A 140,887-nucleotide genomic window follows, 5' to 3' on the forward strand; every position below is an offset into this window, starting at 1 on the left:
CAGAAAGGAGGAAAGCAATGACAGGAGTGAGAGGCAGCTGCAAGGACATAATTGGTCCCAAAATCAGTTTTAAAAGTGTGGAGAGCAGTTTGGGTGTTGGTTTGGCAAAGGGTGCCCTGGCCATCCCACCAGGCCTTGCCATCACATCAGTGAGGGCTGAGACTCTGTAAAGCCCAGCCATTTGTTTAATCACTGGGATAAGAACTTGGGGCAGTTTATTTTTCAGGTGGTTGGATTCAAAGCTCTCGGCCCTGGCCTTGAGGAGGGAAATGGAGCTGGTGCTGAACACGGAGGGTGGCTCTCACGTGGGATTTTCTGTCGCCACCATGTGAGACTGGCGCGTGCATGCAACAGGCACGGAGCCACCGCCACCAAACACATCCCCAGTGCCAGCTGGACTTCAACCAGACATCCAAAGGTGAAATCTTATCTCCATGCCTGAGAGAAAACAGGAGGAGATGCAGATGGTCCCAATAAACCATTGCAGGAAACAAAGTACACTTGATAAGGAGCAAGGGAAAAGGAGGATGAGAATTCCTAATGTCAGTGATTCTGTTAAAGACTTTGACCATGCCTTATGGGAAACTGCAAAGTTAAAATATAAATAAACTGACTTTAAAACCTCAATATTGCAACAGTAGTGGCTGAGTTGAATTTAAATTACCTTCTGTAAATCTTGGAATATCTAATGCTTTAAGAAAGTGTGATGTTTTTCTTACCTCTTACATAACTTTTTTTGGTCAAATTTCTGAAGCAGTGTATCGATTTCATTTTTTTTAAGGCAGAGATTATCAAGCCTGTTATCAGTTTCTAACAAATAAGGCCTGGTCATGTTAGAGAGCTAACAATTCAAAGAACAGGGGATTCTTCTTGAAGTCTTATCCAACGATCCTAACACTTTCCTCAAAAGTCCCTGAGTATCGAAGAAAGATAAGGATAGAAACATCACATTAGTGACTGTCATTTTATTTTATTTGTCTGCTGAGTGCAGTGCAGAGAGAGAATCACTCTTCAGCTCTGAAATTACTGTAGGTCTCGTCCACAAATAGAACCTAAGTGCAGACTACACTGTGCCTTTGCTTTTTGCATCCTGAAAGACTCTTTGAGGGAAAGGCAGTTCTGTATCTGCTCACAAACAGTGAAAACCAGCCAGCTGCACAGGAGATCAGATTTGAAGGTGTCGTTTTGCCTTCACTCTCAGAATAGGGATGAGTGTTACACCAGCAGGAGCACAGGCTGGCCCCTCAATGGCCCAGCATTCTGGGGTTAGTCTGTGCAGACGTGCAATATTCTCTCTTATTGATTAGAATTAATTTGATAGTACTATTATGCCCCTACTGAATACAAAATGATTCTGTGAGCCCTACTAGAGGGGCTTTTCCCCCTTCTAAAGTGGTATATGAGACAAGTAAATCTACAGGACACTCTTTGACTGCTGATTCATTTCTGATTCATAAAAATAAACAGATAGCAAGACATATGTCTGAGTTGAACAGCATTTACTCTGTGGGAACATGTAAATGTAATAACACTCTTTAACAGGGTTAAACAATATTAGCCCTCTGATTTGTCATTATTAGTGTCACTAATTCTAGTTTCATGAACATCACTGAAAATATATGGCATGCAAAAAACTACTACCATAATGTGAGCACATGCATCTGTCTTTCCAGAAGAAAAACAGGCTTGGCAGAGACTGCAGTTCTGCAAGGATTTGAAACAACAACTTTTTATTCATTAAAATGTGGTTATGGTCTGAAAATGGACTTGAGAGAGAGGAGGAGGGAAGGGGAAAATGATCTCTCATTACAGACAGCACTTAGCAGTTCCAGTTTGTCTTCCACTGGCAATCTGCACTGACAGATACAATGGCTTATTACTGCCCCCACTGATGCCAACAGAAAAATTCCCTGTGGAATTCAATGGAAGAAAGACCAGACCCCAAATCTGGACTGCTGTCAACAGTGGGGAGCCAATGTCAGTCTAAACAGAGCAAGTTTGGTTTCTTTTCTGCCCCATGTGTCTTCAACACATTGCCAGCTCAGAGCTGAATCCAGACTCTTTACAGCTCGTGAGGAGAGTGGCTGGGCAGGCTTTGCCAAGGCTGTGGAGTCTGAGGCCGTGTGAACCTCGTGAAATACTTGCAGCTTTGCAGGACTGAGGAATGACTTCTGCAAGCCAGTTCTCTTCTGACCTCGGGCCAGGGCTCCTCTCCTTACCAGGATGCTGCCATTGCTCTGGGTGTCCATGTGCACGTGAAGGCAGTTGCCAAAATGTGGCACCTGCACACGGTCACATCTCCAAAAGCACAGCCTGGACAGAGTGTCCAGGAGGAGCCTCTGACAGGAACGTGCCTCAATAACCTGTTCTGAAAGCCCCCAGTGCAGAACTGCCTGTCCAGGATTTCCCTGCTCCTGCATGTAGGAAAGACATTTTCCTAATGCTTAACCCCAGTCTTTGCTGCAAATACGGTGATTTCTGAAGGAACAAGAAGAGTATTGTTCTCTTTATAACAAACTTCTGAATGTTGGAAGACTTTTTTCATATCTTTCCTCTTATCAAATCTTTCCTCATTCTTTTCTTCTCTAGACTAAACAACCCCAATTCCTACAACCTTTCCTTACAGGTCATATTTTCCACATCTCTTATCATTCCTTTCTGCTCTTCCCTAGCCTCTTGCCAATCAAACCAAATGATGGTTCCCAAAGCTGGACATCCTGCCCCTATTTTGTTGCTTTGGATATCGGACAGTGAAGCAAGCAGAATTAGCAAGAGATGAGGAGCTGATTTTTAATCCCCTCCATTATCCCTGAGCTGGATAACAGTGCTGCAGGGGTTTAGGGAAAAAAAGAGCCAAAGTGGGAGCTCACTGAAGCACTGAACAAATGACATAGATTCCTAGTTATGACCATCTCTTAAATTATGCCAAGTCCTCATTAACCCTGAGGTTATTACTTTGCTCAGCTAAATATTCACCTGCACGTTCACCTCGGATGGGGTTTCGGGGACAGCTTGAGGAGTTTGCCTGGAGTCAGCTCGACTCCTGCCAGCACCACTGTGCTCCCACAGTCCCAGGAAGGAGTGGATCACGACAGAAATTGCTGTGCCGACTGTGGGAGCAGGGGGAGGACACTGTTGTCATGTCCATGTTCTATCTGTCATCTACTGGTAGCTATTTATACTGCGCCTATCGCGGGGTGGGATGAGCAGGGGGTAACGTAACGTGTGAGAGCCTCCGAGGCACTGAGCTGAAAAAAGAAAGATCCTGTTGGGTTTTAATGTGCCAGACTGAGCCTGGGAGGGAGCCGCTACCTGTCACAGCACGGGGACTGCTCTGCAGCCCTTCCAGTGGCGCTCAGAATCCCTGAAAAATCACAGCCTGCGCCGGGAGATTGCAAATCCCTCCAGGACTGAGCTCCAGGGCTTTAATAGCAGCATGTTTTATTCAGCCTGTTTCTCCTGTGCTCTACGTTGTCCTTTATATGTTTTCAATATTTAAAGCCTGTTTTTCATGACAATGTTTCTTCTGGCATTTCCACAAAAGATTTTTCTTTTTCCGTGTCTCTTTGTCCCAGAAAAGATGTGGGTTTGTGCATTGTTCTCCTACGGCTGTGAAATCTCTGGGTGTCCATTAAAATGAAAAGAGTGACAGAAAATTAAATTAGTTTTATTATCTATGGTAGCAGTGCTAGGAAAAAGATTGTGACTGTATCTTTTAGGGCTGTGTAGCACAGGTAGAGCCAGAGAGCCAGACTTGACCTCACCTGGATTATTAATTTTTTTTTTCTTAATTCTATCCCCTCTATTGATTTTTAGGGAACCATCATTGCCTTTATTGTTATAAACTAAGCAGTGCAGGAGGTTTCAAACAAACCCATTTAATTTTTTAATCCTCCACTTCCTCCATGACATAACCATTCCCCAAACACTGTGGATTTGGTGCTACTGTTGATGGGAAATCAAGGACCTTTTTTAAATGGAATCATTTCTCCAGACAGTCCTGCTGTTGACAAGTCCAGTTAATACTACTACACAATTTTAGAGAACACAGAGAAATGTTACATCTACTCATTCACCTGCAGAATAACTTAGCATTGCATGTCAGCATTTAAAGGGGATTGTCAGTAATTAGGCTGCTATAAAATATAAGTACAGTGGTCACAGATAATAAAACCCAAGGAAGCATCTTTGCAGAGTGTCTGAGCCTAGGAAGTTCCACGTGACCATAATGATCTTTCACAGGAGGCTCCTATGGAAAAAGAAAAATTAATATGTGTATATATAGATGAATATACACACAAACACCCAACTGCAGAGGGGGTCCATCAGTTTTATTAGTTATGTATCACCTCCAGGGAAAATGGAACTTGCTCTAGGGACGTTTAAAGGAATTATTTTTAACTGAAAATTATTACATCTGTGTCTGTGATCCCACAAGACACTGGGGTTTCTTTGTCTTCCTCTTGCTTTCCCTGGAGACTGCACAGGAAAATGAACACAGCCGAAATGCAGAAATCTGTGGCTACTCTGGAGACAGAGGCAGCCTCGTGTTTGGCATGGGAAAGGAGAGCCAACATTCTTCTTTCCATCAGGAGTCCAAAGCTCCTTCACAGAGAGAGAAAAGCTACTGCTGCCAACACATAGAACATCCTTTGGAGGCTTTGGGGTCACTCTGGGGTGCTGCTGCTGGCAGGTTGCAGCCCCAGAGAGTTGTTGTGCCATAAAAACAGGGGCAGAACATCCCCTTTGCTTATTCCCTGTGAAACAGGGTATGGAGGAGTGGGGAGTCCCAGGCAATGGGAGCTCCAGGGCTCCTGGGATCCACGGCCAAGTGCACAGCCCCCCTGAGTGCCTGGTGCTCTCCTTTGCCACGCAGGGATGCTGGCCTGGGTTAGATTGGTGCTGTTGGTGCTCCAAGGTCTCACCTGGGGCAGAGAGACCCAGAGCTGCTCCTTGCTCCAGAGGGGCCTGGCCACAGCTTCCCAACAGCTCTCAAGTCTGTCAGCTCTGGGCTTAATGGCCCTGCTCCCTGGAAAGATGAAATATATGGTTGGGCAATAAAAGAAAAGCTGGAAAGAAAGATTTATAATTTTCCCCTTAAGCCTGTCATTCATGTCATTAATATAGATGTCATTTAGGAGGGCAACAACTTTCTCTTCTTTTTTCTTCTTTCTTTTTTTTTTTTTTTTTTTTTTTTTTTTGCTAAAAGCTTTGTGTATGTACCCACAGTCTGACAACCAAATGGGTCTGCCTTTCTTTTTTCTCCCCTCCAATATGTGGATTGCTTCTAATTCTGTCAGTCAAATGGAGCAGCAGTTTCGGGAGGGGAGTGATTAAGGTTCCCTCGGAATAAAGGGCTGCATGCTGTGCCTCTGCTATTCATCAGCAATGGGGATGGAAGAGCAATTCCAGGCTCCTGAATAACAGGATTTTTTCAAACATACAAAACACACCTTAGAAATACTCTACCAGCAAAGCGCACAGTCTCCAAGTGCCATGCTTATTTTCTGTTTATTCATGCTTTATTTTCACTTTTCACCATGTTCACCCCACTCAGCCCAAGCGCTGCGGTGCTTGACTCCAGACTCCCCAGCAAAGCACTTGGCAGTTCCTTAATTGTGCTTAACTCGCTAAAACCAAATGATTTAAGCGTGTGCCTAAAGTAAAGCCTTTGCTATACACTTTGTTAAAAGAATCTTCATTATTAGATCTGAGTCTATGCTGTTGGTCATTTATGGGGGCAAAAAATACAGAGTAGGCAATCCTGCAGTATTTCCCGAAGCAGTGTTAATTTAACAAAATAGTTTGCAAGGAAAAGAAATATTAAAAAGGTGAAGTGGTTTTGAAGGTGTTTTTAAGTAAGCTGCCAGTTTGCAATATCTACCAGAATTATTTATAAGTGTTTAAAACCCACTTAAAATATAAAATCCCCTTTTTACTTATAGTCGAACAGTATATTTTATTTGACCTCAGATATTTTCTGTTTCCTTTTTGACTCTTCAAATATTTTTGACAATCATTTAAAGTTTCTCTGAAATGGAAATGCAGATGGGAAACCAAGCAGCTGGGGCTTACTGAGGAGTCAGGGAGTCTGTTGCAGGTAATGGATTCACAGTTCCCCAAATATCAGTCCAGCACCACTGCCATAATACCCTCTTCTTCATGCAGTTAAGATGAAAAATACAGATGATAAATTGTATTCCTACATACCAAGGGATGGTGGGGGTCCTCAGAGACCGAGCGTTTGTTGAAATGCAAGATATTGCTTCTTGATTCCCCACTCTGTTTTATGGCGTGGCAAATTTATTATGGAGATAATATTCAGTGCCCACACTTTACTGAATTTAAATCGAGGAGAACTTATCCAGGTCAGGGAGTTTTTTTCTCCCTCATCACTTTTAATGTCTGCAAACATCCTGTCTGTGTGAGTGCCTGTACCAGCGTGTCCGCTGTGTTTGCCAAGGTACAATGGAGGGAACACTTGGGTGCCACATGGTAAATGTTTCATGAAAAGAGTATCTAAAACCATCCGAGACTGTCTGCTCTGCACTCAAATGCAGGACATTATTTCATGATTCCCTGTGATCCCTTTGGCATTGTAATTCTAAACTGTGCAAAGAGAAGTGGATGAAGGTGGATTACAAATTCTAGGCTGTATAAAGAACCTGTAATTATTTGTTAAACTGTTGTGTTTAGTCTCCTGTTCTGCTGTCTCCAGGCTGGGCTGTGGAGTGTTTTCCAGTTTAACTCCCTGGTTGTTTTACTGATGTTTAAGGACAATATGTGCCTCCTTCTGCTTTCTCACAGGCCTGACGATAAGATTTCTCCTTCAAATCCCGGGGATGGCCTGAGAGTGTCTGCAGGCAGAGGATAATTGCCTGTGGGATACAAGCTCCAGTCCCACGCTGGGCTGATGGGACACTTTTTGACCTGCCAGCAGACATTTCTGTATGAGCACGATGTCTCCAGACATCTTCTCATGTTGTTTTTTTTTTTTTTTTCTTTTGTTCTTGTTACCCTTTAGACACAATTGAATTTGTTTTGCTTCAAGGTAGAATTTCCCCTAAAATGCAAAAAAAAAAAAAAATCTGCTTCTCTGTCCACCCTTCCTTTCTCAGACAACGAGTCCCCTGCTTCATCTGGAGATGTGTGTGCATGTATGTATACCTATCTACCTACATGTATATTCTTTCTTTACCCTGTTCCACTGTGATTTAAAATAGCAACCCTTTGCCAGTCTCTCCTCTCCCACCAGAGACAGGTAGGGTTATTTTGGAAGGTGCGAGGGTTGTTTGTTTTAACTTTTCTTTAAGTCACCAGAATGGTGTTAAATATAATTTCCATGAAGTGCTCCAAACCCACTGCATTTGCCGGGGTGTATTGTTTTTCAGGCTCTCTCCCACCTCTAATCAGCTATGATTCGGCACAGTTGGCAGTCTCTGCTCAGCAAGCAGACTGTCTGAATCACAACTCAGACCTAGAAAGGATGGTCTTTCTAGGTCAGGGCTAAATATACTGACTATGGGGGTGAGCATGGAAAAGTTCCCATTCCAGCTGCTATCCTGCACTGAGTCTGCAGGGATAAAACTCCCTACCTTGACAGCATGTTGTGAGGCTTCTCTCACTGGGATGTGAAAGGGGAAGAGGGAAAGTCCTGTGGAGTTCCTGCTCCACAGCAGTGAGGCCTTTGGGGCCGTGGCATCCCGGAGTGGCTCGGAGCCACGGCTCTGAGCTGGATGGAAGAGGGCATGGGAGCAGTTCTTGTCACCTTGGCATGAACTGGGCACAAGTCTACCCTTCACCTAGCTCTTTCTGAGGCCTGACAGCTGGTGGGATCAGGAGGGCTGGGATCCCCTCCTCTGTGCCTGCCAGGCAGGGTGCCCTGGGAATGCAATGCCCGCGAGATGCCGCTTGTTCTCCACCCTCAGGCAGGGAGGGACAGCCACCAGAGCGTTCCCTGAGCTGAAGGACACTTCCAGCATGGCTGGCAGGCAAGGAAAGCAAGCTCTGTGCTGCAAAGGGGTTTATGGTGACATCCTCTGGGTGGGGATGCCCAGAGCTGGGGAAGCAGCAGGGCACAGCCAGGGCAGCGCAGGGAGAGCCCAGCGCTCCCCTCGGGGCTCGGCAGCTGTGGAAACATCTCCCTCCAGCCTGGTCCAGCTACTCCTCCAGCCCAGGGCTGACACTTGGCAATGTGGCTGGAAAAATTAGAGCACAAATCCATGTGCTGTTTGAAGTCAGTAATGAAGCAAACTCCCGTTTCCAGGAGTGGGACTGCATTTCCATTGGCCTCTTCCTATTAATTCTGTAGTACCATATTTCATTTTTATATAACACAACCAACCTCCTGCAAGAGTTTTCTTTCCTTTTAGAAGATGAAGCTTCAAGATTGTTACAGTTGCTAGAGGCAACTATTCTGCAAAATCTTTTTATAAAATGTATTTATCTAATTAAAAATCTTTTAACAGCACCATGCCTGTAGGATCAAAAATCTCATTTATACTGTGCAGGACTGGAGCAAGTATTTGCTGCTTCTGTAGAGCCACAGATAAACAGGGACTGGAAGGGCACAAAATGACTGCTTCAACCCACCTAATCCTAATGCACTTTTTCCAATAAAAAAGTGGGCTCTAAGACCTCTCTGGTTTATTATTGGAAGAAAAGTAATGGGGAGGGGGGAAGAGTAAGCTTATAATGGAGTCAATTCAATGTAGTTGGCAACAAGAGTAGAACAGCCTTACATCAGTGACATTTTCCAGTGAAACAAACCTGTTGTACAGAGAACAATTTTTAATTAACTCTATATCTCATGTGTCGAGGAACGTGAGCAAACTTCTTTATGACTTTGCTTTTGGCTGCAAAGTATATCCCTGTTTTTATCCTCCAAGAATAAATCCATGAGGTGAGTGGCAGGGAAAAGAGGGTTTCTAAATATGCATGCGAGACGGTACAAAGCAACTTTGCAGGCACTTCATTGATTTTATCTCCTTCTTTTTCATGAGGCAGAGCATTTATTAAGCACTAAATGGTACTCAGAGAGTCTTTAGGAGGACAAAGCTTGTTGAAGTTAGTAGGGAGTTTGGAGAAACCAAGTATTTGTTACTCAGCCTTGACGAGAAGAGCCAGGCTGCCCAAGTTGGTGGCCAGGGTGGCCCTGTCATCGTGGCAGTGCCACTGACCTGCCACGGTGGCTCTTATGGCTCCAGGAGCTCCCAGGAGCTGCTGGAAGCCATCCCTCTGCTCTCCTTGCCCACTGCAGAGCCCACTCTGGACTCTGACCTAATGAAGGGAGAAAAAACTTTTTCCTTGTGGTGGCATCACTGTGTCCCGTGTCCTGGCTCTTCTCTGGTGGGGCAAGAATGATCCCTGGTCAAATGGGACAAAGCTCAGGTGGGGAACCAGAGGAGGTGACTTGTTTTCAGGTATTGAGATGGCCTGAGGGACTTGTCAGGGGAAATCAGGAAGAAACTGGAAGTGTCTGTGCCATGCCTGTGCTGTGCTGCAGCCACACTGAAGCTCAGTGATGTTTCTCCAGAAACCAAAGCTATCAAATCACAAAATGAAACACTTGCTCTGTGTTTTTTTTTTTTTTTTTTAACCTATTCTAGCTCAAAATAACTTGTGCTCTTAATTAACTTACCCAATCAACACCATCAACCAGGCCCTGCCAGCTGTTTGGCTGTGTTTCTCTGCGCTGGCGAAGATGTGCTCAGAGCAGGGCTGGGACTCGCACTGGCTGCAGTCTGAACTGGTGAGAGACAAAAAACCACAAGAGAATGAGTGTAAAAAGCACATGAGCATCTCTTTGGCTTTGCCCATGTTTTGATTCCAGGAACTTTGTTCAAAATAGATTGTTCTCAGGGCCACCCAAAGGAGCTTGATGATTTCCAGTCAAGCTGAAGAAATGAGTATTTCATGGGGAGTTGAAAAGGAATCTGATAGAGCTACCTATAAACCAATTGGTTTCACTTCTGGTCCCAGGGCTCACCAGAGCTCAGGTATTTCTCTCAGTGGGGGTCCCTGCTTGGCCTGTACCCCATCACTGCTCCTTCCACTGATGTGCAGAGATCAGAGCTGTGCTGCTGACAGAGGAATGGGGTGTTGAACAGCACAGACCATAGGGGAGCCGAATTTGTATGCTTTAGCACAAATTAGACTGCATTTCTAAAATCCTAATAAGCATAGAGATGGATCCGGTGGGATTGTTACAAACCAAAGCAGAATAATAAGCTCATCCAGAATTTAGCTAATGGACAAAAGGAGAGACGGTTTTCAAGTAATGGGCACATCAAATGAAGCAGAGAGCATCTCTCTAAGAAGAAATATGGTCCTATTCTGGGATGCTGGGGCCTGCAGGGGGACATGGAGGGACTTTGCAAATTGTAGTTGTGCTGGGGAGAGGTGCTGGTGGGTGGGGAGAAGAGTCTCACCCTTAAATATGAGAGTCAAGGAAGTGCTTCAGATATTGATGAAAAATTGCTTTTAGGAGACCAAGTCCTTCATTGAAACCAATGGAGAATTTGTCATTGACTGCAGTGGGATCAGCACTAGACCTGTAACAAGAAAATAATAATGGTCTTGTCTGAGAAATAAATAAATAAATAGATAAACAGCCAGCATTCAGAGCAGCCAAGAGCATTCTCCGTGGCTCCAGGAACACTGCACTTGGTGAATCATTTCTCTGTTAGATAGAGCATTTGTTCGGCTCCTGATTTATCTCCAAGCAAATTTAGACTACTCAAAATCGATTTGCTCGTTATAATTTTTCAATGCCTATGGGCAAACTCTTGGCTTCTGTTGTTCACTATTGTAGCTCCTGCTGAGCACTGGCTGCCTGGCTCACGTGGGCCTGTGCCCCCTCCCTGCTCTGTGATGAGATGTTATAAATAGAAGCTGGGGAAAATCACAGTGCCCCGTGTTTCACAGGGGTGGGATTCATGGCTCAAAAGGGCCCTGTTACACCACTCTTACATAGTTAGCCCCAAAATTCTAATTGCCTTTCTCTTAGAGTCAGTCCAAAGCACCTGTTCTTTAAAGGAACTGGGTGCACATGTTAACAGGCAATAAAGAAAAGCAAGGCACATCAGGCAGCAGCTAAAGAGACCTTAAAAGGCTTCCCTGAGAGCTATTGAGCCAGGAACCTGCAAATATCCATTAATGGCAGTTATTTTGCTGATGCAGGTTTCTCACAATAATTTGATTGGGCTGGATTGCTGTTTGGGAGGAGGGGACCTGAGGAGCATCCCTGGACATTATCCTGGGGAGCCTTTTAAGGCAATGCCAGCCCAGTGTCAGCACATTTCATGGACACTGCTGCAGCTCCTCCAGCTACGCGCTGGATGGGATTCAAGCAGTAGCCTGGAGGGGATTTTACAGACCTCTGGCCTTTTCTGTTGAAGCTGCTGCTTACCCAGGATCCTGTCCAAATTTTATTTAGATATTCTTATTTGGCCTCCCTGTTTAGAATTTTAATTACATTTGGCTGTTCCGCATGCGGTCAATCCAGTTTTGTGCTTCAGTGGGTGCTGCTCAGCACTGAGAATTCATTACCTGTGGGGGCACTGAGGGATCCTTCAGCCTTCATCACTTCCATTTCCTCTGAAATTCTGGGGTTTGCAGCCCTGCCTATCCCAGAAGAGCTTTCCCAGGAGCAGATCTGCTGGTTTTAACCTGTGTAAGAAGCTCTGCTCAGCTGCGAGAGAAGCCCAGGCTGAGCTTAGCTCTGTTATCAGGAGATTCTGTGATCCTCTGTACAAGAAAACTGCTGTTTCTAACTCCACAAGTGACACACAGGTTTGTCTCACGTCAGACTCTGCAGCTCCTTGGATGCTGGGTTTAGCACTGAGCCATCATGCCTTCATTGGGATCCTTTGTTCTTGCAGTACCTTACACCAAACACATTTTTTGGAAATGCTAAGAATTTGCATGATATTAAAATGCATGTTCCACTGGGCTTTCCAGTTAATTCTCCTTTTTTTTTTTTTCTTTTTTCTAGCAAATAGGGCTCAGTTTTACCATTGTTCAATTTTTTCTTTTATTTAAGCAAAATCTTCAGCCATTCAGTGCCTCTGTTGAGATTTTTTTTCTTTCATTACTTTATGGCAGATGAAAGTTAAGAGGTCCAATTACTAACATTTTATGATAGCACAGAATATTATTAAAGCACTTAAGAGGTTATTAACACCTTTTATGTACCTCATTATTTAAAAGCCTGCCATATTTAATCATTTTAGCACCATTAAATTGGCATTAACAACAACCCTATGACTTACACTCAGAAATGTCACCATTTGACAACACTAATGCAATAAAATATCTCACAGAAACCTGGAGGCACCAGGTGAACTATTAAAAAAAAAAACAAAACGGGATTTTTCATGGGTTCCAACCATAGACATCTGCAAGGAGAGGCAGGGAGTGCCCACCTCACCCTGCTGGCAGTGCCAGAGGGAGCCAGGGGAATGTGTTTGGCAGGAAAAGCTGGGTTTGCTGTAGGACCCTCTGCAGTAGGTGAGGGACATGAGGGACACTGAGACCTGCCCGTGCAGAGGAGCAGGAGCTGATCCTTGGCCAGTTCTCTCTGGAGTCCACGGGCAGCCAAAGGTCGGGGGTCTTGCCTGGGCAATGGGAGTCCTGGGAATCTTTTTGTGGCCCCGTGGGTGCTGTGGCACCTTTGCTGTGTCCATGCCATGGCACAGGCTCAGGCTTTGGGGGCCCTTAATTCAGTGACTGTCACACTCCTCCCTGTGCCTGGTGATGGATGAGCACCTCTGACAGGTGAGGGAACAGCAAAGCCCTTCTTCCCTCCCTGTCCTGCCAGGGCCCCTTCTTCACAGGAGTTACACACGTGCTGTTCCTTCTTAAAGTGGTATAATTCTTTCTCCTCTGACTCTCCCCTTGGATCCCTTTCCTTTCTTTTTCCCCCACTGTCTGTGCTGAGGGGCTGACACACAGACTGGTGGTTGGAGACTGCACACTCAGCATCTGCCTCTGCCCTCTGATTATCAAGGACAAAACCCAACAGTAAACTGGAACATCACGTCAATCAAGGCAGAAATATTATTTTTACAGCCTTATGATTATTTCTAACAACCTGCTAAAAGCCAGTGGGACTGGGTGGGTCGGAAATGCCCCGGTGACACTGGGAGTGTTCCAGCCCCTGGAGTTTTTCCAGCTCCTGCAATTTTCAGCTCACCAGCTGAAGGTTCAATTCATGTGGGACTTTTCCACAGCAAAATATGGGATGAATTGTGTTTTCTCTGTAAGGTTTACAAATAAATCCCTTTCTTATAATCATTATTTTCATAGACAAGTGTTACTAATATATTTTGGCATTTTAAAGCACATCCTTTAATTTACCCTGGCAACTGCTGTACAGCTGAACACACAATCAGGGAAATCTATTCCATGACTTTAGTAGTATTTGCATTTTTTGTGATGGTCTAGCAAGGAAAAATATGGAAAAAGTCCCCAAAGCCTCAAATTTAGAGCCATAAAATGCCTCCTGAGTTATTTTTCAGATGTTGGCACTCAGACAAGCGACTATGTCAAAAACCCCAACAGGTTTATGCACAAAACCATCTGCTGGAAGGGTGCCAGCAGCACTATCAGGATATTAGTTCAGCCTTTTGGGGAGGGTAAATGTCAGTGTTTGTAGCTGGGAAGGGCTGGGGCATTCGGTGTAAACCAGACTGCCTGTCCACAGCCCAATCCCCCCTTCCCAGGGATCTGTGGGATCCTCCCTGTTTCCACTGCCCTGGAAGGGATGGATTAATATTCCAGCCCAGCCACACTTGGGTTTGGTTTGCTGTTTGTAATACATCGATGTCTGCAGCAGTTAAATGCTGGTAGGTCTTCAGGTCTGTTAAACAAATTATGGGAGCCTTTAAACATCATTGCACTGGGCTTCATCCCCCACAGCCAGCCTGCAGATCGCTCAGGTGCGAGTGGAGAGGAGGGGATGGGGCTTCCTGCCAATCCCCCTCTCCAGCAGAGCCAACTCCCTCATTATCTGGGAAGGAGGGGGGTTAATTGGCATGTCTTGGTGTAGGGTTTAACAGCAGTGCCCTGGCCCTGAGGATAGAGCTGTGTCTGGTTTTCTCCCCCAGGTCTGGGTCTATCTCTCCAGGTGTCTCTGGTATCTCTGAAGTTCCCTGGCCCTCCTCCCTCCATCTCCCCCACTCTTTCCCAGGGTATTTTTGTGTGCTTGTCTGCTGTAGCACCCTTCACCAGGAGCTGTGCCATGGTGATGGAGCCAGGCCATGTCCTTGGGACCTGGGCCATGGGGTGCACCCCTGCAGGGCCCTGGGGAGAAGGGAGGCTGTGGCTGGCTGTGTGTCTGAGGTCTCTGCCCCAGCTGCTGCTGCCAGCTGGGCTGTCTGGGACAGGAGTGTCTCTGCAGGGCCAGCAGCAGCTCCCCTTGCCATGGGCAGTGTGGGTCCCATGCTCCCGTGCCAGCAAGGTGAGTGATCAAACTGGGCAAGGACTGGGCACCAAGGGGAAGAGCTGCTATACATTTATATATTATTCTCTTCTGAAAATGGCAAAGCCCAGATCCTGCCTATAGGAGTAAGTTTTATCTGTTACATCAATACAGCTGCAGCAACAGGTAACTACTGCATTAAGTGCTGTAGAATAGCTCCCTTGTGGCTTTTCTTACCAAGCCTTCACTATCAAAAGAGGTGTGACTTTTATTTTCTTTTTTCTTCATGGGCAGATAGCTAATACGTGGTAACTATTTTCCTGTAAAACCTGGGGGTGATGAGACTCCAGACCCAAAGGCAGCATTGCTGGGTGAGAGTAGCCATGGGTCACTTGGCATTGGCCAATGGAAATGGTTCAGTCCCTGAGGTTATTTCAGACTCACCACTGCTCTTTACTGCTAAGTTAACTTAAAACCCTAAAACCCTGTCTCAGCACTTGTTCTGCTCGTGCCTAGGAACTTCCCTGGAACATTCATCCCAGCCTGTGTAGCCAGGCCTGCAGAAGTTTCTAGTTCAGCCTGCCCTTCCTCGGTTGAGGGGACCATCTCCTCAGCAAGCAGAGCTGGACAATTTGGCTGTTTTGCAGAGCATCATCAGCCCAGGCTGGTGCAAACCCAGGATCATTTATCATCCGGGGCTGTGATGGATGAGGTGACGTGAAATTGGTGGCTTTGCTCCATTAGTGTTGGAACCAACTGATCTCCTTGTTGGCAGCTCCAGCTGGAAAGACTCTTGGTGCCCGGTGGCACCTTTCCTCTTTGGAGAAGTCCTCTGTCCTTCAGAGGGGACTGTGAGCAGTCAGCACAGTGACCTCTGAGATTTTGCTGCCTCTGGAGCTTTCCTGCTGTGCCAGGGCTCAGTGGATACTCCAATTCCTGCTGTGAGGCTGAGTCGGCTCCCTGGGGACAGTGCCCAGGACCCCCAGGCAGGTGAGGCAGATCCCACAGCTGCTTTGCAGCCTGGGATTTGCGTGTCTGCATAGTGGCTGGTTTGCAGCACCGAGTTATTTGCAGTTGCGTGGGGTTTTTTTTTCTGCCCCAGATCCCACAGCGAGCTCTGCTCAGAGCTGCTGCCTCTCGCACGCAGCACTGCCCAGGCTGGCTCACTCCTGCAGCTCACCTGGTGCTTGCCACAGATTCAGCACTTCAAGTTACAGTTAGCCCTGGCTTTTAAGGTCTATTCCAACCCATTTAACTCCTCGGCTTTGTGTGAAAAACAAATGGGAAATATAAAAGCTTACATCAGCTCCTGCAACTCGCAAAGTGAATGAGAAAGCTGCAATAAATTTAGAGTCAGAAAAAGAACTGTGTGTAAACTCCCACTTTGTTCGAAGATAGTTTATTATCAAAGGATAATTTTGGATGACAGTTGTTGCTGGGGTATTTTGTGATTTTTAAAAATTATTACTACTTTTTAGTTATACAGCGTAATTCTTGAGCAGATACTCAAGCAAGGGAGATTGGCTCATCATTCCTCTTTAATTCCACATCATGTCACTTTGGAAGGGAAATGGCTTGGTAAAAGCCAGAGAGTTCAGATACGATGCTGGCAGATCGTTATGAAATATTCACAAGACATTTAGTTTAACTTGGTGCTAATTGAACACTGACAGCACAAGTTACTCCTGCCTGCAGCAATAGTCTATCACGTTTAGGCAAGTGGCATTCCTTCCCCTTTGATGCTCTCCGAGATTGGAGGCTGTGAGGGAGCACAGTTAACAACCAGTAAACACTCGGGGAGCAGCACTGGAGAGGATCCTGCATGGAGAATCCTCCAAAAAGTGGAGAGAGTTTATTTGCACAGGGGCTGTGACAAGGCTTCCACTCTGTCCATGAAAATACTCAGTATTAGGTGAGGGGTGACTCTAAATTATACGGACTTTTTACATTTTTTTTTTAATATCCTCCTGAGTGAAGACACTTAGAAGCACGACTATTTGCAGACTACCTAATTTCTGAAGCCATGGCCCAAAAGGCCTCCTTGCTCTGAGATGAGAGGTTTCCAGGGCAGCTATAGCTGTACTGGTGTAACTCTGTTTTTCTATGGAGACACGGCCTTGTTTACTTCTTTCCTCTTTATTTCTATAGCTCAACAAGCTGTTTACTGATATTTGTGAATTTGTTTCTTATTTGTCAGTTCAGCTTCGCCGTGGACATTTAATAACAGGGATTTTCCTACCATTTTAATTGTCTCTTATTCCAGAGCCAAGCAGAGTTTGAAGCAGTGTATTAATACCATCATTTTAGTCATCAGACATGATGTGTGGTCTAAGTAGCTTGGATCAAAAATCGGTGCCCAGCTTTGCCTGAATCCCTCTGGCCATCTGTGGCTTAGATGCAGTCATCTGCCTTGGGTGCCTCAGTTTCCCAGCTATGGAGAAAGGCCAAGTTGTTACTCAAGGACTTTTCTCATCTTCCCATTTGGAGGAGTTTGCTGCAGACTCCTCCTGTGTGGCCAGCACAGGGGGTGCCCAGCAGGAATGTGCAGGAACAGCTGCCTCAGCAGGGACCCTGCTCCCCCGCTCTGCAGCCCACGCCGAGCACATTTTGTCACTCTCAATGTAGCTGAAGGATTGAGTGACATCCATGTGCAGCAAAATATTAGAGAAGTGACCCAGAATATTTTTAATTTACCAGGGGAAATGTCCCTGTCTGCCTAACTCACCTGTCCCAGGGAGTTAAACTGGAGAGGAGTCACATAATGAGAAGGTGTTAATGAAACTGTCACTGAGTACTGAGGTGACAGTGGCTTCCATTTCAGGAGTCCCTCTAGCAAATGGGGTGGTGACTGAGCACTTGCTGCCTGCAGAAAGGCAGTCAGTGATGCCTTGTGCAGGCTGAGCAGGAGCAGAGGCTGGGCAGAGCTACAGAATAAAGCAGGGATTTAATAAAAGGATCTCCTCCATGGATCCACCTTGGGCAGCGCCAGAGCCCAGCCAGGGCTGCACCCAAATGAACCCAAATGGTCCCAAAATGCACGAGCGCTCCCGGGGGCTCTCACTGTGATCAGCTCTGCTCCATGGGCACATTGCAGTTCATTGTCCCATTCCAGCTTTAGCCCATGCAGTCCCATCCTGCTTGTTTTCCTCTCTCCAGCCCACGTTGTTTGTGCTCTTGGGCTGAGATTTGGATCATTTGTCCTTGGTCCCCAGCTGGAGAAGGAATTGTTTTGTCTCCCTGCTCTGTGCAGAGAGCTCACCATCCCCTCATGTGAAGCTCAGAACTGCACACTAAAGCAGCACAGAACCTGAAAAATAGAAAAGCTACAACCTGAGGCATCACAGTACTGCAGTCACCGTGACTGACCAAAGCAGCAGTAGTACAACTCGTAGTAACCATCTAAGAGCTCCAGCAGCTTGGAGTAAAGGCCCAAATTCAGTGCTTGTACAAATGCAGGGAAAATGGGCATCCCCTTCCCCATAGCCCCGATGGGAAACTACAAATGGGTGTAAACAGCCAAGGAATATGAGATAAAATGTGAGGAATATTGCACAGGCAGCAGTCACAGCACACAGCTGAGGCTGTGTTGTTTTTTTCCTTTTAAATAGAAATAATTAGAAATGGGGAGTGCTAAGGAGGGATTTAAAGGAGGTATCTGTGATTTCTTTGAAGCTTGGGGTAGGGTGGAAGGTGAAGGATGGTTTCTGAGCTGGACAGACTGGAACCAGCAGCTGAGGACACTGCTGGCGTGATCCCTACTCCACTTGCCTCCAGTGCCAGTCATGGTGAAATAGGGATCACCCCAAAAGAGTTTCTGTCTGAGGTGAGGGACACCCAGCTGGGATTGCAGAGAGAGCGGACCAGGTAAATTTAAGCAACTAAGAAAAACATAATTTCATTAACAGAAGGTTTTTTCATCCCAAGCAGATTCTGGATATAAGCTCATGGCTGAGCTGAAAGCCACAGAAAGGAGCTTTCCTGCCCTGGAGATTTGCACGAGTTGGTTGATGGCTGTAGATCATGATCTGCTGGGAAAACACACCTTGCTTTCAACAAAAACATATTTTCAAAAGCCAAGGATGCAACACTGGACTAAAAGAGCTTCCAGACTTCCTTTCCATAGACCTCCCACCCTTGGATTGTTGAAAATCACTCTCCCGGTGATACTGTCCTTGGGAGGGTTGAATAAACTAACAGTCCCCCTCTGCCGAGAAGCAGCAGCAGAGGGAGGGAATGAAATGTCCCATCCTCCCCAGAGTCCTGCTCCAACTGGCTTCCATAAGCATTGCTCCTCAGGAGGGAAAACAAATGAGGCTTTCAAAACTGTTTTACTTAATTCATTTCATTCTGGGCCAAGCAAGGCAAATAGACAGTGGGAGGACTTCACTGATAAAGTTCTTTGGGTTTTTTTTTTTCAAAAGCAGAGAATACCAGAAGATAACACAACAGCAAATTAATGCATATTTTAAACCCTTGTAGCTAAACATTCCCTTTTGGGGCTGCGCCAGGTATCTCGTGGTGCCAGTGAAAATGGGATACAGATGTTCCCTTGTTTGGATGGAGACACTGCAATAATTCATGCCTGCTACAAATGATCAGCTGCCTCATGCTCACAAAAAAATACTCTGATCTTTTTGTCAGGAATTAGAAAATATATCCCCTGTACCTATCTTAAGGAAAATAAGGACTCTAAGAATGGTGAAATGTGTTTTTCAGTTTTCAAAATGTAATTTGTGTTGTAGCAGCACAGCCTGTGTTGGTAGAAGTGCAACCAGCATGATTCCATTCCAAGGGTGTCCTCAGTCCAAGGGGAGTGAGTTGGTGTCTGGGACAGGCATATGGAGCATTGAAATACCTGTGTGAAATGTGCATTCACAGAGGAGCTTTGGGATGTTGTCCCTGAGACTTTTTTCTTTGTTTCCTTTTCACAACTTCAGCTTTAAATATTTGTGTCTTTTTTTTTTAAGATGAATTTAGGTGGTTTTAACATGTTTTACCTCTGACTTTGAACTCGGTTGTGGTGAAAATAACCTCACTGAAGTCCACAGTAACCGTGCTGAGGAATGTGGTGTGTCTGATTTAATGGACACGATGGAAAAGGGAGCTGTATCCCCCAGAAACACCCAGGGACGTGAGGGGAAAGAGCTGAGCCCATCAGGCTGCAACACAGCAGCAGGGCTGACACTCACCTTCTGTTTTTCCATGTACAGCAGAGCACTGCAAAGCTGGCATCTGCCAGAAGGATTTGTTCCATCCCTGAATACCTGCACCGCTGGTTCCCCCCGTGCTGCTGTCAGGAGAGGTACAAACAGGTTCACACCTGCTGCATAGCTCGGGCTTGAAGGAATGCATGTGCAAATTTGGCAGGTAGGAATTGCTCTCTTCAAATCACTTCTTGAAATAGGAGCTCTCAGCTTTTCCTGCCTGCTGTTCTATTTTTCACTTTCTTCTTGCAATGCCCATATGAAAAATGAAGATTTTTATAACTTTTTATTTTATCTTAATTCATTTTCATGGTGGGGCTGTAACCAAATCCAAACTGGCACTTCTAGGAATCCAGCCCCAGTGTTGTATGAGGGTTTTAAAGGTGTGCACAGTTTTTTCTCTCACTCCCCCATTTCTTTTTCTTGGTAATTTTTGTGATGTGGATTTGGACCTGACACAACTGGCATCATTTGGGATGTAATGACTTTTTCTCCTGGTTTATTTGGGAGTTGTTTAACCTTTTGCTTACCTTCCTTAAGTTGTAGGTTGACTTCTAATTGAAAAATCCCATTAAGAATCGAAACCCACTGAAAATCATTGGATTCAGTGCACTTAAATGCAGTGCTTTATTTCCCTATTCTTTTTTCAACTGTTTTCCTTGACTTAAATGACTCACCAGATTTTTTTTTTCCCATTTAATGAAAAGTTTTGGCATTCTGAAAGGGCATTTTTGCAGAACTAACTGTTAACTGATTGTTTTTTCCTGTTACTGTTTACTACATTGTAATTTTAGTTTTTCACATCAGTGCACACCATGGGCAACCCCAGCTGGTCATATATATATATATATATATATATATATATATATATATATATACACACACACACACACACACATATATATATGTAGACTATTCAAAACTTTCCAAGGGAATTGTGGATCCCTGGATAGAAAATTTCTCTCTCTAACAGCTGAATACCTTTTCTCATTTCTCTGTGGGCTCCTCGAAGTCCCCAGTCCCCAGAAGTTCACAGAGCACAGCTAAAAACTGTTTCAGGTTCGTTCCCACTTGCTCACAGAATGTAGTAGCTCAGCCAAGACGTGCTGCCCCACTGGTGTTGCTTCACTGGAGCAAGTCACAGCCAGAAATAAAGGCAGGGGCTATTTTTTTCTTCTCTAAGTATGTTCAAAACATGAATTTCCATGAGTTTCCAACATAAGACCTATATCTGCATGGTAAGTAGAGTCACTTTCACTTGCAAATGAGGTTGGATCTGCTAAAAAATCTGCTAATTTGCAATAAAAATAGCATCCATCTTTGCTCTGCAAATATAGTCTCTTTGAAAACTGTCCCATTTTCAGAACTGCAGCAGCTTGTAGGATGGGAGAAAGGGGAAGGAGGAAATACCTTGCATTTGAAGTCACTTCGCATTTCTCCAGGACTATTTCACACACCTTTAGTCATTATGCTGCGTTTTGTGTTGTCACATTAATTTTCACAGTAACAGACTGATAGAAATAGTGTGACTGCACTGCAGAAGCAAGGGAAGCTGGATTGATTGGGAGGGAGAAGGATTTGTTCAGACATAAATATCTCCTGCCATATTGAGGGGAGTTAAAAAAAAAATGGCCAGCCAAGAAATTGCTTTTTTGTAGGAACGTTCTGTTTCTCTCTTTTTCCTATTTTCTTTTTCCTTTTTAAAACATGCTTTAATGTGAGAGACCAGGAACAAGGGGAAAGCAAGTGGCTATTTAATGAGTCTGAGGTGCTGAATCCAAGTGCTCTTTCAGAGGGTGAAACTGCAAGGAATGGGAGACAAGGAAGGTGAAGGGGTGTGTGGAAGATGGTATTAAATAAGGAGGCCTGGTCATGTAAGGTCTTGTTGGGGAAACTGCTGACTTTCTTGCGGGTCAAATGCTTGAAGGAATTGCAGAGTCAGGCTCCTAGAAAACGAGAGCACACACCAAAAAAATCAGCACCTCAGCACACAACCAGGTGAGAAGATCAGGTTGCAGAGAGGAAAGCCAGTGCAATGCCTTCTATCCCAATCCTTCCTGCACCCCGGGAAGGATTCAGAGATTGCAGAGAGGAGCAGCTATTGCTGTCCCTGTACAGCAGCACCTACCTGGCCACCAGTTTATCCCCTGGGATGGGGTTGTTCTGTGCAGCTCCACCCAGACTTTCAGAAAGCTGTTCCAGCACTCACATCTGCTGCCTTGGCAATGCTGCTTTTGCCCTGCCAGGGCCAGTGGGATGACTTTCAGTGCGGGCTGGAAGCATTCTCTGGGCTCCCATGGCTTTTCCTTTAAGGGAGGAGCTGAGAGATGCCTCAGCTTTGGAGCTGAGTTCTCTGCTGGCACTTGTCACTCCTTGAGAATTCTGGGCTAGAGCTTGTGGTCTGGTGTAAGAAAATAAATCCGCCTCTGAGGAGGCTTGAAGAAAAGTCCCAGTATCTGATTAGAGGTTTTGCTAATAAGGATGGGATCAGTTGCAGCTCTAGGAATGCCTTATTCCTCACACTTCTCCTGTGCTAAGGACAGCTGGGATGGGTCACACTGTCCCTTGTGCAGCCTCTGAGCCTTGAACTGAGGTCTCCACTCGATATGTCCAAGTTTCTGACACCACAAGCCTTGGGTGGAAACTCGCTTATGTCTGGCTGGTTGGCAGCAGGCAAAACTCTTAAAGGAAGAACAGCTAATTGCATATTCCTAATGGCACAAACTTGAGAAAAGCCCTTAATTTCTGCTGTGGTGGATCTGGAAATTCATCCCTGTCCATGCTCAGCAACAACCACCCCCAGTCTCTGAAGAATGTGGATCAAACAGAGCTTTTTGGCCCTTTTTCCTCTGAGAAAGAACCACTAATTTCTTCAGTTGGAGCACATTATTTTTTTAACAAAAGAGCATGATACAGCTCTATACACCAGTTGGAAGCAATGTGATTTGTGTCATGAATACTAATATGCATTTGATGGTGTCCTATAAATTCAACACGTTCAGAAGAGCGTTAACAAGAGTTGTCGGAACCATACTTAAATTCTTCCCCTACTTTTTTGTCAATTAAAGGAAAAGAAAGCTAGTGAGAGTCTGTATTTGTATCCAAAACAAATATGGCTTGGGTCACGACAAGACTTCTGCACGCCGTGCTAGACCTGGGTCTACAGCACATTCATTGATTTTTGTCTCCATGAATCACCCTAAAGCTATAGGCAACAAAAGCTGAAGCTATGTAGATGTGATTTCTAGTTCATTTGTTGTTCATTAGAAAGATTTTGTCTCTCTCATTTGCAGCACCCCTGCTGCTGCGTGTTCATTAGGAGAATGGAACGTATTCCAAATATTTCCTAGCTCTGGCAGGGCAGATGGTGGAAAGTAATTTTCCAAACTCTTCTGGAAAAGGATGGGGTGGGGGGGGGAGGGGGGGAACACACCCAAATAACCCCAAGTCACCCCCTGCGCGCCAGAAGAATTTGGTATTTCTGAGTGCAGACGTGCCGTACACTCTCTGTCTCTCTGGTTGTACAGTGCAGCATGTCGGAGTGGTGGGAAGTGTGTATGAATGGGAATGTATCACATTACATGTGGGATGTTAGCAAGGCTGGGATTTTTTTTCACAGGAAACTGCATTTGCAAAGAGCACACAGCAACACGCAGTACCCTAAAAGATGTGTGTGAAGCAGTGAGCAGGATTCATTTCCCTAAATCTTCCGGGCAACCCAATGCCTGAGGGAATCCCAGGGAGGGAGGACAGAGCCTGGGCCCCACTCCAGTTTCCCAGTCCAGCCCCGTGCAGAGGCGTGCGGCAAACTGGAAGCTTCTCAGACACGCCATCCCCATGGCCTGCCCTCGGCCGCTCGGGCACAAGGATGTCCCAGTGCTCAGACAATGGTGGAGGAAGCGGCTCTGGCTGCATTTCCCTTCTGCTCCCTGGGGAGCCGGGGCAGCACACAAGGCAGGGCCAGATTTGGCACTTGGATCCACATGAAACATCCCTGTGCCGACTGCTCCCTTCCTCCGTGCCGGGGCTCTTGTCACGGGAGTGGAAGTGGCGCACACAAGGGGAACAGAGGGGCCGAGCCCAAGTGCAGCAGCAGCAGGGCCGGGAACACAATGGGGGAAACAAAGAGCGGGGCTGTGCTCGCTGCCTTCCCGGGGCCATTCACTCCTTCTGCTTGGAGCCCGTTTCCTCTTTTCAGGAGCCTCTTGACCTCTCCTCGGCAGACAGACCCCAAAGCCCCGTGGCTGGATCCTAATGCCTCTTCAGATCAAACCAGCCAAACACTCGGAGCACAGAGCCCGAGCTGTGTGCTTGCAGCCAGGCTTTAAGCTCCTTGGCGCTGGCACCGGGGGTTCCCGTTTGTTTTCCAGCTCCTGGGGACAGCAGTGGTGCTCTCGAAGTCAACACAAACAAGCCAGGAGAGGCTTCAGGCAGCGCAGCAGAGCTTATCCAAGGGCTGCCGTCCCTGGGACTGGGCTGTGCTCCTGCTGATGGAAGGTGCCTCCAGCACTGACCTGGGCTGTAGCTCAGGCCTGCACGCCCCAAATCTCACACAAAGAAACCTGGCAGAACACAGAACTTCCTCAAAAGATGGGGCCAATTGACCCATCCATGCCAAGCCCCTCAGCTTGGGAGGGAGGTGCTCTGACAGCTGCTCTAAAGCCCCGTCAGATTGTCAAAGCTCGCTAGCAGTGATGGATTTTCAAGCCCCCTCTTTCTCCAGGCACTCTCCCACTGCAGTGAGTGGGTGCAGGTGGAGGTGTTGGGGCTCTCACTGGATTCATTTCATAGAATCTCAGAATGGTTTATGTTGGAAAAGCCCTCTAAGGTCATCAAGTCCGACCATTCCCCCAGTGCTGCCAAGGCCACCACTAAACCCTGTCCCTAAGCACCACATTTACACATCTTTTACAGGAGTCTCCTCTGAGCCCAAAAAATCGGGATCGTTCCTTCCCAAGAGCCCAGTGTGGTGCCCTGTGGGAGCTGCCTTTCCTCCCAGGCTGGCCGGAGCTTCCTCCAGCCAGGACTGTGCCACCAGCTGAGATTCAGGGCTTTGTGTACCCCACATCCAGCACCTGAAGCTGTGTTCCCCCACAGCCAGGCTGAGTTTTTAACTCCTCTCCATCAGCTACAGCCGGTGGCCTTCAGAGATGAGCAGGGGCTGTAATTGATTCGTCAGGGCTCCTGTTAATTGGGCTTTGCTCAATTGTTGTGATATATTTCGTTCCCGATTATTACGCTCTGGAGCCAAGGTTCCTTTAGGTAATTTGCGCTGTAGCCTATGTATGTGTAAAAAATTTATTGCACTCATGTTTTTAATTAAAATGCATGCGATAATACTAAAAGCAGAGAGGGAGAGGGAGGGAGGAGAACGCAGATTAAGTTTTTAATTGTTTTAATAGTGAGATTTGTTTCAGAGAGAACAGGGCATATTGGTTTCCTTGGAAACATTGGCGATGTATTAGCTGTATAAAATCTAGCATAAAAGATTTGAGAAAGTGAAGCCTTTAGGTTTTAACTGATGTTATAACTCTTTTCATTTGGAAAATCAGATTCACACATGCTCCCTGGAGCCCCAAAATGGTGTCTTTTTTGTGTTTTCTCTTAAACCTTAGAATTTATAATTTCATAGATTATCAGAATCATTAGCAATCCAAAAACTGCAACAACAATAAGAAAAAATAAACCTTCAGCAATTCAATATCCCTGATTCATACGATTTAATTAGATGTGCCTGTAAGTTCTCTTTGTGCCAAACAGTACCAGGCTCAGGCAAGACTCCATGCGATTTGAGAAAGGAGGGCAAAAAATTTGGCTTTTTTAAGTGTTCCAGTAAAACTAGAGATGATTGGTAATGGACTGGGGTGATGTTTTATATACATCCTGTGTTCAGTTGTTTTATTGGACATCACCTGGATGTACAACATACAACGTACAGACAGTTTTAAGCTCAGGGAATCACTGAGGCTGATGATGATCTGCCCTCACACAAAGTCTTCAAGGCCTCTATTTTTCCTGGCTTGTATTTTTAGGAACCAGAGGAGCTCCCAGAGAGCCTCATCCCCAGGAACAGCATGTCGGGTTTGGGGCTACAACACTCCAAGGCAGTACAGGAGGTCAAATGTACATTTTAAGAGTCTTCTCATCTGAAATGAAAACACTTTCTCTTGGTTCTCTTTGAAAAGCAGGCACTCAAATTATCCATTTTGTCTCTTTGTGAGGGAGGCTTCAGCTCTCTGCAGCCAAGCGGGACTGAAACAACCACTTTTAATATCTGTGATTCACCTCTGAGCCCAAACTGTGATGATACAGAGCATCTGGGGATGGAATACTGCAGAAAAGCTCAGTTTGGAACAAAACGGGGGGAAATAGACTGCAGATAAAGTACCAGATGTAGTATTTTGGACCATCAGAGAAGAGAATGGATGGCTGGGTTTTAGCGTGTAAGACTAATCACTCAGTTGAAATCATTTCAGCAGCTGAGTAAATAGACTTATGGAAAAGACATTTATGGGAGCATTTGTGTTCCAGGACCCTCCCTGTTTCCTAGCCGCGCCGTTTGTTTGCTTTTCTGTCTCGCTGGTGTCGAAGCCTCCCCCGTGGCAGGTTACGATGTGACGGTGTCAGCCGTGCCCGGTGCGAGCACAGGGGCACGGAGCTGCCCACCCTGCCCGGGGACAGGGCCCGATGGCCAGCTCGGCTCCGGGCCGCCCCCGGCCAGGGCAGCCCCGGCCCGATGGCCAGCTCGGCTCCGGGCCACCCCCGGGCAGGGCAGCCCCGGCCCGGGCAGGGCAGCCCCGGCCCCTCCATGGCACACAGCGATCGGGGTCACTGCCAGCAGCGCTCCCGGCTCGGGCACCCGCACACCGGGGGTGTCCCGGACAGGCACCGGGAGAGTGCGAAATGCGTCAAGCCTAAAGGAAAGCGGAGTTTAAAGGGCACGGGCCGGGCAGGCTCGGCCTGCGCAGGGAATGGGGGACTTCACGGCCCAGCCCTGCCTGTCCGTCTGTCCTGCCCGGTGGATGCAGACAAACCCTGCCTGTCCGTCTGTCCTGCCCGGTGGATGCAGACAAACCCTGCCTGTCCGTCTGTCCTGCCCCGTGGATGCAGACAAACCCTGCCTGTCCGTCTGTCCTGCCCGGTGGATGCAGACAAACCCTGCCTGTCCGTCTGTCCTGCCCGGTGGATGCAGACAAACCCTGCCTGTCCGTCTGTCCTGCCCGGTGGAAGCAGACAAACCCTGCCTGTCCGTCTGTCCTGCCCGGTGGATGCAGACAAACCCTGCCTGTCCGTCCGTCCTGCCTGGCCTGAGCCCCGGCTGTCTGTCCAGCCCGGCCGGTGCAGGCAGAGCCCCGGCTGTCTGTCTGTCCGTCCGTCCGTCCGTCCGCCCGGCTGTGCTCAGGGCAGGGCAGGGCACGGTCACCGTTCGACACCCCGCAGAGGCGATGCCGTATGTCCCTGCCTGCTGTGCGTACGGGCGGCTGAGCCGGTTCATGACCGGGGCAGGAAGCGCTGGCAGCGCCGCGGGTGCCGCGACACACCCAGGGCGCGCACAGCCTGCAGCGCCGGGGGTCGGGGCGCCCCGCCCGGCCCCGGCCCCGGCCGCTCCGGCGGCGCGGGGCCCGCGCTGTCCCTTTAAGGCGGCGGCGCGGGAAGGCGCGCGCTGCGCCTTTGTCACGGCCCCGGGTCACGGCGCGGTCACGGCCCCGCCCCACGTGGCGCCGCCGCCCGCATGGCCGCGCGCCACGCCCCCTGCGCTGATTGGCTGCCTCGCGCCCCGCGGCCGCCGCCGTCACTTCTGATTGGCTGGGCCCGCGCGGCCTTTGCCGGCGGGGGCGGGGCAGCGCCTGCCCGTGACACCGGGGCCATCTGGGGCTGCCCCGCGGCCTCCGCGCGATTTAAAGGGGCCGCGCCCCGCCGGGCGAGGCGAGCTCGGTTCTGGGAGCCGGTCCCGCTGGGTTTTCCATGCGAGACCGAGGGCGCATTCCTGGGGATACCCTTATTGTACCCCGGGAGTGATGGTGATGGCGGGAGGAGGGCTCGGGCTCGCCCTGTGCTGCCGCTGAATGGCGACTTGAGGCAGGGGCACCTTCAGAGCCTCCTCCTCCTCCTCCTCGTCGTCCTCCCCGGAGCGTCCCCGTGGCAGGCGCGGAGGGGCTCCCGGGATGACTCCCGAGCTGCTCGGGCCTTGGCCGGGCAGCGAGCGGGGCCTGCGCTGGCCCGCGGCTGCAGCCCGGCCGTGAGAGTGCCGGCAGCGCGGAGCCCGGCTCTGTCTGAGCTCACCTTTCAGGCAAGAAACAAAAGCACCAAAGCGCAGCAAATGTGTTCTGACAAACACGAGCATTTTTGCAGTATTTTTGCCGGGCGTGCACGGGGTGGGTGCAGATGGGCATCAAGCGAGGGCAGCTCATCCACGGGCTGCTCGCAGCGGCTCCGCCGAGGACGGTTCCCTCGGATGAGCCCGAAGTCTTCACTTGGCTGTGGCAGGGCTCAGGGTCACCTTTGTTTGCTTTCCAGAGCGCCGTTCCCCTCTGCAAAATGCCTGTTGTTCCCTTAAAAAAAAAAAAGTCAGGGATTATTTTATGTTTATGTAGTCAGAACTCTTCCCTCGGCGCTGTTTTATTTCACCTGTGCCATCCTGGTTTCTCTACCACGAGGAGATGAAGTGTGCTCAGGCAGGGAGCTGTGAATTCAGAGGGTGATGTATTTCCCACCAGTGCCTCAATAAAATGTAAAGGTAAGGCGGAGTCTTTCCTGCGATGTCAGCCAGAGTTGTATCAGGCCCCAAATAAGACAGAATGGGTTGGAATTGCATTCTGGTGGCTTCAGTGAAAAATTTTCATTACAAACAAATACTCACTGACTTTTTTATCCCTCCTGGTTGGGAATAAAACCTTCTAAGTTTCTAACCTTAACTAAAGCTGCCGAGCATCCATGTCCTCGTGGCATTGTTCTCCTCTGTGGCAGCAGAGATCCTGTTCTAGTTGCTGGGGAGAAAACCCGAGTTTCTGGAACCGAGCAGTTAGAAAAATAAACTTAAATTGAGAGGTTAGTCACCAGAAAGTGGAAACCATGTCTGGAATTGTTAGAAATAAGGCTTTCTTGAAAATAAATATAGAATTATTCACCATGGTAACTATTGCCCTATTGCGTTAGTGCGTATCGATTTAACATTAATCCAAAGACTAATGCTGTGAAATATTTGGGCTCTTTAATGGACAACTGTTTAGTTAACAAAGCTTTTGGGAGTTGTGGAGTTCTTTTTGTTTTGTTTTTCCTTAGGTTGTCTTGAACACCGTTTGACTCTTAAGGTTACTTATTTCTCAGATGGATCTTGCTTTTCCATTACATTTCATGAATTTACCCATAGCGCTGCACTGTAATGATCTAAGTGATGCTGGAGTGTTGCAGTGAGGAGTAAAAGGAAAGATTTAAATGGGACTGCACAGGCAAATGCCTGTCTTCTGGTCTGGCACTGAGTGAAATTACATTACAATCCTGACTAGCCATGGCAGACTGATGTGCCCATGTGCTTCAGTTTGCCCAAGGATCCCAGGTGATCTCGGAGCTCCTGTGTGTCCCTTTCCATGGCTGCAGAGCCCGAGGCCCAGGGAGCAGCCTTGGCTTTCTCTGAAATTTTACGGCAAACCCAGGAAGCAAAGGGAGATCTCGCAGTTCTAGACTCATCCCGGAGCCGTCTGAGGTGTCTCCAGGGAAAACATAAAAAGAAGTGGAAAAAAGCTGATCAGTGACAACACAGGAGCCAAAATCAACAACAGTGTGTTCTGGAAATGTCCCACAGATGAGCAGCACTCGCTGCTGCCACAGAAGCTCTGACAAATGCATTGGGCTGCAGGCTGGGTGGTGTCACTACAAAGAACAGGGTGAAGCATTTAAGTTAGTTGATGTACTTTTAATTTTTACAAGCCCATCTGGGATGATTTTAATTATTTGTTCTTAAATCATGGTGGAAAAATGCTGATTATTCTTAAAGCCACATGAGTCGTTCAGATGAAATGGAGATGGCAGTAAACAGCATTTTTAAACCAGCATCAACTTGCAAACAGTTATTTTTTCTTTATTTTTAAAGAAGGTTGGGAAGATGTGTGAACTTGCAGCAGCCTGCACCTGAAACAGGAGCCTTTATCCACCAGAGCTTTGTGAACTTGTAAAAACTCCCCCTAGAACAAGCTGATTCATGGGGTGGGGGCAGGAGCCTCCCCCCGCTGGAGCTGCCTCTGCCACGGCTCCAGGGCAGCCTGGGCACGGGGTGCTGGCAGTGCCGTTGCTCAGGGCACCCCATCTCCTGTCCCTGTGCCCAGGGGTGATGCCTTTTGGATAGCAAAGCCTTTTGGAAGGCGAAGCTGAGCCTGTTGCAGCAGAGATTGCAGAGAAGGACCCTCCACTCAAGGAACTGACCTGCCTGAGAAGAACAATCCATTGTTTGGGGCTGCATTCACTCTCTTGAGACTGTTTAAGGATGTCCCAACTGTCTTAAAATCCAAGAACTCTGGATCAAACGTGAACTGTGGCCACATCCACATGGCTGAAGAGCTCAGAGGGCTCGGCAGCGGTGGCAGGGCTGGTGCTGCCAGCTGGAACCTCACATGGCACAGGGACACGTGCAGTCCTCACCTTGACTTATTTATGGCAGTGCTATGTGTTTTAAGGGCAAAGGATGATAGTTGCAAGCTGGTAGGCTCAGATTAGCTTCCAGCCACCTTTTCTGGCCAGTCAAGAAAGGTCCTTTGGAAAAGTGTCGCTAATGTTCAACCACCAAGTGTTTTAAACATAATATAAAGATATATTTCCAGATAAATAATAAAAGTAGGTTGATTGATAAAGCATATCTGTACTGGAAATTGTCTTCAGAATTTCGACCGTGTGTGTGCCTGGCTTTAACTTTTTTGATGTGCTTTCTGGGGCTAGTGGGCCCAGTGTCCCTGTAACAGGGGTAATGTTTCTTCCTTCACATTTTCACAAAGCATTTCTAAAAATCTCACTGCCACAAAATAAATTGAGCTTCCAGAAGTAACCTGAAGGAATCACAATTATTACCCCTCCTGTGTTACTGATGAGGAAACCGAGGCAGGAAACAAAATATAAAATAGGATTGGAAATGCTTCATCTCCAGCTCTAGCACAGATTTTTTTTCACTTAATTGTCCCTAATCTCCCAGCACACCAATTCCCACCTCTGCTGCCACCCTAGCACCTTCCCCTGCCTTTGGGAATGGCACTTGTTGGATAATTCACGTGTTCTCAGTGCTGGGGAGCACAAACTTCTCAAAGCTTGTTTCTATCTGAATCCTCTTCCGTGTTTCCTTTGGATTAGTAATTGTTGGGAGTTACCATCTGTCGAGTGGCAAAGAGTAAAAGATTAAACAACCCGGCAATTCCTTGTTCCTTCTCTCCAGCCATTTTCACAGGACTGGATGGGGCTGCAGGAGTAAAGCACGGGTGGGTATTTAACATTAGTTTGTAGTAGTCACGTCAAAATAAATTCCTTTTCTGGGCAGGGAAATAAAGGTTAAACCTTACCAATGAGTGTCACTGTCCCTGCCCCACATTTTGAGACCATCCATCTTCTGTGATTGCTTCACCTTTGTAGGAATAGGATTTCTGCTGGTTGGTCGCCAGTCCCCACCTCAGTGCATCTTCCCCAACAGCATCTCTGGGGAATGCAGGCCCAGCTGGGGATGCCTCAGATATTCCCAAATCCTAAATCAGAGCTACCAACAGCCATGGGGAAATGTGCTTTCTTAGAAGATAACTGAACTGCCTTTATCTCCCAGTAACAGGATTCACCAAGTATTATAGCAGCTACTTCGCACCACTGTAGTTAAGCTTGTTTCAGCATTTTCATTATAAACCTTTGTTTTCACAGGTTTATTTCCCAGCGAAAAAATAAAAATCTGTCTCGACTAAAGCTTGGAACAATGAGCCCTTAGAGAAGAGATGATATTTTTTCCTTTTACCTGTCTTGCAGTGAATGGGGTCACTCCATTTTACAATGTGTGGTTTGAAACGAAAGTGGGAATATGTTGGGAATAGTTCCTGAGCTCTAAGCAGCACCACTGGCACTACCATGGGAGCTAATGAGAATTTTCACTGAGCTCAGCCATGGCCGGACTGGCCCTTACAGGTTTATCCCCCACATCATCTCTTTTCTAATCCTTCCTATTTTTCTGTCTGAAATGCTGCACTGGAGACTGGCTGTGTGGGGCCCCCACAGCTGGGTGGGTGTTGTGGGGTGAGCCTGACTTTTAGGTGCTTTTCCAGCAGGATACACAAATCCAGGTGCTTTTGGAGCTGATCTGCAAAGCTCTGCCAGATCCTGCTGGAGGCTGGGAGCTGGGGGTGCCACTGGACCCACCTGGGTGGGCTCAGTGCAGGTGGTACTTTAAAAACCCACTGTGGGTGGGTGGGTGCAGTAATGACTGGAGCATCTCTGACAAGGAAAGCCTGAGAGAGCAGGGCCTGTTTGGACTCAAGGGATGGCCGAGAAGGGACCTCATCAATATGTGCAAGTATCTAAAGGATGGATGCCAAGAAGATGGACCAGGCTCTGCTCCGCGGTGCTGAGGAATAGGACAAGAGGCTACAAAACCGATGGCCAGGAATTTCCACCAGAACGTGAGGAAGAACTTTGTTTCTGTGCAGGTGAACGAACACTGAACAGATTGCCCGGGGAGGGTGTGGAGTCTCCCTCGCTGGAGGTATTCCAGAAGCCGTCCGGACACAATCCTGTGCCCTGTGCTGGGGGATGACCCTGCCTGAGCCGCGAGCTGGGACACCGGGTGGTCCCTTCCAGCCTGACCCGCTCTGCGGCTCCGGGGGTCCCGCGGCCCCCGGCAGCTGCCGCCGCCCCGCCTGGCCGCGTCCCGGGGGGGCCGCAGCGGGCGCTGCCCCGGGCCCCGCTCCCGGCGGCAGCGCGGGGAGGGGAAGAAGGGAAGGGAAGGGAAGGGCAGTCCCCGTCTGGCGCTGACGTCACGGTCCCGCCCGCGGCGGCGGCGGCGCGGCCGCGTCCCCGTGGCCGTGAATGAGCGCGGGGGGCGGGAGCGGAGCGGGAGCGGGCGGGCCGCGCTCCCACCGCGCTCCCACCGCGCCGCGCCCCACAAAAGTGCGGGGCTGCCGCGGCCGGGCCCAGCGCTGCCGCTTCCCGGGCCGGAGGGGCGCGGAGCAGCCGCGGGGCCGAGCGGAGCCGCTGCCGGGGGCGCCGCGCCGCGCCGGGTTTTTTATTTCCAATTTCTGATCGCAGCTGCGTTTCCCTCCCTCCGCCCCCCCGCGCCGAGGAGGAGCCCCGGCTTTATGTGGTGCTGCCCGGGGAGCGCTCGGCGGCCGGGAAGTTCTTTGTGTCGCCGTCGCCCTCCTTTTTTTTTTTTTTTTTTTTTTTTTTTTTTTTTTTTTTTTTTTTTTTGTGTGTGTGTGTGTGTTTAAATGTATAACTTCATGGGGCTGAACAGCACGGCCGTAGCTATTCAGCCCAATGTGTCCTGCACATGCAACTGCAAAAGGTCTTTGTTCCAGAGCATGGAGATCAGTAAGTACCAGTCCTGCTGCTCCCGGGGAGGGTGCGGGAGGTGCCCGGGGTGCGGGAGTGCCCGGCGGCCCCGCCGCGGGCGGGGAAGTTCCCGCGGGGGCTCCCGGCGGCGCCCGGGACCCTTGGCTGCGATGCGCTTTTCCCGGAGTGGTTTTCCTTCCCGCTCCGTGCGAGCCCCGCTCTCTCATCTGTTGCCGCTGGGGTGTCGGTGCGGGTGTGACCCGGCGCGGGCCGCGCTGCCGGAGCTGCCCGGGATCAGCCGCCCCCGGCCGCTCCCCGCCGGCACCGCGGCTGAGATCCCCGCTCTTCCCCATCGCGGCTCCATCACCGCCCGCGTCTCGCCCTTTCCCCGCGGTGCCCCGGTGCCCCTGCCCCGCGCCGTCCCCTCCTGCGGGGGTGATGCTCGGGCGCTCCCGAGCCTCCCCCGGGGGTCTGCGCTACCCCCGTGTAAATCGCCCTCGCCTCGGTACCGGGGGGGCACCGCGCTCCGGACACTCGAGTAGGGTTTGTGTTTGGGAACCTGTTCCCCCACCCCGTCTCCAGCCCCTCGGGGCTTTTTGTTCCGAAGGGCGATTTGGGTTTTTTCATTAATATTTTTCAACCCTCGCATAGCAGCAGTGAGGGCAGTGCCTGACCTAAATATTCACCACTTCTCTGTGTGCTCTTTCCCTCTTGGAAATGAAGTGCACGGAGGTGAGAGAGAAGGAATATTACTGCTGAGGGGAGAGGAATGAGTTGGGCTCTTTGGCAGTTTTAAGCAAATGGTATTTTCTGTAAAGGGAAGGTTTTCAAGGCATCCCAGAGCAGGAGGGTTGTCAGGATTGTACCCTGCTTAGCACCTTGTTCAGTGCCTTGAGATCCAAACCCTGCACAGACCAATGCAAAACGGCCCAAAAGGAAAACTTGGGAAAGAGTCTGGATTTTGCATATGTGCCTGGCACTGCGACGGGGCAGGCTGGCGCTCGGTGCGTGCAGGGAGAGCCAGCTGAGCTGTGCCTGTTTCTGCTAGCACAGGATCTGCCCCGTTAACCTCCAGCGGGGCTGCAGAGCATCTGTCCCTTGCTGTTTTGGATGGCTTTTGTCCAGTGTCGTCTGCCTTCTCCAGCTTCATCCTTGTTTAATTCAGGTGTGTGAATCCGAGAGGTCTGCAGGCATTTGTATACCGGGTACGAAAATGTGTTCATTCTGAATTTTAGCATAAACCATACCCTTTGTACTGTATGCACTTTTAATCTTGATTTAATCTCATTCGTGTTCAGACAAAACTAAGCTGGATTTGCCTGATTTTATTAACACTACCGGTACTGAATAGACCATTATTCTTCCCTGACTTTAACAGGCCGGGCTAGATGTGCATACCAATAGCAGTGTATAAATAATGAAGATATAGTTCTTTTTTGTGTCTGCCAGTTGCTGAACATAAACTGTGTGCCACAGAATCCCAAGGATGAGACTTTGTGTCTGAGCAAGGCTCATGGTTGTGATAAAAGTTGTGAATTAAAATGTGTAATGTCTTCTGAAGAAAAAGCTTATATTCCAGTCTCTTGGCATGAGGTTTTGTTGGAACAACTCAGGGTTTTAATTTCACTCTTTGACTTTTTAGAAATAGCATAGTTTATAATTTTCCCCCCCCATTTTTGTCAGCATGTGAAAGGCTTGGTAAGAGGCAGGTGCTGCTGATGGACGGGGGGGTGAGAGACCGGGAACAGTGAGTGACACCGGAGGAGACCTTGCCTGGATTGGGATGGGTGTTGTGGGAGCCTCGTGCCTGATGCTCCCAAGGTCCTTCCCTGACTTGTCCCCTGCCCTCTCTCAGCTCTGGGGTCCTGACACTCGGGTGCTGAGTTCACATGAGCTCCTGGGAGCCTTAGAGCGAGCTCCCTTACTGCTGCCCTTCCTTATTTCGTGTTGGGGTAGGTTTCTTATCACCAATGTTATTATTTCTTTCCTGCTGATGGCGGGCAGCCCTGGCTCACCTCTGCGCTACTGGAGAGCTCTGGTGGCACTACAGGGGCTGTTACCTGATCGCTTCCTGCACCTGGCTCCAGTGGAAAGGGCAGAGCTGAGCCTCCCTGAGATAAATTCATTCGACAGCGTTTTTCCTCCTCCAGCCGCTTGATTTTGTGTATCTTTCTGATACGACTTTGAGGGAACCTCAGAGCAGCTACCACCAGATGCTCCTTAATTTTTCAGCCAAAATGTTCAGTTACCAGGCAGGAACGCTTCGGGAAGGTGGCACGGGGAGGAACACGCCGACTCCTCCGGTTTACAGCCCTCTAAATAGGTTAACTGTCCAGCCGATGCCCAAACCCCTTTTCCTCGCAGGCTTTATTCCGTATGGCGGCTGCGGCGCTGCGGTGGAGGAAGCAGCTGGTTTCTGTGTGTGGCGCTCCCAGATTAGGATTAGAAAAGGGTTTTTTGGGGGCGGGGGCGCGAGTCTCGCCCGCCGCCGGGCTGGAGTGCCAATATGCCGGGCGGTGCTAAGCAGCCAGACGTCTGCAGCAGTGGGCTCTAATCGCCTCGGCTGGGTGAAGGAGGTCAGGGGTGACCGGCGTGGCGGAAGAGGCTGTAAATAACGAATTATTTGGCGCGGGGAGCGGAGCGAGGCGCCGTGCCTGCCTCCCCACCCGGCACCGGCACCGGCACCTGCCCGCCCCGGCCATCCCGCGGGCGCCTGGGCATCCCTGCGGGAGCTGTCAGGGCAGCTCTGGGCAGAGGCTTTGCCGTCAGTTTGATCGTGTAGGAGGAGTGCTATCCGAGGCGTTTGGGATTTTTGGGAGGCGTCGCTGCATCTCCCAGGATCGAGGCTGATCCCCCCCCAGCTGCAGCGCCGTGTCTGGCTGGGCTGCGAGCAGGTTCCTGTCCGTCCCAAGACTTCTAGGTTTTCACGGTCTTTGGTTTAATAACAAACCAAATGCATGTGGCTCAGCCAGGGATCACACCTTCTTTCCACTTTCACACTGCTTTTCTGACAAATGCATTTCTTTCCCGACACTCTGTCATCGGCAGTTGTGGCTTATTCCAGGGCAGAGTGGATATGAACCACGTGCTTCTTTATTCCCCCACAAAGTTTTCCTCATGGAGGGAAGCCAGAGCTGCTCCCGGTGTTTCAGCAAGCCCGAAAGTGCTTGCCCAGAGGATGTTCAGTTTGTGGCATCTCAGTTTGACCTCAGCCAAACCGGGGAGCTCCCTGTATCTGGCTCTGATTATGTGTCTGTGGCGAGCTCTGCTTTTTGCTGAGATCAGCATCCCAAGGTGTGATCCTGGAGGAGCAGAGCATGGGTGGCTTTATGGTGGCCCAGGGGCTGTCTGTGTGTGCCCTTGGCCATGCCAGGGGACCCAGACGCTCTGCAGTGCCAGCTCTGTGGGCCCACCTTTCATACCCAAGGAAAGTCCTGATTCCCCGAGCCTGGAGAGCACAGGGGTCTTTATTAAAATTACAGTTTATTTGTGCCCTCAGGTAGTGATTTTGATCTTAGTGTTTTATAATCGATGTCGAATGGGAGAATGAAAAGACACAGAGGGGGAAATGCAGGGCAAACAGTCAGAGTTTGTTTTTTTTCCTGTGGATGAACACCTGGATTGTGCTGTGCTGCCCAGCAGGACTGGCACACGGCACCAGAGATGATCCTGTATAATCAGATGTGATCATTTATAATGCCAAGTGGAGGCAAGACATGGTTCATTCTTCCTTTTCAGTCAGTGTCAGGGTGTTTGCTGCAGTAAGTCCTGTTACCTTCTGGCATGGAGGCATCCTCCACCCCCTGAATGTTTGCCTCTGTAGTGTGTTTTCAGATCCTGGTTGTGGAACAGCAGAACCTGAAGGGTGTGTGGGCAGCAGCAACCATATTCTTTTCCTTAAAGCCAGGAATTCCCAAGGTCAGATCTGGGATTACCTCTAAATTTTTGGGATATTGAATTAGTTGCTACCACTGCTTCCTTTGTGAATGGAGAGAAGAGCACCTACAAACACACGTTCTTACTTTTATTTGCTGTTGCTCATAAAAAAACCTAATAATTTTATAATTCTCAGGCTGAAGTTGGTGGTTTGATAAATCCAGTTTTAGAATGAATTTGTAAACATAAATTAAAAGTGGAGAGACATGAGGAGACCTTTCCAAGGGAAGTACCAAACTACATGGTGTCACTAATAAAGGGTAATTACAATCCTGCTCCTTTCCTGAGTAACTCAGTGTACACTCACGTCTGTCGATGTTCCATTCAGGTAGCAGCAGCTGTCAGAATTTGCTAAGCCTAATTAGTGAAAAAAAAAAAGGTAATTTATTTGCAGTGGTGTCTCATGTGAAAACTGCCAACCAGTTTGCTTCCTGGAGGGAGATCCCATACTGGTGTGTGGTTTGTCTTAGCAGATCCCTCCCGTTCTCTGACACACGGTGTGTCTGCTCCTGGCGGGTTGCATCAAAGTGACAGAGAGCTGGAGAGCTGGTGAGGAGAGAGGTACAAGGGCCACTTCGCTGCAATTGAGTGGAAACTTGGTTCACGCCATGAGCACACTCCCAGACGTCCACAAAGCTCAGGAATCATTGCTGTCGACAGGGATGTTTTAATGCAGTGTTCTTCCTGTCTGTGTGGCTGAATTGCTGGGTGATTATTTTATAACTATTTTGGGTGGCAGGAGGTAGGTCACTCGGGCAGGTCCCAGGTGAGGAAATGCATCCCAGATCCGCTCCTTCTGCGAGCGCCGTGGCCGAGTCCGGCACAGGGAGGAACAGGGAGGAATTCTGTGGCAGCAGGATCTGACCCCTCACTTCCATCATCCAGAACTGATCAGTGGCTGCTGCGTGCTGCTTCCTTGCTGCAGGGAATGCAGTGTTGGTCTGGGAGCTCCTCCAGGAGCAATGGGTGAGTGTAGAGTGTAGGGGAGCGGGGCAAGGGCGATCCTGGCGCGGAGCATGGGAGCAGCTCCCTGAGTGCCAGCTCCTGGAACCTGGACACAGTGCTGAGAGCTGGAGAAACCCTGCACACACACCCCTCTGGGAGCTGGAAAGACCCTGCACACATGCATCACCAAGGGCTGACAAGTTTTCAGTACTTGAGGAGGTCTCAGGGTATTCTGTGTGTGTGCACGCAGGCATAAACATGTCCGTGAAACTTCATTTAGTAATACAGGAAAGTGGCTCCAAATGAACTGGTTAATGAAGAAGTTGGTAAGCAGAGAAAGGACTTTGGGCTTTTTTGATTGTTGTTTTATTTTTTAGAGCAGATAAATTTCAGCTGTAAGAATTTATCGTTCAAATCAGAGGATTTGGGGAGCTATTGAGAGTAAAGAGAGCTTTGATGATTTGGCAAGGAATACAGCTTCTAAGGCAGCACTTTGATCTGCATTTTAAATGCTTCTTTGTAATGACAGTTTCACAATTTCTTTTCTCATTTTGAGTCAGTTTTGCAGAGGTATGTTTTGAGAGAAAATAGTAACAGCACACATTATTCTTGTTGGCTTTGGAGCCAGCTAGAACTTGTAGTTCATCCCAGATCTTTTGGCTACCGTGGTAAATTTATGATTGCACCAAAAAGGAAATTAGTAAAGATGTTAAATATTATCAAAGCTTTGCAAATCTTTTGAAATCTCTCTGGTGTGAAAACTAAACTTGCATTAGCATTTCTGCTGCGGTGTGTTGAGCAGTGTTTATCCCAGCATCCACCTAATACTGCAGGATCCTGATTTAGCTATTTTTCTTTCCTTCTGAAGGACACACTACTGTTTAGCACATGCATCCTTTTAGTTTTGCATTGCACCAGAAAGCTTGGCTCTAATGACTTGAGCTTTCTAAAGACAACCCTACTGGGAACTTTTTCCTTCCCTTCTATCTACAGCACCTCCTCAGATAAACTCTTGCTGGAGGGAGAAGGTTGTTGGTGCCTACATGTTCGTATACAAGAGAGGTTGTTGCATTAATTTATGTGTTATGGAGAGGGGTAGGAATTGGGAATGTTTATTAAGGTTTTAATTTAAATTTTCCATAGCATCTTGAATCCAGTTTGGAGAGAGATTTATGCCTCTCATTGGAAATCAGCAGCTTCAAGCACGAGAACAAATAAGCAGGTTTACCCAAATTGGTTTAGAGCTGTGTGGCAGCTCTCCTGGTGCTGGTTTTGACCTCTCCTGGCTCTGATGAGCTGTACCAGGCTGGCAGCTCTCTGCTTGTGGAGCAGGTGTGTAAAACAGGGCACACATTTCATTTGCAAGGTAAATTCGCCCAGGAAGTTGGGTCTTCAGTACATGCAAAGGGTACTGGTAGGCCTTAGATAAATAGAGCTGTGTGTACATTTGGCTTGCATCCCTCCCAGACTGTCAGTGACTGTGCCCGGTGGGGCGTTATCCCTGTTTTTGGATCTCTCTGGTACAGGGTGCTGATTTGAAGCATGTAGCCCTGAGACACGTCAGTCACCATCCCACTCAGAGATGGTACAACCAGGGCACTGTCTGTGCTCAGGCTCAGGTTGGCATCCACTCCACCTTCACTTTTAGGTTTTTTTTTTTAACTAAATGCTGCTTTTTCAAGGTGTACAGTGAGGCAGCATTGCTGGAGGCCATGATCCATCAGTGTCTCCTTTTTCTCCAGGTAGTCAGACTTGCCATTTCTCACTGGTGCAGGAGTAGGCTAATGCTCCACTTAGAAGAGGGTGTGTTTTTCGCTGTGTGTGGTGTGTGTTAGCGTGTCCCAGACTGTGGTGTTACGTAAAGACACCTTCCACATCTTTGGAAACTTGCCTCACAAGTTGTCAGTGTTGGTGGATGTCCACAGTGCTTTCAAGTGGTTCACACATTTGTGCTTGGTGTATTCAGTCTCGCACATCTCTTTAATAAAATGCCTCAGATTGGGTAATTTTTCACTTGCAGTACACATTCAAAAGCATGCAGTTAGAAAGGCAAGTGCTTTTGCACATGGCAGTTCTCTGAACCGTTCCTGAGACCCTGCTGAAGCCTGCAGAGCTGAGGGATTGTGATGTTTTGTGCCTGTGATGGTTTGTGCTCTTCAGCAGGTGCAACAGGATTTCCCACATTTGCAAACCTGGCCCAAGCAACCCAGCAAAGCAGAATTTAGCCTTGGCGAATGAAAACTGATTAACCCCCAGGCTTGGAGCGTACCAAGGATGAAAAAAGTTACTGGCACAAAAATCAAGGCTACTTTTCAAAGAATATGTGCAAGACATGGCTTGGGGATTTTTTTCCATCTCTTCATTCTGTCCAATATGTAAAGTAGCTGGTTTGTTACGCTAACCCCCTACAAATGATTGTCAGTAATAATTCTGTAAAACTGTGAATCAACTCTGCATGACTTTGTGCAAATAGACTGAGTAATTTCTTTGTTCTTTTCTTCTTACTTTGTAATTGGAGTCTGTAAAAGCCCAAAGGTTTGGTCTTGTGGAAAGCATGATTCATTTATTGGTGTCTGTGCCGACTAGTTATCTTTCAGTAATTCCAGAGTGCTGCTACAAGCCAAGAGTGATTCATACATGGCTAAGTGCACAAACAAATGGGGTCATGGCCATCTGCAGAAACTTTTCTAATCTATTTATGGTATCGGAGAAAGAAGTGGGTGTATTAAGGATGATGGAATAGGTGTCAATTACATTAGTGACTATAACTGGTTAAGTAACGCTCACCATTACTCAAAACCACATCTGCTCCTTGCTGAAGATCACAACAGCAGGTCCTGTTTAAATGTTAACACAGGTCTGATAGGAGAGATGGATTGAGTGTCTAGCCTGCCTCCTGAGGAGCTCACCATCCTCACAGCTCTTCTGCCTTCATTGAGATTCAGACAGGGATCAGGAACTTGCACTGGGAGTATTTGTAGTGGCAAAGTCCGTCTCTGGTGTTGCAGACCGTGGTCATTGTAAGCTTCACACACAGAATTTGGCCTTATACTTAACTTGTGTTGGTGGTCAGGGTAGGGTTTATCATTGGCACACCAGGCAAAACGGCTGTGCAACATCTCACAGTGCCGGTCAGGTGGTCAGTTTTCCTTCCAAATGCATCTTCAGTGGTTTGAAATCTTGAGGGAAGATAACCAGCATCTTACAAGATGGCCTTTCTCTACTTCTGTGCCTTTTCACTAATTGTGAGAATTTATTCTCCCTTTGTAACTGATAACAAAACATCCCTGGCTTCAGCTGTGTCAGAATTGCTCTGGTCAGGTTTCAGGCTTTTGCTTTTAGGCTCCTGCCCTGCTCAGGGGTGGAGGAGCTGGGCCCAGGGCTGGAGTTGGTTGTGAGGAAGAGAGTTTGAGATAGGAAACAGGAGGGCAAGGAGCACTGCAGAAGCCTGTGGTTGAGGGTCTCTGGTGGGCTCCCTCTGGACTCCTGACTGCCAGAGCCTGCCTGCTCGTCACCCTTGCGCACTGCAGCTGCCTTGGCACCTGAGATAGGTGGATCCAGCAAGATCCTGCCCTTGCAGAGCATGGAGTGGTCTCACAGTGTGTTAGGACCGTCCCATGTCGGCAGGATGGATGAGTGTTACTCGTGATGAGGTTTGGAAGTGGCCGTGGCCTCGTCTCCCTGAGCCCTGGGAGACCTGGATGGTCACTGCTCAGTTTGATTTCAGAGGACTTGACTAGAACACAGAGCTCATGGACTCCAGTTTCTGTAAACTGAATTTAAGCATCAGCACTGGCCAAAAATATGGGAGAATTTGGCAATGCATTGTTGTTGTCCTTTCACTGATGTTTTGAGCACTGGGCTCTGCTGCACCTTCCCTGCACGTGCTCCCATGAAGGGAGACAAGGCCTGGCTGACACCCCGAGTTCTCTGTGGAGGGGGAAGTGACCCAGACTTTTGCCCAAAGGACTGATGAGCCTCTCCTGATGTCTGAGCAGCTTTCTTCTCCTGCCCTTGCTTTACTTAAGTCAACAGATTGTGTAAGCCACATGCGAGATTTACCTGCAGGGCAAGTGGGAGAGAAGCAGTGCCATTTGGATGAATTCCCAAGAGACATCTAACCGCTGAGCGTTCAGACTCACATTTCTGAGCTGAGTCCTACAACAGTCCTGAGTCTGCTCGTCGCCTCTTCCACTCTTCCATCTGTGGCTTTGGCTGCCGAGGACGAGTCCCAGGGAATTTGCCCGCTGCGGCCGCTGGCTGGCAGCTCCCCTGCGGGCTGGGCTCTGTGCTGAGCAAGCTTGGAAATTCTCCCCCTTAGTGGTTTCTGTTTAATGTTATGATTAATGTCGTTATTTCTTACAAAAACAAAAGATCCCCCCAAAGCAGAGCGCCTCCCACACCCTCCCGCGCCGTTTCCCACGGTGCTGATGGTACATGGGGCTCACCCTTGGAGCCCTGCACTCTCTTCACAGGGTGAAACCCACAGCTCAGCAGCTGAAATGACCTGTGGTTGGGCTTGTCCTTGGTGCCTGTTCCTGGCCTGAAACCAGGCTGGATTTCCTTGTGCTCTTCACAGGTATTTGTGCAATGAGATCTCGAGTCGGTGGCTGTCGGTGTTCCCTGCACTGGCTTGGCTGCAAGGGCTCACTTAGGGCAGATGTCTTTCCTGGAGGGGCAAGTCCTGCTCCTTCTGTGTTGTTTTCATTATTTCTACCATTGTTCCACTTTACCAAGGGTGGTCTCCTTGCTTCAATACCTCAGAGTAGCATATACAGATTAGGCTGTTCATCACTAAGATCTGAAAGTACCTTGTGCTGCTAGGTGTTCTCTTTAGGACACTGAAGAAACAACATGATGGATGGGCACTTGCTTCACACAATTCAGGGAAAATTTATCTTGAATTGCAATTATTTCCCACGTAATAAGCAGGAATCTCATTTTTGTTGCTACACTTACATTACTGTAATGGGACTTTGCTTGAATGGGAAGACGTGTTTTCGAATTCAGTGTTTCCAACTGCTCAGACACACTCAAGGTGTGTAACATTTAATGATACTGATCACTGGTGTGTAATGCAATCAGGTTTTATGTTTCTCTAGTGTGACTTATTCATCGCAGTATATACACACTGCACCTTCCTCAGCTTTTTCTGGGAATGCAGGTGCTGGCTGTCCTGTCAGCTGATGAGCCAGAGGTGGGCTCAAAAACAAGGAGAGGGGGCAGAGGTCTCTGATGGATGTCCTGTGTGAGGTGCAGAACAAACTGCAGGGTTACAAGCACGTTCTATCCTGCTGATAGCTTTTAATCCTCTTCGTTCTCATGGGTTTTCTTGATAAATACACTTTTCAACCTCCACTGAGTTGCCATCCAGGCCTGAATTGTAAGGAACAATAAACATAATGGACAGACTCAATTTAACAGATTTCTCTATGAGCTTTTTATTAGTGCGGCTTTAAAAAAAAAAAAAAAGAAGGAAAAAGATATGACTGCATTTATTTACTTGAAGTGCAGAAAGCAGCTCTTTGAAATCCAAGGGAAGCGTGCCCGAGCGGGCTCGGTTCAGCTGGTGGCTGTGGAATGAGGGAAGGATCCATCCTGCTGCGCAGCCTGCAGAGCGCTGGCCGGTCTGGAATGGGTTAACAGTGCGTGCAGATGTTCAGGAATTCCTCTTTTGACTTAACCGTGGGGTTTTGCTGCTCTTCAGAGCACAAGTGCACTCCAGTCGCAGCAGGTTCATGGGTTTGGAGATGCCTTTCATCTCTCCTGTTCTTGCTGCATGCCCAGGAAGGGATCACGCTGTATCTTGTTGCCATGTGTCTCCCTTGGTTGTGTTTCTAGAGATTTGCAGACCCACATAAAGCATCCATTAAATTAAGCAAAATGGCCTTTAGAAAGCCACGTTTCAAGTGGAAGAAAAGCTTTATGTAACATAGGGGTATGTGAGGGGACCTAAATACAAGCTTAAATTGGCTGTTACGAAAATAGGTATAATTGGGTTTTTGCACAGTGATTTTACAGCTTCTGAGTTTAATGTCCTGATGAAATCCTGCATCCAGTCCACGTGCAGGAGATGGGGGTTGAGCAGCCTGAGTAATGGGGCTTGTTCTAGGAACAGCCTTGCCCTCGATTGCAAAACTGGACATGCCTGTAGTTTGCTGAGGCTCTGCCGTGTCTGAGAGGTGTCTGGAGTGAGGTGGTTCCCTCTCACCTGTGTTTGCCCTTCGGTCTCTCCCCTCAGCCGCCCCGTGTCAGGGGAAGGGGCATCTCCGACCCTGGTTGTAACTGCTTGCAGGTGAAAATTGCAGCTGTACCCTCCTAACTGGGCACGTGCCAAGAGCTGCAGCTTTGTTTTCCAGCCAGATCAATGCAGTTCGTTGAAGTCGTTGGGTAATTTAGTAGCTGGAGGCACTTCTGTGGGCTTGGCGTGAGAGCGACTGCTTCAGTTCCCCCCTCGGGAAGGCCGGGAAGGGTTTCCCTCTGAACCCGGGCTTCCCCAGCTGCATCTGGGCACAGGTGATGCTGTGGGGTCGTGGTCCAGCCATTCTGGGACCAGGAGCCTGAGGAAGTGGAGGATATCACATTTTGGCCTTGCATCCTCATATTAATCCTGATGGTTTTTCCTGTTTTAATATTTAAAGCCTTTCCGTTCTTCTGTCTGGGGAGACAGAATATTGGCTCTCCTGGGTAAAGATTGACACATCCTCTTTTGGAAAGCTCGTCCCAAAGCAGGTTTTCTTCATAGAAATCAAGGTGCCTTCAAATCCTGTTGGCAGGAGTTGGAAGAATAGTTTTTTAATTTGGTCTGTCTTCAACCAGTTAGGCCTGAGAGCTGGTTTCCTTTCTAAGGAAGCTTACTGAGGTCTTGCAAGGATGAAAAAAATCTGTTGCTTTCCTTGGAATCTCTTAGCCAAGGCATGGAGGAAAGCCTGGTACTGCGAGACAGGGTGGACAAAGCTGGGATAGTATTTGCTGCTTCTTTGAAACTATCCCTTTTTAATTGTCTAAACAGCATTTCAAAGAAAATCTCTGCTGTTCCCTATGTTCTTCCAGCATTATAATCCTATATAATCACTTTTCTTTCTCTAAAAGAATAGAGCATGATTTTTTTTTTCAGAAGGGAGAAGGGATAAATTCCAGATGTTGCTGGGATACACTTTTTGCCTCTGTTTAATGTCTAGTGGCTTTCAGTAAATATGCAGCAAGAGGTGGGGCTGGTGTTTTTATTCCAGGACAAATAATCTACAACAAATCCCATCTGCTGATGGGGGGAGAGCGTCTCTTGGGTGTGACCTGGTGGGGTTAGAGCTGATTTTGCCAGAGACTGAGGCTGGCCCAGGTGCTCCTTTGGGGTCTTTGCCCTTGGTCACTCATGGTCTTCACGCTGCCCTTCCCACACCACTGCCGAGCTCCTGCTCTGTGGGCACGGGGGGTCGGGTCCCTGGCATGGGAATGGGCACTTCTGCTCTAAACTGGCACAGGGCATCTTTGGGAGCAGCTCTGCTCTGCAGGCAGCCCTGGCTGGGTGAGGGCTGTCACGGTCTCTGTGCTGTCCCACATGGGATGCTTGGTTTAGCAGGACTCTCCTGGCAAGCCAGGCTTTTTGGTGCTGGTGTTTCAGCCCAGCAAAGGACATCCATGTGCCCCGCACCAGTGTGGGGCTGGATCCAGAAGCTGGGCTCTGCAGACGGGCAGCTCTTTTCCCTCCTTTCTTGCCCTTTCAGTGCATGCCATGCTCGTCCCTCCTCTGCAGCCTTGCAGGCTGAAGCCGCAGTGATTTTCCAGCATGTGTTGCACAGAGGCGTTGTGGGACCAACACGGCGGCTCCGTTCCCTGTTTCATGTTTTCACCTGTTTAGGCAAAGCACATCCCTGCTTTGTTGGCAGCCTGTTGGGTTGCACAAACAGTGTAAGACAAAACCACGAGCAGGTGTTGGTCCAGCCAGGGTAATTACTGGTTCCATGCTGCTGCTGGTAGGCAGAGAGCCTGAGCCACCCTTCCCATGGAGCTGTCTGGCAGCGCTGCGGCTGCAGAAGGGCTCCAGGCACGGCTCAGCCACTCCCTGGATCTCTTCCCTGCTGCCGATTGCATAAAAAAAGTTTATGCATATAAGGAGGGAGGGAGGAGAGCAGAGGGTGGCTCTGGTCAGGTTTAAAGCACCGACTTTGTGTGCCAGTTCTCATTTGCATTTAAAAAGTTGGCAAATGCATGGCTGAACCTAAAGGGCAGATGTGAGGATGGGAGCGTGCCAAGAGAGAGGGGAGAAGCAGCATCCCAAAATCTTGCATGACTTCAGAGGGTTCAGGCTGGCTTCTCCCACACATCCTAGACCATGGCCAAACATCTTGGATGAGACATGATGGGGAACACGTGCCCACATGTGCACAGGGCGTCACGCTGCATCACCTGGGCTGTGGAACAAGGAGGGGAGAGACATTGCTTTCTACCCTTTTGGAAATTTAGCCAGTGAAAAGCTGATCCTGATCCAGCCAGCTGCATGCACAGGGTCTCTTTTTCTCAACCTTTAAATTTCCTTTGGACTCCCACCCTTTCGGGGCTCCCAAGCCATTTTGTCATCCACTTTTTCTCAGACTCTACATTTTACTTTTGGGACTCCCACCCATTTTGGCCTCCAGTCTTCTTTTGGCCTTTCACTCCTTTCCAGCCTCCCACCCCTTTCCAGGCTTTGTGCAGCGAGCTGGCTGAGCAGGAGGAGGAGGAGGTCCAAGCTTGTTGCCACACGTTGGTGTTTGGCTCGGCAGAATTCCTTTCTTTCCTTTCCTGTCACGCTCGGTGTCGGTGTCCGTTCCAGCGGGGTGGTGGTGGTGCTGCCCATGGGCTTAGAGGCTCAAGGCTGCCCGTGTGCATTCATGTTTGCAGGCCCACTTTGGAGCACCTGCATGTGAAGCATCTAAATCAGCCTGACTTCCCATCAGCGAGCCCAGCCTGCGACCCCTCGTTATTTAGCTGCTGCAGTAATTTACAGTGACTCTCTGATCCTTAATCTTTTCCTGGGATTAAAAAGTTGGTTTTCTCTGTCCTCCCAGGTGGATGGAAATTAACTTTTTAAAGCTTTATTTGAGAGCAGTGATGTGCTGATGTATCCCCTTGAGCCTGCCAGCCTGCTGTGTTGCTGCAGAGGCAGGCGCAGTGTGGGGAGCGGGGCCGTGTGTCCGTGGCCCCAGCGCTGTGTCTGGCAGCGACTGCCTCCCTTGCTCTTGGGTTAAAGGCCACTTTTATAGGCCAGTAGGACTCCTTCTGATCAGACTGTACTAATTAGTACCAATTAACCATTATCAGTGACAGACAGTTCTTACAGGCTTCATCAAAGGGTCCTGTGTACACGTGTTTCTCTGGTGAACCTCCTGCGGGATGCAGAGCTCCCACCCAGCCCAGAGTGTGTCAGCTTGCCAGGCACTGGGGAGGATCCGTGTCCCGAAATCCCTTCGGTGTTGCGGGCAGCCACACACTGATGGGTGAGAGAGAAGTCATGAGTTGTCTTCTGTTGCAAACTTTTTGCTGCTTTGTTCTCCTCACTTGAAAATACATCTGCTGGGCATTGCTCCTGGGGTGTTGTGCAAGATTTTGCTGTGGCTCTTCCTCTTCAGTGCTCCACAGCCACTGCCCCCGCTGTGGTCATGGGGTGTCAGGAGACCCTGAGCTTTCACCCGGCTCAGCGGCATGTGGGGCTCAGCTCTGTGTGTTTGCAGAGGATACAGAATGTGATAAGCAGTCCATCAGTGCCGTGAAGTGCAGAGTGCTGCTGTGGACAGGCAGTCTGGCACTGTTGGATGTGGCAGGGAGGTCTCTGGGGTGGGCTGAGTGATCCCAGAAACTTCACAAACCTCTGTGCAGCTTTGGCATTGCCATCAGGTGAGATCAGGAGAGCGTCCTGGGGAAGCAGGGGAGAGAGGAACGGGACCTTGTGTGGCAATGTCTGGTGTGGGAAAAGCACCTGGGGTCATTAGCCAGGAGTGGTGGCACCTCTGGTACTGCTGGCCCTGTGGAGATGGTGGGAGCAGGTGTCTGCTGGCCAGGGGAGCTCTGCCAGGACGAGTCCCCAGGAGGGGAGCTGGGGTGTGTGTGCAGCCGCTCGGAGGTGGCTCCCATCACTGACGGATCCTTTCTGTTTTTCTTTCAAATGTCTCCAGGCACTGAATGTTTAGGTCGCACCTTTCCAGGTAAACTGGGTAAGTGAAGTATTTCAAGAGTTGCCAAGATCTAATTATGAAGGCTGATTGCATGATTGCAGCTGCTGTACCGTAAACACCCCGGTTACTGCTCCACGGATCGGGTGGGACATTGCCTGGCCCCAAGAGCAGCAGGTACCTGCTCCTCTGGTGCAGAGGGGATGCAGTGGTGTCTTCAGAGGCTGACTGTGCAAACCTGCTGTTCTTTGTCTCTCCACATCTGGCTGCACTTTGGTAATCCTGGATGGGATTTTTTTTTTTTCTTCTGCTGTTCAATGTAGAAACAAGTTCAAAAGCTGAGTGTTGTTTTAAGCACCAGTACTCTTTCGTTTGCTGCTACTCTGGCAAACTGATGAGCAGTGTTACATTGAGGAAAGAGACTTTCACTCTATTTTATGAAAGTAGTTGACATCCTGCACCTTTTTAAGTCATGAGATGTGGGACTTCTGCTGAGTGTGGCCAGAGATGCTCATGTTCAGCACAGACAAAACTGGGTGTTGGAAGCCCTGTTAAACCAGGCTCCTGGATTTGAGCTGAACCTGTTTGCCAAAGAGCCTTTAAAAAGACACTGCTGTAATGTTTATGGGTCTGTCGCTCAGTTTAGAATCGAGTTTATGACAGTACCTCAAAACTAAGGTGTCTTTGCTCAAATGTGGCGTCCCCAACCTGCTGAGGAAGAGCCAGCTATATAAATTGTTAACAAGTGGTGAATGAATTATTTTAATAAATGGCAAATCAATTGCTATAGAGCCTGGAAAGTCAATAGAACTTATGACCTTGGCTTATAACCACACTAGGATCCTTAACATGTTTATAATGCCTACAAATCATTCATTAGGCTTTTATCAAGCATCAATTAGTAAAAATCATAATCTAAAATAAGAGGAAAAAAAATATTTCAGTTCCTTTATTTCCAGCCTGGTGGCACAATTTGGTTGCACAGCAGGATAGCCCTTGCTTATGCAAAAAAGCTGTGAGACACCACCGGTCCCCCAGCAGCCAGCAGTGTTATCATGGTGCAGACATCAGGCAGGGGAACCGCAGGATCCTGAGGCTGGGATCAGCCCCGGAGCTGGGACACGCACACCAGCCCGTAGGGAAGCTGTCCTGCAGCAGTCAATGGTTTACTTACATTTATTTTATATTAATTGCTTTAAGATCTCAGGCAGATCAGGCGGGCAGGGGTAGCCGTGGTGTCCCAGTGCTCTGAGCAGCTGCTCAGGGCGTTTTCGCTCCAGCAAAAGGTGTTTGGCTCTTGCTCCACGGTTGTGAAACTCACACCCGTTCTCTTGTGCTGTGATTTGGGAAAGCGTGTGAGCGGGGATGTGTTCGAGCTGTGCTGCTCTTCCTGCTTTCCCTGGTCTTCCCATTTTTTGTGTGTGTGTTTGTGCCTCGGGGAGGGAGGCAGAGATGCAAGTGAAAACATGTGGTTTTCTTAGAATATAAATAACAGAAAATTAAGTATAATTTTTGTTTGTTGTAGAGTCATTCCCTGCAGTCTCCAGTTGTTTGCTCCTTTGCTGCACTCCTGTACTCTTTGGGTTTTTTTCATCTTACCAGATGGATACTATTCGGAGTGTGCTGCAGGACACTTCAGCGATCTTGCTGCGGGGTTAATTGTGCACCCAGCGAGAGCTGTGCTTGCAGACATCAGTGCATGCCCAGGCTTCTGAAAGCCCGGCCTGCCAGACGGGGCTGCCTCTATCAGACGGCTTTTTGCCTCGCCTTTGTTGTCTGGGTCCTTGTCTGCAGCTCCAGCCTGGGCCGGCATTCCCAGACATCGCCACCTCCACCACCCGCGTCCTCCCGGAGCGTCCTGGTGCTGCCTGCAGAGCCAGAGCCCCAGGGGGAGATGCCCCTGCCCATCCCAGAGAGATGCCCATGCCCATCCCTGTGCCACCTGGGTCAGAACACCAAACCTGGGCAGGGAGCAGCACTACCTCCCGCAAGGGAGGTTTGGTTTTCACTGGGCTTTTTTTCCTGGGTTTTTAAGGTATTCCACCATCTCCTCGATAACTCCTGGGTGTCTGTGGTGTGGATGTCAGGCTCTTGGATTCCTCTAAATGACTTGTGGATCCCTCTTGTGCCTGCTGAGAGGGAACAGTTTGGCTGAGCTGCAGTCTCTGCCCAGATCTGTGCTCTAGGGCATGGTCAGGCACCGCTGTGTCCCCTCCATGGGGAGTAAAAGAAGAGGTGCTGCAGTTTCTGGTGGATTTTGGGTTAGCTCTCCTGCTTCTGACGGAGGGAAATGGATACAGAGGGGGAAGGAGAGAATGCCCTCAACAAATGGCTATTCATCTTACTTAGGAGGAGGTGCATTCCTTGAACTCTGTAAAATCAAAGGGCAGGGTGGAGGGTTTGTACCAAGCAAAATTCACGTAGCTAAACATGTAAGTACATGAGAATGTGTGATTTCTTAAAAGTTTGGGTGAATTCTGGGAGAAGCTAGGTCATGCTCTGCGTTCACTGCAATGCTCCCCTGTGAAAATGCCAGTGTGCACCATTCTTTATTTTATTGTTGTGGGTTTGGGTATTTTGTTATATTAGTCTTAAATGCGTTTGTTTCCATAGCTGCGCACTGCTGATAAAAATCCCAGTGTGGGATCTCTCAGTTTCCCTGTGCATGTGCACCAAAAACAAATCCCAGGCAGTTGTCGGGAGATGAGCTGCAGCCGTGGCAGGTGCCAGGCTGTGAGGAAGGTCTGGCTGGACCCTGCTGAGGCTGCAGGTGTGTGGCATCTTGCCACAGTGCCACCATCCATTGTCCTGCTACAGCTCCTGGCTCTCTTGGTGCCTCAGTAGTCCCAGGGACCTGGAGCACCTGGGGAAGGAGTTGCCACTGGACTGGTGATGTTTTGGAGATGGGGTAGGAAGGATGGGGTAGAAACAGAGGGAAGGAGAGAAGAAAGTCCTCGTCCCTCACCTTTTTGTTGTATAAGGTATGGATGAGGTGTGCTGGTGAAGGATTGGCATCTGGTGGCTGCCAGGATGCTGAAACTCACTGTATTCACCATCAGCTGTTTGTAAATCACCTCTCATCAGAAGGAGGTGGGGATTTAATAGCTGTTTAAACGGTTGCTGGGTCTGGTTTTGCTTGGTGTCAGGCTGTAACTCCAGAGCTCCAGCCTGGAGCTGGCAGAAGGAGCGGGGGTTCCCTGCAGCTGCCTCAGGTGGCTGCTGGCTGTGCCCAAGGTTGCAGGTTCCATGTGGAGCGGTGCCACTGGGCCAGTGAGTGTCACTGATGCCCAGGGTGGCACCACACCACTGCCACCGTGGGTCACACTGGTTTGACATCTGTACAGCTGGCCTGGAGCACGTCTTCCAGGCATTTACTTTTCCTTCAGGAATAGTGAAATGAAAGGGTTTTGCTTTGCCCAGAGTTCTGATCTGTGGATTCCCAGGTTTGCCTGCAGCCCCACTCTGTGCTGGGTGTGCTCGGGGCAGCTGCTGCTCCTGCTGCCTGTGCTGGCATGGTCAGGGCATGGCCAGGGTGTGGGATCACCCCAAAACCTTGTCCCGAGGGCACATGGGAGTGGTTGGCCGGGAGTGCTTCCCCTCACTGCTCTGCCAGGGGTGTCCTTAACCCCCCCGGATGTTCTCTCTCCTTTAATGCATCTTTTTAAGTACTGGGTAAGTGTTTTCTTTCTGGCAGAGATGAACAAGGGATTTTAATAGGTCTTTTATTTTCTCTTCGTCCAGTTCCCTGGCAGTAACCTGCCATTAGCTCCTGCATTTATTTAGGGTATTTATATTTTTATATGTGGGGACCTCAACACTGGGAAGCCAAGGGGTTTGATCAGGGTCACACAAGAAATACATGTTAAAGCAGGGACTTGGCTTTTTCTGAATGTTGAGCTGACCTCTAGGCTTGGCAGAGAGGGAACATCTTGGTTTGTCCCCTTTTAATTGAGCCAGACAGGGAAAACAGAAAATAAAGGCTCTGTGGAAAGAAGCATATATTTCATTTTGCTCTCTCCTGTTGGCAATCCGCGCGGGGCTGGAATCGCAGGGATCTCTGTGTTCAGGAGCGCGAGGATGCTGTGTGCAAGCTACACCGGGAGGCAAAGGGAAGCCCGGGGCTGGAAATCCGATGGGCTCCTTCACCTCCACGGGTTCCAGCAGCGCTGGGAGGGGGAAGCTGCCCTGCAAGCCGTGTGCAGGGGAGGAAGGGCGGGCAGTGCGTGCCCCCTCCCCCGGCAGCGGTGCGGGCGGTGCTGCGGCTGCAGCTGGGGCTGCCTCGCTGCTCCTGCCCCGCAGCGCCTCTGTGCCCGCCTTGTCTGAGCAGCCCCCAGTGTGCCGGAGCACAATGCTCCCTTCACTCCCCGTCAGACTGGAGGTCTAGACGCTCTCCCTGCCTTTTGTTGTCAGGGTCACAGGTTAGGGAGCGTTCCCAGCTCCTTTTCCCTCCGCTGATCAGGGATCGCTCCCCGCGCGGAGTGCTGCGCCGGGGCACCCCTCCGGAGGGACTCACCCCGCTACCCGAACACGCTCAGACTTAAAATTATTGTGGCAGCTCCCAGAGAGAAATGTGCTTTTGAAAGGCAGTCGGGATCACCCCCACTCCAGTTCTTGCCGGCACAGATGCTCAGCTGACACCAGCTAAATAGAAACCTTTTAGCTCTTGCCAGTAAGTCTGGAGCAAACTGCCAAAAAGCATCGAGGACCAAGACAAAAAACGAAGTCAGGCCTGAGCAAAGTACTTACAAACGAAGGATGGAACTGATGTCTCTTGATTTTTAGGAGGAGGTTCTTCAGTCTCGGGGTTGGTTTTTTTCCTAAATAACAATGGTAGCATTTTAAAGGTTTTCAGCCGATACAAAGCAAGCAAGTCCCCTAGCAACAAAGGGAAGGTTTTTCCCTTAGTGCGGGCTTTTTTAACATGAAGCATTTGTGAAATTTTCCTTCCCTCTTAAAGACAAGTTTGGCTGAAGGAGACATTTTTAGTGGCTTTTAGACATATTTAGAGATGGGACTTGAAGCTGTGATGTTGCCCCTGCCCCAGCCCACCCCTGTCAGCCTTGCCCTGGCCAGGAGCTGCCTCTGGGCTGCAGCCCCTTGTCTGGAGGAGGGAGGTGCAGAGGAGGAAATGGCTTGATAAAGAAGTTGGGAACAACTTTTTTCTTCTTCCTGACAAGAAGACATAACAAAAAAATTGGCAGGTTCATGGTTTTTAATATTGAATTAAAATCTATTAAATAGTCACAGAGAGCCAAAACCTGAAATTGCTGTTAGGCACTACTCTTGGTGAAGTGAAATGCTTCTGGATCTGGCTCACTTCTGCATTTTATGTGTGTGTGTGTGTGTGTGTGTTTGTATCATGTGTGAAGAATGAGTCTGTGAGGCTCAGATAGAGGTTTTAAATAGAAATAATGCTGGCAGCTCTTTCTCCCTGAATCCGGGGCTATTATGTGTCTGGCTCTTGCCAACATGAATTGCAGAGGAAGTTCATGTGAACTCCCTGGCTGATTTGACAGCTGCACAGCCATGGTGGGTTCGAAGCCCAGGCACTGTTGAGCAGAAGTGATGACATTTTTTGGTGTTTCTTCTTTTCAGAGGGTGAGGACGGACCAAGGGAGCCTGTTTCCCACTCCAGTCCTGGCACAGGCAGGGATGGGCCCAACTTATTCCCCAAAGCTTTATCCGCGGTCCCAGATGCTTCGACTCTCGGGGGAATGTCACTGATTTGTGCTGCCTGGGGGACATGGGGGGGACACAGACCATCCCACTGGCAGTGTTGGAGACCACAGAGCCCCCAAACCTGCCTCTTTTGCCCCTGTGGGAATCCTCATGCACCTGTGTGCAGTGGGAACAGTTTGGGGTTAATTCCTCTGCAAACCCGCAGTGCAGCGAATGATGCTGCTTGTACGGGGCGTGGGGGGAAATAATGTTCAATTAAACTCTCCGTAAGGGAAGAAAAGCATCCAGCCCCATTCTTTACTGCTCATTTTAGTAATTTCTTCCAGATAACCTACACATCTGTGTCAGTGCAATTAAAGCAGAAATTCTGTCTAATGAACAGTTGTAGCCCTTGGGCTATTGCGGAACGAACAATGAAGTTGGAAACAGTCTTATTAAAATAATAATTAAGAAACAAGGGTTGGGAGACAGAGGGAGGTGCAGATGAGGTGGTGGTGGGCTGTTATAGGGTGAGGAGCAGAGAAGAACTGAATTCAGGCTGGTTCTGGACTTCCAGGGGTGACTCCCACGGTGACCCTCGCCTGTAGAAGGGACTGGTGAGGTTGGACCCAGGGCTGGGCACAGGGTCATGCCAGGGGCACGTGGTCATGCCATGTCACAACAAAGCAGGCTCTCAGGCCAGGCTTGCACTGGCGTGGAAGTGTTGGCCTGGGGTGGCTGTGGCCTGGCCCCGTCACGGCCAATGTTTGTGCTCCTGTTCAGCAGATCAGTGATTCTGCCTGTGTATTTTATTTTGAGGTTTTCTGGTTCTTCAACATTTAATAAAGCTCAGAGAGGAAGGAGAGTGTTTCTTGTGTTAGACAGGATTATATTTTGTTTTGTTTTTTTCCCAGAAAACCATCGATTGCAGTAAAAAAACCAACACTCTGCATACCCACATAGTTTGCTTTAACTTTCTTTTATTTTTTGCATTCCTGAGGACGGAGACTGAGCAGGCTCAGCTGTGTCAGTGATGGGGACTGGCCAGTTTTTCTCATATGATGCAGTTTATTCTTTTGTTTCTAAGTAAATAAAAACAAAAAAATTCTTTCCAGTGTTGTTAACCCTTGGGGTTATTATACTGTTTCTCCAGGAGTCATCATTTTATGCCAATAAATCAGTTAAAACTTGGAGCTGGCTTTTTCGAACTTAATACATTCCTATTTAGAAATGCATGTGCTGCAGAAAGCTACTGACGTCTCAGATTAATAAAATAAATTAAAAAAAAAAAAAAAAGCAAATGCCGTAAAAAAAGAGGCCAGACAAATCCCACTGGAATGATACACTGGAATGATTTTAGTGGGATTTATATCTATGAGCTGTGGGGGTTTTGTGGTTTTTTTTTTCCTTTTGAAATGGTTGTGAACCAGAGTGATTACTTATCATTTTCATTTTAACTCCATCTGACAAATCGTTTTAGATGGAGAAGGCAATACTGCGTCTTTAAATGGCTACTCTGTCAGCGCATCTTGCAGGGCTTTAAATGCCCTTTGTTATCGCAGTCTAGACAGGACGCAGGCGGAATATTTGATATGTTATAAGGCAGAGATGTGACAAGGTTGAATTAATTTACTGGCTTATTTAAAGCTGAATTTCAAAACATCTTTCCTTACAAACTTGGTTTTTTCTCTCTCTATCCTATATTTTTTTTTCCAAGTTCGTGCAGTATTTTCAACTGTTTAGACTGGGAGAGGAGACATTGGCTTACTGCAGCCTGCAGTACTTTAATTGCCCTTTTTATGACTGTCTAGACATCATGCAGATGCATGTTTGTGGTGAGAAGACATTTCCCCCTCTGGTTATACGATAGTCTGAAACCTTTACATTCCCTATCTCCTTACCCTCTCTGCCTTGGAATGCGCTTTACTCCCTCCATCCCTGAAAATCACTTTTTCCCTCAGTTTTATTTTTTGAAGGACGCTTGGGCCCCCGTTTTCCTTCTCTTTTCCACATGCTGGTGTGCAAACGCTTCGTGGGGATGGAGGCGTGATGAGGGGATGGCTCTCGGGTGTCGCTGCACCGGGGGTGTCCCCGCAGCCCTGTCCCCGCCGTGGGTGCGGGTCCCCGGAGGAGCGAACACATCGGCGGGCTTTCAGTGGGTGCGGAGTTTTAGTTATGCAAATCGATGCATTAATTAACCCCGTTGCTATAGCTACTGCTTTATTGTTAAGTGCAGTGAAAAGGGGACAGGCTGTGTCCATGGATAATCCTCCCGTCGGTGCTGTGCCCTCTCCCGCCCCGCCGAGCGCCCCGCGCCCGGTGCGGGGCAGCTGCATCCCGCATCCCGGCGGGCAGGTGGCGGGGCAGGGCCGGCCCCACAGCGGCCGGGATGGGCCAGCCGGGGCTCCACCGCCTCCCCCGAGCCCATTGTGGGGGCTGACCCGGGGGTCGGCTCCCTGCAGCCCCCCTGCCCCGTGTGTCTGGGGATGGGACGGGGGAGCGGGACAATGGGGCGGCAGGAGGGACGCAGATGGGCCGGGATGGGGATGGGGATGCTCGGGCAGGGCAGGAATCCCCGGGATGGGGATGGAGATGCTCAGGGGAGTGGAGAGAGCACCCCGGGATGGGGATGGGGATGCTCAGGGGAGTGGACAGAGCACCCCGGGATGGGGATGGTCGGGGGAGGAGGCAGAGCACCCCGGGATGGGGATGGGGATGGAGATGCTCGGGGGAGTGGACAGAGCACCTCGGGATGGGGATGGTCAGGGGAGGAGGCAGAGCACCCCGGGATGGAGATGGGGATGGGGATTGGGTTTCTTGGGGAGGGCAGGGAACTCCAGGATGAGGATGTTCAGGAAGGGCAGGTGACACCAGCCCTGCTCTTGGCCCCAAACCCCATCTGTGCCTGGCCTTCTCTGTGTTTGCACCCTAAAACCTGCACACGCAGAATCCCCCAACGAAACAGACTTCCCAGCAGATCTGCCGTGGGAGTTAAAACCTTTCTCAGGCTGTTGCTGCAGCTGAGGTGGAAGTAAATTTATTACCTTTAATTTTGTCAGATTTGGGGCGGTTGTACTCACCTCCCCCATTCACTCTGGTGTGTGTATGTGTGTATATATATATATATATATATATATATATATATATAAATACAATTTTTTTTTTCACATCTCTGTGAGACTGTGCACATGCATTCGCTCCCATCTGGTGGTAGCGACCAGTTCAGACCAGTTCAAGAACTGAACTTGAATCCTGCAGTGACCAGACACAGTGTGCCTTGTCTGGGCATTTGCATGCATTTTGCATATTTTTTTCCCTGCAATGCATAATTTTGCCTGTAACTTAAGATTGTCCTTGTTCCCTGGGAGTAGCTTGCCTTGTGAAAGGTCACTCCTCTGGTGAGCGGGAGCTGCAGAGTGGCACAGATGATAACGGCGCTTGGGAAGAGGCAGAGCAGGGAGTGTTTCCCGTATTTTGGCCCTGGACCGTGCTGAGGAAATCCGGTCGCAATTCCAGCCCTGTCATGACCTGTGTGGCTTTGGCCAGCTTGCTCAATCTGGGTTTCGACACCCGTCTGCGAGCCAGGGCAGCCCCTGTGGCACTGCTGCCCGGGGCTGCGTGTCCTGGAGCCCCTGGGGGAGCTGCAGCCTCAGGACAGGGGCACGGCAGGGTCCCAGCACTGTTCCCAGATGTCAAGGGGCTCCTTGGGGCTGTGCTGGTTGATAAGTGAGGTGGTGTGAGGGAGCCGTGCTGGCATGGAGTGGAAATGCTGGAGGAGCACAGGTGACCCAGCCACAATTTGGGGTGTTTTGTGGCTTTTCTGCACCTCTCTCGTGTCCCTGAGCTGGGTGCCGGGTGTGAGTTAATGTGGCAGGGAGGCACAGGCACTGCTGCTGTGCTGTGTCTCACTCGAGGTGCCCCTGCATGAGCACTGGTCCCACAGGACTTGCTGGGCACCGTGTCAGGGGTTGGGTGCTGGCACTGGGGCACCTGGAGCTGCTTTGGTCTCTGATGGGGTCATGGCTGAGCACACTGGGAATTGACCAGTGGATGGCTTCCCCAAGAATAAGTGGAAATGGAAACTTTCTAGGGGACAGCCAGGGTGTAGAGACATCTGGTGAAACATGGTGTATCCAGCATTTGTTCAGCTGGGAGAGGCTGTGGTTGACGCCAATGACATCCTCAAACCCCATTCTGCACGCCCCCGTGCCGTCCCTGCTGTGCACTGGGGTGTCGCACAGGGAGCGGGACAGCCTGTGCCGTCTCCGTGCCCTGCTGCTGCTGCCTTTCTGTGTGCACAGCAAGGGCAGCCTGCTGGGTCCTCGTGACCTCCAGTGTTCGAGGCGCCGTGTTGTGCTGGGCTGGGTGACAAACGCATCCCATGTTCCCTGGTGTCCCCGCGGCAGCGGGCTCTGGCACCGCTGGGTGATGCAGTGCAGGTGGATGCAGCTGAGGGAGGCTGCAGGTGCCCTGTCAGTGTGAGGCAGCTCCGTTGCAGTGGGAGACAGGGCTGGGAGGAAGCTGGAATCAGAAACCCAATCCCTGTAATTGCCGTTCGCTTTCTGGAGAGGGGGCAAAGCCCTCCCTGCATGGAGCACTTGCTCTCCTTGGAGCGTCTGCGTCTGGCAATTTGTCTGTCGAAACAGATGTGGGCAGCGACAAACATCTATTTCTATAACTAGAAACAAATTTGGTAATTGCCTCTTTCAACAGGACTTGCTCAAGCAGGAAATGAAATTCCTAAATGGCAGTTAGCAAAAGTATTTATAGCTAAGTTCATAAATGAGATGTGCTTTCCTTTGTCATGAGTTTCTGCTGGTGGAAGGAAAAAAAAAAACCTCTCCAGTAGCAAGCCACATATTGATCAGGAGTGTTTCCAGGGTATACGAAAATACTTATTTATTAATGTGTTTATTTTTACTGGCTGTTAGAAATACCCCTGACAAACAAAACCTGTTTGGTCTTTCAGGGTCAGCTGGTGGGGTTTGATCCGGATATTGTGTGCTGTGTTTTTTCACTCATTATTTGGTTGATTTTTTTTTTTTTTCCTGGCTCAGGCTATTTATGACTGCAGATGGTAAACTCTAGTTCTTGTGTTCCTCTCTCTTGGTGCTCTTGTTCAAAGGGGTGGGTGATGTTCTGCCCTCACCCTTGCCCAAACATCATCCAGGCCTGATGCTATTGTGCTTCCTCTTGGGAAGCAGGAGGTGTTTTGGATGTTCTCATCTTGGTGGGGGCCATGAGCCCTGCTCAACATTTTCTAGTGAGCAAGCAAATTTACCTGTCTTTTAAGTGCAAAATCAAAATGACTTAATTCTTTTAGTCCAGTTCAGCTGTTCTCACCCTTGGGAGTAACTTCAAAAGCCATATACTCCTTCCAGTCATCTCGGTAGGCTGGGATCAGCCTGACTGTGTGTGAAATGCCTTGTCTAAAAATCCTGGAAAAGGGGAGGGTGAGAGAAGTAGGCACATAAAAGAGAGAAGGGGTTGGCATATGCAAGATTTCAGAGAGTCGGTGTGTCCCAAAGAACCTTGTTAGTTCTCATTGCTCTGAGGGAGCTGTTTCTTGTCTTCAGGAGTTTCTCTAAACAAGTGTGTCTGGCTGACAGGTCTCTGCTCGGAGCCCACAGCGTCCTGGCTGACAGAGCTGCTGACCCCAGCTCTCACATTTGCCATTTCCCTGTAAAAGCTGAGTTCTGCCATGCTGATCCTGCCTCTGTGGCCCTTGGATGCGTGTCCCACTCCCTGCAGCTGCCACCGAGCTGGGTGAGCTCAGGAAGGTCACCTTCTGAAAACAGGCCCAGTGGTGCGGCCAGGACAGTTGCTGTGGTTTTTAAGCACTAAAAAATGTTCTGAGGCCCAAGCAGTCTGATATTTCTGTGACTATTAAGCATGAAATGGGGTTGTTTCCTTTAAAACAAACAAAACTGGGGGTGGGGGGATGAGGCCATCATTTGCCAGTGACTCAGAGGATGTGATGCTTGATTACCTGGGGTGACATCTGAAGAAAAAGAACCATATTAAAAACAGTTATGGCCCAAGGCTCGGCACTATGGACAGGACTTCTTGAGCCCCTATTCCCTGTTTTCCAGCAATGTTTTTTTTTTTTCAGCTGGCTCCTTTTCTGAGTCTCACTTGCTGCCTGCCCTCCTGCCCCATCTCAGCCTGTCATCACTGGCTTGCCCGGCATCATTTCTGCTCGCTGCATCAGAATTGACTGTGCTGAATCCAGAAATGAGGTTTAGCTGTTAACTGTACTGATGATGCGTGAAGCAGGCCCAAAATGATCTCCTCCCAGCTGTCCTGCCTGTTGTCACAGGCCTGATCCTGGTTCCTTTGGTGCCTCGGTGTTGCTGCAGCTTCAAGGTGCTGCCAGTCAGTGCCAGCAGCAGCACTATCAATACTGAGATCATATTCTCTATCTTCCCCTGCTCTCTTGTAAACAAACACAATTGTTGACAACCTGATGGGCCCTTCATATCTGGTTTTATGGAGGTTTTAGAAGACAAATGTAGTCAAAAATAGTGCAGTAATGACTTTGCCTGATTGTTTCTGAGATGACCTAGCAGATGAGCCAGGGTGAGTAATCTGCCATCTGAAGTTCTTTGTTCTTTCATCTCTTCTTTGCTGTCCACAGCCTCTGAGAGGGAGAACACTCTTTAAGGAGAGTAAGAGTATGTGTGTGTGTAAAAGTGTGTAAGAGTGTGTGTGTGTGTGAGTTTGTAAGAGAGCGTGTGAGCGTGTTAAGAATGTGGAACTCTGTGAGTGTGTTAAGAGTGTGAGGGTTTTTTTAACTTTTTTCTTTAGGAGTTATGGCTAGCACAGCTACGTTTCTTCATCTTAGCCATTATCTCTTGAGTAATTTCACTTCTTCTCATCACTTCTCACATGATACACAATTCCAGTACCATATAGAAATTGTAATTGAAGCTCGGGGAGGACTGGTTTGACCTGCAGATTTGTGTTACACCTGGCTGAAAGCACAGGTCATCTTGGCTGAGACCCTGCCCGTAAGCTGTTCTGTCCAGATGTAAATAATAGCTGGAGTGTCTGGAATGATTGCAGCAAAATACAAGTTTTGGTTTGAGTTTTTTTTCCTCCTTTATACTTGTGGTGGTTTGGAGAGTTTGTCTTCTGCAGAGATACTCTGTGTGGAAGGAGGAGCATTAATAAAGTTTATAGGAAACATTTTATGAACTGAAATGTAGCTGTAAAAGGCAAAGCAATGCATTTAAAGTGTAACCCAGCCTCACCTCCCCTGTGGCTGTGAGGGTGCTCCCAGCATCCCCATTGACTCAAATCTCTCTCCCTCCTTGTAAATACATTAATTAATTTGAACCTGTGGGTGCCAGTATTCTGTTTATAAGGACTCGAGGAAGCTCCCAGATGCACCTTCCTGCAGCATCTCCTGTGGAGCTATGAGCGTGGTCTGCAGCGTGGCTGGCGCCTCAGTGCGGGACCCACACGTAAATCTGTACATTTGAGACACTTCAGAGCTTTATGGCCTTGGTGACTGGGCAGCAGGGTGGGCAGCAACAGCATGAGCTTCTTATAAATACAGGAGAGTGGAGTCCACAGGCTTTGGAAGCAGCAGAGTCCCCATCACTCATTGATACATCTCCATAATCCACTGCAAAGCCCTTGTTCAAGGCCACGCGTGGTTTGAAGTGGCAAGCGAGCAGTGAAGGTGAAGAATGGGACGTGACAAGTGCTTCTCCTTGGTCACGAATACCCCGTTTTAGGGTGGTGAGAATCTGGGGGGGAAAATGCTGAGTTGCAAAACAGTTGCACGCACAGTGCCCGGCTCCCGGAGCTGCCGCGTCTAGACAGAAAATACGGAAAAGCAGGTTGTGTCACTTAAATGTGATGTCTGAACCTGTTAGTTTGAAACGTATTCTGGAATAAAAATTATGCAAAATTAAATTAGTGTGACCTTGCTTTGCATTTGGAGGCGGAATATGCCCATCTTGTAAAGCCTAGTGCATTTATAACACTTCCCTTGGGGAAAATTACAGAGAGAAATGGAATGAGGTCTCTTCTAATTGAAAAGTGACAATGATTAGGAAGCCAAATACAAAATGTGTTGAGTATTTTTTTTCTTGTTTTGTTGTGTGTGTGTTTTTAAGAATACCAGTAGAATTATAAATTATGTGCTTTGCAGTTTGGCTTGTTTTTCATTCCCCAAAGGCTTTTTATTAGCATAGCAGCTGAATTGCACTTGTATAATAGCATATTAACTCAAACTTTGGGTTTTTAATGATCTTTCTTCATTAGTTTGACTGAGCTGCTTGGATAAAAATCTTACTGAGCATATCCAGCTTTCCAGTGTGTTGGGTTTGTTTTCCCTTCTGCAGAAAAGAAGCCCATGAAGACAAGTTAAAACAGAGGAACTTGGCAGAAACTTTGGTGCCTCGAGTGGGTATGAGTCTCTTGAAACATGAAAAGCACAAATTGAGTGTGTGGGGTTTGTTTTGGTATTTTTTTTGGGTTTTTTTTTTTTGTTGTTTTGTTTTTTTTGGTTTTTTTGTTTGGTTTGACTTTTTATTTTTTCTAAAGGCCAGATTGGGCAACCTCAGTGTTCTTGGGATTAAAGCAGGATGGGTTTGCTCCTGGGCATGGTAAGGCTGGGCTGCTCCTCAGAGCCTGGGCTTGGGGTAGAGATGGGGCAGGAGGAGCATCCCAGCTGGAAAGCAGCATCCCCTTTGTTCTGGTAATCATCCTGTGCCTTCCTGTTGCACCTCTTGGTGTAATCCCCAGCTGCAGCAGTCCCAGAGCACTGAGGGATGGGTGAGACACTGGTGTGTTGTCCCAGATGCTGATGGAATTCCCACTCTTTCTTCTTCTTCAGGCTCTGCTGGTTCTGTGTCTGTGTGTGCAGGAAGCCTGGTTTAGGTCATTTGTAAGTGACACATCTTGTGTGTCCCTACCTGGGAAGGAGTTTCCTGGGCCAAAACTTCACCTGTGTCACTGAAGCATCAGGACCAATTTAGCAAGGTTTGGTTCATTTAAGGCATCTCTTGTCCTAGGAAAGGAACTTCCCTTTATTACTACTTTGACCTTGTTTTTCTTCAGGAATATAACCCCTTTTAACAGAAAAGGAAGTTTTCCATCACCGGCTTTATTTATAATTTTTTTTGTGTTTTCTTACCATGGCCGAAGCGCATGCTGCATATTGAGGCTGAAGTGACTCATCTTCTTAAAAACGTTTGGGGTTTTTTTTGCTTAGTTTTTTCTTTTCCATAATGATTTGTGCAAGAGATGGGCTCTGCACCCAGGCTGGGTGGCTGCTCTGCTGCCCACAGGGAGAGCAGGCACAGGGGCTCTGGGATCTGGCTCTTCATGGGTGACCAGGGGAGCACCCAGGGGAGCTGTGGGGTGCCCTGTGCCTGGCTGGGGCTTCACCCTGCTGGAGGCTGGGGGAGGATGCTGTCAGTGCTCAGTTACAGCTGGCACCAGGACATGTCTTTGGGATGTGTAGGGACACCCCTACATAGTGGGAGTGACATGGGAAGAGTCCTTGTGCCTTCTTTTCAATGGTTTTGCATCGTCCCCTTTCCCAGCCCTTTAGGTTTTGGGGTGTTTGTGCCTGTGGTCAGTCTGGGTTCTGCTCAGAAGCAACGAGCTCCTGTTCCAGCCAGTTCCTCCAGCACAGGGCTCCAGGGGCAGCTTTTGGGTCCCACAGATGAGCTGTGCTGCTTTGGGGCTGGATCAGATTTATGGGAATGTTGTTTTCTTCTATGCTGTTCCTCTCGCAGTGGCTCTGGGAAACTTGTTGGGGTTGCTGTGAAGGACCCAGAGCTTGCCTTTTATTCTAGCTAAAAAGAATTTTTAAGGCAAAACTCCTGTACAATGTTTGGCTTTTAATCCCTTTCTTCCCACTCCATGTGTGACCTTTCTGAGTAGAGGCAGCTGCATTTTAGGGGTGCTGGAAGGGTCTGGGCTCAAAGTCCCTCATCCATCCAGCTCAAAGTGCCAGATAAGGCTCCTGCTTTCAAGGCATAATTCTGCTTTCTGCATGCAGTGGGTAGAGCTGGTGGAGCATTTTGGGCAGTGGCAGAAATAGCTGCTGTTTAGCAGAAAGAGCTCCAAGGTAACTGGCAGCACTCACCACCTGGACTGTTTTCTTGACATTTATTTGCTTTTACTGGCACTCAAATGCCACCTGTCAGGAGAAAGCTTTCCATTAAAAAAAAAAAAAAAAAACGCTGAAAAACCTAATAAATTTGCCTGACTCAGCAGAAGCCACCCCAGCTGGTATGAGTGGTGCCCTTTGAGGTCTGATGGGCCTTGCTGCGTGTCTGCAGAGATATATGTGTGTGTCTGTATAGATTAAATATAGATGGCAGCATCCATGATAGCTTAGGGCATGGCTTTCCCATTTTATAGCTGTCACTGCTGAGATGCAAACAAGCTGTAAATCCCCAGAATGATTGAATTCTGCTGTCTGGCCTCTCCTTTATTCTGGGCACTGGAGTTGCTGCTGCCCAGTCCTGGGGGCTGGGGGGAGTGACTAAGCAGTTTGGGAATGGCATGTACTCCCTGGGCAGCAAATTCATGGAAATAATGACCCAGCACAATGTTTGCCTCCAGTACCCAGTTTTCCTTAGCCTCAGAGAGGTGTGAGGAATTATTTCCTTAGGAAATTTTAGGAGCGACTTCTCGCTGCCTCCTGCCAAGTGTCTGCAGAATTAACCGGATAGTCTGTTGTTTGCTTGTTCTTGTTTGTTTGGAGGGGTTTTGGCAGTTTTCCTTTCTGCCAGTTCAAGCCACTCAAGCTGCCACTGTCAGCTGGCCGAGCCCTGAGCCGGGGGCTGTCTGGAGCTGCGGGATGTGGCCCCGTGGCAGACGCATCGCACCCATCTGGCGTCTCCCCCAAAAGCAGCAGCTCTCCCTGCCTGATTCCTGTGGTGGGTGGACAGCCTTGGAAACGGGGGCTGCCACTGCCTGCTGTGCTGGGCTGTCCCCTGGGCCACCACTGTCTGACCCCTGGGACACAGGGGATGTGTGCTTGTGCAGGGTTGTGCTGGGGAGGGCTCAGTCCTGTCCTCCCCGGAGGAAGGAGTAGCGGTGATGGGAAGAGAACTGTAGAAATTTAGCTTACATTTAGCTGAACTGTTTCTTTAGGATGAATTATGTTGGTTCGTGGCTCTGCAGCCCCAGGAGAGGCACGTGAGGCACTGGGATGCTCCTGGTTTTGTGCGCAGTTCTGGGGACACCCAACAGGTCTTTGGGAAGTCCTGTCTGTGCTGCAGCCAGGAAACTCTCTGCAGTATAGATTGTCTGCAAAGATCCCTCCTGGATACTCTTCTGTGACACTGAAACAGTGAATGAATGAGGTTTTTGTGGGCTCAGAGCCCACGTGTGAGAGCTGTAAAGGGAAGGGTGCAGTGTTGTCAGTGGTGTCTCAGCCGCTTCATTTGCTCTTGTGCTCAGTTACCTGCTGCTGTTCCTGATGGCTCAAAATCTGTCTGTCTCTCTTGCAGCGGAGTTGGAGTTTGTACAGATAATCATAATCGTGGTGGTGATGATGGTGATGGTGGTGGTGATCACGTGTCTGCTGAACCACTACAAACTCTCTGCGCGATCCTTCATCAGCCGGCACAGCCAGGGCAGGCGGCGAGACGAGAACCTCTCCTCAGTAAGTCACACCCTGCTCTTCCAGCCGTACATGCCAGCCTATGTTTGGCCTTGGCATCATCTGTCTCTGTTTTGGGGGTGAGGGGGCATTTTAGAGGTGCCTCTGGCTCTTTAGGATGCTGTGTGTGCTAATGGACAGCCACAGCCTCTGACTTTGCCCTGAGCTTTTCAGTTTGGATTTTACATTAGTAAAGTGACTGCACAAGGCTGTTCTTGGCGTGTCCTGTTCCTGAAACCACCACCCCCAGCTCGTTGGGGTTCATGTGCCTTGGTTTAGCAGTCCCAAACTACCCAGGTCTTTGGCTCCAGTTAGATTCTCAAGCGACTGTAGAAAACCTTCCTGCCTGCCCTGCAGAGAGCAGGAAATCCTGAGTAATTTGCTCCAGTTTTCACCAGTGCTGCTGCCATTACTTTGGTGGAAGGGGCAGAAATCACTTGTCAGCCAGACAAGCAGGGATCTCTCCAAGGGGATGTGCAAGAGGCTCTCTGCAACCTAGGCTCCCAGCTTCATAAAAGCCAGAGGAGAAATGTGTGAATTATACCTCTGACAGGGATTTGAGGGGAAGCCTTGCCAGCCTCAAGGCAGATGTTGGTTCATGCAGTTTGCTCAAATGTAGTGGCTCAGAGAGACTTAGAAGGATGTATAGAGAAAAGGCATCACATTTTCTTGGAGGGCGAGCATATACTGTTCACTGCTGCCTCCGTGGCTCTGTCTTCAGTGCAGGGATGTCTTGTACAGATACTTCTCTTTTTTAGCATTCACCCTGAAGGGTCTCAGAGCCCTTTTAATAGGGCTCCTTCAAGGTCACTGCTGCATGCCCCCTCCTCTGCAGGCTGCCAGGGCAGGCTGGCCACACCACTGGTGCTGTGTGCTGCTCTGTGTGGGGCTGTGCTCCCCTGAATCAAATCCGTCCTTGCTGCAGGAAAAAGATCAAATAAGGAGATTGCTCGGGTTTTTTTTCTTCTATTTTTCCATTTTCTTTCCTCTATTTTTTTTTTTTGAGAGGGATATGTAAGATCTTTCACTAAGCCAGCCTTGAGTGCAGTTGCAGGCTGCCAGGGCTGTCCCTCGTAGCTGCTGTTTTTGTCACACACCACACACAGCAGACAGAGATCCCTTCTTGGTCCCTTCTTGGCAGCTTTGTGAGGGGGATGCCCCTTGGGAAGGAGAGCTGTGCCAACCCCAGCCCAATCAACCCCTCTTGTTCTGTGGGCTGTGGAGCACTGGGCTGTGATCCCAGCTCGGGGTCTGTCCTCGCTGTAGTGGGATCGGAGTGCTGGGAATGCCTGATCCCACGGGATGCCTGATCCCACGTTAAACCAGCTGGTGTGAGGGTGGAGATGGCTCAGACACCTCCTGCTTTGGGGCTCAGAGCCCAGCTCCCCACACATATCCCAGCTCCACCCGGAATTCTTACGTTCCTCTTACGGTCCCATGCACACACTTGCAGCAGCAGAGTGTGGGCATCCGAGCACATGAGTTATTAAAAATAGCAGAAACATTGTTTTCCCATTTTCGGATTCTTTCACTGTATTATCATGTCCAGAATGTTTTACCTGCACCACGCCACATGTGTCGTTTTACATTTTCAAGGCAAAGTTCAGCTCAAGCCCTCTTTATTTTAATACAGTAATTCTGTTTTCTTAAGTGGCCTGCTTTTTATTTTCTTTAAAAAGAGTTCAGAAGGCTAATATGGAAAGAAAAGAGAAAAATCACATGGAGATTGACCAAAAATTTGAGGTTGAATGAAAAATTGACTCTTTAAAAACAATTCCTTTTTCCCCTTTATTGTTTTTTTCTATTTTAAATTTTACCAAGCCAAAATTTCCAGCCATTTTTTGGCTCAGCTCTGTTACTTATTCAGCCTTCAGACACATCAGTGATTAAATGGCTTTTCAGCAGTTCTTGACCTCTCTGCCTCTGCTCGACCCCAGTGAGGATGTGGAGTCTTCAAAACCTTTTTTGGAGCTAAGGAGAGAAATAGGAATGTATAATCTTGGGGATTTTTAATATTTTTTTCCCATCTTTATGGTTGTTCCCCATCTCCTGCCCTGTACCTGCTGTGCATGCAGCACTGATGGAGTGGCAGCAGAGATTCCCTGTGGTCCCAGCCCTCTCCTGATGGGACAGAGAAGCCCCTCGTGCGCTAACGAGCGGGAAGCTCGTTACAGGGGGATCCAGCATAATAAAGACCTAAAAGGCAGCACCTTTCGTGTCTGTCAGTGGAAAACAGTCTGAAGGAGGGCTGGAGGAGCCTGGCAGGCAGAGGCCACACTGGGCTGGATGCTGGTTCATGCAATCCATTAAACTTGCACTGAACTTTTTAAATCCCAAACTTCATTTTGGTGTCGTGACCGCAGACGGGCACCGGAGCTGCATTCGCGCTTTTCATCTGCTGAAATATTAAAGCAGTTCATCCCATGGTCAGGATGCTGCTGGGTCTGCTGGAGTCGTCCTTTTTTGTTGCTGCAGCTCAAAAATTACAGCTGAAGGAGAAATTAATTTCCCTAAAGGGTTTTTTAATGTGGCTCTCACTGGCAAGCAGTTTTTGTATTACTTCATGCATTTCTCCATCACCATTCTTGCTGTACTTAAACTCTTGTCTCCTCATGACAAGTATCTTTTATTTTCAGAACTAAGAATATTTAAGAAATGCTGCTGATAACTTTTTTTTCTTTTTAGAATGGCACTTTCTCTGCACCTTTGTACCAGTGGTATCCCACTCCCCCAAGAAAAAGTACCTTTGTGTCCCCCAAAATAGAAAATGAATCTTCCTGAAGGCTCAGAGACTTAATCTGCACCATGCAGCCTTACAGAGAAAATTCTCTGACATCACTAAAACAAGTAGTTCTAAAAAAAAGTTGAAGATTGATGTCTAAAAAGACATTTAAAAGTAATTTTAGGTTCTGCAGCAAGTCCTACAATACTTGTGGAGGCTTTTACAGTTGTGTTGCTCACCAGACAGCAGATTCTCACCTTTCTTTTCAGAAACCTGTGGCTTTCTAGGCTGTTCATTGTTGAGATGGATTCAAGTCCTAAATATTCTGAAAATCAGAGGTGGGTGAGGAGAGGCTGAGGATCTGCAGTGATGTTGCTCCCGCAGTTTTGCTTGGCTCAGTGGGGCCATGGAGCCATCCCAGGACCAAAGTAAAGGCTAAAAGCAGGGATGTATCCTGTCCCTTAGGCTTTGCCCTCCTCTGACTACTGATTTCCAGCTCTTTCAGTCTTGCTATGGGGTTTTTAGGGGAGCTGAGCTGCTCCCCAGATGGGTTTCATGGTAGTGTGTGAGGCAGGGTTGGTGCTGGGGAGCACTGGGTGCCTGTGGTCCATCAGCACTGGAGCATGGCCAGGCCCTGGAGTCCTGGGAGAGGTGGTCAATAAGGGCTGCAGAGACCCAGCTCCTACAGAAAATGGGTCTCCTGTCTGCTCCTCCTCTCTCTGCACATCCCATTTTAGCGCTGTTTCTGCTGGTTTGCTACTCTTGCATCCACGTGTTGCCCAGGGCATCATTCCTGGACCTCATCTGTACAAACAGATGAATGGTGTGTGAGCCAGAGCTTTGATTCCAAACACATGGGCAGGATCTTGGTGAGGCTCTGGCTGCGTGGGCACGTAGGGGTAGGGCGTGTTTGGGGTGGAGCAGCCCTGCCCATCACCTGCCACAGCGGGATGGCCCAGCTGAGCCTGGCAGGGCTGGGAAGCACCAGGAATCTCACCAGCCACCCTCGTGGGAGCTGGCTGACATCACTCCCGGGAAAGGGGGGAGCAGATGGGATATTGCCATGGCACTGCCCACTGCCAAGTTAAATATAAAACATCTAGCAGAAGGCAGCGGGGTACTCGCTGCTCAGGAAGTCTGCCACGGGGGCACGGCAAAGTAAACACAATTTTGGGAGTGCTTCCCGCTCCTGCCCACTGCTTCGGCGTCCTTTGGTTTGAGGTGACAGGCTGGCAGCGCCTGTGGTGGCACTGGAAATCCTCCCTGGGCCCTTTGGTGTCAGTGCCCGAGCACAGAGTTGGAGGGGAGGATTTGTCCTGTGGCAGATGCAGTTCCTCTTGGATCTTTTGGCTGCTGGGGGAGTTTGACTGCAGACTCTCCCTGCAGGCAAGAAATCCATGTAAAATGGACCAGACTGAGCAGTCGATGCCTGTGTAAACAATTGCATGTTGGAGCCTCGAGGTGAGGAATGAAGCAGGGTTGTCTTGCTCGGGAAGGGCCATGGGGCTGCAGCTCAGGCAGCGCGTTCCTCAGCTGTGGCCAGGGAACGTGCTGGCATGGTGGCACTTCACCTCTGCTCCAAGGAGGTGCTCCTGAAAAAGCCGTGGAGAAGGGGGAAGACTCTGGGCGGTCTCATTTCCATTTAAATCGCTGTTTTCCTTGCACTGGCACCAGCCCTGCCTTGAGGTTTGTGTGCAGAGCTGAGCTTCAGAACCCAGAACCTGATGGATTCTCTCTGTACCTGATACCAGGTCCTATGCCAAAGGAGAAAATACGTTCCAGCATTGGGGAAAAATGAGAAAACAGGAGGGTGGGGGATATAATGGGTTGTTTCTCTGGAGATTTTAATGTGGTGCTCATGTGCTGTGTTTGGGGCAGGTAGAGAAATAGGAGTTCTCGTAGGAGGAAGGTGTGTGGTTTCCTCAGACCAGCCTCTCAGTGCAACACTTAAAGGGAAAAAAGGGGTTTATTTTTCCCTTTTTTTTTTTTTTTTTGTTTTTGTTTTTTGTTTTTGTTTTGTTTTGGTTTTTTTCCCACTGGTGCTAAATACTTCTGCCTGTGCCTGGCTTACTAGTGCCAGGACTGGAGATTCACCTGCAAGGAACTGGGAAGTTCCAAGTTATAATTCCAAGCCTTCTGGCTGTTTTCCTCCAGCTCTGCCTGCCAGAGGGATGTTGCTATATGTGAATATTAGCAATATTTAAATATTGCAGTTCCTAAGGCAAAAAAAGTCTGGGGTGAATTGTGGGTGCTCAGAGTATCACCAGCAGATGGGAAGAACCTTTGTTTGTTTGTTTTGATCATGAATTGTAAACTAGTCTCAGGGTTTGGGGGAAATTGTGGCTTCACCATGCCCGGGGTTGTTGGCACTGGGGTTTGGATTTCAGGACCAGGGTGATCCTTGCAGTGTAAGAAAGCCTCTGCACTTCAGTCCCTCAGTCTATTTAAGCCAAGGACCACTGACTCTTTGAGGAAAAAATACTCTGAAACCACCCTGTTGCTACAGAGTTGTTTTTTTTTTTTCCTTTCTTTTTTTTTAGCCAAATCAAAATTAGGCTTAACATTTGGTTATTCACTTATTATCTTTATTTTCCCATGATGTCTGTGGTTGTGAGCATCAGAATGTGGGTGTGAGGAGGTTTTTTTTTGTTTGGTTTTTGTTGTTTTTTTCTTTTTTTCTTTTTTCTTTTTTTTAATCTTGTCGTTATTTCATGGAGCATTTTTTGATGTCTTGTGAATCACCCACGGCTCATGGATCACAAATGGAAAAATACTCCTCTGGCACGTTTGAACCAGGGAAAGAACCCTGCTGGGGGTCTGGGGGTGGGAGGGGGAAGTCTGCAAATGGGAGGGGGCTGTTTGGTGGCGTGGTTCTCATCATTCATTCTGCAAGCGGTCCATTAAATGGAGACTGAGGTGCAAGGGAGGGAAGTTTTGCTCAGAAGGGCTGTTTTCAGTGGCGATGTGGTAACACTTGCGCGTGTGTGCCCAGCACACACGGTCGTAGTTGGAGATGCTGGCTGGACTTGGTGCAGACGGGGCAGGAGCACGTTGGTGGCAGTGTCTTCTCTAGGTGACACCTGGCACAAGCTGATGGCAGAAAGAGCTTACAGCCCTGGCATCACTCACCTGGCCTCTCTTCTCCTTTCCCATGCAGGAGGGAAGCCTGTGGCCCTCGGAAAGCACCGTGTCGGGGACCGGCATAACCGAGGTGAGGGCGCCGCGGGTGCCGCCGCCCGTCCCGCTGTCCCGCCGTGCCGCAGCACCTCACGCCTCTCACCCTCTTTCCTCTCCTCTCCCTTCCAGCAGCAGATCTACACCCCGCGGCCCAGCGAGCGCCTGGCAGTGCCCTCCTTCCTGCAGAGGGACCGCTTCAACCGGTTCCAGCCCACGTACCCGTACCTGCAGCACGAGATCGACCTGCCGCCCACCATCTCGCTGTCGGACGGCGAGGAGCCCCCGCCCTACCAGGGACCCTGCACGCTGCAGCTGCGCGACCCCGAGCAGCAGATGGAGCTCAACAGGGAGTCCGTGCGGGCACCCCCAAACAGAACCATCTTCGACAGTGACTTGATAGATAACTCCGTGTTCGGGGGGCCATGCCCCCCCAGCAGTAACTCTGGCATCAGTGCCACCTGCTACGGCAGCAGTGGCAGGATGGAGGGGCCGCCACCGACCTACAGCGAGGTGATCGGCCACTACCCCGGCTCCACCTTCTACCAGCACCAGCAGAACAACAACGGGATGCCCCCCATCTTGGAGGGCAGCAGACTCCATCCCTCACAGATCAATGGCCTTGAGAGCACAACGACGACGACGACGACGACGGCGTGGAACAAAGAGAAAGAGAAACAAAAAGGGCATCCCTTTTAAAAAATATAAAAAAAAAAAAAAAAAAAAGGAAAAATGAAAAACAAAAAGGCAAGAAAGTAAATGAAACACTCTGCACTTCTCATTAAAAGAAAAAGGAGAGAGAGAGAGTTGAGGAAGATGAGCAAAGAAAAAAAAAATAGAAGCCCTTCCCCATCTCTCCGTGTATAAATATTTACTTGTTATGTCTGGTCTGAATGCACAAGCCTACCAAGCTTGCAAAAACATTTCTTTATTGAGCTGTGTCTAGACGTTTAAAAAGGAAAAAAAATTCAACTGTAGTCTTTTTTTTTTGTTTGTTTCTAGTTGGGCTGTGTGTGAATGCTTTTTTTTTTTTGTTTGTTTGATTATTTCACTTATCTTTAAAAACAAAATATTTGCACAAAAACCATTTTGTTTAAAGATCTGCAATATAAATATATAAATATATATTAAAAATAAGAGAAAGTGTATGTGTAAGGAGCAGGAGTATTTTTGTATTAGAAGAGGCCTATTCAAAAAAAAAAAAAGTTGTTTTCTGAACTAGAAGAAAAATGGCAATTTTTTGAGTGCCAACTCAAAAAGCATGTATTACATTGTAAAAAAACAAAAAAACAAAAAAAATCAAAAGCAGGGGTTTAGAGTTATTTATATAAATGTTGAAATTTTGCACTATTTTTTAATATAAATATGTCAGTGCTTGTGTTGGTCAAAGCCTCTATCATTCTACCATGAACCTGTTAAGGGATCTTTGTGGAAGTGAAGAACAAAGTAGCTGGAAGGGAGGAGGATCGCTGGAGTGGAGATGCCAGCCCTGGGAGGAGCGGTGAGCGAGACTGCAGCTTATGCAAATCCTTAATTTCCAGAGTCCCAGCGCGTGGCCGCCGACAGCCACGGCTTTTATACATTCCCTACAAAGCAAGAGGAGTTGGTGTGTGTCTGTCTGTCATCCGGTAGGATTATTGGAGTAACAAGGTAAAATGAAAATTCCCTGCTTCCCGCAGTCAGGAATGACTGAAGCAGGCAAAAAATACTTGATTTTTTTTCTTTTTTTTTTTTTTTTTTTTTTTTTTTTTTTTTTTTTTGGACAACCTCTAACTTTTTGGAGGGGAGGGTGGTGGGGGTTGAGAATAAACTTCTGTGTCTGAAGGAACAAAAGTGTATTTTGGTTTATTTCTTTCCATGTTCAACTGAAGGGCCCTGTTGGAGCCATAGCGGTGGTTGTGGAAGTCGATGTGAGGAACTGGTAACGCACCCACTGGCTGCCCTTCAGCTGGGTTTAAATGTCTCACTGAAAGGACAAGGTGGAAAGTGTGGTGGTGGTGGTGAACATCATTTTAATTTTGTTTCAACCTCCCAAACCTCAGTTTGGGATAACCGGGCACAGCCGTGTCCCGCGGCGCCGCCGTCCCTGGTTGTCGCTATCTTTTACGTTTGTTATCCAGCTAAAGAGGCACCAGGTACAGTAGATGGAAATGAATCTACTCCTGTGTTGTATTAATTAAAAGCTACAAAAATAATGCTTAAGGCTTTAGAAGCAACGCCCCTTACCTCTTCTGGGACGTCCTCCCCCCCAGGTCCCGCTGCCCTCCCGCCGTCGCGCGCGGTTAATTTATCTTGGTTTCGGAAGCGCTTTGTCTTGCTCTGCTCTTGTTTACATTTTCTGTCACCTCGGTGTCTGGTAGGGGCCTCACCCTCGTGGTGAGTCTGTAGGTGACTGAGCGAGTGCGTGTGAAACCTGAGAGAGCGAGGGGGAGAAGGCAAAAGGGGAAAATCCCGTTGTGGGTCCCGTCTCTCCGAGCGCGAGGAAGGGTCGGTAGGGAGCCACAGAGAGCGAGGATTTTACAAGGGGGTGTGATTTGTTTTCCTGCAGGATGCTATCTAGTAGAGTGACATAAATGAAAGATATAAAGGCAATAACTATTGTTTTTAAGCAACTTTTTTATTACTTGAAAAAGAAAAAAAAACATAACCATGAGAACGGTTTTGAAGTTCTGACCATTTGAACAATATTTATATATATTTTAAAGAAGATGGTGAATAGCTGAACTTGAAGTTTGATCATTATTTTTTTGCTTTTTGTTTTAATTTCTGCCTAGAAATAGTCCTGTACCTTCTCAGTACTTCAGACTGCTTTTCCACAGTTCTTGAAATCTTCATAGTTTTACAGTCACATAACCTAAATTTTGATGACCTAAAAAGAAAAAAAAAAAGAAAAAAAAAAAAAAGAAAAGCCACAAAAAATAAAGTAATGCAAAGGAATAAATCTAGTTTGTCATGAAAGGTACAAAACTGGTGAATTTGTACGAGTTTTTAAAATGTATCTTTCCTTTATGTAACATGTCTATTTAGTGCCTTATTAAACAAACAGTAACCCTCCCTTATTAGAGAGGGGGACACAAAATCATCGTTAGCGTTACGAGTAACCAGCGTCTGGTCCCTTGCTCCTTTGGACCTTGCATTCACTTTTCCAGTCCCTTTTTCCCGGAGCAGCTCCCTGTGCCTGGCCACACCTGCTGCTCCCTTGGCCGCTGCTCTGCTCCGACTGTTCTTAGGGAACTTGAACACGTTTTATGCACATTATCCTACCCAGGGAGGTAGGAATCTGTGGTGGATATTGTAAATGAGATGCCAACCAAAAGAGAAAGCGAAATATAATATCTACTGCCCTCTTGAGCCAAAATGTGTGAATAGTGTTGTTGGGGTTGGGTGGTTGGTTTTTTTTGCTTTGTTTTTTTTTTTTTTTTTTGGGGGGGGGGGGGTGTTCAGTGATCTGAACTAGTTTTGTTTGCTATTAAAAAAAAATATGGTTACCTCAGCAGATTTTGGGTGGAATATGCATTACATGTTTAAAACTGAGCAGTGAGTAAAGAGGTGGTGTGGGGACCAGAGGTTGTTAAGAAATGAGATTGTCCTGTCACAGGGTGTCACCTGGCCACCAAACCCCACAGAAAAGTCAGGGAAGTGGGCAGGGGCTGGATAGGCACAGAGGGGTGGTGGGAGAGGGTCTGAAGATGCAGTGCAATTGAGCCCAGCTCTCATGCTTGAAAGTCCTCAAAATTTCAACCAATTCTTTTTTCCCCCTATTTTTTTTCCTCCCTCCCCAGTCCTCTCCCAGTGTGAGCTTTTATTTGTCTAGAGTCACACCCAGCTCTGCGGTTGAGTGATCGGTTTGTTGAGTTCCTGGGTCCAGTTTCATTTACCTCTTTCTCTAGTTTGGGGAGCTTAATGAGTGTGAAATGGGGTGGCTCATCAACACCAAATTTCTGTTGCAAATGATGCCTTTCAGCCCATCCATGTGCAAACCCCAAGCTGCCACCTTTCCCTGGTCTGCTGCAGCTCCAGTGAGGAGAGCCCCAGGTCCCAGGCAGTGGGCGCAGCTCCTCAGCAGAGCTCAGTTGTTACCTTTTGTCTTTCTCCTGTCCATCCCTCTCTTTGCAGTCCTGAGAACTGTGTATTTCAAGTGCAGATACCAGATCTGGGGCCCAGATCCACTCCAAGTTCTGAATGGGTGTTTAGAAATAATGGTCTGTTCCTTTTTTTTAATTGTTAATATTGTTTTTGTTATTGTTATTGTTATTATTACTACTATTTAATGTTACTTTTTGCCTCGGGGTCCATTTCCTCCCCATTCCCAGGTCCCGAATTGCCACCAAGGCAGGGAATTTGCTTTGCACACCCTTGCTGATGCCCTGTTCCCTCTGGCCTTGGTGCAGCTCGGTGGAGAGCGGTGCTAGCGTGTCCTGCAGCTGCCAGCACAGAGATTCAGGCCCCTTAAAAGTGATTTATTTTTAAAGAAATACAGAAGAATCAAAGCATTGCTAATGCTTAGCAACCTCATGTCCTAGCCTGCCTTTTTGCTCGGAGTTTTAAGTCGCGTTAGCTTTAAAAGGGGTTGTTGATCTTACAGAGTTTCTTAGCTTACAGTATGGCAAACAGCATCCTTAAAGTGCCCCCAAACCTCACTGGCCTGCAATGGGAACGTGGCTTTGTTGATTCTGGTGGGGTGGAAGGATGGGTTCCATTTGGGGCTGACACTGGTCAAACACGTGTTCCCTTCACAACCCTTGGTTACACCGGTTTGAAGACTCAGCTTTACTAATCCAGCATGTTGTTTCCATAAGTGTTACAGAATTCATTCTGTCTTAAGTGGGGTCTAAGGAAATCCAATTGCTTTCTGGAGAATCACTCTTTTGTATGTGTATTGAATTATAAAATTGCACTAACTGCTATATTAAAAAAATAAAGAAATCAAAGCCCAATGTTTTTCCTAAGGATTGGGAAAAGACTGAATCAGATGTGTAGCATTAACAGTGCTAGGCCAGAACAGAATGAATTTTAATCTCTTCTGTCTCTGAACTGCTCAGAGATTTTCTGTGTACAACACAAAGCTAAAAAAAAAAAAAAAAAAACAAAAAAACACCAAAAAAAACCACAAAAAAAAAAAAACCCACAAAAAGAAATTTTCCAGAAACTGCGCTTCAAATTTTTGCTGTACTATAGAAGCTCATGAAGGACAACATTAAAGTCCTAATTTGCCTGCCTTATAGACACATTTCATTGTATTAATATTTTCTTAAACTTCCAGTTGCATTGTGTTGGCTTTGGAGTTTGTTATAGGCAGTCCTGTATCTTGAGTTCTGTTCAATTTAAACTTATGTAAACTATTGACAGCACATGCAATGCAGTACTTATCTATATTTTGCTGTTTTAGTATGAATATGTACTCTGATGCCAATTTACAAAAATCTGTTGTAAACGCTTCTTGTGTACCAGTAACCAATAGTGGCAATTATATGTCATTCTAAAAGCTGCAATACTTATACAATAAATTTTACAATACTTTGGAAAATTTGCCTTCACCTTTTGCTTTGTTACCCAAAAAAAAAAAAAAAAACCAAAAAAACAACAAAAAAAACCAAAACCCAAAAATCAGGGTTTGTCAACACAATGTAATTTCAATTTTCCTATTTTCTTCTGGAATGTTGGAAAATGAATCTGCTCAGTTTTGGATATTTGTGTGGGTTCCCCCCTTCCTCGTTCTGAACCACGGCCCCACCTCTGTATTGCCACCTGTGTTGTCCCCGTGGAGCTGTAGCTGGTTCCTGGTGCATTTGCATGCTCCGTGTGTGTGTGTGTGTGTGTGCACGTACAGCTGTTTCCTTTGGAGTAGATCAGGTGGCACAGCTCCAGCCCCAGAAGAAGCATTCCTGGTTTGCACCACTCTGCCCAACACTCGTGGTCCTGCCTTTCAGCTGAGAACGTCACTGATGCTCAGAAGGTCTTAACTTGAATAACGTCAATCAACAAGAACTGCACAGATTGACTCAAATCCTAAGCACAGAGAATTTGTGGGACTTTTTTTTTTTTTTTTCTGAAACTGTGGTCAAATTGCAGTGATCACATTAAAGCGATTGAAAACTTGACTGTTTGCAGGGGGTTTTCTTTTGTGTGTCTGAAGGATGGATGTCCTGTAGATTCACCCAGACCTTGGGTTTCCCTGTGGGGCTAAGGGAGGTGTAGTCATTAATCCCTGGGGTTTGCTGCCAGCTCTGCCCAAGCCCTTGGTCTCCCCAGCCCTTCTCTCTGGCTGGTCACAAACCTCTATTTCAGGTGGCAGCCCTTGTTAAAAAAGTTAAAAGTGTAAAAGTGTTAAAAGTGTTTAAAAAGTTAAAAGTAGCCCCTGGCTTTGACAAGCAGCTCCTCCAACTGCTTTGGATGGGCAAGTGGTGGACAGTTGGCTTTGATTTGGGCTCGAGGAGCTCCTGTGGGCTTCAGCAGGATGCTGGGGTGCTCTGCCTCTCCAGTTATTTGCAACACAGCCCCAGGCTGATGGTCAGCTGGGAGAATATCTCTGGTGAGGAATGAAAGCAGCTTAACTGCAGCCCAGGGAGGAGAACCCCAAACCCACCCCTCCAGCTCCGATTCTGGAACTGTGCCACTCACCTCCCGGTTTGTTTTGTGGGGTTGCTGGTGTCCTCTGTGCATTGCTGCTGGAAAGACAGCCCAGGGTGATACAGTGCTGGAAAGCAGCTGGCCTTGGTTGGAACACTTTTCCCTGTGGTAGGAAGTCAGATGATTCTAAGGCTGTGCCAATGCTGTGATCCCAGCGCTGGCGTGAGCAGCTCCAAACCCTCTTTCCCATCTCGTGCCCAAAGAAATGCCAAAACACAAAATTTCTGAGAGCAGGCAATGCTCCTGCCCCAACCCCAGGATCACAAATATCCAAGTGGAATACATCCACCTTGCCCCAGGCATGGTGAGGCAGGGAAAGGGCCGGGTTTGGTTTGAATCGCTGTTTCGAAATTACATTTTTGGAATCACAGCTGAAACCAACATCTTCCCACAGAAAAAGGGAACTCAGCTGAAACCACATTTTCCAAAAGGGATTTTTTTTTAAATGACAAAAAAAAAGAAATCAAGTTCAACCAGAGCAGTGCGTGGGAATGGGCAGAGGTAGCTGTTACTTAGCTACCTTTCCATGTCTGTTGAGGAGATCTGGGGACACTGCAGCACCACTGATTGGCAAAGGATTATTTTTAAATTTTTGGGTTTTGGTTGGGTTTTTTCCAGCTCACTGGAAGAAACAGTTTTGTGACTTTTGGAAACCACAGGTGGCAAAGCCTTTGATTTTAAGCAGATTTCTGTGCTGCAAGTGGAATGGGAATTAAGAAATGAGGTTCAGATTTTCCCTGTGCTTCCACCATCAAAGCCCATCTTGCAGCTCTTGTGGGCCTCCATGGTGCACTGGCTGGAAGGTGCAAATTCCAGCTGCAGAGAATTTAAACCTCATAGAAGATATTTTTTTTTTCTCTTTTGTCAGTATATTTTCCCTGTTCGTCCTGATCCAGCTCTTCCTCTCTGCCATCCTGGGAGTCCTCCTGCTCTCCTGGCAGATGATTCATTGCTCAGGCTCATGCCTGTGTTTAATCTGGTTTGTGCCTTCAGGGCACGAAGCAAAACCCCTCTGGGGCTTGTCCAGACCTAGTCCTGGTGCTCAGGATGATCCCACCAGTGATTCCCTCCCAGGAAGGACAGGGATGGCTTGGGGAGCTTTGGGGTGGGGAAGGTGTGAAACCTGGCATCAGCCTCTTGCTTTTTAGCCTGCCCAAGCTGCATTTCCCTGGGTTGATTTATTGGAGGTTTTTTTTCTCCATGCTGTGCAGGCAGAGTCCTGTCTCACCACTGAGGGAGGGGAAGCCTCGACCAGGGATAGAAACCCTGAGTAAAGTGGCTGGAAACAGATTCTCCCTGCAGTGATGGGTTTCACTGAGATTTGTTAAGAAAGCAATGTGCTCTCACAGGGACCCTGCTGTTGACTCTCCCAACTGTAATGGGAATTTACTCCAAACACTTGCTGCTATCCCTTAAAAAAAAAAAAAAAAGAGTGAAGAAATTCCCAAATTCCCACTGCTTTGGCATACAACAGGGCTGTGTAACAGTATTAGTAGCAAAAGCAAAAGAGCAGACAGGAGAGAAGAGGAAAAAGAGGAAATAATTCCTGCCCTACTGCCCAAGGGTCCCTTCATTTAAGGTCTGACGGGGCCAAAATTGATTCCCCCTCCCTCTTTCTCTGCTCAAGAGCCCTGCAGACAGCTCTCCCCTCTCCTTGGAACACCGTGCAGGAAGACTCAGGGGCTTTGCTCGGGGAGCAGGCAGGGACAGGCAGGGACAGGCAGGAATGGGCAGGGACAGGCAGGAATGGGCAGGGACATGCAGGAATGGGCAGGGACAGGCAGGAGGGCAGCTGGCCCAGGTGGGGCGTGTGGCCCAGGTGGGCACGATTTTGCCATGGGCCAGGAGGCAAATTTAAGCAGCTCCAGGGAAGGAGGAGGTTTGCTCTGGGGGTTTCTCTGCTCTTCTGCTGAGTCAGAGCTACAGGAGGTTTTGCAGAGAGTCTTTCCTGACCAGGTTTCTGAAGCTGCCTGGGTGATGGGAAGAAAAGATAAACCCTCTGAAACAGCAGCCACCTTTTTTTGAGTTGAGATTGGGATTTAAGGCATTTTTAAGGGTACTCAAAAGTGGGTTTCAGGCTGTTCTGGAGCCACACACTGCTCAAGCTGTAGGTGTACTTTTCCTTCCTCTGTGGCTGAAAGCCCATTGATGGTGGCAGCTCCAGGGCCTCCTGCCTGTCTGCTTCTCCCCTGGGGAACCTGTCCTGGGTGAGCAGGGCTTGCAGTCTGCCGGAGATTATCCCCATGCCACCCAGCAGGTCAGGCTGGTGGCTGCACCCCTTTGGAGTTTCCTCCTTGTCTTCTGCCCATGGAGAGAGCCTGTTGTCAGGTAAGACTGAAAGGTGCATAAAGGAAATTTAGAGCTTTGGCTGACCAGACTGGTGGCTCTGCCCTTGGCAGAGGAGAGGTGACATGAAGCCCTCCATGCAGTGAGCTTGGAGTGGGGTTTGCAATGCAGAAATGGGGGAGAGCATTCAGTGCAGGAATCATCAGTTGTGAGCTCCCTGTGGGTGTTCATTCCCCCCTTGCTCAGTCCTGAATCACTTCAGATGCACACGGTTGCCTTGGGATTGATTGTTATCAGCAGCAATAAATCACAATCACAAGCCAGTGCTGAGTTTTGGGTGCCAGTCAAAATGCAGCTCCTCAGCAGTATTTATCTCTGAGGAGGCAGGGAACCTGGACACTGAACAATTAGATCAGCGTGGCTCTGTGAAGCTGCATTTGATTAAGAGAGTAACTGCAGTACAAAGTTATTGCTTGGTGTTGCTGTGCATTGCTAATAAGCAGCCTGGCTTTAAAAACAGAGAGGCTGGAGATGGGAGCGTAAAACACCTCTGTGCATGGCTCTCCAAGCAGCAGCAGGATCCCACCCTGTCCCTCCTGCTGTGGCCTCGCTGCTGTTCAGGCACGGAAAGGAGAGAAGGGGTGGCCTTTGCTGCAGTGGAAGTGTGGCACAGATGTCCAGCCTTGCTTCCTCGTATCACAGAAGCTGCTTCAAAGACCTGTGGGATGGGTACACCTGACCCTGAGCCTGTGGGCAGGGCTTGGGGCAGTGGCTGTGTGTCCCAGGCAGTCCCTGCAGTGTCACAGGTGGGAATTCCCAGTTTGCCACTCTGTGCTCCCAGCAAGGTATGGGCTTGGCCGCAGCTCCTGCTCCAAGACAGCACCACTGAATCCACGTCTCCAGGAGCAGAGCAGCCAGCTGCCTTTCTGCACGAGGTCTTCACAGATTTCTACTATTCCCTAGTTCTACTATTCAGGTTTCTACTATTCAGATAGAATAGTACTACAGAATCTACTTCACAGATTTCTACTATTCCCATTAAGGTGGGAATTAAGCATCCAAAACACTCCAGCTCTAAAACAGTCATGCAAGCACACAGTCCTGCAAGAGCAATCACTTCTGGGTGCTTGGTGGTGTTTTGGGGAGGGTCTCTGCAGGTCTGGAGGGATCAGCAGAGCTGGTGTGAGTGTGAGGAGGGAGCTGGGTTAGGTTTAACTTGGGATCAGTGCACACCAGGGGCTTTCCTAGGGAAGATGATGAGCTTCAAGCCCAGCTTTGTTCCAAATAATTTATTAATGTGCACACACTGATTTTTTTTTTTCCTCGAATCTCAAACCCAGGCTCTGCAAGGTTCAGATGAGCAGAACCAGGATTAACAAACAAATGTTGAATGACCCTGCTGGGCCCCGCTGCCTATCTCATCTCTGTTTTTCTCTTGAGAGCTGCTGTTTCTCTCTGCTCTGCTGAGCAGGTCTGTTGATTTTCCTTTCTGAGGAGGAAAGCCTGAGGTTCTCCAAGAGCCTGGCCATGGTGCTCTGCCTCCCTGCTCCCAGGACAGCCCTTCTGTGGGCATGGAGGAGCCTGAGCTAAATATAAGCTGTGGAGGGGAAAATAGGGGGAGTTGGAGGAGGTTGAGCGAGAGGATCTGTTTATTTTCCCTCTGATCTCTGAGCCCTGTTATGTTTTATTGCTTTACAAACAGGAGGTCTGGAACGCTTCCTTCCCTCCTGTGCCAGTGCAAGGTCAGCTGGGTGCATAATTCCTGCACTTGAAGGAAAAAATACCAACTGTTTACAGTAATGTTGTATGAGTGGCATGAAACTGGAACTCTATTTACTTTCTCCAGGCCAGGTTTTACTGTAAATGCCTAAATAAGCTATTTCTATAAACAATTTCTATGTATTTCCTCAGCACCTGGACGCACTTCCACCCTGCTGATGAGTAACCTGTGGCAGAAGAAAACTTTGCAGAAAACCCCCCGGAAGGTGATGCAGGCAGGTGCTTTAGGTGCAGTGGATCTCAAGGAAGGTGAGGCACCTCCAGCAGGCTTGTTCCTTACCTCTGCAGAAGGCTGTGGTGCCCATAGCCTGGCAATGCTTCAAAAGAAACCCATTTTGGGGTGCGTGGTATTTGAGTAGCTGTGTCAGAGAACAAAGGGGCAGCACCAAGGAATGCAACTGAGATTCCTCATGCTGTAGAAAAGGCTGGTGTGAGGTAAGGCTTTAAGGAAGCAGACTAACTCAAAAAAATGTGTTCAGGTTTACTCAGCTCTTCCCATTCGTCAGAACATGCCCAAGTCCTCAGTGAGGCTTCAGCTTGGAACCAAGATCCTGGACTGAGTCATGAGCAAATGTAACTGCTTGTGAGTAATTGCTGGAACCAAATGGCAGCTTGGAAAATGGGCTTTCTCTCTTCTCTAAAAGTTCTGGTTTATGGGAAAAGGCAGTGGTTTTCCTTTCGTGCTCTGGCTTTCAGCTCCCTGTGTGGGTAAAAGCACAGCCGCAGCTTCTGCATGCCCCGCCTGTCTGTGGGAGTTTGGCACCCAGGACACTGCTCCTTGCTGCTTTCTGTCCTGGTCCTCAGCTTCTGCACTGGCTTTAGGCCTTGGGCAAATGGGACAAATGTCACCCACCACAGGTGCATGTTGCTTTTAAAGAAATGCTGCATTATCAGCCTCACACCGAAAAATTCCTGCCTGAACCTGAGGCACTGCATCCTGCTGTTCTCCACCCCTCGTGCTCTCTGTGCTGTCTCTGTGCTCCTGGGTCCCTGTTAGCCCAGGACTTGTCCATGGCTTGAGGGCCAGGGTTCAGCTGCACAAACAGCCCAGTGCCCCAGCCCTGTCCCAGGGTTTCATGGCAAACCCAGGGCTGGCACTTCCCAGCACTGTGATCCCTGACCTGCCTTTCCTGGATATTGTCATTTCTTCTCCAGATCTGGCTGAGATGCAGGGTGACAGGCTAGAACTCGAGTGGAATCAAAATTGCATTTTAATTGTAAACATTTGTCCAGAAATTAATGTTTCTGAACTAATGTTTCTCTCCAACCAGTGTGTTCAGAAACAAATGACTCTCACTAATTGATTTCCCCCTGTATAACGGGAATTGTACACGTAGAAATTCAACCATGAATAATTGAAAATCCCCCTCTTTCAGCAGGTATCCACATAATCACTCAACTGATGTGTTTGCTTGTCCTCTGGCAGATATCACCTAGGAGTCACATGGCTGGCTGGAGGGGGCTAATTTCTCCAATTTTTTTTCCTTGTGCTGGATTGAACATTGAAAATAGCTATAAACAGGTTTCCATATCGAATAGATTTGCTCATAATCCCAAACATGTATGATGAGGGAATGTTATTGATGGCTTCCTCCTTTGGAAAGGTGTACTTTATGCCTTCACACCTCTGAGATCAGTAATCCCATTTGTCCCAATATATAAAACAGTTCTGAGCAACTTCCAGGAGCCTTTTAGCAGCTGATGCACAGCTCCTCTGCAGTGAAGGCAGCAGGGACTTGGCTCTGAAGCCCTTGGCTCTGCTGTGCCAAACCAAAGCTGCCTCAAAGCCCCAGGACCCTCCCAGAGAACTGGCAGCCCGAGGGAGAGGGAGCAGAGGAGAGAAGGAAGTGTAAAATCAGTTGTGAAACCGAAAGGCTGTGATTCACTGCCTCTTGTAAGAGGCAGGTGAGATCTTGCCCTGCTGCAAACCAGGTGCTGAGGGTGACAGCAGATTTCAGTCACTTCAGGAGGGTGAGGAGCAAGTCCTGCACGCAGCTGGTGTGTAAATGGGTGTGTTTTAGGGGAGCTGTGGGGTCAGTGTGATGGTATTAATCAATTTTGCCTGCTCCAGTAACACCCACAATGGGTCCCAGCAGTGCTTTACAGGAGTTTCCCTGGGGTGCTTTGACCTCTGTTACCATCAGCCTTAACAGGCAAAACTAATCAAGGTCTGTTCAAAAGTAATTTCGCATCACAGCGTCTGTTGAGGAGTAGATAATCAGGTTTTATTTATTTATTTGTTTGTTAATAAAGCTGTATAACAAAGGATTTCATCATTCCAGTGATATTGCATGTAATGTGCTTGCAATAATTAATGCCACCACTAATGGAGGATTGGAATTTTGCCTTAATTATATCATTAGGACACATTTCATGCATTTAATTGTTTTTGTAAAATGACAGCCAACCTCTCCTGCCTCATATTTCCCATTTCCAGATTCAATTACTTCCCATGCAAGGTCAACCTGCTAGTAATGGCCTCTCACAGTTTTTGCTTTCCAGGGGAAATCAAGTGGTTTTTGGTTAGATATGCCAATACTTTTCAGGTTAGCAAAGCTTTCACGTGCTGTTTGTCAATGTTAGTGATGAACAGATGCACTGAACTCTCCCTTCCTCCTTGCTGGCCTGGATTTAATGAAAAATAGGTGTGGGGGAAGGGGAAAATGTGTCAAGACAGAACAAGAAGGTTAAAAATCAGTCATAGGCTTTATCACATGCCCTGCTGCACCTGTGGGAGGTTAAGTTTGGGTAAAACACACCATGTCTGATCCAAAATCAGGAGTCTTGGAATCAGCAACTGCAGCCTCTCAGGGGATGATGCTGTGATCATTCTCATGGCACACCACCAGTCAGGAGGCTCAGGGCTCCATGCAAAGTTTCCTGCTTGTTCTTTGGAACTAAGTTTGTGTCTGTCAGGCCAGAATCAGTCACCCAGCAAGCCCAGGCTGCTGGAGAGGCATCTCAGAGATGTGTGAATCAGTGAGGTCCATTGTGCTCCAAACCAGGACCCAGAGCCCACGGCAGGGTGATGCACATGGGTTTGTTTGGGATGAGTAAATACAGTTTTCACTGGACAAGAATTTATAGTTATGTCTGCAGTTCCCAGCTGCTCAGGGGGATGGGAGTTGTGTGTTTCTCTAGTTTGTGCCTTCTCTGACTGCAGCTCTTTCCCAAATCTGTATTCATTGCCACATAACGACATAGAGGCAAAATTCGGGGTGAGGGTGGTAGGAAGTGGGAATCTCTGCTGCAATACAGAAAATATTAAGTTGCCTTGAGAGTCATCACTGCTGGATTTTGGACCATCTGAGATGAGCCAAAACCTCCCCAAATGCCATCCAGGTGGCTACTGCTGTTTGCAAGGCAAAGCCAGCAGCCCACAGCTAGAATGTAACAAAAAGCAGGTAAAGCAGGTGGAGGAAAGCAAGTGGACTGTGCAGACAACAGAGTGGGAACTCCCATGCCAGGAAGCAGACTCAGCAACTGGTGAATACTTTGAAAACCTTTCCAAATTGTTCCTGCATCACTGGCTGTGGGAAGCATTTGGGAGCAGGCTTTTGTTCCCAGGCTGTGACCATGCTGAGTCCTTGACCTCAGTTAGTTCAGTTCGTTACTTGGAGCCCAGGGGGAATGAAGTCAACTGTGCTTTCCTTCTCTTCTTTCTTCCCATCCTTTCTTGCTAGGTGCATGAAGGAGCTGAAGCTTGGCCAGGGCACAAATCCCATCCAGCCCTTGCTGGGTTTTGCCCTGGGGGATCTGCAGGAGAGGTGGAGGAGCCCTGTGGGCTGTGCAGACACAGAGAAGGATCCCCCACGAGAAATGTCCTGCTGGACGTGCTGCACATCTGCTTTGCCACTGGCCTTCTGGAAACCTTGAGCAAGAAGCTTCGCCTGTCTCTCACTTGTCTTGAAAGTGATGAGGGGCGTTCAGGCACCATGTCCTGGTTGCATGAAGCCCACTGGGGAAAATAACTGAGACACCAGATACAAAAAATCCAAATAAGAGGTATGAGAAGCACTGATTTTCACTGTACAACCAGTGCAATACCATCTCACATCTTTCTACAAGGAAACTGAATTTCCAGTTCAATTTTGCTTATAGATTCTGTGTCTGGAGAGTTTCATCAATAAATACCTTGCTTCCCCAGCCCCCTCCTTACTGTGATTGTTGGTAACAAATTTATGTTGTGTTTCATTTCAGGTTGTCCAGCAAAACTGAGCACCATTAATTGTCATTCTTGGAATAAACCAACAACATAATTTATCAATGTGGCAATAACAGTAATGTTTGTATTTCCCAGTCTTGAAACACTTGGATTGGAGATGACAGCATTATAATTGAAAATAATGGTAATTATCTGTCTGTAAACCTGTTTTGTTGCTACGCTCAATATCTTCTTTGAAACCAGTCATGAACAGAAGTCACCATAAGCAACAATAAACTAAAAAGTCATTTTCCTAGAGACTGGTGCACTGCATCTGTTGTGTGGGAAATAACTCTCCTTTTTCTTTTGTTTGGGATTCCAAAATGGTCTGTGGATGGAGAATTTCAAATCAATACCATCAGGAAAAATCAACTGCTTCTATTTAGCTGAATTTGAAATGTTATATGGTAATATGAATGTTTTTAATATATGGATATATATGTATGTACACCTTGAGATCATTCATATGGAAACAAGACACCTGCTGTATCAAGATGAGAAGGAAACATCAACATAATTCTTCATGCTCTCCTAGTGAAAATTGCCAAATATATGTTGTCAAATGTGGGCAACATATTGAGTTGGGTATGAGCTGAGCTCTGCCTGAGCCCAAGGAACAGCATTTCCTCCTGGGATCAGGGCCCTGGGCTCTGCTCCCACCTGTCCTGGGCTCCAGCACCCTGGGCAGGGGCTCAAACAGGTCTCACCCAGCCCCAGCAAATTTTGGTTGGAGCAGGCTTAAATTTGAATACTAAAATACATTCAGAGTCCTTCCCTGGAAAATACAGTACCAGGGCAGGGATGCTTTAGGTTGTGTTTTGTATACATTCCCTTTTTTATTGCTGGTTTCAAGTGATACCCCCAGACTGGCATTGCCAGGTGAGACTCCTATCCCTGCTCCAGCTGGACAGGGGAACCACAGAGCAGCATCTCTGCAGAGCATCACTGGTGCAAGCAAGAACCAAATGAGCATTTTGGACCCTTCCAGCTTGGATTTGGGGCAGGAGGAGACAGGCAAGAGCTTTGAAGGTGACAGCCCACAGCTGCACTCGGGGAGGGGCACTGGGTGTCAGGGTGGGGTCCAGCACCAGCTCCATGCTGCCATTTACCACATTCTCCTTGGATCCTCACTTCACTGGAAGCTATTGAATCATTCCCTTATGAACTAGTTTCTGTTGTCCTTATTAACCAAGGATTGTTCAATTATTAATTAAGCAACCCAGGCTACTTATTAATTCAACTTGTTAATTAAGTATAGGATGCTAATGAGGCAGCTTGTTAATTGAGTTGTCAGGGGGAAGTGAGGATGGAAGGGAGGATTTTTTTTTTCTGCCCAGTTCCTGTAGCAGAGCCAGAAATGTGGCTCCGTGTGGGGACACTGGTCATGGGAGCTTCCTGAGTGGGGTCAGGCAGTCACAGCTTGGCAGAGCTTTATTTGCATTAATTCCTTTTTATTGTCAAGAATACCTTTGACAAACCAAAACAACCTTTCAAGCAGAGACTCCAGGACTTGCAGCCCAATATTTCAGTGCTATGGGCAGGACCAAGCAGGGTAAGCATGGGGACAGGACCAGTGTGCCCAGGGGACAGAGGCATGGAGATGACCTGGAGCTGTGGGGGATGATGGATAGCAGTGGCCTCCTGCTTTCCTCGGTCTTTATGAGATGCACAAATGGGAATTTTGCTCCTTGAAATGCCTTTAGCCTAAGACAAGAAGCTCTGCAATTTACAGACAACAAGAGCAAGAGATGAGGAGCTCTCTGCTTTGCCAGAGCCTTTGCAGGGAGTGAGAGCCACACTGGATTACCTGGGGTCTGCCCCAGCCCTGCTCTTTCGTTTGCAGGATCAGGCCAGGATCCACTGAGGATGGAGCTGCTGTGAGGACAAACTCCTGCAGCACTGAGGCTTTGTGGGACAGCCCCACACAGCATCTTGCTGTGTATTAGTGCCAGGTGGTCAGAACTGGGACGGTAATTTCAGGATGTTTTCTCTGGAAAGTTTGCTGATGTGCCATTTCTTGTTGCCAGCAAGACTCCAGTATCAGTGGTTTGTTCCACTGCAAATGCCATTCCCCGGGCGAGCTGAAAATAAAACCATTTCTAATCACTTCTGAAAGTTTCTGAAAAGAAATGGGGGAGGGGAAGAGCTAATGAGGAAAACACACAGCTTTAGAAACAAGAGAGCATTCCCTGAAGTCAACAGAATAAAAAAAAATCTTTTTGAATATTCATTTCTACTGAGATTTTCTCTCGCTATAATTAATTTGTCACAAATACCCTGACAAAGCATTTCTGGTGGAGTGATGAAGGCTACAGGCAGAGGTTTACTTAGTCTCTTTTGAAGGAAAATAACTAGCTATCAAATAACTTTAAACTCCTAAAGCTTTTCTGGCTTGATCCTGCTTTCATTAAAGAATGTCACTTGGCTTTGAAGACATTTAAAGCTTTTGAAAATTTGTTATATGGATTTATTTTTGGGTTATTCGGTCCCTTTCTGGGGTATTGGTGTATTATTCACTCTGAGAGGCGTTGGCTATTTGTTTTCTCTTCATGGAGAGGGGCACAACAAAGCCTTTAAAGCACCCATGGAGCCATTCAGGCTCAGTTCTGCTGGTTTCCCCTTCCCTCCTGCACTAACTCAGGATCCTCTGCACCTTTACCCAAAATAAAAGATTTCTGACAGCAGCCCAGTAGCAAATCAATGCTGAATGTCTTGAATGTACAGACTCTGCCTCCCTAGATGGGATCAGGATCCCTGCTGGGCCAGCCATGGTCAGTGTGGGCAATTAAAGTCTTCAAGGTTTCCTCCTTTGTCTTTCTACCCCCAAATTTCTGCACAGTGACAGGACATCCTTGCAGGACCCAGCAACTGACTCAAAGCAGCAAAAATATTTGTGTGATGGGAGAAGGATGAGGCCTGATTCTGTAATCATTCCTCACCCCAAGGAGCACCTGTTCAATCAGATTGCTCATGTAAGGAAGCTTTCGTTGACATGAGTAATCGTGGCAGATTCTGGCCCTGAGTTATTACATGAAACCATCTCAGGCTCAGGAGAAAGCTGCATGACTCAGACCTAGCTTTAAAAAATAAAAGTTTTAAATCCCAAGTTAGGATGTGCCATTTGGCTCCTGCTGAAGTTGGTCTAAAAAAGCAGCTCTGAATAATAAAAAAGATCAAGCTTTTGATGTTGAATTGCATGTTCAAGCATAAAATCCAGCCTTGGTGATGAAGCTTAGCCTGGTTTATTTCACTCGGGCAAAAACACTAAACAAGAGCCTTACACTTTTTCTCACTTTGAGGAAATGTCTGTGCATTAAAAAAAAAAAAAAAAACAAAAAAAAAAAAACTTTTGACAGATAAGTAATTAGGAAACATTTGGCCAAACTGAAGGCAACAGAAGTGATTCCAATCAGAGGTGGTTCAGTGAAAGCTTTTCATCTCGGCTCCAACAGAAACAGCAAATTTAGCACTTAAAAAAATATATAAAATTCCAGCTTCTGATGTAGTGTTAAAAAAGGAGTGAGTGAGAAGTGCAGAGACATCCACCCGGCCCAGGGCTGTGAGGAGGAAGAGGAGGAGGAGGGAGAGCCCTGGCTGTGGCAGGATGAGGTGTGTGCCAGGGGTCGGGAGGCAGGTCTGGCTCTGGGACAGTGGCAAGGTGCTCTGGATGGAATTCCCAGGTGGCTCCAGGGCTGCTGTGCAGTTCCTGCAGCACCGTGTGCCCCTGCCTGCGGGCACCCAGGACAGGTGAGCCTGGGGGATTCACAGGACACCCAGGACAGGTGAGCCTGGGGGGATTCACAGGACACCCAGGACAGGTGAGGCTGGGGGATTCACAGGACACCCAGGACAGGTGAGGCTGGGGGATTCACAGGACACCCAGGACAGGTGAGCCTGGGAGGATTCACAGGACACCCAGGACAGGTGAGGCTGGGGGATTCACAGGACACCCAGGACAGGTGAGGCTGGGGGGATTCACAGGACACCCAGGACAGGTGAGGCTGGGGGATTCACAGGACACCCAGGACAGGTGAGGCTGGGGGGATTCACAGGACACCCAGGACAGGTGAGCCTGGGGGATTCACAGGACACCCAGGACAGGTGAGCCTGGGGGATTCACAGGACACCCAGGACAGGTGAGGCTGGGAGGATTCACAGGACACCCAGGACAGGTGAGGTTCGTGCCACTGGGTCTGTGTGAGTGGCTGAGGGTCACTGCTGTCCCTTGTCTCATCCCTCCCTCTCCAAAGCTCCGTGGGAGCCGTGCACAGAGTGGTGAATTGTCCTCACCGGGGATTTGGGGTGAGGGATGCTCCCTTTCAGTTTTCACTCTGTTTTGAAGTGCTTTTCCCACATTAAGTGAGTGCTGGTGGTTTGGAGGCTCCATCAAAACAAATCCCAGGATTCTGTGGGTGCTCCTCACCTAGCTGGAAGGACTTTGGTGAGCTGCCTCAGAGGTGATGTGTTCTCATGCTATTCTGGCTGCCAAATGCCTGCTGGAAACAGTCCTCCAGGCTGCTTTCAATTTAAAACAAGCTTCATTCTGAGTTTTTGGGCAAGGTTTTAGATATTTGTTTTTCATCAGGCTGGCAGATTTAAAGATCCTGTCCAACCTCTTCAGCTGCTGTGGCTCTTCCTGTGGTGTTCACGCGTGGCATCTCAGCAGGGGTGAGCAGGACAGCCACCTCCCCTCTCTGCAGCACTCAGAATCAAACCCTGATGGTGGGGGCAGTTGCTGCTTCAGACTGCCCGTTTTTATAACTTTAACACACCAGACCAAAAGCCCAGAGCAGAACTCACTGCTCAGCAGCCAGCTGCAGCCCTGAGCTCTGCCAGGCAGGGCAGGAGGGGCAGCAGGGCCCTGGAGGAGGGGCAGGAGGGGCAGAGTTCTGCCGATGTCCCTTTGCTGTCCTGACCAGAAGGGAAGGAGAGGAAGGAGAGGATCCTTGCTCCAGCACAGCAGCCTTCTGAAGATGCTTCTTGCACAGCTGGAAATCATGGCAATAGCAGCAGCTGCCAAGGGGAGCTGGGAGATTTGGCAGGATTCAGAGGGAAAGAGGTAGCAGTTAAATGATTTGTGAAGAGTAAACGCTCCAAAGGCAGAGCGAGGGGCCCGGGCTCAGCCTGGTCCCACTCTGCCCCGTCCCAGGGAGGGATGGAGCAGGGCCCAGCCCCCAGCAGGGCACCCACAGCTCCTGACCTTTGCTCCACAAGCCTGCCCCCATCACAGACAGCTGGAATACCTTCCAGCTGGGATGGAATTGTTGTTGAGTAAGGAAAAATGTGCTCTGTAACCTCACCGCAAAAAACCTCTGTAAAGCATGAACAGCAAGTGTACAATATATTCCTTTCTAAATGAATTGCTATTATTCTGATTAAAACACATTATCATATAAATATTTGATTAAGAATGTGATTAAATCTTTCTTGCTCATGAACTGTGACAACTTTAAAGTCTAACCTTTTATAGCTTGGCATCACATCATTATTTTTCTCATTAGCTACATTTAATAATTCGATCTCATAATATGCTTTGCCATTTGGAACCTTCCTTTGTGTGCCAAGTTCAAATCAATGCTGTTAGTTATTTGTGCCACTGCAGATAATTAAACAAAAATTAACAGCAATTTCACCCTACAGTCTGGCTGTGGGTAGAGGAGTGTTTGAGAAGGGGAGCAGATCACAGAGCACACGTCAAAGGGGTTCTTCTGCCATCGTGGTGGTGCAAAGCTGTCCAGGAGCAGTGTGGGAAAGTGGAGGTGTCTCCTGGGGGCTCCAGTAATTCAGAAAGTCCCTTTCCACCAGGTAAAGCCTCTGGGCATCACAAACAGAATGAGCAAACTAGCTGTGGACTCCTATGAATGATGTGACAGGGTAAAGTGGGGACCAACTGGGTCTTGGGTGTGTGGGGAGGAGAACAGAGGAGCTCTACCTGAGGCTGTCAAGGTGCCACTCTGAGCAGAGCAGTGTCCCTCTCCCCCAGGACACACATCCCTGGGATTCAGGGGCTGCCCTGGCTCCTTCCCCTGGCTCCGGGCTGTTCCTTTGGGGAGCTCAGTGTGCTGCAGCCTCCCCCTGTCCCTCAGCAGGATCAGGCCCTTGCAGGCTGTCTGGATGCCTCCGTCTCTCCCAGCTCACGGCAAACACCAGAGCCCACTTTCCTAATTTAAACCGCACACAAAAGCTTGCCTTACATGGTCACCGATGCTATTTTTAGGCCCGCCAATTAATCCAGCTCCGTTTGAGCTGGATTAGAGATCACATACCCCCTTAATTATAGGTGTATAAACTCCAGACTGGCAGCTGTTTTGACATTCTCAGCTGGGAAATTTGCCCTAAACAGCCGTCCCCTCCCTGGTGTGGCAGGATTGAGGCCCGGGGCTCTGCCTTCGTGCCCATCTGCTGCCGTGGCACCGCGCCTGCTCCGGCGCTTGGACGCCTGCCCTGGGACACAGGTGCCAGGCAGCAGTGAGCTGCGATGGGCAGCCTCCCTCTTTCTTCTTTTTCTTTTTTTCTTTTTCTTTTAAAATTTTTCCCCCCCTCCCTCTGTAGGAAATTCTCCCGGCTCCCCAGGGCTTTTCTTTCCGCTGAGGACATCTGCCAGGAACGAGAAGGAGCCAGTGCCAACACGCTTCCAAGGTGGGGTCTCCATGGGGGGCTGCTGGATGTGCGTGCCCCACACGATGGGCAATGGGGGCAGCTCCTGGCACTGCCAGAATGGAGCCTCTCTGTAGGGATGCTGGCCTGGCACGGCCTGAGCTCCCACACCCAGCAGAGCCAGCCCATGAGGAGCTGCCCATGGCACTGCTCCGTGCCCATGGCACTGCTCTGTGCCCATGGCTTCTCTGGGAGCCTGGGGCTGCTGTGCATCTCAAACCATGCAGGGCACACCGGCAGTTTTGGACATCATGGGTGACCCCACAGCTGCTGCTCTGCTGCTCCAAGGGTGGCGCATTGGCCCTCTCCCTGCCGGGGTTCCTCCCTGTGGACAGGGACACCCAAGCGTGGAGCTGCCTCTTTTATTTTCATATGGGTAGGGGAGATTTTTAAGCTGAACATCCATAGAATTGCCCATTTCTAACCCTGAAGTGCTGCTGACTGGTGGCTTTCTGGCAGGAGCCCACGGACAGCTAAAGCAAAGAGGAAACTTCAGAGAGAGTTCTGTGGGAACCCTCCCTGGGACGGGGCTGTATCCAGCCCAGAAGCAGGAGCTGTCACTGGAGACCACCGTGTGGCCCCTCCAAAGGCCCCCCGTGTGGGGCAGGGCAGGACTGGAGGCTCAGACCCTGCTGTCACCATCCCAATCCCAGCCAGGGACCCTCCCGCTGCAGCTGCCAGGGCTCTGCTGCCAATTGTGGCTGTGGCAGCGGGAAGGTCCCGGGCTGAGCCATACCTGAGCAGTGACACAATGCCCCAGCAGCGCTGGGACAGTGCCACCCCTGTGCGAGGGTCCCCGCGGGTCCTGCTCCAGCTCCCTGTGGCTTTAATGCCCAGTGGTCATCTTAGTTCTTTTCTTTCCTGGGAGACGGAGGCTGGACAAGAGCTGGCATGAATGCTGTTTGATCCCAACAAATGCTTTTTTGTTTCAGTGTGATACTAAATGCTTTTGAGCCTAGTGAACAAAGCACCCTCTCGCTGGAGCTCCTCCTCGTTGCCTGGCAGTGTCAGCAGCATCAGCACAGGACAATCCTCTGTCCCTTTCCTGGGAATCTCACTGCACCTCTTGGATCACATTTAATTCTGTGTTTCTGTCGAAGTCTGGCACACAGCATCTCGTGGGACAGCTCGACGACCAGGCACAGGCTCCCAAAGGAGTTTTCCATTGAAGCTGCAGCCATCTACATTTACTCCTCCTGTTTTCCACTGCCCACTGGGAAAAAGCCATGTTAGTGCTGCCAGTGGTGCCCTCGGAGAAGGAGAGGCTCAGTGCTGTGTTGGTGTGTCTGGCTGTTACCTTCAAGCAAAGGTCCTCCCTGGCACAAGGGTTCGGTGAGGATGGTTCAGTGAGGAGCCCCCCCTGAAGGGCTCAAGTAACTGCAGGGCTACTTGAGGGGTGGCTTGTGAAGCCAAAGGGCTAGGGTGAGTGGTGAGGGTGGAATGAGCTCATTTCCCAAGTCAGCTGTGCAGCTGCCTAGGACAGGCCAGCTCTCCCAGCTGGCAGTGACATCCCAGGAGTGTCAGAGGAGCCCTGGGACACTGGGGCCCAAGCGGGAGGCACAGGGACAGGCACACACTGCTGCCAGCTCCTGCTCCTCAGCAGAGAGCTGGAAAGGAAACATGAGGGTTTCCTGAGCTTTGCTCCTGCTGGTCTGACCATCAATGCCTGGGCACAGCATCAGTCCCACCTGTGTCTTTACAGAGCTTTTAAAGCTGTTTCTGTTTCTTTAAAGAAACACCTGTCTGCTGGGGGTCAAGAAGGGGAACGTGGGGGTACCTGCTTCTGTGGGCTTTGGGAACTCATAAAAGCTTTGGTGGAGTTCTGGGGGAAGGCTTTTAGGCCGTTCTAATCCAAACCCCTGGCTCTAAAGAGATGCAGGGGCTGCTTCTCTTTGGTGAGTACCAGGCTTTTGTTGCCACGAGCAGTCGAGCAAGATTGCAGGAAGGTTGGACCAGGAAGGTTTCTGTCTGACAAAGGTTTCCCAGAGTGACTCACGGGGCAGTAATTCTGCCCATCCTCATCCCACTTCCAGGACATACCTGTGGTGGATTCCTGAGGCACCAAAACCATCCCCCAGAGAGAGCATTGTGAGATATCACTGTGAATCACCCCAGGGTGTGAGGGGTTGTCTGAGTGTCCCTGTCCCCACGCCCAGGGCTGGACCACCTGTAGAACAGCTCTGCCAGCTGAGAATTGAGCAATGGGGCAACAAACCAGAGGCTAAAATCTTCCTGCTCCTGTGCCATCCATCCTTTAGCACAGCCCATGGCTGCTCCATGCTAATAATGAGAAAACCAAGCAGGGGAAGTGAATTTACGGATCTCTGCAGGGGGAACTGTACAAAGACCTAAAACCTCATCTCATCATGGTGACCAGCACCAGCCAGTCCTGATCAGGTCCAGCCACTGGGACAGGAGGTCTTGGATGCTGCTCACAGCACTCAGAGCCATTCAAATTCCTCTTGTCCACTGCCAACAGAGTGGAGAAACCCCCTATGAGGGGAGAGAGGCCCTGCCAGCCCATTCTGATACCTTCAAGTTCTCTCAGTAGCCAGCAGGAGCCACAATTAACGTCTGCTGCAATTTCTTCATTATCATAATGACAGTGCTCAGCAAAATATATGGGAGGCATTGACGGTGACGCCCAGATGCTGGAACCATACGATGCCACACAGAAAATCATGGCCTGGTATAAAAACCCAGCTTTTATATGGTACAGCTGCCTCTACATAATGCCCTGGTAATTTATCAGTGGATGGCATCTGGTTCTTTCCTGTCATTCTTCGACTTCCAGACAACCATAATCTCAAGTGTCTTAATAATAACACAGACCTGCCAGACAGGGGAGGAGGGAGGATGGAAAGGGGGTGGGGAGCAAAATTGCTCCTTTTGTGCTGTTCTACCCAAATTAGAGGGGAAAACCAGAAAAAGGGAAGCCTGGTGGGGGACTGGGAGTGCTGGAGGGGGGGCTGGGGTGGCACCGCAGGTCCTGGAGGAATCTGCATAAGGGCACATTGCAGAAGCCATTGCTTTGGTATCCAGGTCTGGAAGGGCTTCCAGGTGTCTGCTCTTCCTGGAGCAAGTTTCCCTGGGTTGGTTTAAAGAAAACCATTTGGCTGAGGGTGAAATTTGAGTGTGTGCACAGTGGTGGTGCAGGGTGACACCATGGCAGAGTTCAGCCTGCAGCCTGGAGCTGCACAGGGTGGAGGGACAATTCTGCGGCTCCATGGCAAAAAGCGTTAAAAAGGGTTGGAGATGAGACCTTTGCCTTTGGAGCTCTTCAGCCATGCTGCTGGATCCTGCAAAGCTGTGCCAGTGCCAAGCTGCCCTGGTGTGCCTGTCACAGACAGCTCTCGTGGCACTTCCTTCCCACTCCCTGGTGCTCACAGAGTGCCCGGGCTGTGACACCTACAGCAATGTTGGGGTGCCTGAGGGTGGGCAGCCCAGTCCTGGTGTGCTGGGGGTGTGAGGAGCCAAACCTTTACAGTCTGTCACAAGTCTTGGCATGGAATGTCTGCATATCCAACACATCATCGCCCCCTGTGTGCGTGTTAACCTCCTGCTGCACCTCCCATGGGAGTCGGGGGAAATTCCCGGGGTAGGACTGAGCCCTGTGAGTGAGTGACTCTGCAGGGCCAAATCTATACCTGGGTAACACAGGTGTAACTCACTGACACCACGGGGCTGGGTCGCACTGGCTTCATGTCGAGTCTGGGGGGTAGAGCAGCACCCAGTGCTGGTGGTGGCATGGTGGTGGCCCAGCCCCTACCCACCCCCAACGCACTCTGGGCCCCCGTGGGGGCCGTGGGATGTGAGATTTGGGATGCGGCATTCAGGATGGGGGATGAGGGATGCGAGATGAGGGATGCAGGGTGTGGGATGCGGGCTGTAGGATGTGGGATGCAGGATGTGGGATGAGGCATGTGGGATGCGGGATGTAGGATGGGGGATGCGGGATGCGGGATGTATGGTGCAGGATGCAGGATGTGGGATGTGGGATGCGGAATGTATGGTGCAGGATGTATGATGCGGCATGCGGGATGTGGGATGCGGGATGTATGGTGCGGGATGTATAATGCGGGATGCGCGATGTGGGATGCGGGATGCAGGACGTGGGATGCGGGATGTGGGATGTATGGTGCGGGATGCAGGATGCGGGATGCGCGATGTGGGATGCGGGATGCGCGATGTGGGATGCGGGATGCGCGATGTGGGATGCGGGATGTATGGTGCGGGGTGCGGGATGCGCGAGGTGGGATGCGGGATGCGCGATGTGGGATGAGGGATGTATGGTGCGGGATGTGGGATGTATGGTGCGGGATGCGGGATGCGCGATGTGGGATGCGGGATGTGGGATGTATGGTGCGGGATGCGGGATGCGCGATGTGGGATGCGGGATGCGCGATGTGGGATGCGGGATGTCTGGTGCGGGCCGCGGGCCGCGGGCCGTGGCAGGCTGCCTACTGCCACCACGAGATGGCGAGCGAAGGAGCCTCTTGGCAGGGCTGTCCCGGGGAAAGGGGCTCGACTCTCGGAGGCACGGGATGGCTCAGCCCGGCTTCCCGTAGCCACATCGACAGGCAGGCTGGGCGAGAACAAGGATGCTTGAAGCTTTCCAAGCAGGATTCGGGAGAGCGTGGCAACACGCCCCGGGGCTTTTCTACCCCCGACTATCCCCATTTTCTGACATGCTGGATCTCCAGGGGAAGGGTGGCTGCCTGGTCCCCTCTCCATCCCCTCTGCTGCCAGGATAACCCACTGCAGCTGGGGGGAGTGGGGCAGAGCCGGGCAGGAGGGGTGAATGGCAAACGAGGGGCACCTGGAAGGTGGGCAGGCCCTGAGATGAGGAGCAGGGGCAGGAGCCCTGGCTGGAAGCTGCATGGGGAGCAGGAGGAAGGGATTTTCCTGGCCCTGATGGAGAGTGGTGCTGCATGGAGGTGGGTGTTGGGGCTGTCTCTGCCTGGGGATGGGGAGGCTCTGAGTGAGCTCTGTTGCAGGGAGGTGGGGATGATGGAGACCAACAGGGCTGAAGTCTTGCTCATCTGACTATTTTCTGTGACTCCTTCCTGCCCTGCCCTCTGCTCCTGTGCATGCACACAGGTCCCAGCCTTTGGGCTGTGGGGCTCCTGTTCCTGCCTGGATTTGACCTGGCAGGAGGGTTTGGGAAACCCTGAGAGGGGTTCCCATCTGCCCCAGTCTGCAAAAGGGTCAGCAAAGCTGCTTCCCCTGGATGTTCCTGCTGGAAAAGTTTCCTGTGGAAGCCAGCTCAGAGCTCCACGGGGAGAGATGTCTGCAGGAACTAAAAGGGTTTCTTGTTAAATATGTGCACACAGAAATTGTATGTGAGCTCTGGGAGCACCTGCCCAGTGCTGGGGACAGGTGGCACTGGCACAGCTGCCATTCAGCAGGGTCTGGCTGCTCTGTGACCCCCAGAGGCGAGCCTGGGGCAGCTGAGTGGGCAGCAGAGTCCCCTTACCCTGCAGTAGCACAGCACTTACTTTGCTGCTCTATTGAGACAAATGGGGGTGGTTATGAGAGCCACTTTGTAGAGGGATTAATGCCCCAACACACACAGCCAGTGCCCCTTCCAGGGCACCCTGACCAGCAGACCTGTTTTCACAATTTGTGTCAGTCCAGAGTATCTTGTTGGGTTTTTTTTTGTTTGTTTGTTTGTTTGTTTTTGGTATGTACAGAATTTCTGGTTGGTTTGTCCTTTTAAGATAGGAGGGGAGTAGAGAGATGTGTTATTTTGCCCTTTCTCTGTTTGTACAGTAAGAGATAAGTCCCATATTATGTAAACAATCAGACAATTTGTGCTGAACTGGATCTGTTGGTACTAACTGGGACAGCTTTATCTTGGGAGGGTGCCTGGTGGGAGGAGATCCCTGGCTGGAATGAGTGCAGATGATGCCAATTTCACCTCAGAGATGAAGTCTTTTCAGGCTTGCATCAAACTCTTGGGCAGGAATCCAGAGGTGGGGCACCTCTCTACCACGTCCCGTGAAGTTGCTGGGGTTAGACATGGATTTGGGAAGGGCTCCAATGCACGGGCAAGGCATGGCAGCTGAGCCACAGAAACAGCTCTGTTGGTGTGCTGGGGGAGTTCAGCCTCCTGTGAAGGAGGTTTAGGCTTATGCAGCCTGTGCCAAGAGCAGGTTTGTGTCCTGGGACACTGAAGTCCCAGCAGTGTGGTCCCTCCTGAACGGCTGCACGCTCGTGTGTTCACAGGGGGACTTCTGGCACACACTGAACTTGTCTTCAGTGGTTACCTGAAACACCCTCTGAAGCAAGATGTACCTGTAAAACAAACAAAGCAGCCAGTTACAGAGCCCCCAGACTCTGCTTGCTTTCATGCAGAGTTAAGTGGCCCAAGCCAGCCTGCCCTGTGCCAATGCAGTGTCTGTCCTGGCTGGGTGGGCACCCAGCTCCTGTGAAGGGACTTTGTGCTGCTTTGTGCCTCAGTTGCTGGCCTGGAGGGTGTTTTATTCCCTGCTGGAGGCACAGGTCTCCTTGCAGCCTTTTCAAATCCTGCACGGTCCTGTTGATGCCTTGTGCAGGCTGGGCAGAGCTACAGAATACAGCAGGGATTTATTCACAGGATCTCCTCCATGGATCCACCTTGGGCAGCACCAGAGCCCAGCCAGGGCTGCACCCAAATGAACCCAAATGGTCCCAAAATGCACGAGCGCTCCCGGGGGCTCTCACTGGGATCAGCTCTGCTCCATTGGCACATTGCAGTTCATTGTCCCATTCCAGCTTTAGCCCATGCAGTCCCATCCTGCTTGTTTTTCCCTCTCCAGCCCACGTTGTTTGTGCTCTTGGGCTGAGATTTGGATCATTTGTCCTTGGTGCCCAGCCGGAGAAGGAATTGTTTTGTCTCCCTGCTCTGTGCAGAGAGCTCACCATCCCCTCATGTGAAGCTCAGAACTGCACACTAAAGCAGCACAGAACCTGAAAAATGGAAAATCCAAAACCTGAGGAATCATTTCACCACCAAACACACCTGGGGCAGTGTGTGCAGTGTTTGGGTCAGGTCTCCTTCGGGGCTGCACTCCCCAAGTTCTCAGCACACAGGCAGCAATCCTGGGAAAGATCTGATGTATCAGGAAGCATTTCCCACTGTGTCTTCTGTGCGTGGACTAACAAGTGCTTGCAGGCTCTGCTTGCATTTCTTTCCTCCCAAGAAGCTTTCAGCTGGGCTGCCTCTCCCTGCTCACCACAGCCTGAGCCAGCCCTGCCCCTTCCCTCCTCCCTGGCCCCCTCCAAACCCAGATCACCACTAAAATCAACTGGTTTTGCTCCTGGGGCAGTGGGAGCTCATGAGTCTGGGGTGCTGCTGGGTGCTTTGCACCTCCACCCTTGCCAGGATTGCTCTGCAGCCCCTCCTCGCACAGCAAAGCCCCCCAGGCCAGCACAACCCCTCTGATTTCTGCAAAACTGGCACAGCCTGCCCTGGCGATTTGCAGGAAAGGCTGAACACAAACAAAGTCAACGTGTCCGTGGCTTTGCTTAGCAAATGGCGTGTGTTGCCCTCTGAGAGCAGTGTTTACCCTGCTTGCAGGGCTGGCTCTGTGCACACAGGTGAAATGTTCCTGGAGCAAAGGGCAGCCTGGGCAGCGGGAATCCAGCACCGGGACAACAAACACCTTACGCCAGCAGTGAGCTGGAGCTGCATTCCTCAGTGTTTGTGCTTGGTGTGGGTGTCTCTGGGATGGACGGGGAGCTGCCAAGGGGCCCCTTCTCTTAATTAAAACAAAATAGTTAGGCTTTATCGGGTTCAGCGTTAATTAACCCTCAGGGATAAAGTCACTTGTTTTAGAGCTGCCTCTTTTCTGGAGCTGCTGGTTGAATTTTTGTGGTCAGTCTTGAATTTGTCTCTTTTTGCACAGATTTGCCATCCTCTTGATGGAGGTGTTGGATGAGAGGGACCTTGGGAGGGCTCTGGTCTGGTCTCTGAGCTGCTGCCAGGGCTGTTTTGGGTCAGCTGAGTCTTGTCCTGGACATGTCCAAGGACCGAGCCTCCTCAGCCTCCCAGGCAGTCTCACTGCATTGCACTAACCCTGCGGGGGAAACTTTCCTGATGTTCGCCCAGGCACGGCCTTGGCACATCCCTGGCACCACAGGGCGTGGGGCTCTGCTCTCCAGCCTTGCCAGTGCCCTCTGCCTGCTCCCACCTCGGGAGCAGCTGCACTGAGGCAGCCTGGTAGGTCTGGGGTTGCCAGTGAGACACATATTTTTCCAAAGAAATGCATATTTCCATAAAAAACAAACACTGCTGTCTTGGGTCAGCCCTGAGGTCTGCTGAGCCCCTTCCTCACAGGTAGGAGGCTGCAGATGTCCCATGGCTGGGAAATGAAACCTGCCCCGAGAGGAAATGCCTTCCTGGTGCCCAGCTGGGAAGCCTGAACTTTGCTGTCCTTTTTTGAAACATTTATTTTTTAAATGTGGCTTATCCACCATTTTGGCTGGAGCTGGACTGGTGAATGCTGCTGGGAAATGGAGTTTGGATCTGAACATTTCCCCCGTGAGCTCTGGAGGAGTGGTGGAGCTTTATCTCTCTTCAGTCTCCCTTGGCAACATCTATTTACATGGCTGCACAAGCTGCTGAAATGGTTACTTCACCCTGGTCTTTTGTTTTGTTTCATTGGAAACCAATATTTTGGCCATGTCAAGGCTTGAATTCTTTTGTGGCATGTTTAATCCAGGTTTGATGGCTTGCTCTGCTCCCAGAGGTAGAAAACCAAATAGAAATAAATACAGGGAAGGAACTGATGAGATGAAAAAGAAACTGGGATGGGAGGAAAAAACCCATAAATGTGAAGTATCAGCAATTTGGCAGAAAGCTGCTTCTTTTTTTTTTTTTTTTTAATGATTTATGAGACTTCATGAATCTCTGTTTAAAAAGGAGGGAGATGGTGTCAAAGCCTTTGGTGGCACAGCCAGATCATGAAGGAAGTTCTTACTGACTGAAGGATTTGGGGGTTTCTGTGCACAGCTGACAGGGATTAGTCCATCCTGAAAGGCTGGGGATGTTCTGACTTCTGTGCTTTTCCTCCTGGCTGGTGGAAGCAGCAGGGACAGTTTTGATGGGAGTTGTCACCTTCACCTTGCAGTGATGGGGACCTCAGTGGTGGGACTGGCTTGTGGTGCCCACATCTCTCTTGCCTCTGTGTTTTGTGACCCAACAGCATCCTCACCCTTACACAGAGCCAGCCTGGGGGGAGGCTGCTCCCCTGGGATGGTGGTGCTGGATTGGGTCTCCCACCTGTCCCCGTGCCTCCAAGCAGGACTCTGGGTGCCTGTTTTTCTTCCCAGTTGCCCTGTCTCACCTGTTTTGAGCACAAGTTCTCTGGGCAGGGAGCTTTTGATGGAGGAGGGAGGTTATGGCTCTATTTGTGCCTGGGGGTGCTGCTATTTCCAACAACCAGAGCAGAATTTTTGCTGCAGCTGAGCAGCCTCTGCCCAAGTAGGTATTTATTTGTTTGGGAGTCTGGAGGGGAATTTCACTTGCTGCCTTATCAGCCCTATCTGCTTCTGCCCTGAAGCCAAAGTGGTGACGAGTGTTTTCTTCTCATTTATCTGTGTACCTGCCTTAGTGATTGGCCAGAAGGGATGGGGGATACTGTAGATCTCCAAACAAATCACTTTCTTCCAATATGCGTAATTTACTAGGTTATACAAGGAATCAGTGCTACCAGATTGCTTATCAGCCTGGATAGGGCACTGCTGCTCCGGTTGCAATGTTCACATGCAAATCTAAGCAGGATCTCTTGGAAAGCTTTTATCTGGGATTGATTTTCAGCTAAGATAGGCATTATCTGCACCAAATAAATGGGTTTTGCCCTGTAACCCATGGTGATGTTATCGACAGGGCAGCCAAAATAAGACCAGGCAGAGAGCCAGACTGCATTTGCCTCTGGGGCTGGGCTGTGCAGGCTGCAGTGCTGGGTCTGTGAGCCCAACAGCAGCTGGGTCCTGCTGGGCTGCTCAAACCTGCCTTCCATGGTGCCTCCTCCCCTGTCACTGCCCTGCCACCCCCCTCGAGCCCTCAGCCCACCTGGAAAGGGGTTGTCTTCCTCTTCTCCTCTCCCCAAGCCCATATGCGTGCGGCACCAGGAGCTCCCAGAGCTCCAGAGAGTTCCTCCTCTCCCCCATATTCCTGTTCCTCTTCCCTTCCCACTGGTGCCAAGGGGCTGGGGGAGTTTGACCCCCATCCCTAGGGGACCCCCATCACACCTCCACAATCTTGCCTGGTGTCTGGCAGCACATCCTTGGCCCTGACACAGGATAACCTGGCCTAAATAATGGATTACAAGAGCTGATCTCACTGTGCAGATCATTTTGCTGGCTTTGTAAAGTTAATCAGTTTACATGTTGCCGTTAGGTCAGGAAAGCTCCATTTACCTTAAATAATTAATCAAGATCAATTAAACACGGGGTAATTGTGAAGAACAGCAAAAGGTAGAATGACCCTCATTTCTTCCCCTTCTTTATCATGTTTAGACAACCCAGTGAACAGCACATCTTGCAGAGCTTGGGCAGTGAGAGAGTAACTTACATTTATGTCTGTGATGACAGCTCTATCCCGAAGGTTTGACCTAATTACTGCGTCTTGTCTTGACTTCTGTCTGGGAGTTATTGTTGCTGTCATTGTGGCAAATGCAGCTAATGAAAACATCCAGTGGTTCCATTAAAATATCAGCCTGGTGAGCCGGCTCTGCTGTGCAAGTGCAAATGGATGTTTCTGAATTTCTGCATTTTTTTCGTGACTTACCACATCACTTTGACATTTTCCTCAAGAGTTCTAAGAGTATTTTGTTTGGGTGATGCATGGTAAGACCAAGGAAGAAACTTATTGAAAATAATTCTGTCATGTATTTGATAATTATTAAAATTCAATACCCCCTAAGAGGAAACTGAAATGCCTCTCACATAGGAGAACTTTACAGAGGCTGAGAGTTTCGGCCCTTTTAGTTGATCTTGGAGCTGCTTGGACATAACTTACAGTATTTTATACAGATATTTCTTGAGCTGTTTATTGCATAAATAAGTTGGTTGAACATGGTAGCAGCCAGTACAGAAACTGGTAGAAAGGAGCATGGTATATCCCAGTGACAGAGCTTCCAAGAAGCTGTTTGGAGGGAGCTTGGGGGCTGCAGGGCCACTGCAGGATGTTCCTGGAAAGAGCTCGTTTCCTTCACTTCCACTGAGTTACAAAACTTGTTTTTCTATTCTGAGAACCATCAGCACAAAGGGACCATAAAGGGTTTTAAAGGACTTCCCTTGGCTCACTTGGAAGGAAGCTTTTTGTGGTGAACTGGCAAATAGCTGCTGGTGGCTGGCTGGGCTCCTCCCAGGGCTGGAGCAGGATCAGGTGAAGGTTTCCAGGCCTCTTACCTGGTGTAAGAATTACTTTAGGGTGGTAATCTCCCTGGTCCTGACTTCCAGGAAGAACAAGTCCATGGGGACTTAGTGATCTTAAAGATCTTTTCCAACCTCAATGATTCTGTGGCAGGCTTTGAGAGCAACACAGACTTACAAGATACTGTAAAATGTTTTGTTTTGTTTTTTGTTTCTTTTTTTTTTTTTTTTTTCCCAAATGGGAGACTCTTACCCCAAAGGAATGAAACCAAATAGTTACTTGCTCAAAAGGGTATGCTCAGAGTTGAACAGGCTAGACATGAATTACTGCTCTAAAGCAATCTCTTCTGCTACCCTTCGCTCTCATGGAGCCTGACTGTGGTCTGTTGTGACAGTTTTGCTCATTCTTTGTCCTCAAAAATGGCATTTTTATATGGATACATCCACAGATGATATATTATGTAAAGAATTCTACAGTGATAGCTCAGTGTTCTTTCTGCTTCTGATGGGGAAATTGCAGAGGGTGTTTTTGGCTGTAATTCCTGGAGATCAACACGTTTATAAAGTAGCCAATGAACTTTGGGTTGGATGTTGCAATGTCCTCGGGCTGTAGCACTTATCTGGATTACTCTTCGGAGGACCCATGTCCTGTCTGTTCCACAGGGAGGTTCACAGGACAGTCCATAAATCCTCTGCAATGCACACAATGCATTTTGTTTTAATTTATTATCCACCCCAAGCCACAGTACACTGCTAACTTGTTGTTGCTGTGGTGCCTGCTGTGCTGACATAAACTGAGTGCAATGGACATTGGGACCTCTCCAGGCAACTGTGGCTCCCCTTCAGCCTGAGCCCCCTTCCCAGCAGCACAGCACAACGGTCTAATATGCCCAAGGACTGGAAATATTTATGCTACAGGGACTCCTGGGCTGAGTGTGGCTGGTGTTTGTCCCTGTGTTTTGCACACTGTGCAACAGCAACAAACCCGGCATTTCAGGAGTGTCAATACTGGGAGGAATCTGCAAACCTTCTGTTAACAACAAAACCTCCACAATCACTGACCCACTTTGTTCAGAGGGGTTGCATTCTTTCTCTGAGGTGCTTTGGAGGCTCAGGGATAAGGGAGTACTTAGCACTACAACCAGAAGCCTGGGGGAGGAGAACAGGCAGTGCTGGGAGCCCTGGATGAGAGCAAAGAGTTAACTTGCACCACTGGTTGCATGACAGCCCCCAGCTGTCTGTGTCTTCCCCTCCAGCACTTTTCTCCATTATTTCATCAAAGCAACAGGCATGGTTTTAATTTTCCATGACTTGCTTATGAAATATGATCCTCGCTGTAATAAAGAAATGATTTGGTTTGTAATGGATACATAAGAAATCAATTTCCTATTTTTAAATTAGGTGGGATTAACAGTGAAGCAAACAATAAGCAGAGCAATGGGGGGAGAAGGATGGGAGCAGCCCCCAGTGAGGACTGGCTGCACTTGGATGTGTTAAACTGCATTTGTTAATGGCTTCACCAAGGCAGCTACAGTTGTAGGGGTTCTTGCAGTGTATATTGACTTTATGCTTTAAAATCATGATGTTGGGAATATTGCTGGAGATTCATTACTTCCCTTCTGCCTGGCAGTGACATTTAGGGTGCAACATGATTTCTGTTCAAATTCATAGTTAAAACAACCTGGCACCATCAAAAGTGTCCGGGGAGCAGGGCCCTCCTGCTGTGTCTGCAGCAGGGACAGCATCCAGCAAACACCCTCACCTGGACCAGGAGACTGGGAGATGCTCTCCAGCAACTGGAACAGAAGAAACTCCCAGTTTCCACTGTCTAAGGCTGCAGCTGTATGTGAGAGCTGCTTGTTTGGAGACGGAGCAGCGATGTGACACAGCCTGCAGGGAAGTTTGTAGCTGTCATTGCTAGAAACCATCTGGTCCCCCTCCTTTACCTTCCTCCTACTGAGCCGTGCAGCTTGGGGACCCCCAGGCCAGGCAGTTGCCAGCAGTCCCACAGCCCTGCACAAGACTAATCAGTCCGGTCACCTTCCTGGCAGCTCTGTGCACAGTGTCCCTGAAAAGAAAGCACTTTCCAGTCCTTGCAGTGGAGAATATCCTCAGTGCCTGCTAATGCTGTGCTGGTGTGCCATGTGCTCCACCTCTGCTGGCAGAGCAGCCCATCTGGTGAGGTCCACTGGAGGGTCTGAGGGGCACAGGGATTAACCTTTAGCCTCTGTGTTGTTTTATCCCCTGGGTTCCCGGGGAGGTTCACCTCCTGTGTAGCACCAAGTGGGCACGGTGCCTGCAGGGCATGTGCAGGGGGCCTTTGGGCTGCCCAGTCACAGATATTTGCCCCAGGACAGAGGTCCTTGGAGCTGCAGGAGTCTTGGGAGGCAGATTGCCCTTTAGACCTTGGACTGCAGACGGCTGATCCGGCTCCTGCCAAGCCGCAGCGAGCACTGCCGGCGTGTTTCTGTGCTGTTGACAGATGTGCTGTTACTCTGCTTTCCTACGTGTGCAGGGAGCTCAGGGATCACGGTGTCCCTGGAGCTGTCAGCTTGGGGGGTTTTGGGGGTGGGGAGTGGTCCTGAGGGTACCGAGCCTGTCTGAGTCTGTCCCCCTCAGCAAATCACCAAATTGCAGCGGGGACTTGCCAGAGCTGCTCTTCTGGTGCCAGCGACTTCTCCTGGCCCAGCTCCACACTTGTGCTAAGTGGCTTTGGAGCTGCCCCAGGGGTCTGTCACGGGTTGGAATTAAGAGTTGCATTTGGCTGGCTGGTCTGTCTTTCCTTCCTGGATGCAATTGCTTTTTTTAGCTTATCTTGGTTCTGCATGGGTTTGTGAGTTCCTGCTGAAGTCTCTAACAAGATTTGTATGGTGGCTTCTTTTTCCTCCAAGCAATCATAATTTGGCCAGAAATAAACGTCTGCAGAAATCTTTTTAAAGTCTCTCCCTCATGTAGGTTTCTGCAGCCTTCTTGAGAGACAAGCCGTAAAAACTGATGGGACTTTTGGAAATGCTTGGTGGGACTTCTAGGACTGGGCAGAAGTCCAAACAATTTCTTGTAGTCTTCTCCACATAGATCTGTTATTGCTGGGGCAGGTACCAGATGCATTATCACTACTAATCTCCTTCAAGGGTGGAGGGGTGCCTGAGTGTAGATAACTATGATGAAATAGAGCCAGATTTCTGTCTTTATAGAATAAAGACCAAGAAAACGCCACAGAATCCAAGGCTTGTTTCTACTTATTAGTGTCAGAAGGCTATTGTTTTTGTACCCTAAGACCACCACTCAACCCACAGCTCTCAAACAGCCTCCCCCTCCCTTTCCCAACTCTTGTCCTAGTTTAAATTTATAGCTAATTTATAGTTTGGTTTTTTTTCCCTGTTGGTTACCTCTGGAGCTTGACAGAACTGTTGATAGTGTCACTTTGATTGGCAAAACCAGGCTGAATGTGGGGTTTTTGCTGGAGTTTGTTTTTGTGCAGGTTCTTTTGGTCACCACCAAAGCTAACAGGAGCTCTGCTGTCCAGCTCCACTGTCCTGGCCATGGGGCTGTCCATGAAGTTGTTATTTAAGGCAATCCAGGGATTGAAGTGGAACAAAAATCCAGGCGCACTTACCTTAGCCTGGGCAGACCCGAATGAGCTACAGGAAAAGAAACAGGGGGGTCAGGGTGCTCAGTGAGGGTCAAGGCAGAAGCTCCCCATGGGTCTCACCACCCTTCTGGCTCCTGCCAGCAGGAATAACTCCTGGGAGAGTTGTACTTCTCATGATCCCACGTCATTCTAAGTCACCCCACTTCCACAGCATTACTGGATGTGGACGGTGATGTTGTTCACCCTGTAGATGGGAATTTATCTCCATGCCCCTTCCAAGGCTCTGCTGGCTTCCTAGCCAGCTGAACTGCCATCATCTTGAAGCTTTAGGTTTCGGCCCTTTTCCAACCTTGGATAAATTTAAAGCCACTATTCATAGCTGCTCTCAGGATCTGGAGCTCCAGAACACCATGGGAAGTTTCTCATCTGTTCAGGAAGACACAGATAAATATAGTGATGGTTTCCAGTGGGTAAAACGAGGTTTTGTTGTTCTATTCACGTTCAGAGCTGGCATTTGTGCTGTTGCTGTGCCAGCCTCCACCATGGTGACAGGCCCTTTCTAGGATTTCTGATGAGATGGGAAAGATGACAAGTTCAGACTATCAGTTTAGTTTAAAGCCCACAAATCTATACACAGCAGGGGTAAGATCTATTTATTGTGAGCCTAGGAGCTATTTTCCATGGAGGATGAGCTTAGTTTGTGCTGGAGAACAGCTGTTTATCAGGATCAAGTTTCTGGGAGGGACTGTTCCTTGGCCATCTCAACCTGGGAAATGGCCTTGTGATGCTTTACAAGAAAAGGAACAAAATCTACATTTTTGGTTCAAAAAAAAAGAACAAAACCAACAAAAATGAAATGCAACAGTTTACAAAGGGATTTTTTAGATGAATAAAAGGCATTGAGGCTGCATAAAAAAACCAGCACAAATACTTTGATATGTTCCTTCGGGAGGATTAAACCAGATGTTTTCCCTTTTCCAATGGCCAGCATCTGACATTTCCAAAGAAGACACAAAGAACATTTCTGGGATGTGTATTAGAAAAAGTTCTGCTTGCAGCTTATCAGCTTGAAGGAAAGCTGGAGGCAGAATCATCTCAGAACCTATGTCTGGTCACATTTACACTGGAGAAAAGTGGTGTATATCATATATATACATATATATAACATATATATACATATATATAACATATCCATGGTGGCTGCAGAATGCAGTAAAGGAATACAATAGCAATTAGGGGTTTTTCTTTCTCATTCTCCCCACCTAGCTGTTTTGCATAAGGACACACAGATGGGGCAGGATGTGGTTTGGAATCTCGGTGAGGGGGATTTGCCAGCACTCAATTTGACCAACGTGCCCCTTTGTACTGCTGAGGTTAAACCTCTGCCAGAAATGTCCTCCATGATCAACACTAACAATTACTAATTTGGAGTTTAGAGTGCTCTGCTCTGCCATCCATAGCAGCATTCCCACAGCCTTCCAGCCAGGTACATCTCTAGTTACAATAATTGTCTTTCTGCTGGGGAGCTGACTGACTATACTGCCGCAAGTATGGAATAAATCATGTTACTATGGTAGCCAAGGTTTTTGGAAAACAGCATTTCCCAGAGCACAAATGCCATTTCTCTGAATTTTGCTTCTTTTCCTGAAAATATCATCCTAGAACTGTGAGAGGTTTGAAGTTGGGTTTCACTGTTTTCCAACATGAGTTCTGCAGCAAGCTGGATGCTGCTTTTCAGGTTTATTTATTTATTTGGTTTAACCTTCATGATGTTGACAAAATCCAGGTGCATGGATATCTTATATACTCAAGCTAATTACTGCTGAGACTGACATCTAAGAAGGGGATTTGAAGGAACAAGACAAAACGCAGTCAAAACTTGACCTTGAAATATGAGAAATTAGTCCAAAGGATGGCGTCGGGCTTGGAGGCTTCTCAACCTGTGCAAGGATTGGGCCAAGGTCTAGGTCTGAGCTCTGGATTTATCTGTGCTAACAGGAGCACTTGGCACTGAGGCCAGACTTTTTACCCGAGGGACTGTGCTAAATTTAAGGTAGTTGAGCACAGCCTTCCTAGATGTGGTGCATCCATCCCAATGTTCTTGTCCAGTGAATCGCGGCACAAACAAGGTACCAGAGATCTTATCCTCAAAACTAGTAATGGTTAAACTGTGATTTTAATTTTGTCTCTCTTCTTCTAAGCCACCGGTACATCCACAAGTGTTTTAACAAAGTATTTTGTTTCTCACTTCCCAGAATACCAAGTGCATTTCATAACACAGCTGTTGCAAATGTTATGGCTCTGTACACTTCATGTGTTAGTCTTGCCTGTGCTTCCCTTCTCTGAATCACTTTTAATAGGCCACGTTTTATATTTCTCTACTAATTTGTTGAAATTTATTGCATTTGTTGCCCTCCCCTCTTTCTTTTGAAAATCAGGGGAACTTCCAAATTTCAATTTAAAAGCATTTTGTTTTTATGGAGCATAGTGTTTGTTGGAGGGAGAAGAGTTGAGATCATAATCTGGCACAGTTGACTAAGTTTCTAAATTTTAAACCACCACCTTCTCCCTTTTTAAACATTTTCTCTGCCAATACTAAACATTTTGATCATTCAAAATGTAAATTGTACTCCCCATAGATGCTGATGGGTTGAGGATATATTTACATACAAAGGAGCTGTTGAATGACTCGCGCAAAAACTAATTTTCTTGTTCTCATTCTTAACAGTACAGCAGTTTCCCCCCCCCCCCCCCCCCCCCCATTTTCTGGTTTCTGGAATGATCTGTTTCTCTGAGCAGTGTTTGAAAAGGTGCATGTGGCTAAAATGTGTGCAGTGGGAGAACCACAAATGGTTTAAATATTTTTTTTCTGGAGGAGCTCATGATAGGCACTGTCCATGGGTTTTGCTGTGTTATGTGGAAAAAAAATACCCAGAGCAGAACCTGAGGGCAGTGGTGGTCAAAGGAAGGAAAATTCCCTGATTTCTTGGGGTGAGGAGGAGAAAGCAGGGGTTTAGTCAGAGTGTGAGAGCCAGTGTTTTTGGGCTGGGTAAGATGTTCTCAACGCAGTTAGCACTTTACAACAGCAGTGTTGCTAGAGCTGGGCGTGTGCTGCAGGACCTCAGTGATGGGGTCTGTATCTCCTCACGGAGCAGCATTTTATGGGAGGAATGTCACTGAGTTTTCCCATGCCCATATGCCTGCTGGGCTTGGGCCCCTGGCACAGATTCCTCTGGCAGGAAGAAGGAGCCGTTTCTTTGGAACACTCCTTTGAGCCTGGTTGTGTTTGGGAAGGCAGAGCAGCACACTGGAGTGCTCAGAGAGCTCTGGAAAGCCCCAAGCTTCTGTACATCTCCTGGGCAGCATTTCAAGCTGTGCCTGGAACACATTTGCATTGCTCAGGGCTGGGATCCTCTCCCGAGGCCCATAAGAAACCCTGAGGCTGTAACTGGCCATAACTCTCTGAGATCACCATGACAGATTTTCTCAGCTTTCCTTGCTCTTTCTTAGACATATCCAAATACCAGCCCAGTACTGTCACACCAGTTGTGAATAGCCCAGGCTGTTCATCAGCTATTTATAGAATTACTTTATTAACAACTTTATTTTATACACTTGATAGTAATGTTTGAATCTGAGGAGTGTGTATTCCAGTTTTCCTTGCCTCACTTCCTCTGACTTATTTACTGACTTGCACCTTGATTTTTCTGTTAATCTGAAGCCCACTTATAGGACACATAGAGGTGACCCTATAGGAGATGCAGATGTGATTTTGATCACTTCCACAGAAGCTGCACCACTCTTCTCCACTTCCACCACAGCCTTCCATGGGCTGTTCTTTGTGTGACCTATGCATTGACTTGGGCTCTGTGACTCACTTCAGAACGGATAATGTTTGTGCTAAGTCTTAAACATGGGGTCAGGGGGTAATTTAGAGCCTCTTCAGATTATGTGATCTCTCCTAGCAAACTTTGAAGGGCAGTTGTTGACCAGCCCTGGCACTGTTTGCTCTGCAAGGAAGCAAGTCTGTAAAAAGGCTTATTACACAATGTAAGTGATTTTCTTTTTGCTAAGCAAATATTTGCAATGTGTTTTGGGAGATCAAGCATTCAAAGTAAAAAAGCAGGATACCTGCCAGGGATGTGGGAAGCACATAAATGACACCTCTAATTGGGAGAACATGGGCTGGTTTTAGTGTCTTGGCTCTACAAGGAACCCAACACAGGTTCCTGCCCTGATTTTCATTGAGCTCTAAGGCTTTAGGCATCCTGACAGGTCTGGAAAACTTTTTCCCAAATTGTCTTTACTTCAACAGCTTCGCTTGTTACTCTTGAAAAAGCCAAGGTGCTGTGGAGCAAGGACAAATCCTATGACTTTAACAAATGAGCAAGGTCCTAATATGGGGCTTTCCTAGAGGGTAGTTTATTTTATAAATGCCTGCAGTAACTAACAATGCCCAGTTATGGAGAGTGTGTCACCAACTGGATGACTGCTCACAGCTGGTATCATAATTTTTGGATCATTCCTTTGGCTTGAATTGAAGTTGCAAAGACAGTATGTGGCTTAAACTAGTTGGCTCAGGAGTAGCAGATCAGCTCCAGTCAACATCTAACTTCCACATGTGCATCTCTGCCTGTGCTGTGGTATTGACAGGAGCCTCAATTTATGTGCATGCAGTTTATAAACAGCAAGAATACTGGAAATGAGGTAATATTTTATATAAACATTTATTTTATAGTTTAAGAACAAGCCATTCAAAACATCTGGAAATCACAGGAACGTGAGTAATATATAATAGCAATATCTTAAATATGCATTAGTAATATAAAGTCATCTTTCACTCTGATAGAAGTTACAACTTCATTTTTCTAAAAAGTATTTAAGACATGAAATATGTTTAGGTAATACATATATATACAGCATCTAATTTTCTCTCCTCTTTCGAGTGGAGTCTGAGACTCCAGAGGTTTCTGTGATGGAAACAATGTGCTACAACTTGAAGGCTGGATTGGTTTGGATTGTATATGCAGAACTAGGCAAATAATTTACACCCATCATGGCTCTGTGTGCACGTAAGTGACAGAACAGGGGTTTCAGACCCTGTGCACACGCACTCCCACAGCTGCTCACCTATTCACAACAACCGATGCAGTTATAAATCATTAGGTCTGGAGTTATTTCTAGAATGTCTCTGTATCTATATCCTAACTAAGCTATGACCTACTTTCATTATAACCCCCTGCTCATCAGTGTGCTGTTATGCTTCCAGTGGTGATTTGGTAAAATGAATTTGCCTTGTCTTAGTGTGTGCAAATTGATAAATAATTGTGGGTTTGATCAGCTCACAGCTGTTTTATCCTCATCTCTAAGGCAAGCAATTCCCTTTCTATTTCATAGGGAAGGTCAGCATTAACTTGCACTTCAAAGTATTGCTTGATTTCTTCTACCTCCTTTTCCCAGAACTCTTTAGAGATATCAAACAGTTCGGTCAGGTTGACATCTTCTAAACCCTTCAAGTTCAAAGCAGCATCATTGGGGATGTAACCTATGGCAGTTGGTTTGGCAGAGGCTTTCCCTTCAATTCTGTTGAACATCCACTCCAGCACACGGGAATTCTCTCCGAAGCCAGGCCACAGGAATTTCCCTTGGCTGTCTTTCCGGAACCAATTAACGTGAAAGATCCTGGGTAGTTTTGCAGCTGGACGATGGGCCATGCTCAGCCAGTGGGCCAAGTATTTGCCAAAGTTGTAGCCAAAGAAAGGCCTCATGGCAAATGGATCATGCATAATGATTTTGCCTGTTTGAAATACAGATGGAGAAGGTAAGGGAATAAATAGCACATTTATTCTAAAGCACAAAGATTCAGATCCCCCCAGGGTTTACCCATGATCCCTTCACCACCCTTGTGAGCTTCAAGAAACTGCACAAGCATTATCCTTGATGCACAGAAGGTACAAATTAAATTAATTTTTGTTATTAAAGTTCTTAAATTTCAGGTCAAGCAGCTTAAATGAAGATTCTCAAGAGATGGCTCTCATTCGCACATTTATGTTGAGCTCTAGCAGAAGAGAAAATTTAAATTTGTTTATCCCAGACTGTAACAAGAACTCCCTGTCAAGGCTTCTGGCAACCCTGTGCCTGCATCCTGTTCTGTATGCTTGCCACCTAAGGGATTATTTTTCTTAATTTGACTTTTACAGAGAATTTGGCTGTTAATTCCAGTACAAATATTTTCTATTGTGAAAGTGTACAGGTTGCAAAAATTGCTGCCAAGACTGAAATGTGAAAGAGCGGGGGGAAGGAGAGGGCAGGCAGTCCAGAGGGGCCTGCTTTTAATACAGGTAGGCAGATTAAATTTTGATTTACCTTTGTGCTCAGCAGCTGCTGTTGCTTCAGATCTCATGGCTGCTCCTACAAATACTCCATGCTTCCAGTTAAAAGCCTCATATACAAGAGGGACACCTATAAATAACAAAATCACTTCAGTAATTAGAGGTCCAGACACATTTTTATGACAGGTTTTGCTGTCTGAGATAGTGCTGAATGCATGTTACTGGATAATGTATTCTAATTTTTCCTGTTTTTTTCTTTTTCTTTTTTTTTTTAATCAGTTCATTTACTGCTCTCTTACAGCAAAAAAAAGTTTAAATGAATGTTTTCAAAACTGGCTACTGGTTACTGAACACATCCAGTGGGAGATATCTGGGACATCAGAATCTCCAGCAGATTTTAATGGAGATAGAATCTGGTCCTGTGGTCATATTAGATTCAGACCTATCATTACTTCTATTTCTTTTCCAACTTTAGGTGACCTTTAGCAGACTAATTAATTTTACTTCCTTTTCTTTAAACTATCTGATTCATTTCTCTAACCATTTGCTAACTGAACTACTTAAACTACAGGCAAATTGAGACCAATGCAGCAATTTTCTGTGTGTCTGCTACCCGTGTTAGTGGGTCCTGATCTCCCTCCAGCCCTTTATTATTATTATTATTACCTGTTTTGTGTTAACATCAAACTACTCAGGCACTGAAACACCAGTGGCTGGAAGCATGTGTGCCAAAGGCTAACACAGAGACATTGGACTAACGTGGTTATTTCCTTGCTTTTGCAGCTGTGAAAGCAAAACCTGTGGCTATGCCCAGCTGTGTGTCCACCCTTCTGAGGCCAGCATTTCAGCCTGGAAGGGTGGCTGCTGCATCTCTTACCAGCTGGTCTGCGGCCTCCAAAAATGATGCCTTCGATGGGAACGCCTTCGGGTGATTCCCACGCAGGATCCATGATGGGGCACTGCTTGGCTGGGGAGCAGAACCTGGAGTTGGGGTGAGCACAAGGTTCTCCTGCACAGAACACAATAAAAAGGTCATGATGGCAGATGTAACTTGAATTTATTCATTAATTTCAAAGAAAGCCAAAGAGAGGGCCATGGTGTGGGCCAGGTACCGTTGTCTGGGGTCCAATCCTTGTTCTTCCACGAGGTCACTGTCACTCCAGCTGGCAGGGGCTCATCAATGCCTTCCCAGTAAACCCCTCCATCACTGGTTTCTGCCACGTTGGTAAAGATGGTGTTCTTGAATATGGTTTTAATGGCGTTGGGGTTTGTTTTGACTGAGGTTCCAGGGGCGACGCCAAAAAAGCCATTTTCAGGATTGATTGCCCTTAAGTTGCCTGGAAGTTAAATGATAAAATATAAGTAAACCATACTGATTTAATTCTATCCAGAAGTTTGTAGCACGTCTTACTGCACCTACAGCAACCTGTAAAACATTCCAATTTAATTTCCATACCTTGTTCATCGAATTTCATCCAGGCAATATCGTCACCCACACACTCAATTTTCCATCCTGGCAGGCTTGGATTCATCATAGCCAAGTTAGTTTTTCCACATGCACTAGGGAATGCTGCAGCAAAGTACTTCTTTTTACCTTCTGGATTGGTAATTCCCAGGATCTATTGAAAAATTAATGCAACTGTTAAGCACAGTCTTTATTTCTTGCACTTTTCGTTTAGGCGATTGTCTCCCAGCAAGTGGAAACGATAAAATATTTAATTATGCACATTTGTTCTTACAGAAGAAGCACCACATAATATTGTTGACAAATAACTCAAGCTGTATTTTTAAAATCAGAGTCAACTCTTCTTGCCATTAGAATATCTGTGAGAAAATATTCTATTTTTTAAATGTTAGGTTTACATATCACAAACATTTATTTTAATTTTGCTGATTTATTTTGCTATGTTTCTCTCTCAAGACAGAAGTAAACCAGGCAATATTCTTTTGGCTGTACGAGTGGAGTGAAAGGAAAGTACTTTGTGCATGGATACTCCTGCTCTTCTCAAGGACCACAGATATTTTTTTCTAAGGCTGCTCTCCTATGCACTCTGAAATTCTTTTTTTCAGTGGTATTTTATGGTGGTAGAATGTTTAAAGGACAGAAGAAATTAAAGCCAGGAAGGTTACACAGCAGAACTCCCTTAGAAAATCTATTTGCAGGTTTTTGAGTGCATAGACCTCTTTATAATTTGGCCCAGTGATGATGTTCAGGCTCTGCGCAAGTACACGGATCTGCCTACAAGAAGTCACTCAGTCACTCTCAGAAGTTCCAAACCTTGCTTGTTCTATGCCATGACAGGTCCTATTTTAAATGTTCAGTACTTGGCCTTGCAAGCAGTTTTCTGTTCCTCATGAGCCTGGCACATGACAGATTCCTATCTAAAGTTACAGGACTATCCACATGAGACTAATTCCACTGATGGCGAGACGGGTGATGGATTTATGTGGCTCTAATTTGAGTTTTAAAGGCTGTTCAAACACACCAGATTTAACAGCATAGACTTTTACCAGCATGTGCTCTGCGAGCCAGCCCTCCTCCTTGGCCAGTCTGCTGGCAATCCGGAGAGCAAAGCATTTCTTCCCCAGCAAGGAGTTTCCTCCGTAGCCGCTGCCAAAGGAAATGATCTCCCTGCGATCCGGGAGATGAGCAATCAGCGTCAGCTCCGGGTTGCACGGCCAGTTGTTGATTAATGGCTCTGCAGAACAGAATGTTGTAGTCATGAATGCAGCAATTTCCATGCTTGATCACGCTGTTGTTTCATAAGCATCGAGCCTCTGACAGCAACCCAGAGCATATGCTTCAAGGAAATCCCTGGTAAGTACTAGGGATAATGATCTCCTTTCCATCAAGCTCTCGCTGAGCTTTGATTCCTTTAATGGACTTTTGAACCTAGTGTTGTAACAGAACCACCCTGGTCTTCTGTGGTGAGAGTGTACCACGTGCTGAGGACATGCACTCAGCTCCAAAACACAGCCCTGGGAATTTCCAGGTGTTTTTAATGGCTCCTGGGGTTTTTAATTGCTCTTACCTTTTAGCGGCAGAGGACATCCAACTGAGTGAAGGCATTTTACAAACTCCCCATTGCCCAGGGCTTTCAAAACATCTGTTCCTATCCGTGTCATGATCCTCATGCTGGCCACTACGTAGGGTGAATCCGTCAGCTCGATCCCAATCTTGGACAAAGGTGACCCAATAGGCCCCATGCTGAAGGGGATGACATACATCGTACGTCCTGGAAAACAGGGAGTAGCAAGATGTGGCCAAGAGCAAAACAAGGAACATTTGAAGTAACCTTTATAAACATGGAGGTTGTTTCTCAGTCCTTTAAAAGCTGTTTGTCTTGTGAGAGCTTCTGATGATGTTTAAAGAGCTGCAGCTTTCTGTTGGTCTAATTGTGTAGCAAGAAGTTTTATCTTAAATGCTGAAAGCAGCAGTTCAGACAGATTGTCTAGCCAGGAGTAAGGAGAGGTGAAGGCCAAGTTCTCTGTTAGTGTAAATCCCTGAATCTGAAATTATTGCTATGGAGGGGAGGCCCTTCATTCTCATCTCACTTCCTATCTGCTCCTCAGTTGTGAGGTGACTTCCTGAACCAAGTCAACAAGAATTTTTGTACTTTGCCACTCTTCAGGAAAACGACTGCTGGAAAGAAACTGAGGACTGTCCTTGCCCAGGTATTTGTGTCTATGGTAAAGATCTGCATGAAACCAGTGAAGTGACTGTAGGGGGTATAAAGCTGAATCTTCAGCTCAAATTGTTCTTTAAAGATTACAGTAACTTGCAACAGTAGTAAGTGTCTCAGCATTGCTGGAAGTTCAGTGTCAGTTATAATCTTCTTGCCTACCTTGCATGCAGCCTGGGAACCTGGTGTTGAAGGCTTTCTCAAAATCTTCCTCAGACATCCAGCGCCCCAGTTGGCTTGTTCCAGTTTTAGGGATCGGAATGGTATCTCTCTGCTCTTGAGTGATGATGACAGTTTTGCTCTCAATTCTTGCCACATCTCTTGGATCAGTGAGAGCCAGCCAGCTGCATTTCACCAAAAAATCAGGAAATTAGACTTTAATGATCAATATAGCATTTTTACCCTTCTGTGGGTCCACTTTAGCACAAAAGGCCGCTAAAACAATGCTTTGTAAGACAAAAATTAGTGAGAAAGCAGTATAACAGATAATCTCAAAAATCAGTCAGCTATATTCTCTCAAAAAAATTTCTTTAAGACTTTCCAGTAATAATAAAAAATTATACAGCCTAGGAAAGTCTTGTTACATGTTAATACTCCTCTGCCTCTTATCTCAGCCTTATTGTCTGTTGTTAACTTTCAGGGAAAAGTTAATCTTGTTTAATTCTCATTCTCATCAGTGTGAAGTTGTTTTGTATGGGGACCACAAAATGATGCTTCTAGCTAAGTGGATGCCAAGGAAAGTAGTTTAAGTGTTGGTATAAGTGCTAGAGGGATCAGAACCCAGCTTAGTGGATTGGCATAGTCCCTTAAATTAGAGACATCCCAAAGGAAATACTGAGTATAAGCACGATCACTGAAAGTGAAGGAGTTCATTAAAGGGGATTCTTTTTCCCCTCTAAGGAATTTTTTGCCATCTATTTACGATAGAGGGGATTGTTTTACATTTTCACCTCTGTGCATCGAAATTTTCCACGAGTATAAAAATGTTCTAGTTGGGCTGTCATAACCATCATCACTACAGCTAAGCATATAATTAACAATGAATAATTTATCTGGTGAATCTTGCCCTTTTCTCTCCCAAATAGTCTGCAAACAGATTGCCAAATTCCTGCACTTAGTTATTCAAAAGTCTTTGCAGATTTCTCCCATGAAGATCTCGTGGTTGGCACGTAATTCTTGAGTATGCACTTGTTGTTAATATTCTCCTTTCATGTTCAGTTAGTTGGGAGAAATTATGAAATATTTGAAAAAAGTATTTGCAGAATACATTAGAGTCAAAGCTCATCGGCACGATATGAATAATGCCTGTACTGAATAATATTTGAACACCCACAGACCTATTTGAATGCCACGAAAAAGTATGTGATGAATAAACTAATTGGCTAAAATAGTAGAATTCTTCAAAAGAAGATTTGCTCAATAATATTTAGCCATTGCTAATGATAAGTTGCGTAAGTCTCATGACATTATTTCAGTTCCCTGATGTAACTAATCAATAGAGAAAAGGTACAGTTGATAGTCCAACTGAATAATATGCTTTATGCTCATTTTTACAGGAAAAAGTTTGCTTTTCCTGAGTATTTCACCTATGTAAGCTAAAGTTCCAAAATGTTCATGGAAAGCAAATATTGGAGAGTTATAAGAAGTTTTTAAAGTAAACAGGTTAGAAAATGAATTTTCCAATTCTGAGATGATACTTGACTTCATTTAGGCTACTCACCAGTTCTCATACTTGTTCAGCTTCTTGATCATGCCTTGTTCTACCATGATGTCCAGAATTTTTCTGTTCTCTTCTTCTGAGCCATCACAGATGTGAATGCACTCAGGCTGGCACAGCTTGGCACTGGTCTCGATGAAATCCTTCGCTTCTGGAGACAGACTCTCCCAATCCCCCTGGACAACCTTGGGCATGACGTTCATGTCAGCTTTCAGCTGTGGGGGCATTACTGAAGCTGTTGTGGATCTCGTTGATGGCTGTAAAATACTGATCACAATCTAAAATCAAATAGATTAGGTGTGTTAGCTTGCTGTACGTTCTAACCAGTGTCACAAAGCCTAACAATATACAACACAAAGAATTTGCAATGGGCTTGATTATGTGCTGCTTTAAAATCAAGGTAGGGAATTTGGATCACTGCTAATTTCAAGGTGGAAAAAATAGAGGCCATTCTACTTACTGTCTATGGCAGCTGGAGCTGGATGCCAGAGAGGATTTTGCTGTACTTTTTAGTTGAGCCCGTTTCACTTGCCTTGGAGCTCTCTTGCAATTGCTGCTTTCCAAGGATGCACCTCCTCGCTTAAATATTCTTCATGGTAGTGTCCATCCCACCAGTTGAGGTGAAAGAGGCTTGTCCTTTACATCACCACTGCATGTGTCTTGGGCCAGTGCCACTGACATTGTCATCATGCAGAGTTGTCAACAAAGCAGCCCTGGCGGGGTAATCATTTAACAGGCTTGATTAATGAATGCTGAAAGCGGAGGTTCTTAGCCCCTGGATTTGCTGTTTTCTAGCAGTTACAAAATTTAGCAGTTTAACCAAACTTTGATCCATTTTGGCTTTAAAATCAAAAACGTCATTAACTTCTCGGCGTGTGGGAAAGGTTGAGTACAAAGAGTTTCTGGAACCAGGAACACAGAGGTCATGCACAGAGGCAAAGTGCAGCTGGCACATTTTGTAGGCAGATGGTCACTAGCTGGCTGTGAAGTGGAGGCTCGTCCAAGGAGTGTTTACTTACCTTGGGAACATTGCCTGATCTGGGTATAAAGTTCAACAGTGAGCACTGACAGGCCTGAATAACCACTACATAAGGCCCACAGCTCTTATTTTTGTCTATGCAGTTCTAAAAAAATCCCTAGCAATATAAATCTAAGTGTTGGGGTTCCTTCAGTGCAGGCAAGGAAGTTTTTGTTTATGGCTTGTTTTAGGTTCTTGCAAACTAAACAGTTATTGCCTATTGCTACAGTCTCAGAAGAGGCAGAGGAGCAATAATTAACCTCCTCTTTCAAATATTATGTTTTATTTTACTGGGAGTTCTATGGGAGGAAGTGTCATAAAAAATTGACCCATCCCTAAATTAGTACTCAGAGCAAAAGCACAGACCTGCTCAGGCTGCACACTGTTGTTCTGTGGGTGAAGTGCACTGTGTGCATGTGCACATAACAGACCTGAGTCTGTGTCTGTGGCAGTTGTGGCAGTATCTGATATCAACAGCCACTACTACTCATAATTCTGAGAGTTATCTCAGTGTCATCTCAGACACTCGAGTGTGATCTCAGACACTTTAAGCTCGTCTCTGTTTCTGCAGGCCTGTCTTTAGCTTCCCCTGTTCCATTTTAGACAATTGTGACCATAAAGAAAGGTGGTCTTCATGGCTATTTGTCCATGCAGTCTGGGTGTGTGAAGACTTGAACTATTTCAGAAAAATAGAACTGTAGAAATAACCCTGCTGCCATTTCCTCTCCCTCTATTTATAACCAGTCTTAGCCAAGCATCTGGAGCCTGGATAAGGTGATGCTTTTGTGCCAACTTGTGACTTTTTTGTATTGATGGGGCTTTTGCCATGCTTGTCATTGGTAGTTTGCAGAACAGGGAAATCTGGGATTCCCAGCTAAGTTTAAGGGAGTTCTGAAAAGCAGCAAAATTGACTTATCTTGTATAAAGGGTGTTCACAACCCTGCTGTTGCTCAGGTTTTTGATGCAGTTGGATGTTTCCAGCAAGGTTCTTGCTGAGGCAGCCAGCAGTGACTTACAACCCCCAAAAAGCCAGGCTGGCAGAGCAGCAGGGATCAGGATTGTAGCTCACCTTCCCACCTGCAAGTCTAAAATACTGCAGATCTGACTCTCCCACTGCAGGGACACCCCCTGGCACTGTACCCTCTATCTCCCCTGCAAAGCCTTTTATTATGTTTTGTAAATAAGGGAAGAAAACAGTGAGGTAAGAGGGGCTGTCCTTGATGCATGGCAAGGCCAAACATTCCTGAAAAGGAAAACAAAAATCTGGTGGGATAAGAGGTGCTAAAGACTGCTCCAGATACAAGCAATGATAAAATCCAAAACCAATTTAATAATGACAAAGCTGGTGTTTGTCTTCAGAGTCCATGTACTGTGTTGCTGGTGGAGCTGATGAGAAATATTTTCCTTTTAAAACATGTCATAAAGTACCTTCATTAAAAATAAAATGGAGCATAATCTTTAATAATACTAAGCAGAGCACTTTTTCAGAGAAGTAAAAAAAAAAAACTGAGTGCTTTTTGCTTGCTAGGTAAGTCAGTGTACATAGAAATAACTGTGAGTAAGCCAGCAATGCTAAGTTGTCAGGAAGAGAGTAGACCAGGAAATTATCATATTGCAGCACAAATAAAATCAGAATAAAAGTTTACATACAACAGTGTAATACAGCACAATCAGTCCTAGAGTCTCTAGGTTTTGAGAGGATGAAAAAATTCCCAAACCCAGAGCATTAATTTCTGCCAATTCAATTACAGTCAGGCAGGTGTTGTGCAAATTTTCTAACACTGCAATCCTAACCTCCCACAATCTTGCTATACAAACTGTGGGCTTCTCTTGAGAAGACACTAAATATGCCAAATTGGTGGCACTGTGTTATGAACATATGTCCATTAAAAATCACATTAAGGATTCCAAATGTTTTTCATTTGTGATGGCAGCAGGGCTCGAGTACAGATGTCCACTGGGAATTCTAGACACTTCAGCATCAAATTACTTGTATTTAGGTAACACCTCCCATCAGAGGATCTCAAAGCATATCACAAACACACAGTAAGCCTCAAGCCCCTATATAAAACACACATAGTATTTGGTGCAATGAAATAACTGGAGCATATGCAAATCAAGGCTAAGATTTTTTTCAAGAATCTTCTCATTTAGCGATTCAGCTTTTAGGAAGCCAACAGAAGGCATTAAAGGTTTTATGTGAAGATAGTGAATTCTCATAACACCCACTGTTTCCCACACAAAAACCCAGATGTAGCACTTCCAATGGCTCAGTTACAGTGGTCTTGAGGTGTCACCCAGTACCAGTGGGTGCTGCTGTCTGGATTCAGTTTCTGGAAGATTTCACGAATGGGAGGGGGCATGGGGAAATGCAAAGCCTTAAAAAAAAGAGTTGTCTTGAATGTAAAGTTTATTTTCCATTTAAATGAGAAGCCTTTTTTAGTAGTAACTGCATTATAATGCTCATCTAATAGCTGATACGATTTCTTCTGATTGAACTTTTTTTGGCACTTTTTCTCTGTGCTTCTTGACACTTGAATGTGATGCTTATCAGGTGCCTTCTTGGAAGCTGTCAAATCATTTAAATGTGTGTGAATCTGACATTTCAAGATGACAGTGTTCAACAAGTGCCTTGAAAGGAGGGGGTTTAGGATGTTTGCTTTGATGGACACTATTCAGGTTGCTCAAAACGGAAGTTTTTGAGCACTTCAGGTTTGACAGACTTACTAGAACTCAACAAATGTAAAGGTTTTTAGATGTTCAGAAAAAGTGTCATTAGGAAGCTTAACTCATCACTACAAACGAAGGTGCAACAAAGCACTCACAGTGAAATCTGAAAGTTGTTAATGGCATATAATAATACTCAGAAATTCTACTTCCCTCCCATTGCTAATTCTCCTACATATTGTCACCTCCAAGGAGTCTGTCACTTGGGTATTTTGCTATAAAATTGTAGGTTTTTTAAAGATTCTCTGAGCTGCTCTACTAACGGAAGAGCACTGCCTCTGGATTGCTATTTCCGTGGAGTTTTGCTCAGCTGACACTGAGCACACTCTGACAGCTGCTGGACTGGATGCCACAGAGTCCAGACCCAAGGGCAGCCCTTGCAGTCTCAGAGAGAGCAGGGCAGGGATCGTTCTCTCAATTTCCAAAAGAAAACGTGAACCGTGCAAATTGCCTGCAGTTGCAAAAGAGCCTGTGAGCGAGCCAAGTGCTGGTTCCAGACCCTGCGCAGCGCTGGGCGATATTTCCGCCTCACAGCCCCTCTCTTGCAGGCAGCTCTTCGGCACTGACCCATCTGCAGGAGGGCTGGGGGCCCTGCCACGTGTGCTGTACACTCCCCTCCACGTGTGCTGCGTGAACCGTGAGACGGAGCCTCTGCCACCGGCCACAACAGGTAGCAGCAAACTGGGGACGCAGTGCTTCACCTCCTGCTCACCTCCTTTCCAACCCTAACCCATACAGGATTGGGCAGATTGTAAGATATGCTGTCTGTGGATCCCTACAAATGGCAATGTAATTTTTTTGGCCCGTGTTCAAAATGAAGTGGCTTGTTCTGATGGCGGAGGAGTGGGAAAAAATACCCAGATTTATCATGATTAGACTGTACTTCCATTAACCTGTCCAGCATTTTCAGCTTGACAACAGACATTTCTCAAAACAAATGGAAGCAAATTTCAGCAGCCAGGAAGATGCACTGGTGCATGTTTAAAGTCTCTAAACAAAGTCACCAACCTTTGATGCTTCGTTTAGTATCAGCTCAAGTGCTCAATCCTGAGCTATATTTTAGGGAAAGTCCTGGTTGTGCCACAGTACATGCCAAGGCTGACATTACACCATGGGCACACTGGTTTCTTGCTTGTTGTTCTGCTTTGACAGATGAAATAGTTATTATTATTACTTTATTTTTAAGCTCACTTTTACAGGCTCAGCTCTGGAGGTGGGATTGAGACATGTAATTTTAACTTTGATAAGCAGTCACCCCTCTAGAGCCACTTCTTGAGGTGCGAATTTAATCTGGGGACTCTTCCCTAAAGGAATATTGTCATTTTTTTTTAAAAAACCATGTCAAGGTTCAATGTGACTATGTGAGTAATAGGCTCTGTAGCCACTGGTACCTGACCAGTGGCCAGGTATGTGTAATTCTGTTACCTTAGGAGCTCTTCTCATCTGCTGCAGAAGGTCTTAGTCATTTGGAGAGTTTAGGCCCACCAAGACTTTGACTGATTTTACCCTAGCCACAACAGAATTATGATTTTTGCATGGTTACTGCAGTTTTGGTTTTTTTTTTTTGGTTTTTTTTTTTTTTTTTTTGCTGGATGAACAGCAGAACCACAGCCAGGAGAGAAGGGGACAAACCATACTACCAAGAGTGGAAACCGGTCAGCAAAAGGTTAGTGTTTCCTTTTGCCTGTCAGCATCTGCTCTGCTCAGTCCCACAAAGCCCAGATGGCTCCAAATCCAGTTTGCAAATAAAAATAGTTACCCTTGCTGGAGTGAAATCTCTTTACCACAGAGGTGTGTGTTTGCAGCTGTCAAGGACTTCCTGCTTCCTACTTGGGTAGGGAACAGACAAATCCTTGTACACGAGTTCAGGCACCTCTTGTTCAAGAGTTACTGTTTCCCGTGGATGACTGGTGTTCTGCTAACTGTGCCCTTTTACAGAAACTTCACCTCCTCAGGCCTAAAGCAATGACATGGAAGCACCTTTTTGTAGTCTCAATTTGTTTGTTTTCTCTAGGGTGGGACAACCCTGGCTCCCCTCTCTTGCACGCTGTTCATTATTTCTCTGTGATGCTTTGTCTGCTAGCAGCACTGTGCTGGCAGTTGTCCTTTCAGGGTTACCCAGCTCTACCTGTGCAATGGGCTTTTTCTCTTTTCTTTAAATTCTCCCATGTACCTTTGCTCTCCCTCAATGCTTCAGTCCCTTTTTACATGAAGTCTGACCCACTGGTCACAGTTCTGTACGTCCTTCTTGAGTCAACTCCTTTGAAGAAGGATGGCTTTAACCATTGAGAGTGGGGCAGATTTTGAAGGTTTAGGTTCTGTTTCTTCCTCTGCTATGGATTTCCCATTTGACTTTGGACATGTAACTACATCCCCAAGCCTTTATTATCTCCTAGGAAGGGGACTGGGAGGTGACAATTCCAATTTCTCCCTGTTATGAATTCTGCTAGTTTGGTTGATAGTTCCCAGCTAGAGAAGTTTAAAACCTAATTAAACATGATCATTATCTCTTCTCATTTTTGTCTGTGCCACAGACAGTCCCTGCTGGGTTCTCTCTTGGTTACTGTAATGCAAATAGTAAGTTCTTACTTGAAACTAAAAGCATTTACTATAAACTTTTTTCTCCTTCAATAGCAACACAAAAGCAGCAACTTGAGCTGAACCCTGTTTTCTGTTTCAAGTCAGATTTGTTCCATACTTTTTCACCAGGAAAACAGCTTTGATTAATATTTCAAGCATTTTATAACACTAAAAGCCAAACAACAGGATAGAAAAGCTGATTATGCAGAAATGAAAGCCAAGCTACATCTAAAGGTCAGAAGGCAAATGTGCCTATGTCAAGCACTACATACCTTTTGGTTCTTGAACCTGGCAGCTGGAGGAAAATCAACATTGCACAAAAACCAATAATCCTTGTAACAAATCCTCTGTTTACTGGAAAATTCTTATGTAAGTGTTAACAGGTCAGTTGAAATCCTACATACTGTACACTTCTTCTTAGCACCATTCTAAGAGGCATAAGACAACATCAATGGACAACAGTGGGATTTTTTCAATGTAAAGACACTATTGTTTGGTCAGTGTAAATGGTTCCTACCAAAAAAATGCCACAATTATGATTATTTCTACAAACAATACTCAGTAAAGAGACCAGGAGTTCAACTGGACCCTGGAAATCATGCTTTTTTTTTCTTATGCTTTTAGGAAGACAGAATTCTGACTACTATACGTGCATCTTTGACTGACCATCTGTAACTGTCTCCAAATTTACTGATCCAGGATGATATATGTGCATATGAATACTGTTTATGTAAAGAGAAGTTTCTTATGTGTGTGATTAAACCACTATGTACAAATGAATGGCAAGCAACTTGCATACTACAAATAAAACTAAAAACCCCATGCACTTGCTAACCTTGTAGAGTTCAGTTATTTGCTCTAAATAGCACTAAGTACCTTTTTATTTTAGGTGAAGCATAGATGTTCTCTGCCCAGAAAACCTTAAACAAGTGATGGATATGAATGACAGATCACGAGAGTTTCAGTTTGTAGAGGCAGCTCTGAATGGAGTAATAACCATGATTCACAAAATGCCCAGGTACTCTCATCTACTTTCTAGACACTGCCTCATCTTGTTGTTTAAGTTACTAGGACTATAAGATTGACTTTGTTTCTTACAGGAGCAGAAAAGGTGTACAGCTAAGCCGGCTATACTGTATTTCCATTACCAGTTCCTGATGGAGAGGCCTGGGGCTATCTGGTTGTGGACTTTAAGTGATGGTTCAACATTGTAGCAGTGCAGAAAACTAAGAGTTAAGGTGTTTCTGCTGATAAATATCATGGACTACACCACCTGCTGTTCAGTGAAGTGGCACTAATATACAAGTTGTTAAATACCCCCTTAAATTTTCTTGATTTCTTTAGATTTTTGAATTAAGAAGTTGATTGGAGTCCTCAGGAAGTTTAATGCCCAAGAGGATTTGCAATCTGAGCTGGGAAAAAAGTGCACAGGAATCCACTGCTCTTCTGAACCCACCAACCGCCTCCTTACTGCTGATTTTGCAAGATTTAATGTGTACTTGCTACACGTGGAAGCAGAATTTGAACTCCTCTGGGTTTGTACATCTCACTCACAGATTTATTAAGACAATCATTTAATAGTCTCATTCTTCAGTGATCCTATTAACTTCCAAGTTTTGGTGTCTGTTCTGCTGTGCACAAAGAGCTGTTCTCAGAACTGTTTTCCTGATTAAAGTTTAACAGTGCGATAAAAGAAGGAAACATGGGCATCCTTGGAGTTTGTTTCTTACATCAGCTGGGTTAAACCTTTACTATCTTTTCTCACTGTGTATCTTCTATCTGTGTTTGGCAATCAAATTCTGCACAGCTCCAGCACGTTTCCCCCAGCTTAGTCAAAACAAGAGGAAAACTTTCTGCCTCTTAAACTTTTAACTCTTCCACCCTTGCAAGAACAGCAACAGAAACCTGTAATAACTAACTAAGGCGAGTTGTATTAAAAACTTTCTTTGCTATCTGTTGGATTAAAGAGTATTCTGTAAAAACAGTGGAAACCACTGAGGTGTAGTTAACTGTATAACCACACTAATGTCTTTTGAAATGGAATAAGTGATATGCTTCCCAATAAACATCCTTCTTCCAAACAGATCCAGGCACGCAGCTCTGCTGTTTGCCACAAGGAGCAAATTGTGTATTAGTGGAAGGCAGGAATTGTTTCTAAATATATCATAATGTTAAGTGAAACAGTTAATAGACAAATTGCAATTATGGTTAATAATTTTTAGACCACTTCCCTGACTTGTGTCTAAGCAATCAATCATCCCTGGTACTTTCAGGTCCAATAAGCTTATGTTAAATACTTCCCCTTTTATATATCCCCCATTTGACCTCTATTAGGTCTTGTTTTTTTGTCATGCTATATAATTATAATAATTTACAGTATGGAGCAGGATTTTAAGAGCATAGACAATACATAAAAGCATTAAGTCTTTTAACTTAATAGGAGTTGCTTTTGTTCTGCTGCAAGAATCACTCATATTTACAGAAATTATTTGTCTCCTCCAAGTCAAGATGAGCACTGGAGAGAGAGCAAAGCCTGGCTTTCCCCACGCCTTAGGCACAACCTGAATTTAGCTGATCCTGCATGAACAGCACAGTCCAAACACTGTGCCCTGAGATGGCTCTGCAGCTCTGCTCACCCTCATCTTTGCATGAGAAGTGGTAATTTATAGCCTGCCTAGACACTAGTCAATCAATACCCTCCAGCATGATTTCCATCTGGCTTTGCTTTGCTGTGCTCCCATCTCCTCTCTGCTTCAGGCATTCAGCAAGGAAACAAGTAGGACTGTATGTTCTGATGTTCCTGGGTCTGAGGTCTGACTAGTTTTTTATATGACTGTAGCAATAGGGAGCAGAGAATTGTGTTCTTTGGGGCAGGGAAGAAATCCAAGCCAGATCTAAATCCTAAGTGATGTCTGCTAAAGTAGCTTCCATCTCCAAACCAGAGGTCTGAGGGAAAAAATAAAAAATTAATAATCTTCTTCTTTCTGTATACTTTATACTGTATATTTTCTCCTGAGAATATTCCAGGCCAGCACGGAAGCACTGACTTAATTCTGAATCTGCAAGATTCAGCTGCTTAGACCATCATCAAAAAGAACATAACTTTTTATCTCACTCATTAGCTGATACACTTTTTTTTTTTTTTTTTTTAATTAAGGTTTTTGGTGATCTCTGAAGAAATGCTTCCTATTTGTGAAAGTGGGACACGAAAGGAACAAGGAGCACCAGAAAACACAGCAAAAAGACTTCAACCATTTAGTGACAGCTTCAAGACCTGGGCAACATTTAAAGGAGCCAGATGAATTAGAATATTGTAAAAGTATCTCCACTTTCTCTGAAGCAGGTGACGGTGTGAAGGAGGTTATCTGGTGCTGTCATTATTAAGAGGGCAATATCTCACTGCAAAAGAGGTGCTGAAGGTAGTGATTGTCCCTGGGGTAGGAGGAAAGGGAAGGCGTGCGTGTTTGCAGCCCGGTGTTAAGGCACACACACCGCTGACAGGTGCGGTGTGAACGCGACACTTACTTGGAAACAAAAGTGAGACATTGGTGGAAAGTGAAAATGGAAAACATTCCAGATGCCAGGTGGAAAATTATATTAAAGCTGTCAAAATAAGTCACAACAAAGACTGGGTTTTCTTCTAGACTAACAGGAGTCATGTTCTGGAGAAGAATGGAGGTTTCAACTACAAGGTGGAGTGTCATAAATGAAACAATTATGAGCATTGGAGGTTAAATTTGAACCTATTTGTTCTGGGGCTTTATCTTTGGTCTCTTTTATTTTTCCTTTTTCTCTTTCATGTGCACTGCTGCATTCCTGATTTACTCTACAGTTTGTGGACAGGTCAAAAATGTGTAAATAAATCCTACTGTCACTGCTTCACATAGTTATCTGTTCTGGGCCTAATTCCAAGCCCTGTTAAATTTATGGCAATCCTTCCATTGGCATCAGAGGACAGCAGTTTAGAACCTGTGATGGAGGTGCAAAGCATCACTAGAGAGGATGGATAAACAGCCTCTGCAGTCATCCAAAGTGAGTTTCTGAAACACAGTAAGGGAAGCAAACCTTGAACGACATTCAAGGTCAAATATGCTTTATGTATATGGTAATAGAACTTTTAAAAAAGACAGCTCCACCTAGCATGCATTAAACATCTTAAATATTATAAAAGACATTATTCAGATTTAAGACTGACAATCTGAACAGATAACCCAGTATTTTACTTTAAAAAATCAGCTGTACTGTTTATACTTGGGTGGAAAACCGCAGATGAGAAAAAAGTTTGCTGTATTTCCTTAGTGCAGCCAAGGAAATTTATTCTGCTGATTGAGGATTTTACTTGTCCATGTATTCACTTTCATGCACTGGTAGATTCTTATCAGCAATTTATCTGCAATTTTGTGGCTGAATTTTGTTTCTTTATGCAATGTTACTTAAGCACAAGAAAATGTGCCTACATTAAATTCCTTATGCTCCTTATGAAATACTCCTAACAAACAATAATTCTTTTTGAATGTTTACCCCCCAAAGTATAATTATTACTTAAAATATAAAATACATATCTGTTCTTTCGTGATAGGCTTTTCATGCAGGCTGTTGATGTGTTAGAAAGAACCAGACTCCCAGAGGATTGGGTAGAAGCTTGATTGCAGCTAGAGATAGACAATGCAGCAGCAGCAGTAACTGGAGACTGTTCACACAACACACCATAATGGCCATTATGGAGCTGTTAACCTCTAGTGTGTCAAAACCTACTCAGAAACTGGTTGAATTCGTAGATTGCTGATCCAAGGGGTTCCTTTAAATTCAGCAAAAAATGAACTGAAGGGCTATTCTGCATTTGAGCTATAAATCCTTGGAAATATCGGTTAATAATGGAAATAATGACAGACCTTTACTGTAGCTGCATGGATGGTGCTGGTATTAATAATGCAGAAGTGCAAGGCAGGACAGCTCTTAGAAGTTGATGACTGCTGAAGTGCGGAAAACCTCATTAAAACAACCTAAAGGATGGTGTATTATTATAACAACATTTTTTCCTGCAGTGCCCTTCAACTATCATAGGTGCACAGTATATGGAGCAACTTGAAAATATTTAGAAATGTGTAAGAAGTAAAATCTCTGGCCACAGTTACTTGCAACCTAATTATGTGAATATATTGTGTACTCTGCATCCTGTTCTTTAGTTTTGAGAGCCTGTGGATTTGGGGATGATGAATAATGTGGTGTCTAACCAAAATATCAGCACTAAATTGCTGGAATAGATATTCAGCCTTAAATAATTGCTTTGAATTGGTGTTGATTCCAAGCACTAGAATATTTATGACTAAAATTGCAGTTGTTAAATGTCAACATGTTGTATTATTTTTGCATTTAAGATTTCATAGAACTGTGGATAGGAGTGCTTGTTGTCAAGGGTGTTTATGGGATTTTCAATTGATGTCTCTGAGGATGAGGTCTAATAACCCCACCTCATCTGAGGGTACTGCTCAAAGGCCAGTGGACTGGGCTGCTGTTTGTGCTACAGATATTTCATAAATGCCAGTTGTACTGCATTACTTCCACAGACAAGGAAAGCCACCACTTGGTTTGGAGCTTTGATTAGTGTTTGGTAATTCAGTTTAACAGGATCCAGACCACACTGGGCTGCAGTCCCTGTGCAATGCACTGTACCCTGCAATGCACCGAGCTGGTATTTAGAGGTAAAGCTACAAATCTAACGTCTGCCCTGGCATGTAATAGAGTATTCAAAGTAAGTGGGTTTTATAAAATGTTTGATGGCTGGAAATTACTAGTCTAGAAGGGTACACAAGATTCAATGTTAAGTCTCTCAAACAGTTCAAGTTTACCTCAAAGACATTTTCACAATGCCTTTGGAGAAAGAAGTATTTCAACTCGTTCTCACTGAATAACCAATCCTGGCCTAAGGTACAGTGTAGTGATGCTTATACATCGCTCCGCTGCCTCTGCAAAGCCACTTGAGCCAATTTTGTACAACACTTCTGTGGCGGCAGCATCAGGCGGCCCTTCAGCGGCACTCCAGCACGGGGCTCCCGGCTGGAGGCTTTCCATCGCAGACACACAGCAAGTGCTTCAGATATTTCCCAAGTGGAGAAACCAATTGAGCTCAGCCCCGTGGTCTCCAGCCAAGTGGGAGCAGAAGGTTAAGAGCCCACAGTTAAGGGCGAGAGATCTTCGTCTTCGCTCAGAGGGTGAGAAAAGGGCAGCTGCTCTGGCAGGACTTGCCGTGCGTGGGGACCGAAGCACCGGGCACCTGGTGCATTGGGAGGGAAACCTGCGCAGGTTCGGGGCTTTGTGTTTTGTAGGGAATTAAGAGGTGAGAGCAGCTGTTCCCCAAAAGCTGCTACCCACGAGTGGGCTCCCACACCAGCCGCTGCTGAGGGAGCGGCACAGGGAGGCAGAGGACGGCCATGCCGAGGTGCACGGCAGGTGCCGAGCCCCTTCCCCACCGCCTCCCCTCGAGGGCAGCCCGGGGGGACCCAGCTCTCCGCGGGGGGACCGCCCGCAGCGCCTTGGGCCAGGGGAGCCCTGGACGAGAGCAGGGCTGGGGCTCTCCTGAACGCCTGTGGCGTGCCCTCGTGTTTAACCTCGAGCAGGATCGCTCCGCAGGTGCGCGGCCTTAGGGCTGCAGGATAACCAAGGCCCCAAAGGGTGGCGAGGCCAGGCTGACCCGACCGGAGGAGAGGAGCCGTGGCCGGGACACGCGTCCGCCGGAGTGGCCCTGTGTCCCGAGGAGGTGAAGAACGCCGAGCCCACAGCCGGTGTGCGCTGGGAGCCCGCAGGGCCCTGCCCGGGCCGGGGGCTGAGCCCGGTGCCCCGCCATGGCCCTGGCCCTGCGTGTTCCATGACTTGGAGCTGGCGCAGATCCGAATATTGCACAAAGAAGGGCAAGAAAAGAGTGCAGGAAGAAAGGCGAGAGAGAAACCACCAGACACGCTCCTGATGGAGGTACGAGTTCTGGTAAGGTGGAGTTAGAGATATGTTGTTCCCTGTCAGCTTCTACTGTCACACCAGTTTGGTTCTGACTTAAGCATTAATATTATTTCTTGGGCTTAAGTATCCAGTCCCCTGTATATCTTTTTATAATTTCGTCTCATTTTTAAAAGGACAAACTAGAAGTTTAGACTTTATAGATTCGGAGAATATTCTGAGTTGGAAGACCCAGATTATCAAGAAGGTACTGAGATGATATTTAACTGTTGAAATTCAGACAAGTTTTTAATTTAGTTCATGAGTTTGGTACTATTTGTTTGATAGCCTCCATCTCTTAAGTGGCATTACAGATCGCCCTTTTTCTCCTTAATTTAATTAGTTCAATTCTTCAGTCATTGTTAAAGCTGGTTATGTAATACAGTCCCATTTGAAATGAATTTTATTTAAAAAGGCATGTAACACTGCTGTTTTGTTCTGTGCTAGCTATTATATTGGTTTTACAATTAAATACTACATTTTTTCCTTTAAAAGTCATGCATCACTAGATAATTCTGAGGTGGGTCGTATTACCTAATTTGAGTCTAGCTAATGCAAGGAGTATCACAACCTGATTAATTGCTATATGACAAGGCATTACAATTAGCCTGCAGAAGTCCTAAATTTGTTAAAAACTGGGGTATACTTCTCATTTCCTTTTAAAACTACTGAAATGAAATTTTAAATCTTTTCTTTAAAATATAAAGATATGTGTTTCTGTGTTCTCAGTGCTGCAATCTTAAAATGATGCTCTGAAATTTTATATTAAATTTTGGAGAGGGAGAGCATAATTTTAGTAATTATTCTTACTTAATTGTAACTTGCCAGTTAGGCTGCTGTATGCTAAATGCAAATTTTGTCCATCACATGTAAGACTGAAAATCAGAACGAATTGGCGGCTTGCATTTTGTTGACTGCTCAGTTGATTTGCCACTAGCGATTGCCTTTAATTGAGAAAGTTGTAAAACATATTCCTTTTTAAAATAGATTGACAGAGATAATGATGCCATTGCATTTGAAAATAACATCCAGCAACAGAGCCCATCTGAAGAGGAGGTAGGAAAGGAAGTTTTTTCTACTGTTGAGGAAACAGAGAGTCAGAGCTGCAAAGGGGGTGATGATTTGTCAGACTTATGCAATAAAAGTGAAGAGCAGGAATGTCCAACTGCATCAGAACAAACAGTTGTGAGAAATCTCAAGAATCTAAAATTTGAGGCTTGTGCTCCACATCAGGAATAAGGTAAAAAGTTAATAATCTTTGTAGTTAATTTTTAGATAAGCCATGTTAAGTAAGATTTTGAACTGAGGTTGAAGTTTTGCATTAAATACTCACAGTGGTGATTGCTTAGATTAGGTTAAGTCTTAACATTCTATGGGAATTTGGAAGGAGAAATAATACCTTCATCCCTAAGTGCTCGAAGATCGTGTTAAGGCTGATGTCATCTGCCTTGTGTTCAGGAGAGACATTTTGGATGGCATTGGGAAATAAATGGTCTTTTGAACAGTGTGTGGTATTTGAAACCTCCAGGGAGATTTCAAAGTTAATATTGTATAAGTGCCTTTGAATAAACCTGGTAATTTATTTAGTGTCTTGATCCACTCATTCAGCTTCAAAATGTGCTTGTTTGAGGGTTTATGGTTGAGCTTAGAGTGATTCCACAATGCTAGCAGAGGGTGGTGGGCACTTACCAATCAATCAATACCTGCCAGCAAAGCCTTTCCCAGAGCCTAAATAAGAGTAACAGAAAATGGCTGATTTAAGATGTTAGAGATCTAAAAGTATGTTACAGAAGTTAAGGACTGACTCAGAAGAGAACAGATAAGCATCTGTTTCCCTAGAAACTGTGTGTGTACTGTAAAAATCGGATGACATCAATGATGTTGAGTCTGTAAATGTGCGTGTTCTATCTGGAAGTTAAGGTATCTTGGCTGGGGTTCTCTGTGGATACTGTTCAAATTGCTAATGTCCCCTGTTTCAGTTACAGCCTTTATAGGAAGCACATTTGAGCAGTTTTAACAAAGCTAACAATGTTCCTTTGTGTGGGCATGAATCCATAATGAATAAATGACAATAAAGTGGTTTTGTTTGCTTTTACTGAAGTGAAGTGTTATCTGCACATCTCTGTGTGGTATAAAGCATTGTATAAAATGCGTTTTGGTCTCAGCATGAAAATCATTACAGAGAGCACACTTGGGAGCTGAGACAACTGTTCTGGAAAGACTCCTCAAACATGACGTATTTGCCATTTCACAGTTTCAAATCTTCTTCATAACTGGAAGTGTTGCACATTTAATCTTAACTTGTTAGTCTCAAAAGAAATTCATTACTCTTGTGCCCCGAACTTTATTCTATGACTTCTCCAAATAACTGATTTTTTCCCTCAAATTCAACCAGTAATTTTAAAGAGGCTTTCACATCATGATTTTTTTACATGCACTTTATAGATCCAGGAGCACCAGAAAGCTGGGAATAGCTTAACCTGCCATTTCCAACATTAACCTGCCATTTGCATAAACTTACTTAGTGCTAATTACACAGTTGTTAACAAGAAATTTGTTGCACAGGTTGTAAGTCTTAAAGATGGTACTGAGAGAAGAAATCTCGTTCCTGTCTTGGTGGTGAGGGCAATGGTAGGAGTTAGTTTTCCTGGGATTAAATTCTAAACTGTATCACTAACAATTAACACAATTTTGGGGGCAAATCGCTTAAGTCTTAATGAATTCTTTGATGTAGAATTTGGAAGTAGTTTTACCCAGACTAAAGGGACTCTTTAGAAATCAATACCATTTTTTGAAAAAGTAAAGTCATTGTTTTGTGGCATGTACAGTGTAAATGTATCTTTGTTTCAACTGTTTTTTCTGCACATTCACCTCAGCCAAGTTATCAAGTCTTAGGTGTCATTTGAAAACCCATTTGGTTGAGAAATGTCACGTGTGTCACCTCTGCCCGAAAGCCTTCTGTACAGCAGCTCTGCAGCATAACCATGTGAACACACATACAGGTACCTAAGGCTTGAAAATACTTTGTGATACTTACTGGCTTCAAAACTGAATTAGCAGGCAAGTGGCTTTGCCTTAGAGCTGTGTTCTGTGATCATTTTATGCTCATAAATTCCTCTGATTTTCTCTGGAGTTCCACACTGAAAAGACATGGTCTGTAGTTAGGAACTCTGTGTGTGTGTGTATTTGTTTATTTTGTTAAGTACCATTCTTACAATTCTTGTCAGCTGTGCTTCATTCCTACATGCAGAATAGAATTTTCTATGATGTTTTCATTTTGCTATATAAACATATGAAGCAAAGTGATAAATTGTGTTTATAATAAACTTACTGTGTACATATATATGGAAGAAATTCTTTACAGGGAGGGTGGTGAGGCACTGGCACAAGTTGCCCAGAGAATCTGTGGTTGCCCCATCACTGGAAGTGTCCAGGGCCAGGTTGACCAGGGCTTGGAGCGACCTGGCATAGCGGAAGGTGTCCCTGCCCATGGCAGGGGGTGGAACAAAATGAGCTTTAAGGTCCCTTTCTACCCAAATCATTCTATGATTTATTGTGTGTAAAAAATCAGAATATCAGAAAAGGTTCTATTAAAAAATTCTGCATGTTGATGTAAGGCAGACAAATCACATTGCTGTGGTGTTGAATAAAAGTCTCATGTGTATTGTTACAGGGAAAAAACCCCATAAATGCAGTGAGTGTGACCCAGCCTTTGTGACCCAAGGGGAGCTTTCAAGACACAGGAGGTACAAACACACTTTGGAGAAGCCTTTCAAGTGCACAATATGTGAATACTCTAGTGTAGAAGTAAGTACAGCCTTACTGAGACTTTTGGGAGGATGAGAAGGTTTCCATGTGCCAAGATTTTGATGCACATAACAATTTTTTGCCCAGATTTTAACCATGAGAAGTCCAGGCTCTGCTGATGGCCTTGGACACACTGATTGATTGATTGTGTTTATCTGTTAAGGTGCTACAGTGTTACTGCAAGGTGGCTGATGGCTACAACATTGTGGTGCCATGCCTTTATTTCATTTCATTTCATTACATTACATTTAATTTCATTACATTACATTGCATTATATGCATTACATTTCATTTGTTTGCACATCTTTTCATCCCCATCATCCTGCAAAAAAGCAAAAAGTAACCTGAATTCCTGAAACCCTTACTTTGTCCATGTGGTATTTGCAAATGTGTTGCTCCAAAATCATATTCATACAATTATTTAGGCTTTTTTTAAACTAATTGTATTATAAGAGGTTTTTCTCTTGTTCTAAAATTGCTGCTAGACAATGTGTCTGTGTGATTTTGGTCCTGCAAAAGTATTTTTGGTCCTCATTTACACTGAGTTTCATGTACTGTAGGACAATACTAGGTAATGTCTAAAAAGAAGTTAATGTATTGTTGATGATGTATGGGTTTTTCCCAGGACTAGAATTTTCTTCATCAAGAATAAAATAACCTAGAGCCTGCTTTAGGGTGCACTTGGAAATTGCAATTGAATTTGGGTGCACAGGCTTTCAGAAATGCACCTGAGATTGAATCACTGTCACAGTTTAGTGGGTGTTCAGTATTGGAATTTGTGCTGTGTCTGGATCTAAAGCTGTAAGCCATCCTGAACTTTATTCCATGCACCTTATCTTAACAATTAGATTTTCGATAGCTTGCATCTTTAAAAAGCCTGACAGCTGATATTAAATCACCCTATTATTTCCCTTGTTTCAATATGGAGCTATCCAGCATTCACTGCTCTTACAGAACTCACATTCTTGTAAGCTTTACCTGAATGAAGACAGCTGAAAGATGTCTCCAGTGCTGCCATGCAAATTACTTGACTTTTGTGTATCAAAGGTTGGCAGTCATGTTTAGTTTCATTTCAGTGAATAGTAGTGTAGATTTAAAGGAATCTAGCAGTGAATTCGTTAATTGTGTTCATAAATGGAGGAACTGAACATTTGATAACTCCTAATCACATACCTGCAATATTTATGTAGAACATATCAGAAAAACAGCATTAAAAAAGTAGAATTGAATTAAACTTTGTAACTAAGGTGATTCGTTGGTACTTGAAGGCGAATAGACTCTGGATAATGAGTTTGGTCTTCCATTTATTTTCCTGAGTATTTTCAAATAATTTTATGTTTGGTATATCCAAGTAGCCTGACAGTAGTAGGTATCCTCTTTTTTAAATTTTATATTTTTCGTTTTTATTACAAAATTTCCCATTGCTGATGTGGACCCTAAATATAAAAGTAAGATAATATGGGGAAAGAGTGCAGAAGTGTCCTAAAACCACAACAGGCTGATTGTGCAGGGAAAAACACAGATGTGAGAGTGCTAATTCTGGGATTAATGCAGTGTTTTCAGTTGCAGTAGGTGCAGTATGTAAAATGACTTACATTTTAATTAAATATATCTCTAATGTAGATGTTACCTTAGAAAATCTCTCATGTTTGTCTGAGGCCAGCAAGATGAGGCGCCACGTTCGCTCGCTCACGGGAGAGCAGCCCTACCCCTGTCACCTGTGCAGCTATGCCACCAAAGATGCCTACAAACTGAAAAGGCACATGTTAACTCACACAGGTAGGATTCTGGGCTAATGAGCAAGTGCAGGGCCTCAGCTCCTGAATATTCATAGGGTTAGAGCAATCTCATTTCAGCCTCAAAATTAGCCCTTTTATAATTCGTGATTTGGAGTAAAAACGTGTTCTCTTTCAATGTTCTGGATTTGGCAGTTGGAATCACAGTAGTTATTCTTGCTGTTCCTCCTAAACTTTTTTACATTAGAAAAAGATTTCATTTTCTGAAAATGAAATTGTGATTTGGAGTAAAAACATGTTCTCTTTCAATGTTCTGGATTTGGCAGTTGGAATCACAGTAGTTAGTCTTGCTGTTCCTCCTAAACTTTTGCATTAGAAAAAGATTTCATTTTCTGTGGGTCAAGTTGTCACTTTTATTTCTCAATTAGTTGATTTTACATGGAGAGGTATCTATGAGAGATTTTCAAATATCTGTTCAGAACATGGATATTGTTGTGACCCCAGATTGCCAGCAACTAATTTGGTCAACAAAGAATTAAATTGCTTTAATATTGAAAGCAGTGTGTTCTTGTCATAACTCTCTAACAAGCAAGTCATCTCAGGGACAGTGGGTATCAATCCTGTACTTCAGGGTTTAACTTGGCTCAATTATGATATGTAATTTGTGCTCTGATTAATGCTTTGGGTTGAATCAGAGTGTGACAGCGTGGTTTGAATCAAATTTTCCAAATATCTCAAATATTGAGACAGTTTGGTGCAATTAAACTGAATTACTTTTTTATGAGAGTCAACCACAAGAGTCCAGCTGGAAGAGTTCAAGAGTGTTATCCACTCCTGGCAGGGACTTCTTCCACAGAACCAGTCTGGAGTTGGTTCAAAGCTGTGCCAGTTGCCAGTGTTGTAATTTTTAATGATAGTCACACCTGATGTGGCTTTTTTGGGGAAGAAAGGCAAGAAAATAATTTTCTAATTTCCCTTCCCACCATTATCAGTGGCTGATGGTGTGTCACTCTTATCATGATGTTTTACTGCGTTGACTTTCTCTCCTTGCATATTTGAAGATAATTCTGCATTTTTGTACGTGAAGTATTCAAGGAAGAATAGATGATAATTTAAAATAATCCCTGATTCCTAGTTTAGAATTATATAAATGGCTTTATGCTTCAGCAGTTTGACTTGTGGACTCAGCCAAGATTCTGTTTTGCAATCAGTTATGTAAACTTCTGGAGACTTGTTTGGCCTTTTGTTCACCGTCAGCCAATATTAACTTTTGGTTGATCTGGAGACTGTTGCTGTTAGAACATGAGTGTTGAATTCAGTGGGAATTTGAATTTATATCAAATAAGTAGAGTTTCTAAGCATATGTTGTTTTAATTTCTTTTTAATAGGTGAAAAACGCTACGAATGTTACATTTGCCAAGCCAGAGTGACTCAAAGTGGTACCATGAAAATCCATGTGTTACAGAAGCATGGAGAAAATGTGCCAAAACATCAATGTCCACACTGTAGTACTTTCCTTTCCCGAAAAAGTGATTTGGGTGAGTTTAAAGGAAAACACTGAAAACAAAATGTAGAGGTAAGTAGAGGTGAAATCTCTAATTTTCAGAAAATTTCACCAAATATGTTATAGCTGACTTCGTATTATCACAGAATATTTTAAGTAAAATGTATTTGTAGTTTTACAGGTAAATTAATTCCTCCTGCAAGGAGATGTGGTGACATCTTGTGGTTGATGTTTTAATTTGTTTAAAATGCAAAGTAGCAAATAATTAGCTTTTTCTTTTTTGTTATTTGCTTGATACCTGTGGCACTGTGACCTGTTTTTTCAGAAGTGTTGGTGAAAATAGAGCTGATCAGTAACAAAAAAACCTACGTAGAATTTTAAGTTTCCAGAAATACATGAAAATTCTGTGTTAAAACTGGATTTTTTTTTAAAGTATTTGATTTGTTAAATGCTTTCCACTGAAATCAGTAAGATTCAGGCTTATAACTGCTTGATTTCTTTGGGAAGTTACATAATCTTGCTGCAGCTTTTGTTTAATCTTAAACTAATTGTGTATTTCACCCCACTGCAGAGGGCATGGAGGGCTCTTTTTTGCTTTCCTCCACAAGATTTGCATTACTCAGGGCTATACACAGCCCAACTCTTGTTCAAAACTCTGAAAATAAAAACCTTGCCATTAAAACGAGTTGTTTTGAATAACTGTCCAGGTGTCCCCCTGAGGAATCTGCATTCCTGCATGGAAGAGGCAGTGAAATGCAGGGGCTGAGAGGCAGCTTTCCTCCAGCCCAGCAGGACTCACAGGAGTGAGAAAAGATTCAGGTGTGCTCAGTGCAGCTGCACATGTAACCAGGTATTTCAGTTCCTGGGAAAATGCTGCTCACTCTGGTAGGAGTGTTGTGAGACAGAGTTGGGGGTTATATTTACATTAAGAAAATAA

At 47.0% G+C, this 140,887-nt stretch overlaps 3 protein-coding genes and 5 long non-coding RNA genes across 11 annotated transcripts in view; 5 read left to right on the forward strand and 3 right to left on the reverse strand.

Annotated features, from left to right (window-relative positions):
• Positions 1-5,002: 5,002 nt before the first annotated feature.
• On the reverse strand, positions 5,003-17,338 carry LOC137484268 (uncharacterized). Its single transcript, XR_011004806.1, has 4 exons — positions 17,148-17,338; positions 10,431-10,553; positions 9,641-9,748; positions 5,003-7,063 (listed from the first exon to the last, which is right to left on the reverse strand). It is a non-coding gene; the product is annotated as an uncharacterized lncRNA (long non-coding RNA).
• Positions 17,339-32,651: 15,313 nt separating this feature from the next.
• Positions 32,652-74,270, forward strand: PMEPA1 (prostate transmembrane protein, androgen induced 1). 3 transcript variants are annotated; one of them, XM_068207995.1, is made up of 5 exons: positions 32,652-33,168; positions 48,162-48,200; positions 65,300-65,454; positions 71,331-71,384; positions 71,483-74,270. In XM_068207995.1, exons 1-5 carry the CDS (start codon positions 33,066-33,068, stop codon positions 72,044-72,046), a joined length of 915 nt encoding a protein of 304 aa, XP_068064096.1. In that variant the 5' UTR covers positions 32,652-33,065; the 3' UTR covers positions 72,047-74,270. The 3 variants fall into 3 exon arrangements, with proteins under 3 accessions (XP_068064096.1, XP_068064095.1, XP_068064097.1); XM_068207994.1 differs by having other exon boundaries at positions 32,654-33,168; positions 71,480-74,270; XM_068207996.1 differs by lacking the exon at positions 48,162-48,200 and having other exon boundaries at positions 32,658-33,168; positions 71,480-74,270.
• Positions 60,300-120,208, reverse strand: PCK1 (phosphoenolpyruvate carboxykinase 1). Of its 2 annotated transcripts, none has more exons than XM_068207993.1 (10): positions 120,049-120,208; positions 119,592-119,866; positions 118,034-118,215; positions 117,221-117,424; positions 116,700-116,887; positions 115,645-115,807; positions 115,301-115,525; positions 115,066-115,197; positions 114,223-114,318; positions 60,300-60,358 (listed from the first exon to the last, which is right to left on the reverse strand). In XM_068207993.1, exons 2-10 carry the CDS (start codon positions 119,813-119,815, stop codon positions 60,315-60,317), a joined length of 1,458 nt encoding a protein of 485 aa, XP_068064094.1. In that variant the 5' UTR covers positions 119,816-119,866; positions 120,049-120,208; the 3' UTR covers positions 60,300-60,314. The 2 variants fall into 2 exon arrangements, with proteins under 2 accessions (XP_068064094.1, XP_068064093.1); XM_068207992.1 differs by lacking the exon at positions 60,300-60,358 and adding an exon at positions 112,565-113,653.
• Positions 74,516-77,085, reverse strand: LOC137484273 (uncharacterized). Its single transcript, XR_011004809.1, has 2 exons — positions 76,456-77,085; positions 74,516-76,413 (listed from the first exon to the last, which is right to left on the reverse strand). It is a non-coding gene; the product is annotated as an uncharacterized lncRNA (long non-coding RNA).
• Positions 80,186-87,700, forward strand: LOC137484269 (uncharacterized). The gene is made up of 3 exons (XR_011004807.1): positions 80,186-80,305; positions 86,243-86,391; positions 87,126-87,700. It is a non-coding gene; the product is annotated as an uncharacterized lncRNA (long non-coding RNA).
• Positions 87,716-89,665, forward strand: LOC137484270 (uncharacterized). Its single transcript, XR_011004808.1, has 2 exons — positions 87,716-87,798; positions 88,090-89,665. It is a non-coding gene; the product is annotated as an uncharacterized lncRNA (long non-coding RNA).
• A 15,540-nt stretch (positions 120,209-135,748) lies between the features above and the next one.
• On the forward strand, positions 135,749-140,738 carry CTCFL (CCCTC-binding factor like; the record flags this gene model as incomplete). Its single annotated transcript, XM_068208295.1, has 5 exons — positions 135,749-135,905; positions 136,577-136,710; positions 138,369-138,489; positions 139,835-139,984; positions 140,658-140,738. Coding segments are annotated over 5 exons (621 nt in total), but the record flags the coding sequence as incomplete, so codon positions are not given.
• A 128-nt stretch (positions 140,739-140,866) lies between these two features.
• LOC137484275 (uncharacterized) overlaps positions 140,867-140,887 on the forward strand; it is a 2,598-nt gene continuing 2,577 nt past the window's right edge. The window contains exon 1 of the long non-coding RNA XR_011004811.1: positions 140,867-140,887. This exon is cut by the window's right edge and continues 806 nt beyond it. This is a non-coding gene — a long non-coding RNA (uncharacterized lncRNA).

This window comes from Anomalospiza imberbis, chromosome 17 (assembly GCF_031753505.1).
Source record: "Anomalospiza imberbis isolate Cuckoo-Finch-1a 21T00152 chromosome 17, ASM3175350v1, whole genome shotgun sequence".
NCBI lineage: Eukaryota > Metazoa > Chordata > Aves > Passeriformes > Viduidae > Anomalospiza > Anomalospiza imberbis.

Bases quoted from the DNA above. Each gene is read 5' to 3' on its own strand.
- PMEPA1 (XM_068207994.1), top strand. From the start codon at position 33,066: ATGTATAACTTCATGGGGCTGAACAGCACGGCCGTAGCTATTCAGCCC. The intron at 48,201-65,299 runs GTAAGTGAAGTA...TCTCTCTTGCAG, and splicing joins CACCTTTCCAGGTAAACTGG to CGGAGTTGGAGTTTGTACAG. The intron at 65,455-71,330 runs GTAAGTCACACC...TTTCCCATGCAG, and splicing joins GAGACGAGAACCTCTCCTCA to GAGGGAAGCCTGTGGCCCTC.
- PCK1 (XM_068207992.1), bottom strand. From the start codon at position 119,815: ATGCCCCCACAGCTGAAAGCTGACATGAACGTCATGCCCAAGGTTGTC. The intron at 115,526-115,644 runs GTATGGAAATTA...TTTAACTTCCAG, and splicing joins GATGAAATTCGATGAACAAG to GCAACTTAAGGGCAATCAAT. The intron at 115,198-115,300 runs GTACCTGGCCCA...TGTTCTGTGCAG, and splicing joins GGATTGGACCCCAGACAACG to GAGAACCTTGTGCTCACCCC.